At 37.5% G+C, this 131,062-nt stretch overlaps 1 protein-coding gene across 3 annotated transcripts; it reads right to left on the bottom strand.

The window, feature by feature from the left end:
- Positions 1 to 9,703: 9,703 nt before the first annotated feature.
- On the bottom strand, positions 9,704 to 112,974 carry fig4a (FIG4 phosphoinositide 5-phosphatase a). 3 transcript variants are annotated; one of them, XM_036582293.1, is made up of 24 exons: positions 112,843 to 112,974; positions 111,516 to 111,619; positions 110,023 to 110,121; positions 108,645 to 108,768; positions 100,348 to 100,504; positions 98,002 to 98,052; positions 93,471 to 93,619; positions 89,741 to 89,869; positions 81,264 to 81,364; positions 78,183 to 78,345; positions 71,813 to 71,910; positions 67,736 to 67,869; positions 66,197 to 66,313; positions 65,108 to 65,153; positions 64,345 to 64,493; positions 62,285 to 62,451; positions 52,159 to 52,297; positions 51,274 to 51,332; positions 49,169 to 49,316; positions 48,533 to 48,616; positions 41,707 to 41,902; positions 29,344 to 29,429; positions 22,421 to 22,510; positions 9,704 to 10,944 (listed from the first exon to the last, which is right to left on the bottom strand). In XM_036582293.1, the coding sequence occupies exons 2-24, from the start codon at positions 111,576 to 111,578 to the stop codon at positions 10,767 to 10,769; spliced, it is 2,727 nt and encodes a 908-aa protein (XP_036438186.1). In that variant the 5' UTR covers positions 111,579 to 111,619; positions 112,843 to 112,974; the 3' UTR covers positions 9,704 to 10,766. The 3 variants fall into 3 exon arrangements, with proteins under 3 accessions (XP_036438186.1, XP_036438188.1, XP_036438187.1); XM_036582294.1 differs by lacking the exons at positions 9,704 to 10,944; positions 22,421 to 22,510 and adding an exon at positions 28,720 to 28,762; XM_036582295.1 differs by lacking the exons at positions 110,023 to 110,121; positions 111,516 to 111,619 and having other exon boundaries at positions 112,843 to 112,957.
- Between the last annotated feature and the right edge of the window lie 18,088 nt (positions 112,975 to 131,062).

Raw genomic sequence — 131,062 nt, 5'->3', positions numbered from 1 at the left:
GATGATTCTACATAGAATCATGAAGAAAAAACCCTTTGCATGATTAAAGGATTCTTTGCATCCTGAAAGGTTCTTGAGATTGATGGAGATTGTGCTGTAGATGGTTCTATATAGAACCTTTTTGAAAAGGGTTCTATATAGCACCAAAAGGGGTTCTTCTATTGTTACAAGCTTGGCATTCTAATAGCAGAAGAACCCTTATAGAACTGTTTTCAAAAAGCTTCTATGTTCTATATAGAACAATTGTCTTTACTAAAGAACCCCAAACGAACCATCTTTTTAAAGAGTGTACAGCATCGTTGGTGGTGTCGTCACCACTGCCGCTGGTGTCATGTTGTTTATGTTGCCAGGGAGATGCCACTGTCAATTATTATGTATTATGTATCCTGACATGCCCACATATTTTAGAACATCTTGAGATAACAAATGTTACCTTGAAATAACGAGTTAGTTATCTTGTTATTTTGAGTTAATTATCTTGGGATCTCAAGATAAAGTTGTTATCTTGAGATCACAACATAATTAACTCCTTATCTCAAGATAAAAATCCAGAAAATTATAGCAACAGCTCATGGCCTCTCCAGACTTCTGTATATATTTCTTGAATGTAACGCTGGTAAACGTTTTTTTCTGTTACATATCTTTATTATCAAAACAAAACTTTAAACATTTGAAACAATGGTGACAGGGGCTTTAAAGTAGCTGAATTCACTAATAACAAGGGGTGTCAATACTTTTAATGATGTTCCTGCTCCAACACACCTGACACAACCCAATAGCTACGTATCATTCAAGCAAAGTTATTACTCACTGCTGCAACTAGAAGACTACATAATTTTGCATTATTTTCATGCAATGGTAAAAAAATGTATTATTCTTCAAATAACACTTTGACAGAACGCACCATACCGAACACTGTTCTGTAAACTTACTATCACAAGTATTAAATTAACTCAAACAATTAAGAGAGCCAGGACACACATTTATAACCGAAAACAACAAATGTTTTTACACTGCTGTTCTTTCTTCACCGTGTGTAATTAACAATGAGCTCTAGGATGTGAAATCTCGTGGACGTTCAGAGCGCTGACGTGCTCCAGGACCCGGATGGACAAGCGCCGCTATAGAAAGCGCCTGCACTCCACACGTGCGGACATCCAACGTGATGTACAGGTAAATACGGCTGATTTAAGCAGCGCACTTGTGTTCTCCGGGTAAGAAGAGAGGCGGCCTGTTTTGTGTGTAGACCATTCACACGCGACCCTGACAGCGCCGATCATTTCTGCTGTAATCCATCACCGCAACCTTCTTACGTAACAGCGCTGAGACACGCACCTCCCTCTAGTGTGAAGAAGAAGCGTGAAAAGCCCGTGACATAAAACATATTCCTCAAAGAGCAGAAGGCCAGCAAGAGAGAATGATGAAGAACTCCGAAATGTCATTTTCCTACACAAAATATAGAGTCACAATAATAATAATGATAATAAGGTCAAGCTTGTGACAAAAGAAGAACTCTTTCTGGTGCTATATGGAACCATTTTCAAAAAGGTTCTATATAGAACCATATAAAACACCATTTCACCATGGAAAGAACCATTTATTCATGAAATAGTTCTATTTAGAACACATGGTGTGTTCCCTCCATTTACTCCTAGTGAGAACTCCTGCAGCTGCATATTGAATCAAATAAAGCTATTTGATTGTCATTTTTGGGAGTCCAGTTAGGAGACCATTACAGTGATCAATCCTGCTAGAAATGAAGGTGCACATGAGTATCCCATCCACTACTACCACTACTACTACTAATAAAAATAATCAAATAATATTTATCTAATAATGCTGGGTATTTTGTGTAGAACAATTTTTATCATTCTCTCTTGCTACCTTTCTATACTACGATGTACAAATAATATGACTATTATTCATACTGTCACATGTATTTTGACAAAGTGATTAAAGGTGTTGTTTATTCAGCATCAGTCTGAAGATTGTTAGCCAATAATAGATTAGTTAACAGTAGATTGATTTAGTATTAATTCAAGTAACAAAACTTCATTTGGTCACCTGTGTCCAACAACTCTGCAAATGGCCTTTTACGTATTCTGTGACTTTGTGAACATTTTTACTTGTCACAGGCCCATCTAGTTTTAGTATTTTGTGCTAATAGCACTGAATGCTTGGTTCCGGCTACAGTCATATGCAAAAGTTTGAAGTGGCACAAATAATACATTTTGTTGATTTTCCTCTTTTACAGAGAACACAATTTAATGTGGCATTTTCTTCTAATTTTAGTGCAAGAGTTTAACATATTGGAAAAAAATAAACATGAAGGAGAAAATGTGCAATAGCGTTCGCACAATTAAAAACTCAATATGTTAAATTCAGCAAATAAACAGTAATGGTGCATTAAAATGTGCAGTGCGTTCTCTGTAAAGAATGTGTACATGTTTCTACATTATAAAAACATTATTATACCGGGGTGCTCAAAAATTTCCATATGACTATATGCAGGCTCTTCCTGAATACATCGTATTGGTTTACACAATGGCCTTTGTCTTTTTACTGTCCAGCTGGAAGATCCCACACAGACACAATTTAAGCCTCTTATCTTTGTGTGAAAGTAATAATAAGAAAAAGAATATAGCCACAAGCACCCAAAAAGTGATGTTAAAGCATGATTTGCCAAGTAATCTCCACTTTACAATTACTCTTATTGCACCATGCTAATCAATATCTACCCGTCTCTGTGGTCTGTTTCAGTGAACTGCAGTAAACAAGTATATTATGCTTAATGACAATCAGACTAGGTGTCACTGGGTTCATGCTTCTGCGGACAACATTTAGAAAACACATCTGCGGCAAACGCTGTTTATCCTAAAGAGTTGCGCAGCTTGATGCCATTAGTGTTTCTGTATTTTAGACAGAGTGAGAGATCTAATTTTACTTACTGGAATAGTTTGGTAAAAATCTAATTTACATGATTTTCTGCCTACCCCAAATGCAGTCAGTCAGCAAAACATGTTTGGTGTCCGAGTTTTGCTTCTTTAGTTTAGAATTGGAGCTGCCAGGCTAATGGTGCTAACAAATGCTGAATGGGCACCAAACCTGTTTCCACAAATACATGCTAAAATCTTCACATCCTTGCTTCAGATCAGGGGTTCCCAATGGTCTCTGGTCCTGGAGATTTACACTATAGGGACAAAAGTTTTGGGACACACCTTTTAGTCACAGAATTCAGGTGTTGCATTCAGTCCCATAGTCACAGGTGTATAAAATCAAGCACCTAGCCATGCAGCCCTTACAAGTATTTGTGAAAGAATGGGTCTTTCTAAAGAACTCACTGAATTTGAGCATGGTACTGTAATAGAATGCCATCATTGCAACAAGTCAGTTCACAAAATTTCTTCCCTGCTGGAGATTAAAAAGTGGAAGTGTTTAGAAACCACAACAACTGCACAACAACTCAGCCACGAAGTGTAAGTCCACATGAAGTTACAGAGCAGCATGGCTGAGTGCTGAGGTGCATGAATAGCATGGGTTTCCATGGCTGAGCAGCTGCATGCCAGCCTTATATCGCCAAGCACAATGCCAAGCATTGGCTGGAGTAGTATGAAGCACGCCACCACTGAACTCTGGAGCAGTGGAAACATACTCTGTGGAGTGACAGATCACACTTCTTTATCTGACGAGTCTGGGTTAGGCGAATGCCATGAGAATGTTACCTGTCTGACTGCATTGTGCCAACTGTAAATTTTGGCAGAGGAGGGATGATGCTATGGGGTTGTTTTTCAGGGGTTGGCCTAGGAACCTTAGTTCCAGTGATGAGAAATCTTAATGCTTCAGCATACCATATACCATATTGTATGTTTTTTCCTCAATATGTTAAACTTAGCAAATAAATAGAAGCTGAGCACTAACAATGGCATATTTATCTTCCCTGTAGAGGACGTGTTAACTTATTTTCACTTAGAAAATCAACAAAACATGTAATTTGACCAAGGGGTGTTTAAACCGTTTAAAATCAATTTTGTCCCAGACGTCACTGATTGTTTTGATTACCTAATAAAATCTTTAACACTAGTTAGATGATGGGCAATAGTGGAAAAATAATAAACTTTATGAAAGATTTGTACTTGCCTTCGTCAGTCACGTGATTTTTTGTGTCCACAAGCTAAACGCAATGTCTCATTTTAAAAAAAAACTGGCTTTGAGGACACAAAACAAAGGAAGTACAGCACCTGGGCATGTGTTTGTAATAACTTTACAGCTGATAGGAGCATCACAGAGAGCAATCCAACCTCAAATAAGGAAAATGAAATCTCCAAACAAGATTTAATTCAATCGTAAAAATGTCACATCGTTTTCTGTCTTGTTGCCAACCTAGTAATGATACTAATGGACATCATAAAGTTGAGGTTTATCAGCAAATGAGCCTAAATTCCCCTACCTAGCATTGACAATCTCTTCTCTTGGTTCCACAGTATGAGTGAATAGAGCTTTTTATTTCTGTCTAACAAAGCAGTTCTTACTGTTGGTAGAGTATCAGAGCACTCTACATAATATACTTACTGTATGCATCAGTTCACCATGCTTCAGACCTTCCTCTCTTCTGAAGGAGAATCTGGTGGTGGAAGTCATCTCTTTCCCTGGCTGTTTCTCTCCTACGCTCTTTCTATCTCCTCAGGTCTCTAATGCTTTCTCCCTTTCCTGGAAAGAACATAGCAGCCATTGTCTTGGTCAGGCAATTTAAAGGCAATTCCCATCAAAAGGCATTCGAGCAGGGTCAGAACGCTCACCCGTATGACTGCAGAGCAAGTTGGCCTTCATCGGACACTTCATTAGCTTAAATGAGCACAGCGTAATAAAACTAGCAAGGTTTGTCAAAACACAAGCAAAAAGGAGTATGGAGCAGTGAAACTGTATGCTCTGGAGTGATGGAGCACCTTTGGGATGAGTTGGAGAGCATTCGTGATTCAGAACTAATTATCCAACATCAGTAGCTGACCTCACTAATGCTCTTGCCGATGAATACCATTCCATTCTCACAGCAATGTTCGAACATCTAAGGTAAGGCCTTCCCAGAAGAGTAGAGGCAAACTCTCTATCGATACCATTAATTTCAGAAGAAATACTGGATCAGTAATAGACATTTAGTGTACTTTGCCAAATTATTTGATTAACAGTTTTGTGTATTTAGCATCAGCTGGAATATAATAGATTACTTACCAGTACATTGATTTATAATCAATTCAATTATCAACACTTCAAATTGGCAGCTATGCCCAAGAGGTTGGTCTTTGACATATTCTGTTAGTTTGCCTAGGAAGTAAAGCGCTAGATCCTCCTGGAAAACGTCACTATGACTCAATCTAAAACTCATATGATTGGCAAGCAGATTATATATCCTGATATTCTATTTTATGATGAGCATCCTAATAAGGTTTCCAGTACGGATGTAATGATCACACTTATTCTCTTCCAATATTGATTCCGATATATAACTAATACTCGTGCTTTGTTAAGGTTTTCATGCCTTGGTAGCAAAGTACATAAACATAAACATACAGTAGAGGCAACTGTAACATAATGGAGACGGTCATACACCAACACTCTATTTAGGAATACTTTGCTTTAGAAGGTCAGCCAATAAGGTCTACAGCCAATAAGGTCTCTATCAGTGCTGATAATGATCCAGGTACATCTGATCGGTCATGAAGTAACTACTGCTCTCTAAAATTTACTAAGAACCGCTTGAATATTCCACAACTCTACTGGAACAGTGTTTTAAGGTCAAACAAAACAAAAGCTGCACTTTTTCATAAATATATACTGGAAAACAAACACTGCAAACAACACAATCTGATCTTAATTCTGGGGTCACTTTGCTGTCTTAGGGGCCTGGTTAGTATACAATCATTGAGTCTAAGGCAGCTCTTGTTCCAAGCTTTAACAAGAAATTCTATAGAAGTTGAGAATATTGAGAACTGAGTACTGAGTTCCTGATCTTATTATCTGAAACAAGCTGTTCAAGCAAGAATCCAAAAATTACGTAGTCGTAAGTCGTAGACACCCAAGAAAATTATTTAAACTTATCTCAGCAGGAAGTGTAAATGTATTTTGCCTGTAAAAACAGTTTATAACAATTTAATAAATACAAAAAAATACAGTAAAAAAAAGGTAACATTATTAATACCTTGGTCAGAAGAGTACAGTTAGAATAATACGGGTTTGGTTCCTAATTTCTCAATGTGCTCCAGCCATTGCAGGGATTTGTTATATTCCATCAGCAGCGTGACTGATAAATCAAGAAATTCAATGAAGGACGTAAGTATTGGACAGTAACTGTAAATACTGGGTTTTTTGGAAATGGAACATTTGGAGATGGTTAAGCTCAATGGATTGTTTATTTGTTGGTGTTTTCTGAACAACTGAATATCCACACAAATGGCTTTACATATTATACCCACAGAAGACTTTCATATAATACTGTACATATGACACATTAAAATGTTCTATTTTAAATATTTCTGCACATAGATCATATTTTTGAAATTTGATATACAGAAACCCATTTAATTATTAAGAGTTTGTTAATTTTTTTCTTAACTGTAAATGAGTATGTAAATATAAATGAGTTAATATTCAGATGACTTCTCTGCACATTCACAGTGAACCACAGACTCCTCCCACCCATCACAGAGCTAGTTAACCTGACCAAGAAGAAAGAAAATGAAGTAAAGAAGTAGTAATGAAAGAAAGAAGGAAAGTAAGAAAACAGAAAAATGAAAAAGCAAGTGAAAGAAAGAAAAAAAACAAGAAAAAACTAAAGAATGAAGAAAACAAACAAAAGGAAAGAAACGAAAGGAAAAGAAAGAAAAAGGAAGGAAAGAAAAGACAAAAAAATCAAAGACAAGAAAGAAAAAGTAAGGAAGAAAGAAAAAAAGGAATGAAAGGTAAAAGGAGAGAAGTAGAAGAGGCAGAAATAAAGAAGAAAAGCAGGAAAGAAAGAAGAGTGAAAGAAAAGGAAGAAAGAGATAGGATGGACTAAAGAAAAAAATACAATGAAAAAAGAAAAAAGGGAAAAGAAGAATAAAATGAAATAAATGAAAGAGAAAAAAGAAAGAAGAGAAAAAATAAAGAAAAATAAAAAACTGTAACTCTCTTAAAGGAAAGTTTAGTATTCAACCCACAGTAAGCAATTCAATATGTAGATTTGTTCAACGTCACAACCGTTTTGTATAAAGTATAAGCAAAATAGGATCATGTGATCAATGCTGACACCAAGAGTTCCACACTCTTCCTGTTATGACACCTGTGGAAAAGAGGCAAAACAACAAAAACATGTGCTTGTGCAAGTCCTGCCTCCTTTCTCTTTCTCTCTCAAACACATACACAAACAGGTGATTCAGAGCTTAAACTGAGCAGTTTGGGCACAACATGTTAAAGACGAGAAAAAAAATGTAATGTAAAAAGGGGAAATGTAAAAAGATGTGAAAAAGCAGAAGGGCCAAAAAGAAGGAGCTAACGTTGGGAATGAAAATAGTGTCAGTGATGTCTTACACATTTATAGTGAAAGTGAAAGAAGTAGAAGCCACTGTAGAGACCAGTCTCAGGACCATCAACCCCATTTGCTTTATTCAAGCTCCATAAACACCAGGAGCCAGAAAATTAGTCAACAGAATAGAGAATGACAATCTGAAACTGGTGCTTCTTGCCATGAGAATGAAGTGTTACTGGAGCAGCCCACTGAACTGAACTCACAGGTTATGAAGCGGAGACTGAGCAATAGTCAGAGTCACGGTCATGTCTGTGCAAAGCCCAAGTTAGAGACGGGCTTTTTTCACTCTGGACACGTCAGAAAACAGCACTAAAGATTCAGACCTACTTCAGCTCAAACGACTATTTTTTACTGTTTCAAGACATGCTATTCTCCACTGAGTCACTGTATCACTCACACTATGTACAAGACCAACACGTGCACACACATAAATGGAAACACACACGTTTTCTGTCTCTTAGAAAATGTGCAAGGCTGAAAACAGGTTTTGTCTTTTTTTTTTTCCTTTCCGTCTCCCGGGTCATTATTTCCTGGGGTTTAATAACTGCTAATAGCAGCACCACTTTCATGTGTGATGACCACAGAGCAGGAGAAAGCAGCTGTGTGCGGGGGTGTACCAGTGTCCAAGTGTTAAAGCTGTGTGTGTGTGTGTGTGCGTGTGTGTCTCAGTTCGACTGAAGGTGAGTGTGTGTTCACCTGTTCATTTTTGTGAGAAAGCATTGTCTGCTATGGAGAGCCATGTGATCCTCCTGTGCTCTCGTTCCCGAGGCATGCTGAGGCTTGTGCGCCCACACTCACGAGGCACAAGGCCAAAGAAATCAGGGACTGAAGAGGAGATCAGGCCAACTATGCTACACTCACCTTCAACGCCTGTTAGCACAGAGAGAGAGAGAGAGAGAGAGAGAGAGAGAGAGAGAGAGAGAGAGAGAGAGAGAGAGAGAGAGAGAGAGAGAGATACAGAAAGAGACAGTGAAAGAGAAAGAGAGAGAGAACAACAGAGAGGAAGAGAGATGCAGAAAACGAAATAGGAGACGCAGAGATGCAGAAACAGTACGAGGTGGAAAAAGACATATAGAGAGAGGGACATAGAAAGAGACAGAAAGATGCAGAAAGACAGACAGAAACAGAGAGACAGAAAGAGAAAAAGAGACAGACTGAAGCACAAAGAGAGACAGACAGCAAAACAATAGAGGGGAAGAGAGAGAGGGATACAGAAAAAAGTTTGAGAACAAACTGGAGATGCAAAAACAGAGAATGAGAGCAGAGACATGAGAGAAAGCAAGAGGCACGAGAGAAAGCAAGAGACATGAGAGAAAGCAAAATACAGAGATGAGAGAAAGCATAAGAGACAGAAGAGAGAAAGCTAAAGAGACAGGTGAGAGAATGCAAAACAGAAACAGATGAGAGAAAACAAAGGAGAAAGACAAGTGAGAAAGCAAAATAGAAAAGCAGACAGATAGATGCGGAGAGAGAGACCGGGAGAGAAACGAGAAAGGAAGAGATGCAGATATTAGAAAAAATGAAAGAGAGAAGAGAGAGAGATGCAAGTAACAGATGAAAAAGAATGACAGCAAAACAGTGAAAACAGAAAAAAGAGAAAGAATAAAAGGAATAGAGAAAGCAAGAAATAAGAGAAAAAGAGAGATGAGAAAGAAAGACAGATGCAGAAAGAGAGAGGCAGACAGGAAGAGAGAGAAAGAATAAGAAAGCAATAGAGCAAGTGAAAGAGGGAACAAGTAAGAAAGGGAAAAAGAAAAAAGGATGGCAAGAAAGAAATGCAGAGATAAGAAAAAGGGACACAAAAAGAGTGTGAGAGAGACAGACAGAAATGAGAGAAAAAGAGATGATTAAAGAGAAAGAGATGAAAAGAGCAAGAATAAGAAAGGAATAGAGAGAGCAATAGAGAAGGAAAAAATAGAAGAAGCAGATAAAGGGGACTGCTGAGATTGTGAGGGTGGAAAAACAGAGAGCAGAGAGATGATAATAGGCAAAGGGGGACAAACAGAAAGATCAATAGATGGATAATGAAGGTGTGTGAGAGAGAGAGAAAAGGCAAACAGCAAGACAGAGCAAGCTGTCTGTCTCATCTCTGTAACAACAAGCCCAAAGGTTGTCATCGTAAACAAACTAAACACAAAACTCAAATTTCTCAGAGAAGTGTTTAATAAATACATAAATGCAATGTTATTACAGAGCCTACAGGAGCTCATTCAGCCAAGACAATTTACACAAAGACATCAGATGCAAGCATCGTGAACAGAAGACAATATAAACAACACAAAATAAATAATTAAGGCAAATTAAAAATAGAAAAGTTAAGAGGTGCCATGGTCTATACGTCAGCCTGTATAACTAAGACCAGACAGTTATTATGTTTAAGTGGTAACAATCTACTGAAAGGCTGCGTTTATAAGGCTACATGACACTCACATAAACTTTTCATGACAACTGACATAAACCCATATAGACAGGTTTGAAGGCTTATTCCAACAAGCATCAATTGTCTTAATACCGCCTGTGAAATGACATTAAAATGGGCGAAAGCAGCTACCTGAACTGAGCGACTTCATGAAAGGCTAATGTAAAGGTCATGTAGCCTTATTAATTAATTTAAACATATTAAAAAAAGAAACAAAAAAAACATGATTTGGTGAATCAGGAACAGCTGGTATGCAAAACAGACTAGCATGATATGAAGTCTCATATCCATTTATGTGCTGCTATACCCATCAACACTGTTTCAATACAAAAAAAAAATAATGTGATGAAGTAAAAAGAGAATTAATCTTATAATTAAACTCCAGACTGTCTTGCTAAACTATTATGGGATCTATTTGTTCTAATACGATCACAATAGTCCACAGCACAATAATCACAATACAGTAGAGAGAGCATTCAGACTGATAGTCACTCACCCACTTACCAATGATTCATTGAGCTTCAATGGATTTGGGAAACTGGCCCTTGGGTGCTGGGAAACCATTGTTATTCTATTTTTCATTCTTCTTATTCCATTTTTATTTAGTTCGTTTTATAAAAGGAACGTTAGTGAAAAATGCTATTTCTACCAAGACCTTCTAGGGCCTAGCTCAAGTATATCAAGAAATTCTAAACTTAAATTACAGTGTAGACATTAATAGGTGCTATCACACAAAGCAATCCACCCACTGCCTGTTGAAATGACAATGAAGGAACATGTGACTAACATTCACATGTATCTGTTTTTGATGTACTCGCGATAAAGGAGTAGATCTTCTCTGCACAGTGGTCTGATCAGGCCTCGCCCTGCATGAATGTGGTCCTCAAACACGATCCGGCTCTCCAGGTCAACTCGGGGAGGCATCATCTCGTAAATACTGTCTCCGTCAAACGATGACACCGGAACTCTAAAGTGACCACAAATACGAAGACAATAATGAATTACAGACAAATTCATGAAACTATCCACTTTTCTGCCTATGTGACAGTTAACAATGTGAAATATTCACACAAAAAAAGAGGGTGTGTGAGAGGGTGGATGTGAGGGAAGAGGAGAGTAAGAGAGTGCGAGAGCGACAAAAGGCATAAGTAATACCCAGATTCTCTTAAGGATTAATTAGAGGAACCAAGTCTTATTCAGTAACTACCAGATGAGGACCCTCAGGGCCCTTAGAAAATGCTTAATGGCTTCTGTGGAAAAAAAAACCCTGTATTTTTTAGTTTGTTTATTTTATAGAATCATCAAGCTGTACACAAATTGTTGTAGCTGTACTCTTCTAATTTTCAATTTAACGTTGGAGACAATACTTTCCAATCAGGATTTATTTTCTCTATGGTATCTACAACCTCATTTCCAAAAATTTGGGACGCTGTGCAGAATGTAAATAAAAATAGAATGCAATGACATGCAAATCACGTAAACCCTATATTTAATGGAAATACTACAAAGACAATATATCAAATGTTGAAATCGAAAAATGTAATTGTTTTTTGAAAAATATATGCCCATTTTGAATTTGATGCCAGCAACACATTCCAAAAAAGTTGGGACGGGGGTATGTTTACCTCTGTGTTTCATCACCTTTTCTTTTAACAACACTCTGTAAGCGTTTGGGAACTGAGGAGACCAAGTGCTGTAGTTTTGAAAGTGAAATGTTTTCCCATTCTTGCTTAACATAGGATTTCAGCTGCTCAACAGTTCAGGGTCTCCTTTGTCATATTTTTCATTTCATAATGCACCAAAAGTTATCAGTGGGTGACAGATCTGGACTGCATACAGGCCAGTTTAGTATATGGACTCTCTCATTACGGAGCAATGCTGTTGTAACACATGCAGAATGTGGTTTGGCATTGTCTTGCTGAAATAAGCAAGGCATTCCCTGAAAAAGACGTCATCTGGATGGCAGCATATGTTGCCAAAACATGTATATATCATTCAGCATTAACGGTGCGTTCACAGATGTGCAAGTCACCCATGCCATGTGCACTAATGAACCCCTACACCATCATGAACACTAGCTTATGAACTGTGCACTGATAACAAGCTGGGAGGTTTTTTTACTCATTGGAGACAATGTCCATGATTTTCAAAAAGAAATTCAAATGTTGATTCATCAGACAATAGGACACTTTTCCACTTCCCCTCAGACCATTTTAAGTAAGCCTGAGCCCAGAGAAGATGGCAGCATTTCTGAATCCTGTTTATATATGATTTCTTCTTTGCGTTTTAGAGATTCAACTTGCATTTGTGGATGCAGCGATGAACTGTTTTCACAGACAGTGGTTTTCAGAAGTGTTCCTGAGCCCATGCAGTGACTTCCACTAGAGAATCATGTCTGTTTTTAAGGCAGTGCCATCTGAGGGCTCAAAGATCACGGCCAGCAAATACTGGTTTTTGGCCTTGTCCCTTGCATACAGAGATTTCTCCAGATCTTTTAATGTTATTCTGTACCGTAGATGATGAAAAGCAAAAGTTCTTTGCTATTTTATGTTAAAAAACGTTATTCTTGAATTGTTGCACTATTTGCCTGCGCAGTTTTTCACAGAGTGGTGAACCCCTCCCCATCTCTACTTCTGAAAGACTCAGCTTCTCTGGGAGGCTCTTTTTATACTCAATCATGTTACTGACCTGTTGCCAATTAACCACTTTGTGTTTTTTTAGCATTGTGCAACTTTACCAGCCTTTTGCTGCCCCTGTCCCAAATTTTTTGAAATGTGTTATTGGCATCAAATTCAAAATGGGCAAATATTTTTCAAAAAAAGAATACAATTTCTCAGCTCCAACATTTGATATGTTGTCTTAATAGTATCTTCAATGAAATATAGGGCTTAAATGATTTGCACACATAATTGCATTTTTGTTCTCTTTACATTTTGCACAGCATCCCAACTTTTTTGTGAATGGGGTTGTAGTTAGTTACAGCTAAGTGAGCTCTCCCACTGGTTGGGCCTTCGGGAGATGAACTGAAGGTCTAACGTGTCACACTGATTGCTAACCTTATTAGTGGAGTGACTGAAGTGCAGTGGAATCAATCAATAAACGTTTTGATTTACAAAGGGTGAGATTCAAATTTGTGATCCGCCACTCTAGTCCAGCTGTAACCAACTCTGCTCCTGGAGATCTACCTTCCTGCAGACTTTAGCTCTAACAAATCATCTAATTACCTAATCATCTAATCAATCAATTACCAGATCATCTAATTATCTAATCCATCTAAATACTACTGTCAGGAGTCACAAATTAACTAAATGAGGTGTGTTACATTTGGGATGGAGGTGAATATGCAGGAAGGTACATATCTAGGAAGAGGGTTGATGACCAGTGCTCTGGGCTCTCTAGGTTTTTAGTCAGCTGTTAAAAATGTAAAACACCAGCAGCTCTATGCCAAGACTCTTAGCTGAACAAGTCACTGTAAAACTGCTACAAGGTAAAATATAGGGTAACATCTGTTACACACGTCAAATAAAACATGAAATGATTTTCACAAGCTTCACATGTCTGTGTCTAATGTAGAACGTGCAAAAAATGCTTAGCGTTAACCAACTACTAAAATCTCATAGGGGTGCAAGTAGAAACTAGCATTGTCACTTTGAGTTTTGATACACATTTCAGAAGTGTTTGTTTATTGCCATTTGTTAGTTATAGATGTGCATACATGTTTACTGTGTGTGGCTGTGGAGCAGTTAGTGTGGGTTTGTGTCTCTACTATAAAGTGGAGTTATATGGCTTGAAGTGACTTTCCTGCTATTCTGGCTGTTTTTCAGTAGTGCTGGGCTGGGGGTTTTCCTTTGCTAGTTATTAGAGAGTAGAACTGATGTGTAGACCCACAAGCAAATCCTTAAGGTTTAAGGAGTCAAGTTTGTGTGGTTGGGTGGTCGTTAACTGCCCAGGTCCAGGCAGGTTAGAGGTATTAACAAGCAGGCTCAAAGCTGAATTTAAGGGAAAATCCACCAATTTTTCAAAGTTTTGCATAATTCTATCGTTGCATAGTAAACAGTCATTCAGAGCGGTTTGATGCTAAATGGTCTGTTGTAGAAAAAATTATAGACCTTTATAGATTTCTTTACAGTAATAGGATATGACAGTAACCAGAAGTCACAATGTATACAACACAAATATAACCATTTTATTCACTACCCAAAACCACCAGTGAACCTACATGTGCCTTCTGACTTTTTATATGTAATGTTTATTAGGGTAAAATAATGGAAAATTAGAAAAAAAATACTACACATTTTGTATTTTGTCTTACAACACCCTGCATGTACTCCACTATAAATAGATTAAAATAAATGAATTCAAATACATTTAGGCCAAAACTTTATTCATAATCATTTCATGTAGTAACCACCATTGTAAACAATTCTGACTCAGTAAGCATCTCTAGAGTGGAGCATTTGAAACCATTTTGAATGACTTCAAACAGATCTTAACCATTTAATTATGTAGAAATTTTGAGGTAGTGGTGGAGTCCCCCTTTCAAGTCAATGTGAACTGTAAATAATAACATTTTTTATGAACTGTGATGGATTTCTGAGTGAAACATGGTATCACAAGTGTCTGAGCTACAGCCTTTTAGTTTGATGATGGGAGGGAGAGGTAAAACATGTTATTGGTAACACTGCTTTCAAGTGGTCTTGTTTTGACTGGAAAAACTAGTTTCCCACCAGGAAGCACCATATAAAAATCCTAAAAGTCAGGAAAAACAAGAAAAATAAAGAACATGGATCCTTCAACATGCAGTATAAACCCACATTTAATTTCTGCTTTGTGTTCGAAGACACCCATAAAATGGGCCAAAACCGACAGATGCCAGCTGGCCAGCGAACTGCAACAACCACTTTACATCTTCAATGTTTTGTTAACCTCACAAACTTAATATATTAAAATAAACCAAAATAACAATACTATTAAAAAAATATTTATTTTATATTGTATACGTTTGTGTTTATTAACCATTTCCAAACCTTTCCTCAATGAAGCCCAGTATTATTTGTACTTATTATCTAGTGCTTTTTTGGCTGATCAATCCTTCATTAAATTAAAGCAAGATCACAGGTTGGGGAAACTGACAAATCCACATGATGGCTGGGGGCATCGAGGAGAAATCGGGAACCCAATTTTGTTCATCAACTACTTTATTGAAAATATGAAAATTATTGCTACTTTTTACTATTTTAAAGTTTGTGTTTACATATGGTGTTTTTATTGGCAAAAAAGTTTTAAGTTATTATAGTTATTAGTGCTTATGTGCTCAGAATCCTTGCACAGTACAGTATCTTCAGTTAAGAAATTAAAGATTAACAGTTATTTATAAAAAAGATACTTTGAATTTCAGCACAACACCTGCTGCCTGTTTTATTGCGTTTCATAGAGCACAGTAAGTAATACTGTGTCTTAAACCACCCTGACAAGACTGCATGGCCTTAATTAAGACCCGGAAGTGGTTTGAGAGGGTTAACAGAAGTTTTAAAATATATTTATAGAAAAGAATTTGGGTGATTACTGACTTTAAGTCTTTGTTAGTAACATTACTCTGAACATTACACTCAAACTAAAGAAGCAAAATTCAAACAATAAACATTTGATGGACTACATCTGGGGTAAGTGAAAAATTGTGTTTGTTTTTTTACTAAACTATTTCTTTATTCTTTAAGATATTAAAAGATATAAAGAGATATAAAAAGTCATTCAATGTCATTAAAAACATCAATAATTCCAAGTTGAATCTGGATACACAAACACACACACACAGAGACTGACTCTCACATGTCCAACACAGTCGTGACATTTTAAATTCCCCTAAATAGGTGTAAGCCAACACCGAACAAGCCAACTGGCCATAAAAGTGCTGGCCAATCAAATCACTGCTCACAGCTCAACCTGCAATCAATAATGCTTTTGTTCTAGCACACTCTGGACCAATAAAGCATGGCTTGACATGGATAAAGTCCAAGAGAGACTGAAAAAAAGAAGAGATGCCTTTCAAGTGCTAATGTAAAGTATCCAAGGAGTTACATAACTGCAAGAAAAACTCAGCACACCTGCTGAAACCAAACTGTGGTGCTGACATGTGTGTGCTGGATTACATACACGCAAACGGATGTGTAAGAGAGGTACTGAAGACCACCACTGTGAAGGATTAGACGTGTTATGAGCATCAAATGCTTAATGCACAATGCACCGCCATACACAAACACACATGCACACAGGAGGCCACAGTAACACCAACACTAAAAACTATCACTGTAACAAGTAATATTACATAGATTTCTTCATGGACGAGAACTAAAAATGGGCAATATGACAATATGATGTCAATGACATCACAACGTGCTTTTCTGAGCATGTCACGGATATTGTCAGTGCTTGAACACTGACCAACTGCATGTTTCCTTACAAAGAGAGCTTAACTGACCAACACTAACTGACATGCCTCTAAAACAATTACAACCATCTCTAAACACTTCTTCCATCAAATTAAAGCTCCTCAAAAGAAACCTGCAGCAAGAACAGCAGTGGCAGTAAATTACTCCGAATTTTTTTTAGTTTTCAATAAAACTGGGGGGATGATTGTGGTGTCAAAATTATTAACAGACAGTCTTATGCTAGCTTTTCTTAACTTAGCTATTAACTTCACAAATAAGTCAGATTAAACCATACTGTACAGTGTTCACACTAATGATTAAAAAAGTCTGTTTAAAGATAAATAGTCTTCCTTAGCATCTAACATTGCTTTGTCCAGCTCCAGTATTAACTCTCACATTCGCTCATCTGAATGGGCTGCTTTCTTAAGTTCAAAGCTCCCCTTATATTAGACATGAATAAAAAGGCTTCCAGAATCTATTTTTGCTTTAAATTGGCCAACATGCATAATCACTAGTCAAACATGTATCAAACACAGGTTCTTGTCTGTGTACCTCTAAAATACCTCTAAATTTTTCCTCTGTACTACTGAATATTTAGTCTGGTAGCTGAAGCGCTACAGCTGCTACCAGAAAGCCTGAGCTGAAAGTCTGAAGGACATAAGTGATAGTAACAAATGGAGGCTAGACTCAAATGGCCAACCAGTACTGCTCACCACCGATCAGAACCAAACTGATACATGAGTTATATTACAGCAAATTAATATATTTACTGCTTTTAATATATTATTCAACCTAAAAACATTAACAAACATCACAAACTTGCCTATTAAAAAAGACATTTTGTCTTGAATTTTTATAGCCACTTACATAAAACCTTCATTTAACCCAATTTAACCATGCATGAATGGGACTCTTGACCTTGTTTCCCACACGTGTGATTATATGTGTTTTGTTCAACATCGCGCAATAAAGCTGGCAGTGTATATTTCAAACGATGAAAGACAGAAAAGCGAAATAGAACTACCGCTGAACACAGTATACTTAAGAAGAACTCTCCTTTGCGTATGTCTCAGCACCACTAGAAGTCCAAACTAGTGCTTCATTTGGCCATAAAGATGTTGTTTTTCTTCAAAATGTTGTTTTCAAAGTATATAGCTGACTTACGAAAGAGAAAAGAAGGCTATTCCACAATTCAAAATAATAATCTGTGCAACAAACTGTAATAAGTAGTGAAAATGTTTAAATGGTGTGTTTGTGGTTTCTGGGCTTATCCAGTATCCCACAATATTTTTAAATCAAAATTATTCACTTTTTTTTTACTAGCATACATTATACTTCCCACCCTTAAAATTAACATGAGCAACAGAGATGTCTGAAAGAAAAACTAAGCAATTTGGAGGCTGGCACAAACCAACAAAAGGAGAACCATAGAAACTGGGCACAAGAAAATTAGCAATTTAGAATTCCCCAAGGAATAAAAAAAAGACAAAAGCAGCATTCATAGACGAACAGCAAGGCAGAAAACACTGTTAACCAAAAGAAACATGAAGGCTTGTGTCCCATTTTCAAAAAAAGTTTTTTAGACAATGTTTGACAGACAGATCAACCCAAAATGTAACTTTTTGCATAATACATGTGCCTTTATATCTGCTGTAAAACAAGTTCAGCATTTCACAATATGAACATCATGGCAACATTCAAACATGGTGGTGGTACTGGGAAGGTGTGAGAATGTTTTGCTGCCTCAGGACCTGGACAACTTGCTATTACTGAAGAAGCCAGGAATTCTGTTCTGTATTCTGTTCAGAGAATTCTTAAGGGCAGAGTGCCTGTTCATTTGTCCATAGGTTATGCAGCAATACAATGATCCAAAAAAAAGCAAATCTGCATCTGAATGGCTAAAGGAACAGAATTAATGTTTTGTAGAGGTCCTGTAAAAGTCCTGACTTAAACCCAATAGAGATGGGGGCTCAAATTCCTCCATAATGTAAAAGGCTGATATAAAATAGGAAATGTTGGTTGCAGTCATTGCTGCTAAAGATCATGAAACAAAGTGCAATTACTTTTACATTAGTGATTCACATAGCTCCTTCAAAAAAATAAAAATATTTTTTTGTTTGAAAAGGTTATCCTTATCATTACAGTTTGTTTAAACATCTCAAAGCATTCACTTTGCTAAATGCAGTAATAGACAAAATCCAGAAGGGGTCAAATATTTTTTCCACTACACTGTATATGGCATGTGTTTCTGATAAAATGGCCAGTGAGCGTAGGTTCAAATTTTTCTGACCAAAATTGCTATTCAGATTAAAATTTTTTTTTAGCTCCAGGTCATTTTTTTGCCAAGAAGTTCAGCGATCCATTTTTTATTGGAGGCTTGAGCGTTAACTACCAAACTCCTGCAGCTGTCATGCTTAGAAAACTGCACTGCGATTCCAATATAAAAACGATTGATCTTTCAGCCCTATAGGTGAACCTAGTAAACTGACAACTGTATACAACAGTCTGTATTTAGGATAATAAATGTATGAGCTGAATCTCACTCGCTTCTGAATCGTTCCTGTGTAACTCTGTTTGACCTGTTCTGGAGTTCTGTCCACTCTTTCTTCCCTCTCAGAATTCACAAAAACAGGCTTTTTCTTTCATTCACTAACCACCTGAGTGCTCTCATTGCTTCCTAAACACTCTCTTGCACATGGTCCTCAGAAATGGTGGATAAAAAAAAGCATAATTCACTTCCAGAGAGATACTAAGAACTGTGATTAACCCAGCCAGACACACACTTGTGTGTGTGTACATTTACAATAACAACACTCATTCATTGTATTTGATATTCTACACATCCATGTTAGTTCTGCAGGCTTTCCAGTAAAAATGACAGGAATCAAATATTTATGTATACAGCAAACATACAGACAGTGTCCAACTGACCACTTACAGAAGAGAAAGCATGTAGAAAGAAAACAGCTTCCCATAAGTGCAATGTGTCTATCAAAACCCACTCTGCCTTCTCCTTCTACATCAAACACAACAGCTTGGTCAACAGCTTTATCTGCCAAAACACACACTATTCACGTGCCAGTAACTGGAGACCAGTTCATTGTTATGCAGATTTCTCCTACCTTCAGCTATGACAATGAGTCAAACACAGATCAGACCCCTAAAGAGTGTTTATCAGTGTTAGATCAAAAGGCTAAAGATTGACTCATTTCCTCTCTCATGCAACTAGATCATATTCACTGTCAAGCCCTTTTGATGACTGTAACAATTTGTCAGAAGGGGCCAATCAAGGTAAAAACTGAGCTAAAAATCGTGCAGTCTAAATCAAGTATTATAAATGAGATTCCGTTTCTAAAGTCTGGCTAACACACCTAACCACATTCAAAGCTTTAGCAAAGCACTTGATATACACACACATCACTGAACACACCTCCAAAACTAAATTTTGTATTATTTTGCAATATACTTTTAAACTACACCACATGGAGTAAGAATTGTTAACTGAGATAATTACTACTAATACATTAAATTATTTATTGAATATTTCTGTACAGTACCATATTGTATTTTGTCACCATTTTTAAAAGTGATGTGTCTGTCTATGTGTAAGGCATCACCTTATAGTGGGTTTACGGCTTTGCTTACACTTTGGCCATACTTTCCCCAAACTGTCCCATTTGTGAAAGGAATACATTGGTGCAGCACTCTTTAGAACACCTTTAAAGCCCTCAGAAACAGAAAAGGTTAATCTTGTGCAAGTACACCTACAAAGTATGTGCTATGAATGACTTTAGAACAGCCAATACATGGCCAGTTTATTTTGCCAAAATTCTGCCCTTTTGATATAAACTAAGTGGTCCAACTCCTGGGTAAAGCTTGATGCAGACTTCTAGGGTGGAAGTACTGCGTGTGTGAAATTTTGCGTCAAGTTCAACTCTGGTAATCTATGACGTGGATTTGCACCCTCTACCAACAGAGCTACTGCTTTGGCTGTGTTGACCTTTGCAGCACAATGTTGTGGTATGTAGTTATCTAATATAATTATGTTCACTTTTGTGCTTTTACTGTGTATGGTAGGTGAGTTAGCCAGCTTGCTAACTGCTGTGTCAGCTCCTTGTCGCTGCCCCTAACCATGCCAGTTATCTATACACTGGCATGTATCTATACATACATATAACTGGACCAACATGGGGTACTTTTTTCATTGCCAATCTTCCAGACCAGACTCAATCACAAACATTTCGCAGGGTGATGTGAAATACAAATGTCTAGTGTGACTGAGGCTTAAGACTGCCACATGCTTACAGTACGAAGCAAAATTACTTAAATTTCAACGAAAAACATAGCTCAATGCACTGCTTATACAAGCAGCCCTGGGAGCCCCTAGAAGGCTAGGTTAAGCCATGTGAGGTAGATCCAGGTCATCAGGTGTTCTCAGTGGGGCATTCTATTACATCATTACATCACAATATAGAACCACAAAAACGTGAAATAGAGGCTTTGCCTCAGGGCACGTGAACAGAACGTGGTGGCAGAGGAGCAGTTCAACCTACTTTAGAGAATGGAATGGTTTTTGGACAGTGTGTTTTTGTCTGCTGTTCTGCTCTGTTAATAAGCACCATATATGCCTCTGGGCTGCAACTGTGATTTCCCTCTCCTTCTCACTTGACTCTTCCATTTCGTGACCTATTCAGGTATATAATAGGATTTTAGTGTCATCTATCACCTTGTTTACCTTTGCTTGAAGTTGGCGAGCTAACAGAACCTTTCACATGCAAGATCATTTAGCAAACAATTTTTCTCTCAAACTAATAGCATACCAGAGAGACTGTTTAGAGTATAATATGTAATACTAAAATGTAAGAGAGCTACCAATTCCACATTTCAAGTTTGAAGGTATTTCTTTATTTGTGATGAAGGAGAGAGAGAGCGAGAGCGAGAGCGAGAGCGAGAGCGAGAGAGAGAGAGAGAGAGAGAGAGAGAGAGAGAGAAGGGATGTATTAACAACAAAAGGCCAACAGGTGCTTTTTGTGTGTGTAGCTGGTGCTACCTGAACAAAAGGGATGAAAATCTTTTGTATAAAAAATACTGACCTAAGGCACTCACGTGGCCCATAAAATGGAATTTTAATTAACAGGACTCAGATATAAAATATGCTGGTGAATAACGTGGCTGAACAGCCTTTGTTAAAAACTCACTTTTCAAGTTTTAATCCAAAAGAGTGACATGAGCACAATAGAGTATTTGAGCATATTTTATTTTATATTAGAATATTTGAGGGCACATTAGAACAAGTGGCAATTTGTGAATATTGTTGGTGCCTTGTATTGCAACCTTGTCTCGCAATGTTTTTGTTTTTTTGTTTTTTTAATAATATTTTTCTTACACCGTTTCCTGTCCTTACTTTGTTGCCTGCTGCCCTTTACATTATAGGACAATTGTGGATGATTCAAAATGGCTTTCATGTCACAATAACTGGCAAATTCTGGAAAATTTTCTACATAATTAATGTTTAAGATGCAAACAAAGGTGTTCAGAATGTTCTGATGTGAATCTCCATAGTAGAGAAACTTGTTCACAGTGGTGGTGATAGGAACCAGACGTCTGAAGTGTTTAATGCCTCTAAAAGCTCCCTCACATGAAAAGGTTATGAACATGCTGACTAATGCCTAAGGCAGTGTTTTATAGTTCTGAAATAAGGTTTTGGCCGACATACATATTCTTTACTAAGTATTATGGCAGAAAGGTACATGCAGGGTGCTGTAAAGCAAAATAGTCCCTTTTTAATTTACCACTATTTTACCAATATCAACATTACAAATTATGTCAATGATTTTCCCTGTAAGGCACAATTTCACACCAAACTCTAAATGACTTGGTTTTGGAATTGTGTAATTAAAACAAAAAACAAAAAAAAAATGGGTCAAATTTTCCTTACTGCTTTTTTCCTTAAAAGTTTGTTGATACAAGGTTTTGTTCTGGCAGTAACAATGCTTGTGTGTATGTGATACTCACAGACTGATCACATTTTCCAGAGTCTTTTGGAGGCCCGTTGATTGCTCTCTTCTCTCTACTTTGTGCTGGTTTTGGCCGAGGTGGGCAAATCTGACATAGCATAACAAACAAACACACATTGTTACATAATTGCAGAGCTAAAATTAGCAACAAATAAGCCATATAGCATTTCACACATGTAGCACATGCACAGGATGCAGATAATTACATTAATAATACATGTAATAATGTGTCTGATTACTGCTTCGCAACGATTACAGAGAAACACAAACAGCATATGAAAGAAGAATTGACCAGATAACATTGTAATCGACAATTTCTGTGTCATATACCTTATCTCTGTTTCTTTCTATCATTCATCCTATCTTTTTTCTATTCCTTCAGTCCTGTTAATGCTTAAGTGAAGCAAGTGTTCTTACACTACTGTGACTATAAACTAGTGCTGGGCGATATGACCTCAAATCAATATCACAATTAATTGAATATTTTACCTCGAGTACTATTAATGAACGATTATTTAGTTTTAGTTTTTTTTTTTTTGACAAGGTTTGTACTGTAAATATGTTCTGCATATCTTAATGTAAATCGTCTCAACAGCCAGATCGGAATTCACACGTCTTTTACGTCAATCCAACTCGACATTCGGCATAATTTCGCGCTGCTGGGACATAATTAACATTTTGGGCGATATTTGTGTGCAAAAATTAGTAGAGCCTTATCCAAAACACCTCCGTGTTTGAAGAGATTTCGAAATAAGAAAGCACACAGCTAGCCTTACACACGTGACAAAAGTACAAGCTTTCAAACAGACTTATGAGGCACAGGTCTCCAGGCAGAGCACATGAGAAAAGAGCTGACCTGTTGTATCTGTGTTATTACTTAAGCACATAGGTATAGAATACAGCTGATGGTATTATGCTTTACAGCAGGATTAATCTTTGGTTTATATGATCTCTTTTGAGGGAAATGTGTCAGAATAAAGAAAGTCATGAACCTCCAGTGGCTTCAAAGAGGCTCTTGGAGTGGTAGCAGTGAAAGGGATAAGGGAATACAGAGAAATGAGGGGTTGCCGTAGGTCCCAGAATGAACTCTTCTTCTGGAAGTGAACTCAGTTACACCCTGCAAAAGAAGTTGCACGTATGTGTGCACAAAGGAGGCGGTTGTCAGGCCGTGATCAGTCACTGATGGCTTTGATAACACACAGGATGTGTTCAAGAGAAGGCTGGGGGAGGGACAGTGAGGGCAGACTGTGACCACACTAATCAGAACATTCTGGGAAAGTCAAGCAGAAAACTAGACACCTGCTGCTCCAGCCAGAAAATAAGAACAGAAAGACATTAAGACGGAAAGAAAGAAACAAAAGGAAGAAATGAGAAAAAAAGGAAGAAAGACGTACTAAAAGAAGGAAAGAAAGAAAGAAAGAAAAAGAAAGAGGAAAAATAAAAGAAACAAAGAAAAAATGAAGAAAAGAGGAGGAAAGAAAGAAAGAAAATGACAAACAACGTACAGACAGTAATTTCATTATATGCATGTATAATGACATTGCAGCCCAGCTCACTATATTACGACAAGAACAGAACATATAATAAAATTATAATCAACAAATTCTTTGTCATATATCTTATCCCTTTCTTTTTATTATTCATCCTTTCTTTTTAATAATTTAAATTAACTCTATAATTAATCGATAATTATTTAACTGGAAGTCTATGATCATTCTATAATCATTTAACTTTTAACTGGAAAAGATGCTTGCAGCGTTCATATGAGATGGCTGAGGTTTTCTGAGGTATGGTGACTATGGAGTTATCACCATTAACCAGAAGCAGCAGCAGTGAGAAGTCCATCACTGCTACTGCCAACTGAACAAAGAAAATACAGAAGAGCTGGAGCTAAAGGTGTTATGATAAATAAAGAAGCACATGAGACACACAATTAATTCAATGTATGGCTGCCATTAAACTAGGCCTGTTATAATAAGGTAAAATAGCAACATTGTTAAAACAAGCAGTAAATTGTTTGCACATTAGCATTTCCATGTGGCATTCAGTTCAAAGACTATGAGCTTTGAGCTAACAATTCATTTGACATTATAAAAATGCGATTCCCATTATAGAAAATTGAATGATAAAATGTGCTAGCCTTCACATTCCTGAGTAGGTAGTATAGGAACATACATAATTATATACCTTATATATCATTTATATTAATTACAAGTTATTAAGTTTTAAGCATCAGTGGAGAAAAGCAGAAAACATTTAACAGAAAATTACACAGAAGCTTCAATAGTAATGTTCTCAGAGTATAAATATACACTGTATTTAGTGTGCATTATGTTTTACAGCTCTCATTTTTTCAGAGGACTTGCTTTTTCTCCAGGGATATTTTTCCAGGGATATATTTACTTCTTGTAAACAAGTCCTAAATTCAGTCTTAAATGTTGGTTAAATTTTCTGCATCTAATGATCCAAGTTATCTCAATTACAAATTTAGACTTCCACAAAACCTTAATACACATCAATAGATGTTTACTTTTGGTGTTCAAGTGCAAACGTTCTTCTTCTTTAGGATTCCTAATTCCTAAAAAAATCTTTTTCTCAGTAATGACACCTTGACAGCTGCAGTCATATGCAAACTTTGAATTTAGCATCCTCTACAAAGAACAAATGTAAATATGGCATTTACTGCAAATTTTAGAGAATAATTTCTATTTATTGGCCGAGTTTAACATTGAAAAAGAAAAACAAAACATAAAAAATGTGATATAACTTTTGCAAGGGCAACATTTGTTTTCTTTTTTCCCCCCTATATGTTTAGCATCATATGTAAAAGTTTGCGCACCCATGGTCAAGTGACATGTTGATTTTCCAAGTGAAAATAAGTACACATCCTCTACAGAGAACACACTTAATTGTGCACAATTGTGTTCTCTGTAGAAGATGTGTACTTATTTTCACTTAGAAAATCAACGTCATTTGACCAAACTTTTGCATATGATGTCCCTTCAGATCCGTGTTGTGTTGTCCTCTTACAGTGGAGGGATGGAAAGAAACGCCTGTGGATTTGAAGGATGAGCTTGATTTTCTCCTGTCTAACAAAAATGAAAGCTTTAATTACTGTTTATGTGATGGTAAGAGTTTTGGTGGTCTATCAGGTCTTGTATGGTTGCTAAGAGTCCCATGCCCTCTGTAACCTTTAGCACCTTGCTGGAAATGTTTTGTTTTTTTTAACTTATTTTCACTTAGACTTTCATCTTTCTTATGCAAGTGGATTATCTTACATGTAATTGCCTCCGAAATATCTCCTTTAGCCATTTTAGATGCACATGAGAAAGATATTTTCAAGGTGGCTAAGGTGAGTTTGGGTAGTTGCTTGTTGGGAGGACACAGCTCCTAGGTTTTTAGATCGGAAAGGTAGAAGAGTTAAAGTGGCAGCAGGGTGCATAGAAGCAAAGAGTGTACCAATTTTATAGCAACAGATTTATTTTATATTTTGTGTAACTTTCTGTTAGGTATGTTTCTGCTTTTTTCTGACACTAAAAAATGAATAACTACTACTTAAGGCCTGTTTTGACTAGAAATGAAAGAAATGAAAGGGTGGTCTCTGACTTTTGCAAGGTACAGTGTATTTCGGGTGAATCAGATGGATTTTCAGTTTTGTTTAGTATCCATTTGACTATTGTAGACAATGGTTTAATCTATCTAATCTACATGTGCTTCCCTTCTGGGAAACTGCACAGGGTAGTCCAGAAGCACACAGGAATGGCGTTTTCAAAAAACTATCTGCTTTAAAAAATATAATGCATAAAGACTGTTTTTGCAAATAATATTTTGCATTTAAATGCCTTTTGAGCATGCCCTCAATAATGACGAGGTCACTATGCAAATTATGCACTGTCCGCCAAAGAACAAAGCCCTGGTCTCATCTGCATTTTAAAAGAGAAGCTGTGATAACAGTATTTGTGCATATGTGAATGCGTGCATATGTGTATATAAGAGAGAAACCTTCAGCGTGGGAACAGGCCTTCTTCCAAGAATTACGGACAATCGTTACTCAATGATAAGGTACAGCGAAAATGTCCTTAAGTAGGATGGGGTTGAGCTAGGATTAGTCTCAGCCTAGGATGCTCAGCTCACATGTACATGGAGGCTACATCCTTTTGTATGGAAGTAAGAAAACATGGCAGAATCTGGTAAGTAACCTGCGTTCTGGAGAGGAAAAAATGCTGTGCTGACAAAATATTTGAGAACAAATTAACAATCAACACAAAGTGCTTTTGCAAGACAAAGTGAATTATAACATGCGAAGGGGAAGAATTGCTGATGTTCATCATGGAAAGGAAGTGCTGAACTGTTTGAATGGCTGACTATACATAACAATTTAAGCAGATAAATCTTTATCACTCAGAGAGCCAGGTAAAGTAATGCTTTGGATGAACCACCTTTATAGAGATGTATGTAATGTTATTTCAACTGCACCCAACTCCCATGCAGGTAATGATGCTAAATAGCTAACACAGATAGTGACAGTTCGCTGAAAAAGTTGTGCAACCTCATTTCAAAGAAAAAGTGGATAGCATCTTCACTATTCTCACAGCAGCAAACTGGTATGAACTGAGTACCAAGCTTGTAGCTTTGCAATCAAGCAGTTGAATTTCCTAGTGGGCAACACATGTTGGTAGCACAATCACAGTGCCTGCTACACAAAGAAGTGTTTGGAGAGTACCAAAATAGTATGATTAGCTGAACAGTCTCTCCAAATAAGTGAAATGTAAAGTATGTTTGGCAAGCAGAATAAATAACACTTTGTTAGGGGGAGGCAGTATTGTAGCTCTCTTGATGCTTATATCTTTTAGCTAGCTTCCTTAAAGCAAGCAAAATCCGAAGATGGTATTCAGCGTTATTAACAATGATGAAATTGTTGTTTTAGCTATAAAAAAGGGCTAAAAAATGCCATATTTTTATCATCTATATCTAAATAATAAAGTAAGGTAATAGCCTTAATAAACAGTCTGCCTCACTGCTAGAAACTGAAGTCATGACAATGTTTGGTACTGCTAGCAAACTCTAAATGAACTTCAATGGGCCCTGTTGATTCTAGGGGCATGCTTTGTGTTGATGCGCAGGAATGGGAGGCAGATCCAAAGAGTAAAAGAAATCTTCCAGTGTTGTTTTAATTCCCCTTCTTAACCGCTAGAGGTTGAGAATACTGAATCTGGACTAATTCACATGATGGGAAAGACTGAATAAAACATTGGCTGACTAGAGAGCTTGGAGACCTCGTAAAAAGGTAATATAGGGGAGCAGACTATGGACTGTATGCAATGGACTCTCTGACAGGGGTGAACTTCTGAAAGGACAGAAGAGAGTTGTACCAGATGACAGTTTAAGTTATAGCTATGGTAAACTTTTGAACGTATATGGAGAGTTGCACAAGAGGGCCCTGTAAGGAGGGAACGCCCTGGTAAGAGGTAGACCTGAGTGGGTTTTTAAAAAAGACATTATATGCGTTTGGGTTTAAGGGTTACCAAAAAAGGTGTAAGGTTTGGATATGATGGGGACAAAAATGGTATGGAATTGTGCAAAAGGGGCGGGGAGATTACCTCATCACCCCAGAGGGGAATAAAAAGGGATGTTTTGAGATGATATTCGCACTGTGGTTGCCCGGGAACCACCTTGCCATTTGATGCTCAATAAAGCGAAGACCTTTTCCTGCCTTCCACAAGAACTTAGCGGCTGAAGTCTTTTTCATTCCTTGTTATCCTTTTTCATTTTCATTGATATTCTTTGATTTTTTTAATTCTTTTTGAAGACGTTAGATTACAGATAGTTATTAGGGCAATAGTATAGACAATATTAGAGCTACTTATAAATGTTCAGACCCTGGGCAAAAGAGATAGCTCTTGGCAGTGACACACACTAAAAGCTATTCAAGAGTTTTCTTTCAAGTACTAATAGATGAGGCGCTCCAGACTCTCTGACGATGGCTATCGAACAATAACTTCTTGATAATCTGAAATATTGAATAAAATATCAAAAATACCTTTTGGTGAATAGTTTTACATAATTGTAACACTTACTTGTACATAAGATAACAAAAAACAAGTTATTCCAAACTTTTGAAGGGTAAGTAAATATGACAGGTTATGCATTTAGAAATAGCCTAAATAAGATGAGTATCAGACTTGTAACATCTCTGACTTCCAGTTTAGTGCTTTCCTTTGTTCAATACACCTGACACCAAATTGTCAGCTAATTATAAAGCCCATCATGAGCTTAATGTGGTGTATTAAAAAAGAGAAAACACTTAAGTGTTCAGTGCAGGGATCCTCCAAGAAAGGCACTGCAAAACAAGAGGATAACAAAAGAACTACTGTGTGGATCAGCCTGGACAATTTACACCCGATGAACACCTCTACATATCTTGTTATGTCAAACAGACCTTTTACACGAGAGGCCTCCAATAAACTACTTATATATTCTCTATCAAGGCTCTATACAATTTCTTCTGCATAGAAACTGAGGACACCGTGCACTGTGGTGTTGCAGAGTGGAGGAAGCGTGCTGCGAGCGGTAAATTTTCATGAAAGAAAAAAAAATTAGATGACAAACAGCATGTTTACCACTATGAACAATTTGACTTATACCTGTTAGACTCAACTTAAACTAAAAATCACTTTCTTTATGTGGTAATTCTTAGTGTCCTCCAGAATTATCGGCACCCCAGAAGAAAAAAGAAAAAACTGATACAAATCTTTTACGTTAAAATGATCTTTATAAGCCTTATAAATAAAAATATTTTAAAGATGCACCAGATTGCTAACTAGTTATTAAACTTCAGGTTATATTATTTAGAGATATAAGATTTACGAAGAAGAGCATCAGTGGTATCATTATAAAGGAAGGCATTCTAGACCAACTGACCTGTGGTATATGAGAAGGTCCTCATCTTGGGGCAAAGCGGACAGGTTCAGCCCATACGTCTCTCTGGCTGGCTGCTGCTGATGCTCCTGAGGGGCAGAGGCCAACAATTATATAAATTCCAGGTCCATAGCTGATAGTATCATACTTGGACCTTGATATATGTTTGTAGGTCAGGACCGGTGACTAGGACCAAATAAACAGCTGATGTTGGTTAAGATGGTGAAGGACAAATAAACTGTGCCTAGCAAACAAAAGAGATATGACATAAGTACTATTTGGATGGGATTCATTTTAAATGGTGAGGTGAGGTAATGTAATTTTACCACAGGACATGTATAATATTTATATTATAGAGATTTTTGTTTACTCAAACCCTCCACCTAGCTGACTTGGGTAAGAGTTATGCATCATTAGCACTGCCGTTACCCTGGGAATTTACAGCCAACAGTCAATACTATTGCAAAAAAAGAAAAAAAATTGTCTTTTTTGGCATTCAGCTTGATCTGCACCACACATAATACAAGTAAATGCTTTTTTTGAGTGCCTCCATTCTTAAAAAAATGCTGAAACTTATTTTCTACAGGATATGATGGAATATTTACTAATGTGACAACTTGCACGGGATTTCCATTACCTATTTTTTTCTAGTTCATTTTATAGCAGGTAAAATTTGCTAGAATCTTTACTGATGTGGGTGCATGCAGTCTGAGCAATCACTGAGCAAATCAATAATTATTACATTACTTCATCTTCCCATTTACAATTAATCCCATCTGAATTTTACTATAGACATACACTATTTTCCAAATGATCATGTATTAAACATTACATCATAGGAGATGTAAACCTAACAGTCTTGAGTACAGCAAAACTGCCAAATGCAGAGAAAAAATTAGCAATTTTGACTGTAGCTATGTAAAATATGTTAACCATATTAGCAGGGGTGTCCAATCTTATCTGCAAAGGACTGGTGTGGCTGCAGGCTTTCATTTCAAATAAGCAGAAGCACACCTGATTCCATTTGTTTAGTCTACAAACAATTGTCAGTCTACAAACAATTGGTCATGTGAGCTTCTAATTGTTGGAATGGAAACCTGCAGCCACACTGGCCCTTTGTGATTAAGATTGGACACCCCTGCTATAGTCCTTCATTAATGGTCACTTTCTGACTACGGAACCACTGGATATTTGGGTAGTGGACCCATTATCAACCTATTATGTGAGTATACATCTGCGGACAACCTGTTAAACTTTTGGTGCTGGATTGCGGCTGGATTGTGCTGCTAATAGGAGTATGCCACCTTTAAAACCCAGCCCCAAATTCCACTAGTCGATGCACTTTTAATGTCTGGAATACAACGATAATACAAGCCAAACAAGCTAGTAAGTACCTCATAACCCTTAACTAACAGAACTTTTTTCTCTCACAAGAGGTAATGTTTCCGCATTCAATGTGCTGTCCGCACACACAACACATCGGCATACTCAACCAAATTTTTTTTTAAAAAGAACTTTTCAGTGATAAGTTTAACTACATCCATTAATCCATAAACTTTACATTCAATTTGTTCCCATCCTAATAAGTCTACATTCCTACCTACATGTATCCCAAATTTCCCATGGTTATCCACAGATGTTCCCATTGCAAGATTACATCTGGCCTTGCAAGACTGGAGTCATTACTGTGTTGTCATTACTTGCAAATAATATCTGGTCAACAGCAGCAGAAACTGGCCAAGAATAAACGAGGCAGACCAGGGGTGCTCAGTTCTAGTCCTGGAGATCAACCACCCTGGAGAGTTCAGACCCTGTACACCTGGCTTTAATATTAAGATGCTCCAGAAAGCCTTCCTTACCTGCACCAGGTTTGTTAGATTACAGCTGGAGCTAAACTCTGCAGGGCTGTAGATCTCCAGGACTAGGTCTGGACACCCATGAGGCCGAGAGTGACTGACAAATGTCGCTTGAAAACAAAAAAGTCCTTATTTGAAGGGCATTGTTCCAAAACACACTATAGAACGTTTTCAAGAATCTTCTTGAAATTACACCGTATGTCCATAAATAGCATCATCATGACTCTGCTAAAAATACATAAACAAAGCACAATGAAAATGGGGGAAATTTGCCATGTGCACTTGATGTCTTATAACCCAATGATGTTACGCAACACAGTGGAGTAGAAGGAGAGCAATTATCACTACTGTATTTTCTCTGAAGGCAGCGAAATGCACAGTAGCAATCTGCTAAACAGAAACTGTTTTACTTTCACTGAAGTCTTATTGACCCAGCACTCACAAAGGATTAAGGCAGCACAGTTAGATTTTCAGCCTCCATCTGCAAGAGCTTATCCATATTTCAACATACCAACACACACAGGCTTTTGGAAGCAAGTCTGTAACCACAGAAACATGTACATTACTGGACAATAATGTGTGTGTAGCCACTCCCACACTATGAAAAGGAACCGAAAGGGTGTGTAATTACTGTATAAGGCAAGTAATGAGTTTGATGTTTAAATATTTTATCAGTTTTTCTTTCGACGCCATTGCCAAGGTGATCCATCGTAGCATATGGGCTTCCAGATGAAGCACGAGACGCATGCGGATGCATGTGTGCACAACACGTGAGCCCACACTACGCATTCTAACACTCTGCTCCGGGCTCCAAAACCTTAAACATGAAAAATGAGGCCATGCTATTCCAGAAAGGCAGAAATCTACAAAAGATGGATGCATTAATTAGACATATTGATGGAGTTGAAGATATTAATCTTGATATTAAGGCACTTACGGTCTGCTGTTAACAATAAGACCCCAAGGAATGACATTATGGGGGAGAACAACACTGTATGAGGAATGATACAGGCGGATTTTGGAATTGAAACACATATATAAGAACATTACCTCAGAAGTTCTTGCAAATAACAAGTTACAAAAGATTTAGCAGTCTTACTTCTCTAAGATATACTACCGTGGAAAAGTCAACTAAGCACATTATTTAAAGCCACTTATTACGGCAGTAAGTGTAATTTTGCTAATAACATCATTATCTATCATTAGAACAGATGCAAATAAATATAAACAGTAGCAAGATTTTTTTTCCAAAATAAATGTGCTTGACATCTTGTGAGCTAGATCAAAGTTTGGCTCCAGATTTCTTCTCAACAGTCTCACCACCCACTGAATGAATTTGTTAAACTCCATCAGCAGCAAAGGGGCAATACCAGGCTGCCACAAGAAGAGCTTTGGAAATGGTTAAATGAAGACACTGACATATGTACTACTTATTGTATTAATGTTATTTGTATTTGTTGTAAAAAGTGTTTTTTTCTGCACAAATAAATGCTGACTACGTACATAGCTTTTTAAATCTTTTGCACAGTGCTGTATGTGAACTGACTTGCAGTATGAATACAGATTTACATACACAAAGACTTATGGTCATATCTCATAATTAGGTTTATTATCAACTGCATTTACAATCATATTTCATAACAGTATAAATATGTTGCAGAAATATGTTGATTTCATCAATATATATATATAGTACGAGAGGTAATAAAAATAATACATATTGGTGGACTGAACTGAAATATATTATTGGTACAGCATCTATTACTGCTTGTTAATAGAGTCTCTTACTTGAATGTTTTATATGTGCAATAAACGCTACACGACGACGTTTATTCAGCAGTGAATTTTGAGTGGAGTAGAAGGTCACAGCCCTAGAGCATCAAGTAATGTTACATTCGACAGCGGTGGAAAGTACTTAAGTAAATATATTTTGTTAGTAAGTATTATTATTTTGATGATTTATATTTTACTCTGCATCAGTACTCAGCACATTGATGTTTTTGTCCACGACTATGATAATTCATTTTTGTGCAAGAACCAGAACCGACTATTAGTTACTGCACCCCATACAGTTTGTTTAAGCGCATTAAGAACAGATGGATTTGCTAGTCTGGGTTATGTGGCAGTTGATCAGCTGTGTGTAGCCACTCCCACACTTATCAGCATTACTTATCAGCATTACGTTACTCTGATGTCACAAAAAATGTACGCTCTAATTTTTAACTTTGTGTGTCAAATCATTTTCTTTTCACTATATTTAAGATATAGACACAATACTCATACTACAATTTCTCTGTACTTTTTCCAGCCCTAGCATTCAATAAAGACATCCATGCCGGCAAAATGTAGCGTGAGGTTTCATTCTCTAATTAGCACCTTATTGTTATTTACTCACCAATTACTGTGACAGCCTGAAATACATACATGCATACATACATACATTATCTAAACCGCTTATCCTTCTGGGTCGTGGTGGGGTGCTGGAGCCTATCCCAGCTGTCATTGGGCGGAAGGCAGGATACACCCTGGACAGGTCGCCAGTCCATCGCAGGGCAGACAGACAGACATACACATTCACACACTCACTCACACCTAGGGGCAATTCAGCATGTCCAATCGTCCTGACTGCATGTTTTTGGACTGTGGGAGGAAACCGGAGTACCCGGAGGAAACCCACGCAGACACGGGGAGAACAGGCAAACTCCACACAGAAATGACCCTGGTCACCCGGCTGGGAATCGAACCCAGGCCATTCTTGCTGTGAGGCGAGCCTGAAATACTGTTTACGTATTTTCATGTCCTAGTAGTGGGTGCACTGAAAGAACAAACAATTTCTAAAATAATCGCTGTCATAACAAAACCTTGTATTTCCACTTATCAATTTTTACTGTTATTTATTTACATTTTTTAGAACATGAAAATGTATTACAATTTCATGATAAACAATCAAAAATTACTCTTGTACCATTAACTTCTATTCAAAGTGAAGAGTATTTGGTAACATTTTACTGTAGGTCAAATTTATAAGGCTACATGACAATTACGTAAGCCTTTCGTGACAGCTGACACATACCTAGATAAACAATTATAAAGGCTTATTCCAATAAGCACCAGTTGTCAAAGTTTGGCCGCTTGTCTATGGTTAAATTGGCACTCTCCATAAATAAACTGCTTGCTCAAAAAGACATATTCATATTGGAATATACTAATGGTGATGACTCTTTATTAAACTTTCAAGATCTAATTTCTCAATATAATATCCCAAATCACAATTTTTTCCATTATCTTAGCTGGAGATCTACCTTGAAAATCAAATTTCTTGGGGCTCACAGCTAAGATATCCAGTAGCAAAATGGATTTGTAAAACCTCCAGAAAGACTTTGTTTTTACTTTCACATTTGAAAACTACCACACATAATAGGAAAGCCTGGGAAGCAGATGTTTCTCACAGAGGCACAAAGTTAGATTGGGACGTTATATGGAAAAATGTAGTTGATTTCTGTAATAATCCAAACCAACGGTTCATATATTCCAAAATGTGTCATAGAATTTATATAACTCTGCTGAAAAGACATCTGAAGGAATCATTTTCCTGCCCTTACAGTACATTCTGTAATAATAATAATACCTCATGCACATTCATGTATATATTCTGAGAATGTCCAGAGGTGTTAATTTTTAATTTTTTTTTTTTTTAATTATCTCTCGAATAACTGACATGGGTTTCCCAATAAGCCCAAATAAGCCCATCTCTGCATTTTTTGCTTGACAACTACAATGTTCCTATTGCAAAGAGAATACACAAACTATGGTTGGCAGACTTGATAGCTACCAAATTCAGTACTGGCTTCCACCTCACCCTCTTATAATTACACACTGGCTCCAATCCTTTCAGATATCCTTTATTTAGAATTATCTTCAGCTAGAGTTAATAGAGTAAAACTACAATGAGGATAAGGTTGAATGGAACTTAAGATATGAAGACTCTGATTTTATCATGAGGTTTTATAAGTATGCATATACGTGTATGTATGTAGTGGCTTGGTGGGATGGGATGGGTGTGAGTGGAGGGTAAAAGATGCTTAATAATATGTTTGTTGATTGTCTTTTTATGTATGTTTTCCCTAAAAAACAAACCAAAATCTGAGTATCAAAAAAATAAATAAGGGCTGCTTGTCAACTACCTTTATGACAACTGCCATTTATTGGAATAAGCCTTTGTACATGTTTATGTAGGTTTATGTCAGTTGTCATTAAAGGCTTATGTAATTATGATTTAGTCTGAACCTGACCTACACTGAAGTGTTAGAAAAGGTTTTTTTCTTTCTGCTTTAAAACTGGAGATTTTGTTGCGAACGTGAGAACACTGAACATATCTCTTTAAAGTACAGATTAAAAAAACAAGCTAAAAAAGCTAATCACAATACTTTCTGCAAAATTCCTGGGGACTCCTGTGAGCCTCAGAGGGCACAGCTGACATGTTGTGCGTATGTGTGTATGCAAATGTAGTGGGATGGCCACTAGCAAGCCAGGGCTTTGATAACCGCCTGGCACCTGGGCAACGGCAACTGTGGCACATATTCCCCCTCTCCATGGCAACAGGTCAGGGCGAAAAACAATCAGGGCTCTTTCAATGGGAGATGGCGACTGACGCTTTTATTGGGTTTGGTTTGCGTCAGCGGTGGTGTTGGAGATGCCGACGTTTGGCAGATGCATTATCAGCCTTTGATCTCTCTTCCTCTCTCGGCCTGTCTGTGCACACTCAAAATTACACACAGACAAAATAACAACAAACAGCATCGAGAGTAGCTGTCCTCTTCCATCACTCAGATCAAAGAAAAAAATGCACAGCACAGTGAGAAAGCAAAGAAATGGTGGTGAATGGAGCTAAACAGTTAACCGAGTGCATGGTCTCATGGTCTGTAGTGAAAGGGTCACGCAAGTGCATCTGCAGTGTCAGTGAGTGGGCAGTGCACACACTGTCATGTCGTTTCAGCCATCATTAAAGCCATGATAACAAACCAACACAGTCAAATTCCTAACACTGAATATCCTAAAAGGAAAGAAGGGGCATGCAGCCTGAAGCTCTGACTGTAAAAAAACAACACATAGATTTTAAAGCTAAAATGCTTTGGTTTTTTGCCTTCTGTTGTTTGCAAAGTAATGAAAACCTTTTTGGCTTATGATAAGGTATGCCAGTTGTATTCTGGGAAATGTCATCTTCAAAAATCACTGAGCCTACTGATAAGAGATATACAATGACTACAATGTTTAAAAGTAAGACAAATGAGTCATTTAAAAAAACGACACTGATATAAAATACATTTTGCTGAATGCAATCTAAAACGGCTTTACAAATAGGTCTCCAAAGTCAAAATACAGCAACAACGTCCTTGCGTGTGGGTAGACGGTTAATGGTTTGTAAACCTTCAACTAACATTCAACTGAACTTTCGTTTACTTAAATATTTACCTGTTTAGTTGCATGTTGACTTTAACCATGACCTTAAAATATAACCATTACTACAGCCGTTGTAAACATGCCTACTCGCCTCCTACAGCAGTACCATAGTAGTCTCTAGAGCAAGATTTAACGACGAAGTAAACCCCCTTCTCATGATGTATCTTGAAGGTGGGATGGTTACTGCTAGGAAGCCGAATCTCATGTCTTCATTTGTTATTATTATCAGAGGGTATGCTAACAATAAGGAATTTCTTTTTGCCGTAAAAGGGAATTCCCAGTGGTTGGATAATGTACTTGCGTAATGCATGCTGGGATTGTAGTGAGAGAACACGAATGGATGAAAATACTCAATGGACACACAATCATGAATTCTGTCAAACCACTGAGGATAAGGGGTATAACGCTGTGTGACATAATATTACATAACATGACAAATAACAATATTAAATGCTAGTTTTAGGCCAGAATGCCTAAACTTTTCTCTGAACTCTACTTTACTTTGTCAGGTTGTCAGTCTAACTTGACAGACTTTGTCCTAAAGCTAAACCTGCAGAGTCAATGATGTATTAAAAGCTAAATGACATATTAATACCATTCAAAACTAATTTCTTGTTTAAAAAAAATAGATAAAGGCCATGTTGGAGTATGTACAAGTAAAAAAGCATTTCTCATATAATTCTTCACTTCATGAACTTCAAATCCAAAAAATAACTCTTTACTTTTACTATTTACTTTGCTTGGGGTTTTAATGCATATGAGTAATATTGATATAGCATGCTGCCAGTGCTAGTGTAATTTATCAGACCATAAGTGGGTGTGGCTTAAACTAAAAATGATTGAGTTCTAGAAGTGATTATATTTACTAACAGCAAAAGACTGCAGACAAATGAAAAAAAGCACTGATATTAAAGCATGTATATACACTGTTAGAAATAAAGGTACTGTGCAGGTACATTTTTCGTTAATTAATTAACAAATAATGTAAATATACCCGCAAAGGTACAACAGTGGTTTTAAGGTCCAATTGTGTACGGTAAATAAGTTTTTCCCAGTGGAAAAGTACATATTGTACATTTTCATAACCTAATGTTTTAAAACAAAACAATAAAATACAAGCCTGGAGACAAGACGGGGTGCGAGGAGTCAATACAAGCTAGAAAATATAATTTCAATAGATTGTGGTACAATTATGTTCCCTGACTAAAGGTACTGAGGTGTACCCTTGAGGGTACTATGCCAGTGACAAGATTTTCATATCTTTTTTTTTCTGAGAGCATAGAATGTAATTTAGACAGCTAATCAGCAGTAAAGATTTTGGAATAAGCATGCTTATTGCCTCACTGATGCTAATTAGACCAACTAACTAGGTACTGAAATCTAGTATTGGATAAAATGGATGTTTTTTTTTAACACAGTAGGACTGAAATCATTTGGTAGGTATCATAAATTGCCAAATTTTGATGCCCACCCCTAATCACATACACTTAAAACGTAAAGTCAAGTCATTAAATTCAGCATACAATAAACCAACACTAAATCTTGCATGTTTTCATTATTTATCCACGAAAATACAACATTTTCTTGATGGGATATATGAATAAGATTTGTTAAATAAGAAGGTATTCGTACAGCAAAAATGGTTAAAACTATCATAACCAACTTTAACTAGAACCCAAGAAGTATTTGCCAACTAAGTTATACTACCGGTTAAAACTTGGGCATAGTAGCCTGGAGTTAGATTGGGACAGCTCCAATAAGTTGCAGCACAATACTTTAAAAGCAATGTTCAATGAACGTGAGCAGGAACAATTAATCACTGAGATTTAGTTGTATCTAAACACAAACATCTAATTCAATACACTGACAGGGTTTTTATTCAAACATTTTGCAAATTTGAAGTGAATTTCTGCAAAGTTGGTCAAACAAAATGGTCAAACAAAATGCAAATTGTGGTTACATGAACGACTGCTGTGTGCAAATTCATGTAGAGAACATGTAAGACAATCGCTCACCATGTGCGTCAGGATTTGAACTCTGAGTATAGCAGCCCTCTGTCAACTGTATTTAGCCATATCCCTAACAGTTCAGAGATGCCGAGTGGAACAGGGAGTCGCCCACTTAATGAAGGCCTAAGTTGTCCACCGAACCTCTAGGAACATCAGTTCAGATGTAGTGCTGATCATTTTGATCTGATGCTGCAGTAGTTATTAAGCAGCTTTTGTTCCTACTACGTCAACACTCATTTGAGAAACCCATCAGTTTCCCTCATTTTTTTGCATTACTACTTTTTCGATGAACCAACATTTCCACCTCATCCAAGCAAGAACTTTTTTTTTAAAGCATTTTTTTCTTAAATACGGCTTTGTATGCGGGCTTTTCTATAATTTTTTATGCATGTTTTCAAAACTAAATGGATAGAAAACCCTCTATACTGAAAAGAAAATCCTGTTTACATCATCAGTGTGCAATCTAACCGGTGCTATGGCCTCAATTAAATCCTAATTACCAACTAGCTTAAGTGTTAAATGTTTTATTAGTGGATGTGTGTGTGTGTGTGTGTGTGTGTGTGTGTGTGTGTTTTTGTGCAAATGTCTGCCACTGTGTACATGAGCATGTGTGCACATGCACTCTCCCATGACCTCTGCCTTGGCCCTAAGGGGGAGATCCCTAATATACCTCACATGTGTGGCATTTACTAGATGAAGTCTCGCAGGTGAGCTGTGTTGGCTTGGCTAATTGGTTTGTGAGGACGTGGAGAGAGGGGTTGAGTGGGTTCAGCAGCACCGCGGGGACGGTAATGAGTGTGTCACCAGCTCCATCTCTGTAGAAACCGAGCCCTGAAGCTACAGCTCTAGCAGAAACAGACAGATGCTGAAGAGCTGTGGCTCAGCACGGGCCAGCATTCAGCCCAGCAGACAAACAAAAGCACGTGGGAAAGCATGCAACACACACACACAGACATTACACTAAAGCTACTGCGCAAACACACAGAAAAACGCATTCAACTACACACATTTGCACGTGCCCACATAAACACACACAGTGCACTAATGATGCATTGCCATGGTGTCCAGACTGTTTTTCTATGATGTGAAGAGGAAGAAAAGAGAAGAGAAGACAAGATCAGATGAGTTTGCAAGAGAAGAGAAGAGAAGAGAATGAGTTGAGAGAAGTGGAGAAGAGAGGATAGGGACAAAAGGGAGGAAAGAAGATGAGGAGAGGAGAGGAGAGGAGAGGAGAGGAGAAGAGAAGAGAAGAGAAGAGAAGAGAAGAGAAGAGAAGAGAAGAGAAGAGAAGAGAAGAGAAGAGAAGAGAAGAGAAGAGAAGAGACAGACAGTAAATGTGCATGCATCATCCATTGAAAAATCTTCTCTTTCTCCTTCCATTCCATTCCTCCCATGCTGTCTCTCTAAGAAAACAAAACCAGACAGCCTTGTTGGCATGGCAACATGACAAAAACCTTGAGTCACACATGTGGGATGTGCGCCTCCAAAGAAAAAAGTGAGATAGAGAGACAGAGAGAGAAAGAGAATGTGTGGGTCACAGTATCTTTGTGTGATGTGTAAGTTGTGTCTCTGTGCATGTGAAAAATATTGGATAAAAGACAAAAATGGCGATAAGATTTATCCATCATTAAATTGTTATTTTATTCATTAAAACATTCAGAATGCTCTACTCTTTTCCAATCTGTGTTAAGTATTTTCCCAAGGTCCACAACTGGTCAATATCATTATGCTACAAGTAGGTCTAGGTGTCTGTAGGCAGGATTAGCCCAGACTATGGCATCAATACCTTGGTAGCAGAACTAGCAGATAATATAAATAAAACGTGTTCCTCAGGCACATGCAGAGATAGACCCCAAATGTCCTTTTGCCTTCAGACTGTTTTGCCTTACTGTGTATAATGACTGTATTTTATATGTTTAACTTCAACTCAGCCCTTGTATTGGCTTAGGTTTCACAAGCTTCATTGCTCTTCGAAGTCCCCTCAATTGCAGCACCAACTGCCTACACAGATTTTCCCTCAGTCATTCCAACCTGTCAGGGATGCATGCATCACCACAGCATTGGAAATCCTGCCAATAAAGCACTAAAGATGACTTTATGCAAGCATCACATTCCATAACGCAGTTATTTTGAACAACCAAACATAAGTAGGGCAACAAGGGGCACTGATAACGTCCTAAAAAACGTTTTCCATCAGTGTAAAAACACAGACTTTATATGAGAACCTCTAGAAGAGACTTCCTGCAGTCTGTGCCAGAGACAGAGTCCTCTTATTTCAGTAACCATTTGAATAATAATGTGTGGATAAAGAGTTTTGTTTTTTTTTTCCATTTTGCTTTAGCGTTTCATCCCATAATTTTTAGATGGTATCTTACACTAAGTGGACAGAGGAGAAACATGGCAATGCTGTTTGAATTTTTTAATCTTTATCAAATAAAGGAATAAAACAGCTTTACTCACACTTGAGTAAAAGCTGTGGTTGTAGTTGTCATCTTTAAATTGATTGTCATCTTTAATTTGGACACAAAACTGTAATTAATCTAGTAAGAAAGATTGTAACTGCAAATGACACATAATTTTACTATCTCAGATGCTTGTGGCTGTTTAGCTTAGCCAAGACCTTTGCCTTCTTCCCTTTAAAACGACTTGTTAAACTAGCATAATTTCCTTTAAATGTCTGTTTAAAAGTCTCACAACAGAGACAATATGAGATATGATCATTAAAAAAACATTTAAGAGAAAATTGTGCAAGTGCTATCCATTCTATATTTGTGACAGCTTCAAAGAAACCTTACTACCTAGAGGTGGGTGGTGGAGAAAGAGGTCGCGTGGGAACAGAGGTGAACCTTCTAGAAAGTTTAGGACTGCGTGACTGAAGCTCTGATCACAGCTTACTTCAGATCACATCAGGAGAAACAGTTACACAAGGTGTCATGTAATTGGTCACTCATAGATTTCCAAAAAAGAGCTGAGAGGGCAGCTCAGTAATGCTGCCTGACACTTATTTGTGTAGTGACTACCTAACGAGGAGACACCCCTACCTCCTGTGTGCGGACGTTGTCGCCTAACTCAGCAAGTTTGATTGGCGTGGAGCGCTGGGAGGCAGTGGCGTCTTCTTCGCGATCTTCCTCAGAGTCATCCTCAGAGCTGCTGGAAATCTGTTCTTCACTGGGCGGAGGAGGAGCACTAGCTGCTGTCTTGCGCTGCAGTACCGCCTCCTCCTTATTAGACTTATTACTGGAGAGGAAAAAAAAAAGAGAGAAATGCACAATGTGGAAAGAGAACTAGGGATGTAAAAATGCATCAAGGTGGCGATTCAACTACATTGAAAGGCAGTAATGATTTTAATTGATTGTAACACTACTATGGATGATGCACTACTTTTTAAATTCTCAGTATCAAATATATATTTTTATATGTCTGAAATGTATCAAAATAATGCATTAAAATAATGGTTAAAATTAAGATTTCATAATGCACTAATAAGGCACTGTGTCAGACATGTACACCACTAAATAGATTAATGAAAGAAAATGAGTGAAGAATACAGTCATATGCAAAAATCTAAACACTCCTGGTCAAATGACACGTCAAATTATAACCTCATTGAGGTTATGCACAATAAATGTGTATTAATGAAGGATATCACATCACCCAACCATTTAAAGGTCAGTTATGTTTATGTGTGGGAATACAGCTGTCTCACTGGTTTGCATGAAATAAATGATTTAAAATAAAAAAAAAAAGTAAAATAAAAAATAAATAAATAAACATAGTCTGAAAAATCCACTTTCACAACTACAACAATTGATGTCCACAATTCCCAAACAATTCCTGAAAGGTGATGTAACACAGTGGTAAACATGCCCCTGTCCTCTTTTTTGGAACATGTGAGCATGAAATTTAGACTAAGTGTAAATATAAAAACACAATAAAGATTATATAACTTGTAATTAAATATTGTGCCTTTGTACTGTTGTCAATGTTGTCAAAGTCTGTTTTTATTTACATTTTACTTCTGTCCCAACTTTTTTGGAATCGGGTTTGCAATTAATGTGCAGCACATATTGCGAGGCATATCGCAGTTAGTGCTGGCCCATTATGTCTTAAGATGTTGTATGCATGTTGCATGTACATAAAATAAATGATACGAAATGCCTCCCTGTAGTCCTTTACAGAAACCAGGGTTACCATAACCTGCCAAAGAATCAAAGATACGGCAATGGGTCAGGTAACATACAGGCCTGCTTGAGGTTCACTAAATAGACAGAGTGCTGTAGTCATTCCACATGTTTACAATCATGGTGGCTCAATCTGGCATGCTATCCTACACACTCCTGAGTCAGTGAACCTAGAGTTAATAATGAGCACAGGCCATGTATTGCTGTTTCACACCTGAAAAACAACAGTCAGGTGCAGCACCACAGGTTAAATATTCACACACTTCAAAACATGAGTAGAAGGCCTTCTGTGTATATGTGTGTGTAAAAACTGGTTTCCTGGCAGTGAAGGTCACTGACTATGTGACTGTGTTTTGAGAGAGCTTGTGTATGAAATCACACATTGGCTGGTGTTTTTGTAGGTTAGTTTTACCAATACATTGCAGTAAAAGTTCATAAAAACAAACAATACTGTCCAAAAGTCAGACACCAGCCTTTTGCTAATTTAATTTCCAGTCAAAATGGCCATTAAGACAGATCAGTGCCAGAAAAAGCAAGAAATATATATTTAACAGAATTCTTCAACACACTATGTATAACATTAAATCTATTAGCATTTGTCTGTTCTTTACTTTTGTGCATTCTACTGCCACTTCAACTCTTCAATCCTTCTTTTTAAGTTAAAGCTGTGTCCTCCCATCAAAAGCACTTCCTAAAAGTGTCAAAGGTGCCTTCCTAATTTTATTCTTAGATTTGTTCTTGAGAAAGGTCTTAAGCAAAAGTCTACGTCAGATTCATGATGTGTCCTTAAACCACAGAATTGTTCACACCTTTGTGCTCTTCAGTGTGTGTAGAACAAATCCCAAATAAGAAAACATTGTTAAATGTCAGAATCTTTGTAAAAACTGTAAGTGGGTTTTAAGAAGAAATTTCTTCTTAAGAACAGTTGGTAAATGAGACCCATGGTTTTTAAATGTAACAAATCTTTCTTTTTGAGTAAATAATTTGAGCAAATAAGGCAAATGCCCTAACATACAACTTCTAAAAGACACAAAAAAGCAATGGCACAACACTAATCTCAGCAAAATTTCAGTTTAACAGTTGCTGGGTTTCGTTCTGGCATTTCATGGTTTCATACTATTCCACCAGGACAAAAATTCATTTGGTGATTGGATGAGCCATCAATGCCAAATGCCATCATTGCCAAACACATTCCAAATGTTGCCCTTAGAGTTGGCACTTCATATTGTTGTTGAGCTGAAACACCCCCCATTGCTTACAAAGTGAAGAAGCAGTCAAGTCTGTGTTAAAATTGAAGGAGGAAAGTACACGTAAAATTAAATTAAAATTAAACTTAAATTGGTCAAAAAGAAGTCTGACCAATGCAGCCAAAGCTGGCACCACATGTAAAGCCACAAAGCATGACAAGGCAAGCGAGATAATGTCACACTGGGAGTTACTGTGCTTGCTGAATGTGCCAAAAATGCTGCAGAGGAAGAAGCTCCAGGGAAATTAAGTAAAATCATAGCTCAGTGCCTCCATCTCGTCTTTCCAGAATCATACTACGAGAAGGCAGAAAAATGGGAGTTAGAATGCATGAGAATGACATCTGAGGGCACCACTACTAGCGCAGAAAACCTACTCTCTGGCCGCTGGACTTGTTGAGGTCAAATAAAAGAGTGCCAGGTGGTACTCTTAAGGGTACATCTCAGTACCTTTAGTCAGGGAACATAATTGTACCACAATCCATTGAAATGATATTTTCTACACTGTATTGACTCCACACATCCTGTCTCGTCTCCAGGCTTTTTATGTTGTTGTTCTGTTTTAAAACATTAGGTTATGAAAAGGTACAATATGTACTTTTCATCTGGAAAAACTTATTTAAGGTACACAATTGGACCTAAAAAACACTGTTGTACCTTTGAGGGTACACTTACATTGTTTAACAAAAAATGTACCTGCACAGTACCTTTATTTCTAACAGTGTAGATGCACTCTCATTAGTTCTAATGTCAGTAAGAGCCATCTCTGATTTCTGATTGATAAGTTTTTGCGTAACATTATCTGTGCCTGTTTACTGGGTGAACTGGAGGTAAATTAGAAAAAGTCGATAATAGACTCTTTTGTTAAATTGCATAAAAATAAATGACACTGCACTCATATTAAAACGTCCCCACCTCTACAAGTGCACTCAATGGCACAAAGACAAATTGGAAAACAGCTAGAGTCTGATTGGAAATGGAATTAAACCTCGGGTCCTGCCATGGCCTTAACATGGGCAATTTCTTTTGATAATCTTCCTCCATTTCCTGAACTATGATTATGTTTCAGTTCATGCTGTAACTAAATATGAAGCTACAGGTAAGCATGAATCATTGTTTTATAAGAGAGGTTCTGGTAATCTTGGGCAACTGCTTGTTAAAACACTAATTTTTAGAATAAATAGCAGGGGAGAGTGGGGCACAACCTAACATGGGGTAAAAAAGAAGCTTTAATGCATTTTTTGTTCAAGTTCAAGTAGAGCATGCTTTTGGTTATGTTCCACAGCAACATCGTCTGCAAATTTTCACAGCATTCTAACATATTCTTAGCCCCGTTTTTGTGCCATAAAAGTAACTTTTGTTTTATCATATGTGTTTGATTGCTGCGTTATGTGTAATAGCTGCAGAATTCACACCTGTATTATTTTAATCACCCTCTAGGCAAGCTGAATACAGCCTCTACATGGCGGAGTTAGTTTTAATGCAGTGTTACAAAAGAAACAATCAGAGAAGTCTATATCCCCAATTTGAAGAAGAAAAAGAAAAGAAAACAAGTTTTAATGCACTCATCAAAAAAAGCATTATAGATGTGATGTAAATTAAATATATTTCTGCTTAGGTGTGCTAATCCTAGCTCTTGTACTTTGTGGTCAAAAATATATAGGCCACATTTGGGACAGCTTCTTTCATATTCATTTTGACGCATGTATTTTTACATTTTGAAGTTGGGAAGCTCATTTGGTTCAAACAACACAGATTTCTGTTGAATTCATTTTGTTTACATTAAACTTATAGCGAATGTTACAACTAGTCCCTCAGTCTGCTACAACTGATCCTGCCTATGTTGTATGTTAACACATGCACTTGCAATGCTTTCAGCTGAATTATTCACAAATTATTCACAAAGTTATTTCAGTTCCTTGAATAGCTAAACAGAACCAGACATCTGAAGAGTCTTATGGCTCTAAAAGCCAGATCACAGAAAGTTATTACATGAAATGGTTATGACTGTGCTGCCTGATGCCTGAGACATTGTTTTCCAATAGATTTGACTTGATCTTTTAGGCTACAATGTATTTATTTTTTTATTCTTCATGGTGGAAAGATACAGGCCATACCCAAAGAAAACTTTTCAGATTTTCCACTATTTTACCATTATTAACATTAATATAATTTAATATTAATATAACTATAAAAACTCAGAAGACATATGTAGGTTCACTGGTCATTTTGGAAAGTAAATAAAATGGTTGCATTTATGTTGTGGACATCACAAGCCCTGCTTTCCCACAGCTGTAAAGAACTCTGAATCAGAAACAACAGACTATTTTAATCTGAAAGACTTTGTTTACAGCTCAACAAATTAACTATGCAGAAATTTTGAAAAGCAGGTGGATTTCCCATTTAGCCAAAAATGGGATGTGTCTAAAGAGTCCACTCAGAGGACCAAAACAGTTAACCTCATTTATTTTACTTGAACACTTAATCAATGTAGAGTTGCAGTTGGTCTACAGAACATCCTCATAGGCAAAAGCATTTGTTGGGATAGTTTTTCAGAGAAGCTTGAACAGCACAAGTGACTTAATTCTGCCAACAATGGAGGGAGAAACAAGAATCATATTAAATATATAGAACCATACAATACACCAGGGTTTTTCAGCTCCAGCTTTATACAGGCCTAGCAAAGAATCTGAATCTTGTGAAGAAGCTGATGAGTGTGTTAGATCAGGACAAAACACTGGCTACTTAACTGTGGTCCTGGATTGAAGATGAAAACTATCTTGCACTACTATTTTAGCCTTAGCTTAGCATTAATATCATTTCGGCACCAGACCAGGAGAGCTGGATTCATATATGAAACCTAAATCTCCTCAGAGAGCTGACTCAATGACTTTAGTGGGGAAAAACCTAGTCTTATTATTTCCACCCACCTACACACTGCAGGTAATGAAATCCTGGCAACACGTGATTGCCTGCATGATTAATTCTAAAGCCCTTAATATTCATATTTAGACCGGTTTTGGTCAGCACTCAGGTTTAACAGCCTTTTTTGAGTCATCTGAATGGTGTTAATGTTAATAATTGGTGTAGACACAAATGCATTAGGTGGGATGCACTTCACTACACCACTTATTTTACGAAATAGCTCACTCTGTATTGCCCTCAACGCAATATGCTGATAACACACAGATCACTTACTGTTCTTCAATTAAAAATGACATAAGACTTCTATATCCAGGTATGGATTTAATCAAGAGTTCTTTCACTGGCATCCCACAGACATCTGCAGACCTGGGTAAAAATCCACAAATCTGGTTCTGGTACGCATTTTAGTAATACTTGTAAATGCTGAAAATGACATGGCCATGGCAAATAAGCAGCCTGTAATCAATATTTGTCAATCACAAACATTGTAAGCTCTGCTCTGTGTGTCTAGTCTGTCTAATTTCTTAGCTGCCACATCACTCACGTTTCCCTTGGCTGCCATTGCATTAGCAGAACTTACAGGATTGACCGACAGGATAGGCCTCTTGTGTCACCTGTGGTGCTTGGTTAAGCATGTAGCTCAAAGATCCTTCAGAATGGGGATGCAGGCTCTACAGTAAGGTCAAATGGTCAAGAGAAACTGACTGATCACATGAAAGGAAATGTACCATGTTCAGTAAGTTCATGTGTATGTGAACTAAAGTGAAAAAAAATGCTTGTTCTGTTAGTACAGCTTTGGCAGAATTGCCAGTATCACATTGTATAAATAAACTCACACACATTAAGAAGGCAAGAAACACCCCAACAGTTTAACACACACAAAATAGGGCAAAATGATTTGGATATTAATTGAAAGGCACCTTTGATTATCAACATAGCTTCTTTCTTAGAATGCTGTTATACATATTATTAAAAAAGCTGTTTATAACAGAAGCACATGTTTATGTCGCCATTCAATTTTCATTTGACATCACTTTCATTTGACGTCAACATCACTTCTCTATGTGAGCAGACCCTTGTTCACTGCCAGCTTGAGTCGTTTGTTCATTAGCGCAGCAGGTACACTCGGCTTGTGTCACATAGTATTGGGGGTATCGGATATTGGTATCTGTGAATTTTCATGAGTATGAGTACAAGTAAATGAGGACGGTATCAGACCGATATGAGATAACAGTATGGGTATCAATCCTTTCTTACATCTCTACACTTTCTCTCTCTTTTTTTTTTTAACTTTTTAAACACTTTTTTCATGCTCCTATTATAGACACATACAATTCTATTCAATGATTTGTTTTAATTCCTTCAGCTTCCATGATAGAAACACCAAACTGACACGTAGCTTTCACTTTGAATGTCTGCCAGTTCTTCTATTAAATATGTGTCTACTGAAACCTCCCAGCCTGTTTCTGCAAGGCTGCAGACAAACTGTTTAATACTGCAGTAAAGTCCATGCTCACCCTAACACTGACTTCCCAGTCTCTTCAGGCTTACGCACTGTGAATGGGCTGGGATCCAGTCCAACACTCTTTGGCATGAACTCCCTAAAATAAAGACAATGAAGAAATACTTCACAAAACATACATAATGCAAATAAATGCTGAAACAGTGTCACACAAAAAGTAATAACATTTAACTAATCACAATCAACTAACAAATACACCTGCATCCAGCTCTGGATTTAGATAAGGTGTTTTTCAGACAGTTGCAAGGTCACAAAATGACTTATAAAAAGATGCCTATACAAACTGTACCAGCGGATGCCTTCCTTACCAAAAACAAAGGAATAGAGAGACAAAGAAGACAAAGTGGATGGAGAAAGGGAACAAGCAGAAGAAGGTAAAATTCTGAAGAGGTGACTGAGATGAAACATAAAGCTCATCTCTAATAAAGTAAATAAAGATGCCTAATAATCCAGATGAAATTTGTAATGTATGTTTTTACTGTTTCAGAACAATACTGATTAAATCAAATTATTTTAAGAGATGGACTTTGCTGAATTCTTTTACACTTCTAACTACATATACAAAATGAAGCTGGCATACATCAACTGAATGACCAAGCATGAAAGTTTAAGGAAATGGAGTGGAACTGACCTTGCAGAGTTGGTCATGGCGATACAGAACGTGTCGTCGAATGAGGTGAGCTCGTAGGGCTTGAAGAATTCTGTGTACATGTCTGTGCTCTCGTCATACTGGTTCACTCGTTTCACCAAAACCTTCTTCCTGTTCTTCTCACACGGAACTACATGGAAAAGTGAATTCATGATTGTGTTATACATGCTGAATAAACAGTTACCCTCCACACACATAAATATATTACATCAGGGGTCCTGGTCTTGGAGATCTACCACCTTGCAGAGTTTAGCTCCAAACCCTTAACAAACACACCTGATCCAGGTAATGAAAGCCTTAAGAAACATCTGATCATGAATTGAGAAGAGGACCTCAAATAACAGCTTCTTTACAAACACTAAAGTTCCTACTAAAGCCTGAGTAGACTGATAAATCAATGTGATGAGCCAGTTATTAATTTCAGCATTACTCAGCTCTTTCGAGGGATGATCAAACTAACAGTCTTCTTGTGGACATGCTTGTGAATGATAAGTTTAGCATCAGTGCTGTACTGTTGTTCAGTGCACTGAAGCAGGCGGTGAGATTTTTTGGAACATTTTCCTCAAGTGCCTTAAGAAGATGTAACTATAAATATATTCTAAATATATTCTGAATACTTTTTATGTATTGTGATGGAATACGTTACTGAATACATTTAGGACAGTGTATTCTGTATTCAGCCATCATTACTTTTCAAAGTCTTGCCCAACTGTACGTACAATACTTTGCAGTAAGCGTGCCGACAAACAACAAGTTAATTTTTTACACTCATAAATTAAAATTCAACATTGTTTATCATGCATTTTTGCGTGTAGATTTCAAACCTTGTCTTCTACTATGGCTTTCTGTGGTCTTGATATGGCTTTAATTTAACATAATAAAGGCAAAATCCTGAGTAGTGCTGGAAGTCGCCACGTGTGCTCATTTTCATTAAAAAACTATGGTTTCAAATTTTTGTACACTGCATGACACAATGCAGTGCTTCCAGTGTGCAGTGGCCTTTAGATTTAAAGAGACTGTTTTTGTTATCAATAAATTACCTCTTTTCTGATTGCCTGCCCTATATTATGCTTCATTCAAAAAGCAGTCTGGGATGAAACATTCCTTATAACTTCAGTGTGAATGGGTGGAGCTAAACTGCTCTAGGCTGAATGAATGAATATACATGAATGAATTTGTTTTCATGACATCACAAAAACAATACCACATAGTACATAGAAATCTTTTATATAAAAAATTAAAATTATTTGGTACATGGGCCCTTTAACAAACTCCACAATACCTGTTCCTATGAATTAAGTGTTGTGATCTACATACATTTTACTTTATTTAACAATTTGTGAGGAAGATGAAAATAAGTGCTACATAGTCAGTGCTGTTAAAGCAATGATTTTTCTAAACTTTTGCATAATTACATCATTAAGATGTAAACAAAGTCATTTAAAGTACTCTTACATGGACTGCTCTTTTCTAGAGAAACTTACAGAGTCAGAATTGTTTACGGTAGTGGTGATTGGAACTGGATGTCTGAAGAGTTTAATGCTTCTAAAAGCTACCTAAGCCTGCGTTGCCTGATGCCTTAGACACGGTTTTGCAATAAGGCTAAACTTATTTTTTTCAATCCATTTTTGGTGAAAAGGTCTTTATATAGGGCTTTTAGGGCCAAACAGTCCCCAAAGCAAACCTTTTTTTCAGATTCACCAATATATAACCATTAACAACATTACATATATATAACTATAAGATGAGTAGCATCACTGGCCATTTTGGACAGTAAATTAAATGTCTATATTTGCACTGTAGACATCACAAGCCTAGGTTCCTATCACCACTACTGTAACAGAAATCTGAGTCAGTAAGTTTCTCTACATTTAACTATTTCATCTCAAACCACTCTGAATGATTTTTTTTACATCTCTATGATTGAATTAGGCAGTATGTATATCTAAACAATATCAAAAATGGGCTTAACAAGATCATACTTGGAATCATTATTCACCACCGTTGTTATTTTCTCCTCAGTCTTTTATTCTCTCTCAAACCACTGGTAAACACCCCAAAACAATGTGATGCAGAAAGATAAATACCTTCATCATAAGGTACCGGCAGGTACGACAGCACACCGTCTGACCACCAATATGTGTAACTGGGCGGATGGAACAAAGACACAACGTAACATTTTCCAAATTCACAACAGGAATATTAGCATAATATTGAGTTTTCTCTGCATGTGCATTTCAAGCCTTGTACCCAATAACCCACATAGGCCAGCATAATGCCCTCCCTAGGCACTGATAATTTCACCTGAACAAAAAAAAATTGTTTTATTCAATTTGCCCTGAATTCAGACAATCATTTCACCGCCTGTCTACCAGAGCATGGTTTGTGCAAAGAAAAATAGGTTAGATTCCATCCGTTCCATTTTCCATGATAATAGCTGACCCATCAATTCGGGCCTTTATCAATCTGACTCTTGGGCCACAGAATAATCTGGAGCCTCTATTATGCAAGTTTCTCACACAAAGTGGCCTAAGCAGCCAAGCATTGTCCAGCCTGAAGAAGTGAAAGTGGGTCAGAACATAAAGCCAGGGGCCTCTACTCTCTATACGCACCATGGAGCCCCAGGAAATGAAAAAATAATTAATTAAAAACAAAAATCAAGTAACAGGAGAGGCAGGGGAACAAAGTGGAACAAAGGTGTAGTGAAAGTATAACACTATAACCAACATTTAAACCAATGTCTATTTATTTTATACTAAAACTGTTCTTTTCAACACAATTTTAGGGTACTGACGTAACTGCTCTATACATAGCTGCTTAAATTTAGCTTCAGCTAATTCCTCACTATGTCTGTCTACACAGCCAAAGCCAGAACAACAAACACACCACACACACACACACACTCACAAATCAACTTTGTGCATGTGTGCTGATGCAAGTGAACAGACACACACACATACATGTACACACACCTGCGTCTTTCTTGGGGTAGGGCCATGGTGTTGCTCTGGTGGAGATAGAAGTCAGTAGGCAGTTCCCAAAGATGAGGCTTGGACTCAGAAGGCTGGTACACCTGTAGGAAGAGGTTTATGGCATCCTGCCTGTCTGCATCTGATAGAGAGAGAGAGAGAGAGAGAGAGAGCGAGATAAAAAGATAGACAGTGAGTGAGTGACTGAGTGAGTGATTTGGTAAAGAGGAAATAGTATGTGGCCTTACTAACTTCGAATTAGTGTGTTCAGATATTTCAGCCACACCCACTGCCAACAGGCCATGCCATCTCCTTAGAACAAATACTGGCAGTAGAATTAATTGTACTGAAGAACTCCGCTTAGTTTAAACTTGGCACTGCCACAGAATGCTCAGTCAGTTTGTCAAATTTTGCCCTGGTCAACTCTATGTGCAGCTATTGAAGAGGAACGATCTAAAAGCAAAAAGAGCTCAGCCATAAAGCACTTGGACATGCAAGAATACTGAGTGGCACTCCTTAGCGCTGAAGCACATAACTCGAAAACAATCTAACCTCAGCTGCAACGCTCACTACCGAGTTCTAAACTGCACAAGCCTAAGATCTCCATGTGCAATGCAAAGTATTATCAGAAGTGGTGTAAAGCACACTGCCACTGGACTCTGGAGCAGAAGAAGTATGTTTGCTGGAGTGACAAATTACATTTCACCATCAGGGAGTCTGACAGACACATCTGGCTTTGGTGAAGGCCAGGAGAACGCTATTTACTCGAATGCATAGCACCAACTTTAATGTTTGGTGGAGCAGAAATAAAGGTCTGGGGCAGTTTCTCATGGTTTGAGCCACATCCATTAGTTCCAGTAAATGTTATGTTAATGTATGCCAATGACCCTGTGCACAAGGAGGTCAATAAAGAAATGGTTTACAGAGTTTGGTGTGGAGGAACTTGACTGGCCTGCAGTGCTCTGACCTCAAACCCCATCACACCTTTAGAATGTAGTGGAACTCTGCAAACCAAACCTTATCGTCTACGATTAGTGCTTAACCTTACAAATGCTCTTGTAGTTGAATTGAAGCGAATTCCTGCAGCCATGTTTCACAATCTGGCCTTCTTATAAAGGCGTGGGCTGTTAATAGAGCAAAGGGTGAACAAGCTACATATTAATGCCCATGGTTTTGCAATGAGATGTTCGACAAGCACATATACACACATATGGTGTTTGGGTGTCTACATGGTTTGGGACATGTAATGTAGTTTCCATGGGAACAGAGATGAACCTAGAGAGTTTAGAACTAGCTGACTGACTAACTGAGGAAACTGAAAGGAACTGAAAAAATGTGGATTGGATAGAGTCAGAATAAAGAATTTGAATAAATCGTTCACTGACAAATGCATCAAATTTCCCCCTTACCCCAAACACAGTTGATTGGACATGTTTGGTGTCTGAAGATGACCTCTTTAGTTGTGCAGTGGAGTTAAAAGACTAATATAATAGACGTCTATGTCTTTCAAAAAAAGATAATAAGTCACACCCATTAGACTATATGCATTTGACTTTTCAGGGAAGCATTCCTCTTAAAAAGAGAGAAACGGATAAGACAACCATTACGGTGAGCTGACTTGTCAGACAGACATGGGAAGACAAAACAGGCGCAATAAACAATGTTAATGCAATGGAAACATGAAGCAGCAATACAAGCCACTTGGAATTCCAATTCCTAACAACAAATATTCTGAGAAAGAGAGATGATTGCAGACTGTAGAAGATAAGAAGGGCAACAGGATTGTGGAGGGCGGTGGAGCAGTAACACGTGTCTGGAGCTGCCACAGTGGATATGGATGACAGTTTATCATTCAAGCCGTCTCTCTTGCTCTCTCTCTCCCTCTCTCTCATATCTGTAGAGCCACGTGCAGTGCTAACTGCTGCAGCCTATAATTAAGAGTTAAATGAGGGGGTCTGGGAGTACATTACTCTCTCTACCTCTTTCTGTCTCTCTCTGAAATCCCTAAAGGCAAGTCTGGCATCTTATTTATTCAAGAAAGCTGAAATTTGTATTAACGCTAAACCTGCTAACACATGTGCACACACACAGCCTAAGTCAGAACAACAAACACACACACATGCTCACAAATCAACTTTGAGCATGAATGTGTGGTGATACAAGTGAACAGACACACAGAAGAGCACACATGCACAGATGAGACCATGTTCAAACCATGTAATCCTGGCCACATGTCTGTTTCTAGACATCCATGAGAAAAGAAATATTAGGAAAATAGTTATCAGACTACTTTGGGGCTGCTAGGAAAGTATACTATAAAGTTTAAGCAAAAGTCATGTTGGTTTCATTGCTAAATATGGTGTTTAATTAATATAAGTTCATTGTTGATAAAACTATGGTGAATGACATTGAAGTTTATGGATCATTCTACCAAACTGGTTCCAGATTTCAAAGAAAATTTTGAATTTTAAATTCACTTGGAATTCTTTTGCTCTGAGTGACCCAATACCTTATTTATCATTATTTATTCATTATTATTTATCAAATGACTGAATATTCCACTTTGTCACAACCAAAATAATCATAACACTACCAACCTTACCAAACCTTACCAAATGTTGCAGTAATGACTGTTTCAATGGTGACAATTTAGCAGATTTTAAGCACAACTCAAAAATGTACAAACATAAAATCATTCATTAAAAAGTGTTTCAGTAGACACAATTTTCAAAGTTGCAGCATTTTTAAAGTTCTTTTAAAACAAATTAAACACAATAAATCTAAATCTTTTAAGAAATCAAAAAAGATCTTTAAAAAGTATTATTTTCACAAGTTGAAATTTAAGGGTTAGGGTTTGGAAAAATCACCTCCAAATAGAAAGATGATTTTGTAGGCGTTCTGTATTCTGTATCTAGAATGGGATGGCATAAAAGCTCCTGTAGGTGTAATGGGTAGGTCTCTCAAAACTTTTGTCCATATAGTGTACCTTATAGTACTTATTATTAGCTTATTACTACCTCAATTAATGCCTTGGGTTTAAACAGATCATAACAATCCTTGTAAATATCAGATATCTGAATACTTTTTTTTTCCTGTGGGACCACAGTTTGAACTAATTTGGTAGATTGGTCCATATAAATTATAGTATACAGCAGAGATCAGGGCTCGAGTGAGTGACTCAGACTTGAGCTGCACTTGGATAGCATGCTGACCTGACTTGACTCAGACTCACGCTTGAGTCTGACTCGCCTTGACTTCAGACTTTTGACTTGTGAAATTTTAGGATGTAACAAATTTGATGCAGGAAATCTTAACCATGTGATTTTGCCTTTCAGTTTTATTACGGTCATGCACAGTGTTGGGGTTTGAGCACTGCATTATGGATACTGTAGTGAATTTACATTATTACCTTGATAACTGTAGTCACTGCTGCAACGCAAAATGCTCGTTTTTTTTTTGTTTTTTCCTCGTTGGCACTGTCAGTTTCTGTTTTGCTTAATAAGTAATTGATCTGCTATAAATGCCAAGTACTTCACCAATCTGACTTATCCTTCTGGAAAACTCAAAGTGTCAAAACGTGGATATAATCCCAAAGCGGCAAAGTTAAGCCTACTCTGGCCCTGGAGCTAAGTATGGCAAAAGCTCCCCTGAGTCCCCATGACCACGACCTGGAGGCAGAAATTAGGAAAGATAAACATCAGCAATTACTGTAATGTTGTTCTCCTCGCAGCTTCAAATAACAAGCCTTTTTCTGTAATAAAAGGCTCATTATTTAAAGTCGGGTCAAACTTGACAGGTGCAGCTAATAACAAGACTGAAATTCTCTACTAAAGACTTAAGACTCACCCCCTGAGAATCGACACTTGTCTTGGACTTGCCCTTCAGACACTTGAGACTCGACTCACAACCCTGAGTTGACTTGACTCAGAAAGTACTGTTCAAAAGTTTCGAATTACCATTTAAAAATTTGTAATCACAAATAAATTTTGTTTTGCGTTTGGTGATGTAAGGCTTGTATGCAGCTGCTCGGCCATGGAAACCCATTCCATGAAGCTCACTATGCACTGTTCTTGAGCTGATCTGAAGGCCGCATGAAGTTTGGAGGTCTGCAGCGATTGACTCTGCAGAAAGTTGGCGATCTCTGCGCACTATGCGCCTCAGCATCTGCTGACCCCGCTCTGTCATTTTACGTGGCCGACCACTTTGTGGCTGAGTTGCTGTCATTCCCAATCGCTTCCACTTTGTTATAACACCACTGGCAGTTGACTGTGGAATATTTAGTAGTGAGGAAATTTCACGACTGGACTTGTTGCACAGGTGGCATCCGATCACGGTACCACGCTGGAATTCACTGAGCTCCTGAGAGCGACCCATTCTTTCACTAATGTTTGTAGAAGCAGTCTGCAGGCCTAGGTGCTTGGTTTTATACACCTCTGGCTATGGAAGTGATTGGAACACCTGAATTTAATGATTTGGATGGGTGAGTGAATACTTTTGGCAATATAGTGTATCTATAGATGATTCTAAAATGTGCAGCTGTATAACACAAAGAATGAAATTAACTAAAAGTCACATCCAGAATGTGATCAAATCTAGAGGCAGATAATGTATTAAGGAATTATGATAAATACAGGACAAATACAGGATATTACTTATCATTTAATAACTTCTTGTTGTTTCCAAATATTGTGAAAAAAACACCTTAAAATACCTTTAATAGCTTGTAGCATATAACACTGTGCATGTTATTAATGAATAAAATAACAGCAATTATTATAATGACAAGTAGTGTATAATGATAAAGAAGGCAAAAATGATCAGGCCCAAACTAAGCAGCCAGGAAAAGAACCTCTGAAATTTTATGAATATTTTAGCGACAGCTTTGTATTCAAGCTCACCAAAATGAAATACAAAAGAGAGAGAGCTGAAATTAACAGTCCAGAGCACGTTTCAAGGAAAGATGAAATGAGCGGAACTGCATAACCAATAAAACTCTGTGTACTACCTGTGACACTCGCATGGGATGATGTATATTTTACCTGGATCATCACAGTGAATGAGCAACAGACAAACTGCCCTAAGCAGTGGCATAACGTGCTTTTTTACTTGCTTAAGGTTTTTATTTTTTTTTTTTGCAATGAGGGACCCACCTAATCTGTTCTTTCACTAACTAAACAATATATTTTAAATTATTGTTTTTAATAGTTAATAAAAAAACTGCTAAAAACAGCTAACAGTCGTGTATACCCCCCTCACTGAAACTACGGGGACTAGCCCAAACCCTGAAAAACAGCCCCAGATGAACATCCCCCCTGCAACAAACTTTACTGCTCCGGTTGGTAGCATTTTCCCTGACACCAGCCAAACTCAGATTTGTCTATTAGACTGCCAGATAGTGAAGCATGATTTATCATTTCAGAGAACGTGTGGTGAGCTACTGTTGCTTTTAGACACTTCCATTTCACAATTATAGCACTTACAGAAGACCAGGGCAGATCTAGCAGGGCAGAAATTTCACAAACTGATTTGTGGCAAAGGTGGCATCCTTTCAACAGTGCCATTTTATAGTCACTGAGCTCTTCAGTAAAATCCATTCTACTGCCAATGTTTGGCTACGGAGACTGCATGGCTGTTTGCTTGATTTTATATACCTGTTAACAATGAGCGTGACAGACACCTGAATTCAATAATTAGTGGCCATTTATGCTAAGCTTGAACAACTTTAAGCCTGTAATTGGCACTCAGGGAACATAATCTCTAATTTGTATGTTTTACAGTGACTCTGTCAGTAAAGACCTAAACTTAAAGCCTGTCTTGAAATTATGGGAGATGCCTCTTAGCTATCTGCCAAGCTGTTTGACCTACTCTCATGTGACATCAGCATTGAAAAGTCTCATGTTATAATGAAAAATGTCTTTTGGAAAATCAGCATTCAAAACACTGAAGTGTGATTGGAAAACAATTATACAATATAACCCATGAAGCAGCATGTTACATCAAATAATGACTTTGATTTACAGTGAGTAACGTATTCATCACATAGAGCTGATAGACAAAAATGGAGAATAGTCCATTGTAAGAGAAAATGTGCAAGTGTGAAGTAATACTGTTTTAATAAAATAAAAAGTTGAAATTTAAAAGACTTACTTAAAATACTTGTATACATGTATTTGAAATTACTTTTAGTACCACATATCACTTATATCTATAAACTTTTATTAATAGATATGAAAACTTAATAGATATGCATTGTACCCCATTGTTAATGTCTACTTATGGGTAAAAATAGTCTGCTATGGAAATTTAAGCTACTGGCCCTATCAAAACAAAGACATCAAATGTCTCACACTTAGCACAGTGCTATTAGTTTAACATCAAAGCTCTACTTCACTGGAAACCTATTTTTATTGCAGCCATTTGCTTGTTACCATCCTCTGTACAAAAACAGCTCCACTCTATCATATAATTACAACAGAGAATGAAAAGGACTAAAACTGGTAGATCGTTCTTCCAAGCGCCAACATTAAAGCTTGAGGAGAAAGCAACTGCCTATTAATCTTCGTTCAGGGAAGATATTTCCATTTCTTCTTAACTTCTTAATGTTTCTGACTTTTCTGCAAACTCAAATACTTGCTAATTTTAACAATTATTGGACCTTTTAATGCAGCTAGATTTAGATAGCTAGTGGGCTCTTTAAAAGGTCCTGGAATATGAAGACTGCACATAAATAGGTATCTGAATGAGCTGAGTCACAAGAGAAAATGGCAACATTCTGTCTTCCATTTATGAGGAGAAAAGTGAAGTGAGATGGAGGGAAAAAAGGCTGAATTAGAAGATAAGCACAGCTAGAAAAAGTAACAGGGGTAAAGTAGGAGATGTCCAGGTTACAGTGACAGAAGACAGGCCAAGTAGTCTGGGAGGTTTGATCAGCTCTTCTGCTGTTATTTTTTTCAAAAACAGAATGATAACCTGTTATTTTCCTTTTAAACAGGTCTTCGCAAATAATGTTGCAGCTTGAACGACCTGCATCAAGTTATGCCTTTTCTCCTGGTCACCTAAAATAAGTAAAGCTGTCTATTAGGTTTTATTATATACCATAAGGTTGATCTGAGCAGGACTACTATCACTGAGGGAGCTCAAGGTGCAAAATACAGAAATGTAATATGCTCTGGAATTATTACTTCTCAGACTTGTAAACACTACAGACACTGCAGATTCATAATGGATTTAAAAAGATCTCACTGTGAGATCAGTTAAATTGCAGTGCCTCCAAAGTGGATAAAACTAATGAACCTGTATTAAACTAAGTCTCACTTGGCTTTCACTCAACAGCGTCACTGTGTCACTGGAGACCACTCACGAAAAACACTCTATAGGTAAAACGCTAATTTCATTTGGTATTATTAATAAAATGCCACCATTGTAGTGTGATGAACTGGTTTAAATTCTGCCCCAAAAGCAGAATCAGTCACATCAGCTACACTATATAGCCAAAGGTATCATTGAGTTCGGGTTTTTCAGTCACACTTGCTATCTTGCAGGACTTTCTGCCCTGCTAGATTGGCCCCGGTCAACTGTAAGTGCTATCATTGCAAAGTATTGTGAACTCCATATTAATGTTCATGGTTTTGGAATGCAATGTCCAACAAGCTCGTATATGTGTGATGGTTAGGTGTCCACATATTTTGGCCATAAAGCGCAATTGTAATTATAAGACAAAGCTGTTATTTAGTTGTTAAGCTTCTGTGGCTGCTATTAACATATCACAGAACCCTTCTATTAGATCACAGTAATGTCGCTTTATACTTCTTAGAATAGCAGTGTGGTTTCTGAATCTGTGCTAATTCTTCGCTCAAGATGTGCTAATTATGAACAGAATCCTGAAAGACAGACGGAAGATTTAATCTCCGAGTATGAAAAGTGCTTATGAATGTAAGAAAAGATTTCCTGTCTTCTGAGGATTATTCCTTATTATCCACCTTCGTATTCATACATGCGTCTGTACAAGCACTTTCTGAGACTTTTAGAGTATATTCATTTACGCACAAGCAGCCTTTCCAGCATCCAAATCTTACACACAGGGATAATATTATAAAGGTCAGTTGTAGGGACTTTGAGGGAAATAGCAATAATTGTACTCATCTCAGCTCTGCCCCTGAGATTGCATTTCTCTCATATTCTTCTGCTATCATCATCTCATTAGATGGAACAAATGAGTCACTGAAGGGGGTAGGGGGCATTTTCAACACCCAGTCTACTAATTATTGCTGGAAAACAAATGTTTGCAGTGGTCCTTCCTTCCAAAAATGAGATATGAAATAACAAAAGAGATTTGCTACAAAACTCCAACTCTCCACAGAAAAGCACAGGAAGACAGATATGACTTTTTATCTTTGGAAGCTGTACAGTGAAGACTCTTATTGCTTTCTTGATTGGGCTTGAGGGCAGAGCTACTTTTAATATGGAGTTTTAGAAGAGCGTCCAAGAGCTGGGTTACCATGGACGACAGACATTGGTTTGTTGCCATGGGAAACTAGAAGGGTGCACAATAACCACAAGAGGCCGCAGTAAAGGGCCAATCACGTTAGGCAGAATATTACCCACTAATGATTTAGTAAGTTCAGTAAAATGGGGCACAATTATAGCCTCAATCGTGTCATGTAGCCAAGGCTGAGAATTCAGTTTCATGCTTCGCTGATCCAGATATGTATATACTAGATGTTAAGTTATGACATTGCATAGATTTACAACAGATTTAGGGCTGTGGCAGATTTGGGGGTTCTATAAAGACCCAACTGGAGCCCTTTAATGCCATGAACACAGTTGCAAGAAAATATATGGAATAAAGTCGAAAATCTGCTTGCATCAGTTAGGTCTATAAATATTTACTTATTTAAATATTTTGACAAGGTAATTGCTATTTTAGCGGTCTACCAGAGCATATTGGAGTTAAAAATAAATAATAAGGACTTCCAGCTTTCATTTGAGGGTACAAACATCCAAATCAGGTGAACGGTGTAGGAATTACAGGCATTTTCAAACATAACCACCCATTTTTAGGGGATCAAAAGTAAATGGACAAACTAAGATTATCATAAACCGAAATAAATTTTTATTTCTTGATTGCAAATTCTTTGCACTCTATGACTACCTGAGAATGGAGCCCACAGACACCAGACAAATGGGTTTCTTTCCTGATGATGCTCTGCCAGGCCATTACTGTACATGTCTTCAGTCCCTGCTTGTTTTGGCTTCAGTAGGTGAAATGCATGATCGACTGTATTGAAGTCAGGTGACTGACTTGTCCATTGCAGAGCATTCTACTTCTTTACCGTAAAAATGTCTTCAGTTGCTTAAACAGTAATCTTTGGGTCAGTGTCCATCTGTACTGTGAAGCGCAGACCACTGATCTTCTTACCAAAGTAAAATAATGAGGGAATAACAAACCTTGCCAGGGAACAGCTTTTTAACAAACTGTATAATTACTTTTGAGCCTCAGAAAAAAAGCCTAAGTATGAAAATGGTTCTAATTCCCCACCGTTTACCCCAACTAAGAAATAAATACACCCCTAGCTAAAATAACACTAACTTTGTCGACATCCACATTTTTAAGGGTCTAACTGTATTTACAGTATGTATTAAGTCTCTAAAGTAACCACAATGTATAACACATACCAATATGAATAATTAATAAGGATGAAAAATGAGAATGAAAAGCAAGTAACTGATTACTCTTGCCACTCTCTCCCTAAAACTCTATAACCCTCATTTGGCTCACTGATATGTTTTGATGTGTTTTCACAATAGGCAGTGCTTACTTGGTAAAAGGGAAAAATGCCATATGCATGACATCCTCATTTATATGCTGCATAGCTTCTAAATCACACACAGAGTGTGTTATTTTTCCCATTAATGCACAAATGCCTACTGTGTCTCATATAATGATTTTGTAATGCAGGAAAGCAGAACTTGCTTTAGCAGTATTACAGCACCAGCTTTATAGATGGCTTCATTTTAAGATGATGATGATATCAAACACAATTATTATGGATGCTGAAGTAGAAGTGGGTGAGTGTTTGCATATGAATAGACAATAGTAGACAGAATTAAGAGAGTTACTGTGTGGTACCTGAGAAGGCATTGCTGTAGTAACGAGAAAGTGTCTGCATGATATCTTTGGAGTGTTGTGTCCATGGGGCGATCTTGCGATATGTTTTCACTCTGTGAACCAGCTGAGATCCTCCATACTGCAGAGACAGTGTGTCACCATGATCCTCATATAGCTCCTCAAACAACCTGCACAGTTTTAAAAAACACACACACACACAAAAAAAAAAATCAGGTTCAAATTTCAATCTGGCGGTCCCCACAGAAATTTTATTATACACTACTAATCATTTTTGGTGTCATTGGTACATATATATATATATATATATATATATATATATAGAGAGAGAGAGAGAGAGAGAAAGTATTTAAGATATTTTATATTTTTAGGAATAAATGATTTTGCTGTAGTTCATCACTTTTGAAATACAAAGCATTCTGGATTTTTATTTTACTATAACTACATTCTTGATGTTGTACAGCTTTTAGAGTCATTTTAGAATAACTTACAACTCTGGATAGGTCTAACCTTATAGCTTTCTAGCAACATATAAGCTTATAAGATAACAGGACTATTCAATGTGTGAGTTGTAAACAATTTTCCAGTCAAAAAGATTATTAATATGATCAAAGTATTTATTTTCAGTATCAAGAAAAAAAGCAGAAAATACATTTAACAGAAAAGTAACACAGGAGCATCAACAACTTAACATAATATCAATTTTTTCAAGATGTGTCCACCTTTTGCCTTAATTAAGCTTCCATTCTTTTCAGGAGAATTGCTTTCCGTTTTTCCAAGAAATCTACAATGATTTCTATGCTTATTATAAACACCTCCAAAGTTCAGTGTTACAAGTGTTACTCAACACTCCATAAAACCTTACTCCAATTCACAAATCTCTGTTTTTGCTGTTCTAGTGCAAACTGTCTTCTTTTTTAGTCTACTTCTTTTCCTGACTACTGAGTTTTTGACATCAATCCATCTTTTCAAACCAACAGTATTAAATTCTCTTCTCACATTAGGCACATTATAAGTTGTATTTGTTACCTTAACCAATTTAAAGTATTTCTATAGATTAAATTGCATATCTGTGTTAAGCAAAAAATTAGGTTTTAAACGTTTATCATCTTAGCTTAGCTTTATCATTTTAGCTTATGTCTCAGCACTGAATAACTTGTTTTGCATATATCATGTATAAATACTGCATACACATGAATATACATACATATACATTTCCCAAGTATATTTTGCTAGCAGTACACTGATTTTTAGACTGGGTTGACATTTCATCAGGTATTCCTACTAAACAGGTGCACTTTTTAGGTTTACAATGACTGGCTCTTTTGCTGCACAGTTAATTCATCCTCTCTCTAGTCCATTCATCAATGGAAAGGGACCACCATATTGTCTGTATTAGCTATTCCTTTGCTTTTGCTGTGACAAAATTATATTTATTACTGTTTATTTTTTTCCAAGATAATGTGGGCTTATAGGACCGGCAACAAAAATACAGCCCAGAAAGAGAGACATTGTCATTATGACATTGAAAGGACATTGGAATTGTTATGCAGGTCAATAATGTGTTCTCCTGGACTTGACACATGAGCTTAAGCTGAGTTCTCTCAAACAGCTGAAGAATACCTTTCAGAAACTTTTCATGGAACTGAATATTATGAAGATGCAAAAAGAAAAAAGCTGTGGTCTGTGCTGTTCAGTGTTCCTATTGATCTGTTTGAGCTCTACCAGTTTGTGCACCATTTTACTGCTATTATTTTTGTGAATTGGTGCCTTGGTGACAGTGATTGGTTATGTAAAATGTAATGTCTTCTAGTATTTAACAATTTGCAGTATCCCAGTAACGCAGTAATAAATTTCAAGTTCTTCATTTCACTTTGAGTTATTTACTTCTACTCATCTTGAAGGCATTACTTTTAATGGTTACAATTAACTGCTTTTACTCAAAACCAACCTGAGCAATATTTACTTGATAATATTGTGTGTAATTTGTTGCCTTAATTTTATTGAATAAATACAGGCTGACTGTGAGAAAAACTGATTAGGCTTAAGACTTTAGATTCTACCTGACGCTGTCTGTGTCAAACTGTAGCTTTGGCTTATCGATCATCCCGAGAGCATAAAGCTGATATGCCAGGGCACATTTGCCCACCATAAACTGGGCGGTGTTTGTGCGGTCAAGGCAGTCCACACAGTTAGTCCTCAAAACTCCAGTCTGTAAAAGGAAACACAAACACACAATGAGGAGAAATACTAGTGCTGCTTACATCCCTTGCCCCATCCTTTTGTTACTGCTGAAGTTTCTCTTCTTTCTGTCCATCTGCAACATGTAATTGTATGTGAATCTGGTTATGGCTCCTACACAAAGGTGAGCAGAGCAGCCTTAAAACATGTTCAAGTAAAAGTATTGCTCCTCTTATTTCTAATTGAAATGATGACACGTACAAGGAGCCCAGCAAAAACCTCACAGAACTGCAGTGGAACCTCTTATAACATCCACGATCTATCTGAAAAGGAACTGAATCTTGTTAGATTCAATTATTCTCTTTTTGTAATACTTTTGGTGTAAAATGCTTCTTGTGTGAGATGTGTAAGCAACAAAGCCATACGGATGATGTCAGCAACAGACGAGAACAAACTCAATGTAAATGGCTAAACAGTAACTGAGTAGAGAGAAGATTTCCTGGCAGGTATACTTCACTAGGGGTAAAATACTCAAAAATGTATCTGAATTATATCACTGTTTATAAAATGAAGACATGTTGATGTACGTGACTACACATACTTACCATGAGGAGAAGTGACACATACTCTTTTTCATAAGCTTACCTGCAGTCTGCCATGAGCAGTCACCAGTCCTCCTAAATCACCCCATCTGCACACAGAGGGTAGAATAGGTTTTTCCAACCATCTGCATTGTGCTATGCGAATTCTGCCAATTCATTCAATAATGAGTTAAACATTTTTTCCTGCAGGTGTCACTTCTTTCATTTTTGCTTACTTAAGCTCCTTGTTTCTTCTTGTGAATAGAAACATAAGACTAAGGCATGTGCCCTTTCATCAGTTTCCCAAAATACTCCTGATGCACACAAAGAACCATATGGGAAACACAAAAATAAATAAATAAATAAAAAAATAAAAAAATAAATAAACAACAACAATAACAACAACAACAAATAAAGCTAATGCCGCAGAAATTAGTACAGGTGAGCAAAACTAGAAATGGGCAACATGACAATATATTATGGCTATCATGTTAAATTGTCAAAATATGCCATGGGTACTTGTAGAACACTAAACAACCACATGATTCATAAAGAAGACAGATTTGGAACAATTATTCAGAGCCTGTAAACAACAACAACAAAAACAATGACAATGACTACTACATTGCACAACTGCTGATTGGATATTAGTCCATTATGCTACTGTCATATTTTATCAATTTATTTCATCAATTGATGTTCATCCTCTTCCGTCTTAAATTGTTTATTTTTGCCTATGTTGAACACAAAAAAAATATTCTAGTTACATGGAACTAATCTATAGTTTAAACAATTAAACAAACCAATATCATTCAGACTGCCTTCCTTTACAATCCTTGTCCTGGGAAGGATCATTTCATGCAAGGCGAAAGCCAAGCGCTCTCTTTTATTTGTCATTCTCTTTCATTCGTCTCTTCCTCTTTGAGACCTGTGGCCTTGCTGCTGTGGAGCACTTTATGCATTCACAAGAAAGGCCTTCTGCCCAGCTGCCACAGTAAGAAAAAAAAAAAAAGGAGGCACTATCGATGGATAAATAAACAAACACTATTCTTTCTGTTACTCTACGTCATTTGCAATTTGATTAAAACCTCACCAACAACACCTTACAGAGAGACAGCAAGTCTGTTCAGGTGCGCAGTCTATGTGTGCTCACCTTTCGTCCGGCCGTAACGTGTGACAGTGGAAATCGGATCGGTTGATGTAGAACCCAGTCCGCTTCACTACATTCTCAGCAATCATCCCTAACCGGTCCAACACGTTACAGAGTTTACTGTATAAAAAGAGGTGAATGTTGCATATTACTGACAGAAGAATTCTGTTACTTGGTTTACTCATATGTCCCTAACAGAGCAATCAATATAAATTATCATTTAAAACACAAGTTTCTTCCATACAGATTATCCGTGTCTGTTACATAATTTGTGAATGTGTGCTACCTATGTGAATTGACTTCGATTGTGAAAGTGGAGCCAGTGCTGCTTGTATGCGCAAGGTGCTGTAAATACAGCAAACAATCTGGTGTAGCATCTAATCACGCTTATATGAAACTGATGGATAAAAAATTCCCACGCTGAAGAAAGAAGAGCCTCAAATTGACTTAAACAGGCCAGATTTTTTCATTCAGAAACAGAACAGCTCTAAAGCCTTTACTTGTTATTCATAAAGATTTTTGTTTGAAACCACTGTTTCTGAACTGTTTCTATTGGCTAGTTTCCAGGTGTTCTTATTCAAGGGCATGATACTGATAGACCATTTAAATGATGTTTACTGTGAGCAGAAATTTCTCTCTCAATAAAGTATTGAAATGACTACTGGCATTTCTCTTGTACAGTTGGTAGATTTGTACGGATTTTAGAGAGTAACACAGAAGTAAAGTCACAAGCAGTTACATTAGTTAGATTATGACTAACTACCGCAACACTAAATACTCATGAAATATATCCATGAACAAAAACCTTTCCAAGGAGCAACATAATTTTGAAAATACAACATTATTCTACTGAACTGGTTTAAAGTTCAAAATACATTTAGGATTTTTAACTGGCTTGGACCCTGTACCTTAAATATGTTTATTTTATTAAAACAAATGACTGAACATTTTGTCACTACTACCTGTACTGACAATTTTAACTAATTTTGAGCACAACTTGAAAACGCTAGCCAGCACATGACTAAAAAACAGAGCTTTGAACAGTTTCACATTTTACACACACGAAAACAAAAAGATTTTAACCGGTATACTGTTACTCCTACTCTGGTTCTCATTACTTTATTTCTCCTTTCTTTCTTTTTCCTTAAACAGTTTTTGAATCTGGCACACTGAAGTCAAACATAAGGTCCACCAAAGTTCAAGAGGCCAGTATAGATTATGTTTTTCTGCATTATGCTGTTCCAAAAAAAAAATAAAATTTGGAGAGAAATTTACACTTATGTGATAGTAGCAATGATCTGATGCCAACTGCCATGGTTGCTGCAAGAAGCAAATATTAAGAATGTGGAGTTTTATTTACTTACTTTGATTGACAAAATTGACATTGGGCTCCATTTATGTTTGTTAAGTCTAGATCGAAATTTTAGGCCTGATTAAAGTTCCAATTTAGATACATATCAGCTTGGAAAAGTCAAAAAATGTCTTTCAGATCTAAATCTGAATGCACGTTTATGAGATCCACATACAATCATTTACACACACCTCTTAGTGTAACGAGCCATGTCCCAGGCGATGTAGTCAATGCAGTGCTCAGGAGACAGAAATTGATTGAGGTTGATGATGGCTCGGCAGAGCTCCTCACTCAGGATCTTCTCATGCTTCCTTTTCTCTCGTTTCTGTTTAAATTGAAGTATTAAGTTTAGGTATAGGACTGTCTTGATTATTCCATTAAAAAAAGTAAACATACTTCATGAACTGCTTAGTTTTTAGTTCACAATTTGAATAACAATCATACTATCTGGAGGCCTTTATAAATTCATGCTTAGCACATTCTCCAAAAGGGGGGAGCTATAAGCACGTATGTTGATTTAGTGTGCATTATTGAAAAAGACTAACCCACAACAGCAAGATCTCACAAATACATGCTTGTAGTTTCAAATTTCATGTTCATGAAGTAATATTAAATATTTGATGTTATGGATTACATGTATATCAAGAAAAGGTTCTGTTAAGCTAGGTCTAGGTTGAACAGCTTGGCAGACAGCTAACAGGCTAACTGACTACTCCAATATTTTTCCAAGTTAGGCTTTACTGATGCACTGTTAAACTGAAATATACAAGGCAAAGAATATACCACCTGTCTTTCTGTTACAAGCTCCAGATGCTTCAAATGTTCATGTTTAAGCAGAGCTGTATGAGAAGTAAACGTAATGAAACAAATACCCGAAATAGCGATTTAAGCATTTGAATATTGGCACCTCACATGGTTAACAGAGTACTAGAGTACCCATGCACATTCTTTGTTTTGATCTGCTGATATTACCTCTATATGTCCTATACACCATATGGCAGAAGGGAAAACAGTTGTGTACTGCAGCAGGCACAAATCTATTTCAAACTCAGAAAACATGAGTCATAGTTGATGGTCCCTCTAGCTCATTCCCTCTGTGCTTGATGCGACTCGCAGTTAGCAGTTGTTGTAAAATGCCAAGCTTCCCTCCTAAGATCTTTTTGCAGCTTTCCAGCTGCTAGCCTTACAAGCTGACCTCTGGAGATCCACGTGAGTCCTCCTGCACTTACACAGCTAACATTCAAGGCTAACACACGTGCTGTCAGACTGCTACATCACTCTTTGCATTCTGTTTGAAGCTAGCTGTGCCTCCTCCAGTAGCCCACAACTCCTCACTGAGCTACCCTTGCCCTGGCCCTGATGATCACCAATGCTCCACAGATATCAAAACACTGATTTAAAACATGCAAACAAATGTTCACATACATAATACCACTATGGATTTACTATCTTAATGGGGGAGTTTATAATAATTTAAAAAAAATTACCACACATTCCAGCAAATTAAGTTGCTTGAAACTCACATGAAACTAAATTCCATTAGAGCTGCACAATGTAAAGCGTGCTGTAACACTTTTGAAACCCAGCCACAACATCTGCAAGTGGCTCAACTTAACAAATATCATGAAACAGCCAAACAAAACGACACCAATGCATCACATGATCATGTTGAACAACACTGTATTGAACGGTTGATTTGACCAGATCAACAGACAAGTAAATAAAACAGATGATGTTTATTTGATGGCTGAAAATGAGAGCTTTCTGAATGACCTGGTAAGTTTTTTTTAAGGTATTTTTTCATTTTGTCAGTTACTTAAGCCATACAACAAAAAAGGTTTAACTAGTACGTTAACAGCTGTTTATTGCTGTTTATTGTGCCACCGTTCACATTTCTTTGTCTGCTGTTCTCTTGATATATGTAGCTAGATTATTCTTTTTCTCCACTCCTAACGGCCCCTAAATTTACACAGAGCTCAGATTCCTTTGATGCCTGAAGGATGAAAATGATTACAAAGAAATGCAATCACAATGCCTAACCTCCAAAACTTCACTGTTAACAGTCAAGTACAAAACAAGATTTTCTCAATATTAAGCAAAACTGTCAGGGATTTAAAGGGGAGAAACATAGCCACTGGTCACCACGAGACCCCCCCTCCCCTACAGACAGAGTATAATAACTGCCGATATGGCTGTACGATAATGACAAAAAAATGTTTTGCTGTCCGTTATCATAGTAACAAAATCAGAAGTGATAACTGATTATTAAAATAGTCTGCTGGCAGGCTGTTTTTTTTGATGTGCACATAGAAATCTAACTAACTTTTCCTTTAAGTAAACAGCAAAATACAAAATTACAAAAGGACCATTCACTATTCTGCAAAATAAGAAATTAAAAATACTAACAGCTTACATCAGAACTGCAAGCACATTTTTTTATTTATTTATTTTGCTTAGTTATTGCTGCCTCATACACTTATAACACAATACTGGGTGTGAAAACAATCCTAACGTTTAAAATGCTTTTATAGGCTTGTAGTTCAGGATAGAAGAGTTGAGCTGTGCTTTAGCCTAACGGTTAACATATTCGAGTTCAATCCCAGTTTGTGCCAGCAATGATATAGCATCTTCCTGGCACTGCATGCATGAGGTAATTTGATCTGCTCTGTCATCGGCACTTTAACGATGTGTTTATCGTGGAAAAACACATCACAATAGCGATAAAAAATACAATTTATTGTACAGCCCTAATTGTCAACTGAGATGAAGAAGAGCCTACTCTTGCCTGATTGGTTAAACTCAAAGCGGTGGTTGGTGGTTAAAGTGCACTACCTGTGCACTGAGTTTGTGTAAACACGACCATTTTGTCAACCACAGACAAAAAACCTCATAACCCTGACAAAGACATGTCTAGCCATGTGCTTCTGTGTAAACAACATATTACTGTGTACAAGACTAAGCACATTATTAAAGTTTATCTTGGCAATAAGTGTTATTTTTTGCTTGTAAAATTACAATATATCATTAGAATACTTGCAAATAAACAAATACAGTAAAAAGTAAAGTAACAAGACGTTGTGAGCTAGTTTAAAGGCCAATGTTTGGCTCCAGATTTCTCCTCAATGCCCCAACCATCTCTGTCAGAAGAAAACCTTGTATCTCCATTTTTGCATTAGTTTTTGACTTAATTTGAAAATGCCTGTTGCCCTTTACATTATGTACCAATTTCATGAAGAATGGAATAAAAGAAACGATCCAAAATGACTTGGAAAAAAGTCTGTTTCCACTGACTTACATTAAAAGTAAATCATGGTTTTTCCCTTCTCCTGTAAAATTACCATTTTGGAGATACGAGGTGTTCATCTGACAACGGCGATTTGTTAAATTCCATAAGCAGCACACTTAACGTAACATAATGAGGTACTGATTAGACAAGGTATTAGATGATAGCAACAAATAATATTGGGCTGCCACAAAGAGGAGTTTGGAAATGGTTAAACAAACACAGTGACACTTAAAATCGCTACTGACCATATTGATGTTATTTTTTTCTAACCCTGGGAAATCGCTTTTTAAATCAAATTTTCTCAGGTGACTAAAACTTTTGCACAGTACATACACAAATACACCTGCATACACTCACACTTGCACACAAACACGTTGGAAGGATCACATGCTCTATCTGCTGCCTTGCACAACAGGCCTTTGTGTTCTATGCCTATCTTTTTTTTTGTCAACCCCCCCCTGCCTCCCCGTTTTAGTCATGCAGACAGTCAGAGGCAAAAGAGGACTGACCAAAAGGGGGTACTCAACAGCAGCACATGGCCAGCTTGTGAGTGCTCGTGTGAGTGCTTGTGTGTGTTGACAGCAGTGATTATCCCTCTGTTCTCTCCACCTCGTGGGTTACAACGTGAGATACCACAAATTCAGACAGCAGTTTCACACCAAAGTGTGAATGTGTGGTTAAATATCCGTGTGCCTGGAAGGCTGATCCCATAAACAAACGTGTGTCTGTCCAGCAGCACCTGTCTCAATTATACTCACTCTACAGCATCTATAGCAGGTACACCAGTGGTGGATAATCAATTATTATATTATATATTATGTAAGCCATCAACAAAAAATTCTTTAACCATTTTTGGTTGAAAATCTTTCTTCAGCTTCATGTACTTCACATAAAAGAAAAACAAAGCACATGCAAACAGGTATGAATACAAGCGTATAAAGAAGCAGGGTTAAAACAAACACAGATTTGAAGGTTTGCGCACCTTTACGAGGTTGAGGATAATAATTGGAGAGCCAAACCGCTGCAGCATCTGGTCAAAATGAAGCGCAGCAACATGCGCATATGGGTCAGCCTGGTCCACTGAAACAGAAAAAGAGGGAAGTGTGAGAGAATGGAAGAAAATAATTAATTTTACCAATTTCACAATTCCACAAGCTTTCAGCATTTCAGACCATGGAACGAGTAATTCTCACAAAGGTGACTAATACTGGGACCACACTTCAAAATGTTAGCTCTTTTTTTGTATATATAAACAATGATTGCTGATTGAATAATCATTAGTATAATTATTAATTAATTAGAATTACTAATTAATAGGTAACCTAATTACTAAATCATTAACAACCCAACTTAATTCCAATTCAAGTGACCAAATTCTTTTTTTTCCCGCAATCTGTATACTGTTGACTAAGCATATAGTATTTTGCAATATTATCTCATTAGCGCAACAGAGTGGCAGCCATTTAAGTTTTTTTTGTTTGTTTGTTTTTTTTTTTTAAACTTGTGTCACACATTTTATCGTTTTGTTTTGCATCCTTAGAGTTTACAAAGGAAAACAAATCAAGGAAACAGATACAACAAAAGCAGCAGCACAAACTTGAAATAAAAGTAAAAGTATGATAGTATAATGTAAATCGGCCAGTTTGTTCCGATAATCCTACACATAGCAGCCACCACCTGAAAAAAGCTCAAGCTCAAACAGCCAAACATTGCTCACCGCTGCCCGCTAAAGCTGTTTTAGCACCAAGAGGTTAGAGCTTCCTTTGTGTTAATAAAAACCAAGGCGCTTCTCAATAAAAGCATTTTCATTTTTCATTTTCATGAATGCCTCAACTTAGACGATAAAGACACACCCAAATACAATTTTTTGCAACGTAAATATAAAACTGTGCAATCTACAACTGTGGAAAATAAAGACAATCTTGAATAATTGCAATCAGATCAAACAATCGCCATTAGGTGATTATGTAAAAACTGTGACAAGCCTACCTGTGAGCCATTTTCCAATTAATGATAATGAGTAACATAATTGGCTGAAAAGATCCTAATTACACTTCTATTTCTACTCCAATCCACCCAATAACTTTACATGCTGACATAGATATGAAATCTATTCTTAAAAAAGTGTATAGTAATGACAAAACAGGCATGTCGTCGCACCTGTTTAATAAGGACCGGCCCCAAAAATTGCCTTATTTGTCTGAAATCAGGTGCAAGGAGGAAGCCTGCAATAACAACTGCCTTCAGCCCAAACAAACATAAAATACAGAACAGCTCTTGAGAAAGCAAGCAGGATATTAACACTAAGGTCTTGAGGGAGAAACGTCTGTTACCCAGTGCACCCTGCATGAGCCAAAACGATTAACAAAATGGCAGAATTCAAAAAGAAGGCAAGAAGCTGAGCGCTCACAAAAGCAAATTTAGGTCAGGGGCCATGCTTTTGAGGCATGCTCCTTACGCAAATTTCCTCTCTACTGAGAGGCTTCATTGAACGGATACCTAGCTCATTCAAATTCTGTTCAATAGTACTTGGTCAATCATTAATCCTTCATGAAAAGCTAAGCATTGATTTGTGAACCTCTTTAGGAGTGTGTAGGGGAGGAGGAGACTATTCAGAAGCAGGTGAGGACTGAACGATCAAGAGCATCTTCTCTTTCAGTAGCTATTCATTAGATCACAGCAGGTCAAACAATTGATGGAAATCTGACGGGACGACAAGCTTGTGTAACTCCCAGTGTGCACTCGTGTTTGTATATGTTGTTTTCAATGCTAAATATCACAAGTTCTAGAAATCAAAATCGTGCCAGTCATGCTTGAACCCCAATCATGCTTTTAAAGTCAAACTGAAAGCAAAAGGAACCTTTTTTGTCTTGTTAAAGTACAGTGCCTTCTGACCGCCTCAGAACGTCTTCTGAGTTTTGACTACATCTCTATGCTCTCCTGGGGAGAAATAATACTAACCAATCATCCATCATCAAGGAAGAAACCACTAAGCATCCCTAAACCTCAACACTCATTAAGAATGCAAAGATCTATGAATATGCATGATTATGCAAATTGTAAAATCCCCTTTGTCTCCTCGTTTCTAAACCCCACCCCTTCCTCCCACTACCCTATCTGCATGGAAGAGCAGAAACAAAGCTCCCACCAGTGATGCAAGACTCCAGGTTTTCTAGAGTGTCCGACTCTTGACTCCTGCCACTAGAATCGAAAGAGTGGACTCTTCAGTTCCACTTAATTTTCACCAAGACAGCACCAGAGATGACAATAAAGGGACATAACAGAGATTTAACCAACCTAAACATAGTTTACCAAGTTTTTGAGTATCTACATATAAATCATTGATTATTTAGTGTATCTATAGTACATATATCAGGCTGCTGAGAGTTGAGACTATTGGACAAAACAAAACAATGTGCTGAGAAAATCATTATTGTCACTGTAGTTCTTTGAAAATGAACCAGTTAACCAGATTTAAAGTAAACACTGGAGAAGCTCTTTTCACAAGCCTAAAGCTGTCTTCTTATCCACATTTTCCACTCCACCTTAAACGATGCAGCACCAGAAGCACCAGGACAAAGCTTCAGCATCAATTAAGGTGGAACAAAAAATATTAATAATAAGCTGGTGAGTAAGAGGCAAACTTCAGCTGCACCCTCTCTTCAACCTTCTATTAAAAAAAGAATAGTGTGTAGCTCTGGTTTTTGTTTCTAATAGTTGTTTATTGCAACCCTAATCATGAAGAAAATGAAAAATTTCGTTTTCCACAAAACAGAGTTTGGGTGCAGTGTACCAAAACATTTTTGTAACCAAGGTTTGTGCTTACTGTAGCTGGAGAGTGTTGGCATATGATTGCATATGATGCAAGACTGCTTAAATAGGCTTGGCTTTCACTATAGCGCCCCCTTGCTGTAAGACTTGCAATACAGCTTGAGATTGCATTGCAGTATGAGGTACGTCAGGATACATTTTTGTGCAAAACCATTAAACTACTCAAACTCTTTCCTGTATTACAAACACCTCCATTAACTGCCCCTCAAGCTAATCACAATGAAAAAACACAGACTCATCAGAATCAAAAAGTAGACTCTAAGCATTTAGCCTATTAGAGAAATTGGTCAAGAGTTGACCTCAACTCCCAGACATATTAGAGTGGAAGAATCGACTCTTTTGGAATCAACTCGCCATCACTGCGTCCCTCTGTAGCTTTAATAATTAGAAAGATTCTGTCTTTGTCATTCCAGCGTTGGTCACTCACTCAGATTGGAGTCCTTATTCTCTAATGGTTTAGCAATTCCAACAAATTTAAGCTAACATTTGCCTTTGGTGCCAGTGAGGACAGGAATTAAAAGAAGCTCCACAAACAAAAACACAGATTTATCCACATAGAGTTAAGGCTTTATCCTCAAAACTTGCATTAGTGCAGCTTCAATGAGCCAGCGTGAAGCCCATTCTCACTTCCCTGTCACATCTGAGCCGTCTGCTAGCTTTGTTGCATTTACTTACAAATTTAATGCAAGTTAACAAAAAGACAAGCATATTCATATCTACCTAGGCCTCTTTAGGTCCCTCTCAGAGTCATTGATTAACGGCTCTGATATGTATGATTCATCCAGCAACATTGCAAAAACAGTGAATGGAAATCAGAGGAAGTAAAATTAGGATGGGGATGAATGATTAGACTCCATACTAGACTGAAGTTGTGTGTAAAGCTGTTTAGTCCTTCTCTCTAAACTAACATTAGCTTCCAGTGCTAACGAGGACAGCTTCAGTGAGCTGGAAAGGATCTGTGCTATGGTGTGGTGAAGCCATAGAATGTTATACTACTGCAATGCAGAACAGCTCTACACATTATGTTCGACAGTTTATTAGACAGACGTGGATTAAAAATTTGAGTGTCATTTTAAATACAAATAGTATTCATCTATTTCACCTAACAGCATACTGCACAGTCCAAACAAGTAAGCTAGGTTAACACAAACATGCTCTGTAGCTAAAGGCAAGTTTCCTGTCACCACTATCATAATCTTTTCATTAGTATATATGGTATATTGGACTGTGACAGGTTTAAGCTCATTTGTGACCAAAACTAAGCTACTATGCAGCATCCCACTAATAATTTTTTTCAGATGTACTGACAAAATCTATTTTTTAAAGAAAAGCATGAACTCTGCTCTGTGACAACACATTTGATACAAATAGCACTCTATATAATCATAATAAGCCATCCAAGAGGAGTTAACCATTTAAATAGCACATTTTTGCATGCAGGGTGCCTTTAACTGTTTATGTAAGAGAAAAAGATTTATTGAAAGATTATCCACATCAGTCTTGGAACACAATTTTTTGCATCGTGTTCAAGTTACAGATTATAAAGACAGCACTTGTCAATATGCAGGATCACATAATATATTTCTGATGCAACTATACTGGATCCCGAACTGCAGTATTTTCATGGACAGTGGCTCAAAACCTTCATGTCAATGTCCACTTGGATGATCGCAGTAGACAGAACACATACTGGGTGGGAAAGGTGCAGAAGTAGAGGAGAATGAGAAATGGAAGCAGTACAGCAACTTATGCATACACAAGAAGCCCCTTTCTGCTGTCACCTGAGGCAAGGAGGCACTTGGAAGTAAGTGGCTAGAGCAGCGGGTTAAGAGACACACTGTGCATGAGTGTGTAAATGCATACAAAATGTCACTCTGCTCTGAAGGAAAGACGGAGATTACAAAAGAAAGAATAAGTGGATTACTGATACCAAACCTTGCAACATCTGAACCAAGTGAACACATATATACAGCAAATAACATTGTGGCCAATGAAGAAATGATGCAAGAATAAAAGGTAAAATATGAGCAACAGCAATTCTTCAAACTTTACCTCTGAATGCTGTCATCATAACTTTTTGTAATGAAAAGACAACAATGACATTTTTAGATTTTAAACCACTCAGCAAGCAACCAAACACAAATCTTGATGTTACTCTGATTGACCAAATATCTCTGACATCTAAAATAAATAAAATCATTTGCATTCTAGTCAGAATGTGTACATTAAAGAGGAAATCTGGGGAAAAATCTGCACAATTAACTGGTTAAGATATAAACAGTCATTCATAGCTCAGGTGAACAATACAGAGTTTTGTCGTTTTTTTTCTTTTTTTTGTTTTTTTTGTTTTTTTTTACAGTGGTGGCGATAGAAACCAGACATCCGAAGAGTTTAACTGCCAAGTTATTGCATTAAATGGTTACAAATACGCAGCCTGAAGTCTGAGACTTTGTTTTATGATTCATGACATTACATATAAAAACTCAGAAGAAGACGTGTAGGTTCAGTGGTGCTTTTGAATAGTAAACACAATGGCTATACTTGTGCTGCAGATATGGTGATCTCTGTGTTAGTATATGGTTCCTGTGACCACCCTTGCAAATAAATGCGAGTCGATAAGTTTCGCCACAATGTCTGAATGACTATGTCCCAACCACTAAAGTAAGAAAAAAGGTGAAAAAATTTTAAAATTTCTGTATAACTGCTGTAATGCAACTAAAAACTGGATGTGCAGTGTTATATTGCTGCTTCCTTTTTATGTGTTGCATTAGTTTAACAAAGCATAGTCACAACCATTAGAACGTTACTTGCAGACGCCGGTGTCTATGCCACAAAGGCATGCCTGAAGAGGTTAAAAATATTGCTACATAAAATCCAATTTAATCAGTATATTAGTTGTGCCTATCACACTACAAAGCATTCACACAAACTAACATTCAAACAGTAGAATTACAAGCAATGCACACTGCATGCCAGAAATATTCCTGCACTCAACACCAATTTTGTCCTGGAGATGTATCTTCCTGTGGAGTCTTAGTTCAACCACAATCAGCCATAGCTATTCCAATTAATTTCTAATTAGCTATTCCAGCTAATTAACTTCTTCAAATGTCTCTGATTGGCTTGATCAGACTGCGTAAGTGTTAGGTAAGGAGAGTGCGGCGCATTAAAAGCAGGTTGGATCTAAACTCTGCAGGAAAGTACACCTCCAGGAGGAGGGCTGGTGTCCACTGTATTAGGGCATATTCTATAGGGTAGGGGTTGGGAACTCCCATCCTGGAGGGCCAGATTCCTGTACAGTTTAGTGATTTCCTGCTCAAACACACCAACTCAGCAGGAAGTTACCAGATACAGTAGATGTGTTAGAGCAGGGAAATCATCAAACTGTGATTTATTACCCCACCTGACCTATAGGGTATTAAGTCAAAGGGCATTTTACCCTGTAACAGAACTTTATAAAAAGAAAACTGACACATGAAATACAAAAATAAAGAGTTATTTTTCCTAGAACATGGGCTTACATCGTATTGGTGGTTTGGGCATCATGGTGGAGATGTCCTGAGACCAGTAGAGAGGTACAGAGCCTCGCACCTGCACATAAGAGGAGTAACTGCCTGCCGTGAATGACATCACTGAGGCATCGTGAATGATCTGCTCCGTCTCCACCTCGTTCGCCACGTCACCCTTCAGGCACACACACAACAGGCAAATACAGTCATTTGCAAAAGTTTGGGTACCCCTGGTCAACTGATGTTTTGTTGATTTAAATAAGTGCACATCTTCTAAAGAGAACACATCTCTGAACTTTTTCATGCACAATTGCTGTTTATTTGCTGAACGTAATTTGCTGACAAATATAACATCAAATGTGGCCTTTGCAAAAGTTTGAAAAAATATTTTATTTTTATCCTTTGTTATCAAAACTCAAAATAGAGATTGTGCACTAAAAAAAAAAATTTAATACACAGAAACTGTTTACAAAATTAAACAAAAAAAAAATTAAGTTGCCTGTTAAGAATGTGCTAACTTATTTTCACTTAAAAAATGAACAAAATATATAATTTGACTGAGGTGTGTTCAAACTTTTGCACAACTGTAAAAAAGTTTGATTTTTAATTTTCATTTTAAAGATTTCACTTTAAAGATTTTGTTAGTATAAAAATTTGAGATGCACCAAAACTTTGGCCACTAAAAGAAAAAAAAAGCCCTATGAGAAAGTGTCAAATTAACTTTACTATAAAAACGTTACTATTTCCCTCCCATATTTTACAACTAATTCTAATCCTAATGAAAGTGAGAACTTCTGCACTGGCCAGCACTGACACGTTCAAACAGTTTGAGCAGCAGCAGAAAAACAGTAAAAATGTCAGTCATGTGGAACCACTACACAGATTCTATGAGGCACACTGAACAAGCCATTTGTAATCACTGTTCATGGTGAGTATCAAGAGGGGGTACTACATTCAACAACTGCAGTAACTTCACTTTAGTAACTTTTTATTTATTGTCAGCTTTTTTTGGGTTTCCATTTTAGTTTTTGACAAAGGGTGTCCTGGGTTTTCAGTTTGGCCAAGAATTTTAATATCGGTCATCACTATATAAAATGGCTCTTCACCAATACTTTGGGTATACTTTGTCAACTCAAAACTTTTGCCCTAAAGTTTGAGTGGTGATGAGTGCTGACATCATAACAAGGGAATCGCATGCATGGGACATGTCAGTGTTTCTAAAATAAGTACTTTTGTCCTGGATGAACTGTTGCTTTTGCAAAGAACAATGGCAAGATCTAAAGTTATTGCAAACAGACAAAAGAAATACTCTTACTTCTTAAAACATTTTAAAACATTTGATTGGCAGTGTCAAACCCTCAAAAGGTCAAGACTAAGTGACCTCTGAATTACATTTAATGTAAAAAAAAAAGTTCTGCTCTTCTGTTCAAATCAGAGAACACATGAACACATCATCATGCAGACACATGGCACAAAAAGAGCAAAACATATTTACAACCCCATTTCCAAAAAGGTTGGGATGCTGTGCAGAATGTAAATAAAAACAGAATGCAATCATATGCAAATCATGTACACCATATTTTAAAGGAAAATACTACAAAGACAACAGATCAAATGTTGAAACTAAGAAATTTGTTTTTTGAAAAATATATGCCCATTTAAAATTTGATGCCAACAACATGTTCCAAAAAAGTTGGGACAGGGGAATGTTAACTTCTGTGTTGCATCACTTTTTCTTTTAACAACACTCTGTAAGCGTTTGGGAACTGAGAAGACCAACTGCTGTAGTTTTGAAAGTGACATACTTCCCATTCTTGTTTGATATAGGATTTCAGCTGTTCAACAGTTCGGGGTCTCCTTTGTCATATTTTTCATTTCATAAATGTGCCAAGTGTTATCAGTGGTGACAGGTCTGGACTGCAGGCAGGTCAGTTTAGCACCCAGACTCTTTTTATATATAGCAATGCTGCTGTAATACATACAGAATTTGGTTTGACCTTGTCTTGCTGAAATAATCAAGGCCTTCCCTGAGAAACACATCATCTGGATGGCAGCATATGTTGCCAAAACATGTATATATCATTCAGCATCAGTGGTGCCATCACAGATGTGTACATCACTCATGTCATGTGCACTAATGCATCCCTATACCATCATGAATACTGGCCTTTGAACTGTATGCTGATAATAAGCTGAGTGGTCTTTTGCCCGGAGGACACCTTGTCCATGATTTCCAAAAAGAATTTTCAATGTTTATTTGTTGGACCACAGGACACTTTTCCGCTTCCCCTCAGTCCATTTTAAAGGAGCTTGGGCCCAGAGAGGGCGGTGGCGTTTCTGGATCCTGTTTATATATGCTTTCTTCTTTGCGTTTTAGAGTTTTAACTTGCATTTGTGCATGCAGTGATGAACTATGTTCACAGACAGTGGTTTTTAGAAGTGTTCCTGAGCCACTACTGATATCCACTACAGAATCATGCCTGTTTTTATTGCACCTGAAGGCCAAAAACTCATGGCCAGCAAACACTGGTTTTGGCCTTGTCCCTTGCATACAGAGATTTCTCCAGATGCTCTGAATCTTTTAATGTTATTATGTACCGTAGATGATTAAAAGCAGAAGTTCTTTGGTATTTTATATTGAGAAATGTTATTCTTGAATTGTTGCACTATTTGCCCACTCAGTCTTCACAGAGTGGTGAACCCCTTCTCATCTTAACTTCTGAAAGACTCAGCCTCTCTGGGATGCTTTTTTATACCCAATCATGTTACTAACCTGTTGCCAATCAACCACCAGGTATTTTTTTTTTTTAGCATTACACAACTTTACCAGCCTTTTGTTGCCCCCATTCCAACTTTTTTGGAACGTGTTGTTGGCATCAAATTCAAAATGGGCAAATATTTAAAAAAAAATAAAATAAATAAAATTTGATATGTCGTCTTTGTACTATTTTCAATGGAATATAGGGTTTAAGTGATATGTACATCATCGCATTTTGTTTTTATTTGCATTTTGCACAGCGTCCCAACTTTTTTGGAAACGGGGTTGTATTTGTATGTTAGACCTAACAAGATGCAAAAGCACATATAACGCACCTCACAGTTGGCTCCTCTCTTGAGAAAGCGTGTTCCAGCGAAGCGGCTAGAGCGCCGAGCAATAAGGGTGACATAAACTGGCCGTCCGTAGATAAGCAACTCTGGGATTCGGAGTTAAGGACATGCACATCTTCATGGATTGTGGTCTATGCTATATAATTTAATTTCTCCACCTGTTCTGTTGCATGAACACAATAAAAATAAACTTTAATTCATTTATTTATTATTTTATTCATAATTGGTTTAATTCTGCACTGATTTAAAGTTTACCCATTCTGCTCTCTGCAAACTCCAAGATAGTATGAGAATGTACAAATTCCCTCCATAAAAACATCAGGGATGGGCAATTGTAAAATAAACTTCTGTGAATTTGAAGGGTCATGTCAAATAAGCTCAAAAAGTCAGAAAATATTAGAAAATGAGTATAACTTGACCTGTTTACTTGACCAGACCCCACACTACTTGAACAGCTGTTGTTACTTTATGGAAGCTTCACCGGTCCAGTCTACACAAGGCAAAAAACACTTGAGGGCTGAATTTCAGGCAGCTGCTTGCTGAGCTGACTCACGCAGCTCTGCACAAGAGCCTCAGAGCACCTGTCACTAAGCAACTACTGCTTGCAATGGCATCTAACTAAAACTTAGAAAGAGCCAATTTGGTAGCTAATATGAAAGTTTGAAGAGAGATGGCACCAACAAAAGCTGAGACAATCAAACAACACAGCCTGTAAATGCTTTCCAGAAAAAGTAGAACATTTGGTTCACAAAATAGACAAATCAGACCTTTGTGTGTGTTTACTTGCAACATAAATTTGGTGCTTATATTTGTAATATAACTATGTCTCTCCTGCACCCAACATTTGCAATGCTTTAGTCATAATGCCTGACAGTACAGTGCTACATGTGTCTACATGACCTACTGCCTGACTGTGTGGACACCTGAGTGCATCAGCACAAAACACCACAGAAGGAAGAGCATAACTTCATCAATCCAATCCCTAAAATATGGAAATGTAGCAAATTACTCAGCACCTTATTGCTATGAGTGTCAATGTGCCACTTGGGAGCCATTCATTTGGCATTTTAAATGGCCCATATCATGGAAAAGCTAATTTTTCTCAAATTTTTGACACAAAGAAGTTTGATGTGATTGGATTTTGTGGATTCTGTGCGAAGGATACTGCGTGCACGTTTACTAAGTCAGTCTCTTGCTGTATTTGTCAGACAAAAATATCCCGCCAGTTGCATGGATGACTAATGCAATATATAAACAAATGAGAGAGAAGTCGAAGAAAGAAGCTACACAAATCAGCTGCTTTCATCTCTGCTGTGACAAGGTGGTTAATAGGCCCTTTTCATATTTCTGCATTTTTTCTGCTGTAAGTACTCGTTGTAGGGTAAGTAATGCTGCTTCCACTAAAGCATTGACAATAACAACAATGGGTAGAGCGTGTACAGCTTACTCAAGGGTTCGAGTCTGAAGCAAAAACAAACTTCAGTTTCAGTGGTTTGTCAGCTAATGATGAGCAAAGGAAAAATCAGGTTGTGCAATTAACAAAGGAATAATCTTTGTCATATGGAGAAAAAGAACATCTGTGTCAGCATTTCACAGCTGCTGACCAACATTAACATGCAGTTCATGCTTTAAAGATGCTGTGACAGCTGCTTTCAGCGAAACAGTTCATTTTCTCCCTCAAAAGCTGTCAGAATCTCAGAGAGCGAGTCCTCAGCGGGCAGCAGATGTTCGTTAGGTGTTTGTGAAAAACATATACAGTGGCGTTATGACCCGACAAGCGCCCCTGTCGGTATGTGTGCGTGTTTAGCTTTTTATCAACTAGTTTATTGTTAGTGAGCTGTTTCAACATCTCCAACATAGCTTATTTAGTGTTTTGGTAATAGCTGTTTTATTAAGGTCTGACTTATGGGATCACCAACTAACAACAAAAGGAACTAGTAACTAAATGTTAAAGACTAAAATGCAACTGAAGATTCCTTCTCTCATAGATTTCCTTAAGAAGAAGCAAAAGTAATAGCATTTGATACTCAGAAAAGAGCGAATCCATCAAAATGTTACTTAAGTACATATAATTCATTAAATGTAACCAGTTACTGCCCACCTCTTCTACCACGAGTTTCATAGATATAATATATATATATATATATATATATATATATATATATATATATATATATATATATATATATATATATATATATACGAGAGCAGGGAAACTGAAGTGTGGGCTATGTACAGCACTTTGTATATTAAGAGGTTAAATGCTACCTACCCATCCCTTTAAAGAGGAAAATTCTGGAAATGTTTTCTATTCAGAAGTAGGTGATAAGTATAGCTATTACTAATACACTTGTCCTGAGTACACAGCAGAGAAGCCTTAACCCAATGGAAGGGTGATGCTCTGTAAACAACTATTCAGCAGAAGTTAGCTTTGCTCAGAAGTGCAATCTGTACATCTCTCTCGCTTGACCTAGTTCTCCCATTCTTGCCTTTCTCTCTTAATCTGGAATTTTTACAGGAGGATGGGCTGAATTCCAGGAATCAGTATCCAGCCTCTTCACCGGTTGCGAGTGTATGTGCATACATCACAAAAACAAAACACAGAAACACATCAAAATCCCTGGAGACGCACTGCCCACCTTAAGCCTGCCTAGACAGGCTCCACTCCAAGGTGCTAAAGCCATGAATACAAATACATTCATTAAAAACAGTGCTAATCAACTAAGCTCATATGTTTGCTCATAGTCACACATGCATGATTGTGTGTGGAGCACTAACATCTTTGTAAGGAATACAGAAAAAAAGAATTCACATATTTTTTTTTACTTCATTTTCCCTGTGATAAGAAGTTATTTGTTTTCTTGAGATGTCAAGATTCTATCTATGTCATTATCATGACTTGACAAATGTTGATACCTGAATAACTTGTGATCTTAAGAAAACAAATACAGATTTTAACTGTGATCACTACTGTCAGAAAATGGGGCTGCAGCTTTTATTAAACATTTTGTTAAACACTGAACGCATCATTTGCCTTCAAGAGGGTGAGTTGTGGGATTTGTTTTATTTTCTTGTTCTTTATTCTTTTTCCTTATTTTATTTGTGACTTGCTATTTGGAGAAAATTCCTGTATCTGTCAGTCCCTGGCTGCTCTGGCTTAGAGTCCATTATGGTAGGGCCACTGATATGTCAACAGGCTATGATGGTCAATAGTGCTAGTGGTGATGGGGCAGTAAGGAGTAGAGCACTTTGCGAGATTTACATTCACAGCTGTCACAAAGGGAAAAAAACTTGAGTCATGTGGGTAAACTGTGGTCAGGGCGTCCATATAATTAAGCGTGATGGCTTCACATCTCAGGAAAAACTCTTTTAATTATATCAAGAATATAGTCATTAACAAAAAAATTAAAGATTAAGAAAATTTTATATTTCCTCAAGATCACAGGAAAATTGTTCTGTTTCTTTGGGAAAACAACAGATGTTTTGTCATGACAATAACAAGAAAATACGTAACCATTAACCTGGGGAAATGGAGTAAATAAAATATGTGAATTCATGGATTTTTATGGCTTCCGTATCTTGGACCCTCTATTAAAGTAAGACGTTTTTTTACCTCTTCATCTCTCTCACACATGCACAGATTACAAGCACAGGTAAATACACATCCACTCTCATAGAGGTATTATCTCAAACATTGCCGTGCTCTAAACAGCAGGTACACGTGAGTAAACTGTGAAAACCATGCAGAAAGTGTGCTTAGATCGGGGCTTTAAATCTTTGCAGATTAGAAGTCTAAGTTTGCCTCTCACAGAGAGTGCACAAAGCACAAAAGGCAAATGAATGCATTATGCTCATTTTAGCTCTCACTGCTTATAAGCCTGGTGGCAAGCACATGAAAATATGAGAGAGAGAGAGTGTGAGAGAGAGAGAGAGAGAGAGAGAGAGAGAGAGAGAGAGAGAGAGAGAGAGAGAGAGAGAGGTAAATATTTGTAAATGAGGGCCACAGAAATACAGAAAGCCTTTCACATCACTGCTCCCTTTAAGAACCCAATTAAAGAGGAAGCAGCAGATCAGAAATAACACTTGATTCTGCTTATTTTGCCTAAATGAACACTTACACTGAACAGTGTATCTAATTACTGCAAGACAACATACATACGTTATTCTGCCACTGTTGTCACTGTACCACTATGCTGTTTGCCACTTTTTACGGCCGATTAGCTTACACAGTTTTGTAGATATTGCTTGCTGAAAAAAGACAACATAATTACCACTACACAACACTAAAGAGATGGGTCTGTGGGTTGACAGTTTAAACTCGCCCCACCAATGATGTTTTGAATTCTGATTAACAAAGGAAAAAGAATAATACATATGAGATACAAACTCCAAAGTACTAGGTCATTATTTTGGGTAATGATGGCAAATTCCAAGAAAGTTTAACTAAAATACAATGAAATGCCAAACAAGTTATTTATATTAACTGAGCAAGTGTGGTATAATCTTCAAAGTGCTGTGTTATTATTTTGGGTAAATTGACGGTACCAAAACAAAATATATATATATACACACATACACACACACACACACACACACCTATTCATTCTTTTTCCTTTGAAAAACTACAAATGTCAAAGGCTACAAATGCTGGCTAAGAGTTTCTAGCTAAACTGGTAAGAGACATAGTCAAATATGTAATTATTATTTGGAGCAGTAAGTTGGATCTTTCATGGTATTCACTCAAACACATTACCTCCCCAGGCAAAACTAATCCAGCCAGAACACAGCTTAAGTACACAGCTTTGTACTTTATTCACATACAATCTTTGTATATCATGTAACTAACAAGTACTTTTTACCTGAAATAACTACACAGCACTTTAAAGTTTGCACCACATACTTGCCCAGTTATTACCAAGAACAAAGGAATTTTGTTGGGCATTTCAGTGTAATTTGGTCAGATTGTCATGGAACTTTGCATCATATCACCCAAAATACTAACCTAGTACTCTGGAGTTTCTACCATGAAATACCTAGAATTTAAGGAACAAAATCATGAATTCTGTCAAAGGAATTAGGCTGAAGGTACAAGGTTGCACAACAGACTACAACATAACAAACAACATACTAAATGCTAGTTTTAGACCAGGTCGACCCTTTACAGTTAAATGGCGGCCAAAATTAAAAATCTCTACATCTGTTGCATCCTACAGCAGTGCCACAGAAGTCTCTAAAATGATCTTTTCCTGTTTAAGACTAGGCCTTTTTGAGTATGTATCCAGAAGGTGGGAAGAACTGAAAAACTACAACTGCTCCAGCGTGGATTTTTGAGGACGGGTATTTTTAATGGTTTTTTTTATTGCTAGGAAGCCAAATTCCTTACTGCAAAATGACTCTTCAGGTGAATAAAGACAGAATAACTGTTTTCTTTATGATTTTCTTTGACAACTGAAGTAAAAGTTAAACCAGTGCTAGCCTGGTTATACTGATTAGCTTTCAGATCAGTGGCTAGGCTGGCTTTCATAATTAGTTGACACCACAGGGATTCCCAATCATCATATGATATGCATTACGCATACTGATTATTGTAGCAAGAACACTGATGAACAAAACTGTGCACTACAGAATACTGCATAGTACAATTAATAACATATTTAACACTAGTTTTAGGCCAAAATGCCATAAAGCCTGCTATCAGCAGTGTTAATGCTGACCGATACTATTTAGCTCTACCATCAGCCACAAAAATCTGCAGTTTCATATAAGTTTCCATTGGAGTGGCTTCCCTCCCTTGTCTACTTGACATATTTGCATGTTTTGCAAGGCTCTCTTTCAACACCGTTTCCACAAAAGTTGGGAAGCTGTGCAAAATGTACATAAAAACAGAATTCAAAATGGGCATATATTTTTTAAAAAACAATAACATTTTTCAGTTTCAACATTTGATATGTTGTCTGTACCATTTTCAATTAAATATAGGGTTTAAATTATTTGCATATCATTGCATTCAGCTTTTAGTCACATTTTGCACAGCATCCCAACTTTTTTGGAAACGGGGCTTTAGATGTACTAAAGCATGTGCAGATTCCACTTTGTTCTTAAGTCAACAAGATGTAGTTGCACATCCTAGCTCTTTAGTATTACATCTGAAATCCAATCTTTATCAATGCCATTTGAGAACTTTAATCCTCTTGCTGAGAAGGATCTTTGTACATAGTTTCTGTCTCTTTTCAAGATCCACATGATCAATGATCTTGATATAGTGAAAGGAATATTGAGAATTACTACTTTTGTCAGAAGGAAATGTGGATACTGGACAATGTCCAGTACACTTTGTTGAGAAATTCTTCTCATTCAATACAATCTTCACATTTGAATACATTTTGAGTACTTGTGCAAACAGTGCCTGACGCCAGAGGCATTCTTTGGCTTTGAGAAAAGATTTAAAATGTGTTTTGTAAAAATACATTAGGAGCGGAGAGGTTTATATTAGGTAAAGTCCCCAAAGAAAACTTATTCTGTCCATTGTAAAGAAATCAGAGCTGGAAAGTTTCTCAAAATAATGAAAACCCTTCTATGAGTAGGTTTGTCTAAACTTTTGACTGGTAGCATATACAGCACATATATGTATAGTATATTTGGTATACATGAATAGCACACAAAATACATACCTATACACATACTATATACACACACACACACAGAAAAAGAGAAGACTGTAGCTTTTTGAGGCTTGAAGGCTCACTGTGTAATTCACGTGTCTGTGAGAGCTAAACACACCTCCCTCAGGACCATCAGAGATGAAGAGAGAAATAGGAAGAGGGAGGAGGGTCAGGCAGAATGAGAAGATTGTCGTGCACAAAAACAAATGAAGGACTGGTAGAGAAAAAGATGTAATGCAGTGGCACAGTTCATAAACAACCCAGAATGAAACAAATGAGGAGGTGGAAAGTAGCAAGAGAGGGCATAATTATGAGAAAAGACTTGAAACTGTGCTCGAGTTGGTAGATAACAGGCATAAAAAAGTTGAAAAAAATGTGCTGCTCTAAAATCAACTGCACACTTTAAAATTTGCAAACGCTGATAATCACTATTATCATGATAACTGCCTGACCTTTTATCACAGTTTATAATATTATTCCGAAATTGATGTTATAAAAAAATATTTGCAGTTAGGACTGAACTTGAGAACCCTGCCATAGAGCACTGAGAAACTGCTTCAATGTAAAATAAAGCATGGAACTAGTAGTATCTGTATTCTACCACCATAAGAAATAATATTTATCATATAATCATTATGAATATGTCATACATATTAGTCTATGACAATGCTTAATATGAAAATCTTTACCTTATTTGTAGCCTTTTTTAATAATATAAAATACGGCTGCAAAAAAATGCTAATTTATGCTAGTGCATTTATGAATTTTTCTATTATGTGTTAGCCTGCTAACAGTGGTCGGTTGTTTTCCATACTGGGGTCAACATTACACATGGATTTTTGATAAATAAAATATTATATAATCTGAGTATTATGACATTCGTCTTTTAGCATATTAGCGGTCAGCTGTAAAAACCTGGTTAAGTTCAGCATTCTTTCATGCCTTTTACTTCATACACATGCAGTTTGTGACTGCAAACATACCTGTTGTATGTGATTACGCATGTTTTTCCTTCTTTGAACTGGGTGAGATGTGAGTTTTCACCTTTTTGAGGGAGAAAAAGTTCTTTGTCTGCTCCTCCTTCTGCTGTGCTGTGGCTTAAATCTTTAATCAGGCCTTTGGGGCAAACTTGAACTTAGGCCAAGAATTTTCTGCCTAAACCACACCATCACATTTAGAGTCCAAACCCAAGCCCAGGCCAAACAAAATTTTGTCTATAACACATCACCATGATTGGAGTCCAAAAATTACTAACAAAAGTCAGAGTCTAACAAAATGCTGTCCAAAACTGACCCGAAGCGGCCCAAAGTGTACAAGAAAATAAAATCGAAAAGATAGTACTTGTGACAATAAGTCATCAAAAGAGCGCATATAAATCACATATAAAATGAGACAATGTAAAATGCTACAATAAAAATAAAATAAATCAGCTGTCCAAAAAAAGGTTTACATTTACTAGTCAAATAATCCTTGTGAACAGCATTTCCAATGTTTTTTCCAACGTACTCAGGTTCTGTCAGGTTCAGACAAGTATTTAAAGCTCTTATGTGGCTGCGCTCATTGTGATCGGTTATAATCTCTAATCAGAGCAAGGTTTCATGTGATTAGAGCGTGACAGGGTATTGGGAGCTTGAGAAAGCATAGCAGATCTGCCTATTTAAAAAATATTGGCGAAACTGCGACTCGTTTGACTAAACTGCAATGACGGTATTTAAAAGTATTACTGAATACTGGCACATGTCTACAATACAGACAAGTGTGCACACATACACACACACATGCACACATATACAAGGATACTAGACTGTCCGCAGAACCCGTGGATGATGTACATGAGCCAGTCTGGATGCACTGTATCCCTAATCTTCTCTAGCAGACGACTGTTCCATACATATTTAGCATAGGGTTCGTTCTTCAAGCCATGGACCACTGAAACACAAACATACAGAAACATTTATTTCATAGGTGCAGATAAAAAGTCCTCTGAACATATTTTTGTTATAAATAAAAAGATGGAAAGTCATTTTAAAGCCCCAGGGAACCTAAATCTGATTGATTTTTAATTAGTGTTAATGTTGGTCTTATGGGCACACAATGACATTTATTATCAGGTCTGACTTTTTTCTCATGTCTTTCACTGTTCAAACCCTTGTATCTCCCCCTGCTGGTGACCTCTGTGTCTGTGTCAGTAAATGAGTTTAATATGGGACCTTTCCAATGTCCACATGAGACTCTGTCAAATTGTTTGTAATGTAAATTTGGTGGTCTTATATATTTGGTAAAAAGCTTGCACAAGACTTGCTCTCACCAATCACAAAGTTGATGTCTCATGTTCCTTTTGTTCCTGTTTAAAAAGTCATACAGTTGTAACCTAGCATGCGAAAACTAATCTAGTGAGTTAAAGCGAAGTAGCAAGCAAACTTGACAGTAAAAGCTAAACTAACTATCTGCTGGCAGATTTTCAAAATCAGCATTGTTACGTTCATACAAAAAGTCAGTATTACATCTATTTAATTATCAATCAAAAGGTCTTTAATGTATCAATCAATGTCATTTGTGTATCTTCCATTCAACCCATATCCACTTTTAAATCAAAAATCATTTAAATAAAAAACGTTTTGTCTTTTTTCTTCCTAGTGCCTTAAAACAAACTTGGATTGTTCTATGTATTTAAACATGCATTTAAATAATGAATTCTCCATCCAAGTTTTCCATTTGTCATTCTTAACAACAAAATGAGAAATATGATGGACAAAATCTAAAAATGTCTGATTTTAAACCCATTTCATTAACACGGGCAAAGGTCAAAGCAGGGGGAAATACAAGGACTACACCTTGACTACAAGGTCTTTTATTATTAGGAGTTATTTATCTCACGTCTTTCACAGTTTAAATCCTCGTATCTCTCCCTGCTGGTGAACTTGCTGATGAAATGATTTAATATGCTTTATTTTCATATTTTGTTGACATATTTTTCATGTTATTGTTTATGAATGTAAAATGCAGTGATGTTGAATATTGGGCTGTGAATACTGAAGCTGTTAGCGAAGCCAATGATGTGCTGCGTTCACTAAAGACAGCAAGGTAAATGGTTAGGGTAAATGAAATAACAGCTAAAGTAAATGTTTTAAAGTAAAAACAAGAGTAAAGGTGGTGCGTAAATCGAATAGCCACTTCTATCTCTATGATTTATACTGAGACTTCCTATCCTGTCCATATCGAACAAAAAGATCCTGTGGTAAACTGGCATTACCTCACCTCCCCATGGAAAACTAATCACGTCCGAACAGGGCTTTTGAAAGACAACTGTGAAAAGCATAAAACAAAAAACAGCTAAATTTAGTCTCTGTGTGATGTGTTTTACCCTGTCATTTACTTCTCTGTGAAGAAACTAGGGATGAATTTTGTTGTCTGAAGTCTGCTCTCAGTGTAAGGGGTGTGACCATCGTGACAACATAAGGGCCTCATACTTTTTAAGCTTGTTTGTGCTGTGAGTAGTCACAAAATCATGAGTATGTTCCAGCTAAACTTGTTATTACAGAGCAATGTTTAAGCAAGAAACTGTGTAATTTACCTGTAAGTAGCTTCTTTGTTTGCCACCACTAAGATAAAGCTAATTTACACTAGAGCTAATGGAACTAATTTTCAAGGTCTTGATAAAACCAAGCTAATAGTGGTGAATATTTACATTTTACTGCAGCTCTCTAGATTGAATAGTTATCTGTAGCTTGTGACAGACATTCAAGTAACATAACCTTTACTTTAGATTAGGGATGCATCAACACCACTTTTTTTTCCAGGCCAAGTACATGTTTTTAGTACCTGCCTGATACCATAATGAATTACCTGCTTAAGAATTAAGTAGCTGTTGGTGTAACAATTTAACAACTAAATCATTGAAATGTAGCTGATTTTAAATCAAGTTTTTTAAAAAATAACATGCTGTGTACAGAGTAGTGAGCAAACACACTGAGAAACTGAGCTACAGCAGCTCTGCTAACTACTAAAACTAGCCGGTGATGTACACAGGACAATATGGTCTCTCTACAGCCTAATTTACAAAGACACTTAAAAAAAAAATCTGTGTATTAACATTTATACCTCGCAACTCTATTCTGTCAAATGGAGTAAAGTCGGCATATATGGACTTTGGCAGCATGTTAAGTTTCTGTCTTCTTCCTTTTGCTAGTCCGTATCTCTTCACTTGTATCGGGGAAGAGGTTGTGATTGTGTCTGGGCATGCAGTGTGTATTTCAGGTGGGAATATGCCAAGACAGAATGTTTAAAGTGACCAGTGACTTGTGTTCGACCTCCACAGGATCAGAAACACTTCTCTGTGAGAGGAGACCGTCCTTTACTGCCAGCTTGAGTCGTTTGTTCATTATTGCAGCAGCAAACACTAACTAGGCTTACGTTACATGGTATCAACTGTTATCGGATGTTATTATTGACGAGAGTCTGCCTAATTGGTCACTATAAAAGAAATTTAATGTTTGCTGTGTGACATTACATAGTTGGTTTACACTGTGATGTCCAACAAAGATGTCTGTATGTGAAATGGCAAAAAAGTATGAATGCTGAAAGAGTGGGTAGTTATTGACAGAGTTACTGAAGTGGGGAGAAGCAGTATTGAGCAGCAAATTCTACAGCCGTGCCTACCATAAAATTGTCAATATGGCAGAGACAGCACATTTCACAATTTCTCAGATAGTAGGTAGATTGATAAGTAAGGTACATATAAACTGGCAAGGAAAAAAGTTTTGTTTACTATGTTTCGTGTAAAGCCGTACTAGAATTTAGCCATAGTTTAAAGTCATAGAATATACTGAATTCAAGACAGAAAGGCAGACGGACGTACAAACAAAAGACCAACCATGACCAAATGTCACAGACATTCAGTTGTGGTTTTTGGCTTTGCTCTTTACACACAGATATTTCTCAAGATTCCCTGCATATTTTGATATAATTATATTACGCACTGAGGAGGGTGAAAGACCTTCGCTTGATGAGGAATGTTGTTCTCAAACTGTTGTATTACTTTTTGAAAAGTGGCAAGCCTCGACTCGTCCTTGCTCATAAAGGCCTTCCCTTCAATATTTCCTTTTATACCCAAGGATGATTGTATCACCTGCTTAAGATGTTTGCTGAACTTTTGACAATATTCCTAGTATTAAATCGACCCTGTTCCAACTTTTTTGGAACATGGTACAGGCATCAATTCAGAATGAGCATATATTTGAAAAAAAAAAAACAATGAAGTTGATAAGGTAAATCAATCATTATCTGTATTTGTACTGTTTTCACTTAAACACAGATTTACAAATCACTGCTTTCTTTTTTTTAATTTGCATTTCACATAAAGTCACAACTTTTTTGCAATTGTAAATTGTAAAATTGTATTTGGAATTGTAACTTGTAAAACACAGAAAGCCACACAGGGATGGATGCACAAACACACAGACACAAACTTAAAGAGAAATGCAGAGAGACACGTAACTACGCACTCATGGGCAGACAGACAGGTACAGACCTTGTGTAGGGAGGCCCTCGTCCTCAAAAATGTCGAAGCTGTCCTGTTTACTGCAGCTGGAGTAGAGCTCCTCTACCTCTGCCGGTTCACAGGGGATTCGCAGCAACGTCAGGTTATACTGCAGAGAGTGGCTCAGGTCATAGCTGTAACTACAGGTCAAAAGGATACATGGTCAAAAGAGAACAGTCATCTGAAAATTAACAAGGAAACAACTTTAGAAAGGAAATACAACATAAAAAATTTGAACTAGCAGAACTGCTAGTTGACAGCTGGTCGCCTGAGGAGCAAATGCAGAAAAAAAAGACCTGTTTTAAGGGTCACAAACCACAAGGCACAATATTTGTCCGCAGACACCTCTGACTAATTTGTAGTCAGGTGAAAACCAATTTACAGACCACTGACATTTGAAATAAAACGTGTGAGTGTATGGATGTGCATTAACCTTCTAAATGCTGCTCTGTATAGGGATGCTCAGAAGTAGGAGTGTCAGACTGAATCAGAAATTTTCCCCTGGTCTGTCAACTATTCAAATATATTCTGATTTTAAATACATTTTTTAAACCGTACATTACAGTGTACAGAAAATGAGCAAGCCAATGTTGTATCTCCAACATCCACCTGCACTCAGCATAAATTAGAGAGCCCATATCCTACATTTTTTTTTATTATTAAAGCCCCCTTATAACACTTGCATGGTTTTATGTATCACAATTCATTTTTTTATGTCCATTTCCAAACCTTATCCCTCAGAATTAAACAGGCTGCTTTTGTTATTTTGCTTCTAAGACTGATATGTAAGTGAGCTTTGTTCTGATAGTCCATCCTGTATCCTGCTTTGCTCAAAAAGCAGTCTGGGCAGAGACACTACTTATAACTTTAACGTGAATGGGTACGGCTGAACTGATGTAGGCTAAATAGGTGGATAGATGTAAATGATTTGGTTTGTCATGACATCACAAAAACAATTCAAAACGGGCTGTGTTTGCAGCTTAGTCTCCCTATATGGACTGTATGGGCTGGGGAGTGAATGGTATGTTTTGAAACTTTAACAGTGTATACATACTACATCACACACTTTTATTCCAAAAAATCTAATAAAAATATGGTTTTCCATTATATGATAGATTCTTGGCCTGGGGTAGACGAAATGTCTAAAGAAAACTACACAGACCTATTCTGCTGTATCTTTGAGAATGACACATTCACAAAATACCGAGCTTAGTGACATCTTGCTGTCATTATAAGTTTAAGAGCACCCTCACTACCTTATAAATATATTAGGTGATTATTAGCTTACTGCGCAACTGAGCGTCCACTTTTGGAGTGCTGGCTTGTAAGAAACTTCTTACAAGCCATCTGAAGCAGACCCTTTGGTTACCTCACACGTGGATGGATTTGTGATGTTTTTGTTATTTCCACCATAATGGTGTTCTATAAGCCAATCTATTTAATATCAGTGTTTTATGGCAGGATTAGTGGCAGGATTTTTGCTGATACAGATTCTACAGGACTTTAGCATCATCCAATGTCATTAGCCAACTGTTCTATCGATCGTCTAATTAAGAAAATTTCAGCTTAAAAGTCGTTGCATGAAGAAGCATGTCGTTACAGCACGTATTTGAGCAAAACGATTACTATCAGCATATGAGTGGCAGAAATGTGCTATTGCACGCAACATGCAGAAGAACATTTTGTAACATCAGTTGTGCTTTGGAATCCTTTCCCGAGTGGATAAATGTGATGACTGCAAACACATTTAAAGAGTTTTTAAAGAAAACGCAGTTAAAACTTGCATAAACTGCTTTGTAATAAGTAGCAAACAAGATGTCAGTCCCTCATGCCATTATCTTATTTATTTATATCAATGGTTTGATTGATTGTTCCTTTTAAAGAGTTTATTTTTGAACAGTGAACAGTGAATTTAACTAATCCTTGTACATATAACTTTAGAATTTTTTTTTAATGTACCACTACTCTTATCTCATAAAATGTTATGTAACATGTAAATATTTTCAAGCATCATGAAGTTATTTTGCCCCTTCACTCTTCATTATTGAAGAGTGTATAAAGAAGTGAATTAAGTATTTATATTTTATAGTTCCCAGAAACCAATCTTTGGAGGGGAATCAAGGAAGGGGGAAGCAGTAAACACCGAGTGTCTTTATGCCAATGAGATTAGACAATGCACATTTAACAAGCGATGCTACAAACCAGACGTGCCTGACATTAACCCAATCTCACTGATGCACACTAACACATGCTAACACACACAAAGGCAAGGGCAACTCCTGCACAGCCCTATCTGACATTTGCATTTCAATTTCAGTCTGATCTTCAGATCTTATCATATGATCTGCTGAATATTTCATCATCACACACTGGCCAGCCAGGATCCTCTGAGGTCGAGAGCAGAGAAAGCAAGGACACAGTCACACATGCACTGCAGCTGAATAATATGGGAGTAAAAAGTCGTATTGCAATATTTTAGTTTTTACATAAATACTGTGATGCTTAAAAACCAAAAGAGGAATCAAATAACTATCATTCTAGCAATGGACAGTGTGCATTTAGGCAGAGAATAAAGGAAGTAATTTAGGGTTCTGATTTAGGCTGCACAATATGGACAACTACAGTTTTTCTCTTATATATATTTTGCAGCGTGCGACCGCTGGGTTTGGGGGAGCACTAGAGAAAACAGTCAATATAGCAATTCATGAATGCCTTGATTCATCCAAACACTCAAAGAACATCTGTGATTGGTAATTTTAGCATTGTGAAGGTTGGAGCCACAAAAACAATTAATAAACAACACATCATAGTCCTAACACACACACATACACGTATTGGGTCAGCCTTGAACCTGCAACAAATAGAATATATACCTGTGTCTTTCATCTAGAGCTAGTTGTCATATTAATGTGATATCTCAGAGAATGATGTTTTAGTACAACTACTAAAACAGTGCAAGATGCATAACGTGAGCAGTGGAGAGCTGCGTTGTGGCTGCACCGATCCTTGTTCAAATCAGGGTCATGGCAGGTATTTTAGCTGTAACCTAGTGGTAACTGAGGAGAGCAACTGGAAAGTCGTGGGTTCAAATCCTGGACCGACTAAGAATTCCTGGATATGCCCTTAGGCAAGGCACTTAAACTCCCAGTCAGTGTTGCTCTGTTGTGATGCTTCCAGGCTGGGCATAGAAGCAATTTCCTTCATAAGTGGATAATAAAGTATGATTTTATTTGTCTTATACATCGGATTTTGACATGTATGATCTCCATGCAAGACTTTAACCAGTTACACTAGCACAACTTCACACACAGACAATTATACTGAAGAAAATTAGGCCTAAGCTGGTAAAAGAATCATCTTACTTAGATAACTGTGTGGAAAATAACAACTTTGTTTGAGATAGTGTGTTAGCTGATGCTTAATCTATCACTTTGCTACCGCATCCACTTTAGAATTAGAGGCCGTCTCAAAATTACTGGGAAAAAAGTGCTTTTTTTTTTTTAAATCTCTGTAAGATCTGCTGAAACATCACTGATCAAGCAGACATGAAGCAAACACAGCGACAGTGAGTGAGTTGAAACCTAATCCTTGTCAAATAAATTGAATTAATTATAGCACAGTTCAGAAAAAGCCATGGTTGTAGTATCTCTGATCTTCAATTTGGCCACAAAACTGTAATTAATCTAATAAAGAATAGAATGTAGAATGACATGACATGAACCTTATCTTCCAATGCCATGGTGTTTGTAGCCACTTAGCATAGCCTGACTGTAAGAGAGTTGAGACATGACAATGCTTTTCCTGATACTAGAAGCAGTTTTTTTTCTATCTGAAAACCTGATATTGTGATCTGAGGATGTCTTGTACTATTTAGGTGTCTTTTTGTATAGGCACGATATCTGCCGTTCAACCAGTGCAGCTCAACAGCTGCATTTACAGAACAACCTCATTTCTGTCACCTGGCATGACTTTAAAAGTTCCATTATTTTCATTTAAGGGACTAGTAGTGTCTTGATGTGTTCACATGAAATAAATTAATAAAAGAATGTCATTTGTAATTGTAAATGAGTTTTAACCATCAACGGGACTGTTACCACAGTAGCCTCAGTTAAACATCACTGGGCACAGCTCTAAAAGAAAAAGAAAACTGGACACACACGTGAGCAAACACACAACACTTAAATATATCACATGTGCTCCATTCAAGGCACACACTCATACAAAACAGATACAAGGACAAATGAATGCAGTCGTACACATGAGCAGAGGCCGGACACAAAGGTAACCTAAGATCATCAAGGATCAGCTGTGTCATAACAGTGATATGTATCAACTCCATGCTCATTATCCTGTTACACAGACAGAATAACTCAGACCTCAGGTGCTGCTAATTTAAGACCCATTCATCCTCTGTGTTCCGAACGAGACGTACCAAAACTTACACACACATACGCACACACACACATACGGCATGACACATGACATCCTGAATGCTCCATGGCAAACGTCACAGTGCACTTACCTGAAATAGAAATTACTAGACAGATCCACATTTTGGAACATTCTCACGTATCTGTGGAGATGCAATAAGAGTTAAAGACATTAAAAGCATGGAGAAAAACTAACAAAGTGATGACACAGAATAACACTTAATCTGTGGTTAGTTAGCAACAAAAACAGCTACATAGTTAAAATGCTAAAAGGAAATAGTCATCAGCACATGAACGTACATCATCAAAATGAAAGAGTTTAATAAATATGGAATATAATTTTAGTATCATAAAAACATCTTCAATATTTTACACTGTGGTCCCTGGGACTTTAAGGTCACAAAAACCCATGTCTGTGGGGTTTGATTTGCACTTTCCCCATAAATAATACTGTATCTTAGACAAGTGCACTTCATTATGGGCACAAATAACAAATAAACTAGATTTTTTTTAACAGTAAGGTCATGTAAACATAGTAGAATCCCACAGTCCATGATACTTATACTTATTGACTATGAATGCAAAGTCTTGCTCACTAAGAATAGGACACATATAGCACTGCCAGATTGATAGTGTGTCAGCCACAGAAATTGAACAAATTTAGGGGCAATAAGATACCAGCTTCACAACAACATTTTTATATGAATTGATTTTAATAGGAAGCTAATGAGCTCCACTCATAAAATGCATTCACCAAGACTCCTGTCTCTAGTTTGTACCTTATTGTAAAAAGCTTTGAGTTGCTTGTAGTAAATTTCACTGGTAAATCTACAGGCCAAAGAACTGGCTATAATAAAGGAATCAATTCTGACCTTGTGTCAGCCTACTTGTCTTTATAACATAACATCAGTATATTAGTTATATAACTGTGTTTGCTGTTTAAGTGGACAGTTTCCCATGTATCAGCCACTATTTGCAATTAGGGATGCACAATGACATCAGAATCCTATCAGTATGGGCAGATAATTACTTAAAATAAATATATTGGGATCAGACAGATGTTTAGATTTGACTGATATTTCACCCTGATATTTGATGCCATATTTATTGTATCTTGGAAGAAGCCAATGTATAAGCCATACTGAGCTACTGTGCTAAGATATTGGCACTGTATTCATTTTACTGCACTGGTAAACTTAGAGAAATAAATGTTATATTCCGTAATGCTTATCCAGGTGGATCTAGTCCCAATTTCTATTTTTTTAATGTTTTTTTTGTTTGCTTTTATGTACTTTGTACTGCCTTTTAATTATTTGTTTTATTTCCTTAAGCTATTGCACTTTGTATACTTTGTCTTTTTTTACTTTTTCAATGTTAATCCAACAGTCTATACATTGTTAAGGAAAGTGTTCATCTCGAGTACAATCAACTCTCTTAGAGGCTAAATGATTACTCCAAAGATTGATTAACGTTTTAAAGGTCTTATCGTCCCCAAGAATTTTGTCTTTATTTTTCCTATTAATGTTCTTTTGCTATTATTTATGTAAAACACACAAATTGCCGTTGTATATAAAATGTACTATATAAATAAACTTGCCCTGCCTTGCCTTTCTAAATGTTTATATGTCAACATTGGAATTGGCAACAGCAGGTATGTACACAAAAATATTAGATATCAGCCACAGTTTCTATTGTGGTGCATCCCTGTTTGTAATATTAATTATTTTGGTACAGAAGTAAAAAAAAAACTGACGTAAAAACCTTTCTGTTTTAGGCAGTTTTTAAACCAATAAAACAATGCAACTAAACTAATAAAAGTTCAATTCAGTTCAGTTCAAAACAGACCCAAATGAAACACCAAGCGAGTCAAATTAACTCCACTAAACAGTTATCCTTGTCTGGTGACAATTAAACTACAAGACTATTGGACGATCTGCTTATATTATGATTAACAATTAGTAACTTAAATCATCTGTTCAGTTTATTACTATCATCTTAATGAAGTGCACCTATGCAGTTTAATGACAGCATTAGTCAAGATGGAAATGGTAGTCAAACACCACAGTCAATACTGTTTTGGCCATTTATGTGATCATAATAAACAGCTTTGTGTTCTGCTCCACTGCTCCAATGAACAGCTCACAAAGAAGCATCTAGACCACATCAGCTTCCTAAAATCAGGTCACCAATCAATGTGTCCACACACCGCGACAAACAGCAGGGAGTGAGAAAGGTGTGAAGTACCGCTTGAGGTTAGTGTGACCAATACTTGTTAGATGAAAGAGTGTGTACGTGTGAGAGCAAGAGACAAAGACAGAGTGTACACTGACACTGATCAAGACAAAAAGGAGTCGGAGACACAGAGAAAGAGAAAGGGAGAGATAAAACCTCAATAAACTTATAACCTTACAACCTCAAACAAACCAGCTCATACTCACCTGGCCTCATCTGGATGTGTAACTCTCACAGAGTCATTAGGGATGTAGATCATATTTGTGTCTTCTATCTTATAGATGGAGTGACCCCCGATGTCTGCCACTTTGCGACGTTTGGTGATCAGAATGATGTAGTAACCTTCTAGGAAACGGACAAAGCCTGCAAGAGAGCAGAGAAATATGTAACTATGTAATTAGACATAGGAGTGTGAAGATAAGAAAATTTTACGAGACGATACATATTGTCGTTTTTCATCACAATACATTACATTTTTCTGATTGATTAATTGGTAATTCCTAAAACATTTTTATGTGCTTGTTCAAGAGGTAACTTGAGCATGAATCAATTTTGTTAGAATACATAAAATAAATTTTTAAAAAATTATTTTATTAATAAGTTCAGGCTTTATATTACAAAATGTAAGTTATTATGCCTCTGCATTACATGTTCATTTATATCTAATCTTTTGTTTCTACAGTGTAACATGAGCAAAACAGGCTGAATGATCTTTCACTCAAAATATTAAAGTAAAATCTCAATTATTTTCAAATTTGTTAATTTATTATTATTATTTTTTTGGTTGCATAATTTGCAAAATAGTAACAGCACTACCTATAATTATTAAATTGTGCAAACAGTGGTTACTTTTAAATATCCTTTCAAGGGACTCAAACTGTGCAAGTACAACAAAATTTGTAACAAAAATATAACAATAATTACAATATAAAAGAACCATCTTAATTAGAGATATTCTTTTAAGAATAGTAAGCAGCTTCCTTAAAGCTCACACGCAACTCTCACTTTAAATAATGTGCAAGCACAACCTCCTTACATTAAGAAAAGTGCAAAACCACAAAGTTCTTTACAGGTTTCTTGAAAGGAACAGCCTATCTACTGTTTCAGGCTTGAGAGATGCCCTCTGACAGGTAACAATGTTTCCAGCCGCACTGAAAACTTGCTCATTTTCATTGCATTGTTTCACTCATTGCTTCCTTTCCACTGGGTGTTTGTGTCGTAAGTGCTGGAACAGATTTGTCATACTGCTACATTTGGTTGCAACTGTCTTTCAACACAACTTGTACTTTACATGAATTTGTTCAACATCTGACTTTTCAAATCCATACCACTAAACTGATGTTTCCACCTTTCTTTGGCACAAGCTCACTCCTCTGCGAAGCGTCGCCTGCCCATCTTGGAGTGTTTGTGTATTTTGGCGCTGTAACACGGCGCTGCAGATGTGATTTAACACCGCTAAAGTTGTTAGGATGTACGGAAAGAGGTGAGTTCACCGTAGTACAGTACAGTTACACCACTGACCTCGTCACTCACACTCGGTCACAGGAGAACAGATCGCCGGTCGCTCCACTCAGACAGGGAATGTATAACTCCGCGTTTCAGCCGTTGCTAAAGTATATTTGGCGACCCTTTTTTTACTCGTGGCCCCCTCCCTCTCTAATCAAGTCGAAAAATTCGGAAGTGCGCCCTCTCCTGGCGACAGCAGAGTAGTGTCGCTTTCCTTGCAGTAGAAAGCGCCACCAGGGCTTTCGCTAAAACGTGAAAGTGTGAGAATGGTGTATTATATCGAACATTTATCGAACCTGTCTTATCGCTCTATCGAGGAAAAGTTATATCGCGATACTTATCGTTATCATTTTATCGCCCAGCCCTAATTCAAATTAACTGAATTAATCATGAAAATCATCCAGCACTATGCTATTGTCAATTGTACAACGACTGAAAGAAAAAACATAAATCTTATAAGGAAATAAATATTTCTCAAATCTGTGTATGCCACAATTGTTGATACTGCTTCATTTAATACAGTCTCCCTTTGCAAGGATAAGAGCTCTGGGTCTTCCTCTATAATGCTTAATGAGACTGGAGAACACATGGTAAGGAATCTGAGACCATTCCTCCATACTGAATCTCACCAAATCTTTCAGATTCTGAGATCCACATTTGTGGCTCCTTAGCTCATCCCACAGGTTATGGGGTTTAGGTCAGGAGACTGGGATGACTGGGAAAACGTTTTTTTGTGTTGATTTTGAGGTGTTCTTAGGAAGATCCGACTAGTGGCCCAGTTTATGCTTAATATCTGCTGGTACTTAACGGAGCCCATGATATCATGCATCTGAACAAGTTGTCCAGGGACTTTGGAAGAAAAACAGCCCGACAACATCACAGATCCACCACCATACTTCACAGTGGGGATGAAGTGCCTTTCTGCATGGCATTCTGCATCTTTCTGTCTATGCCAAACCCACCTCTGGCTCAACTGATCAGAGAACACAGTCCCTCTGAAAGCTACACTAATGTCTGGCAAACCATAGGTGCTTGATTTTGTTGGTTTGTTGGGAATATACTTCAGTTAGATTTTAGTCATGTCAACAATTGTGGCATGCATAGATTTAAGAAAAAATATATATTTCATGATAAGTTTTAGTTTTTTTTTTTAAATACTGTACTTCACATAAAAGTTGGAGTTTTATTTATATTTTGAATGAAAGATCAAAATTATAAGCAATAAAGAATGTTTTCCTCAGAGCGTTTCGCTCAAGTTTACCAGAGGTGTGAATATTTGTGGAGGGCACTGTATTGCCAAGTATAAATACGAGTGCACTGGCTAGTTAGCTGTCTGGTTAACTGTAGGATTATTCAGACTGTACCAGGCAAAAAATGTCAAAACATATCTTGAGTTTTCCTTATTCCTAAAGAATATTTGAGATAATATTTTATAGAATCTTAAATTATTCGATAGTTGCAGCCCTAAATTAGACCTATGCCAGTTATATGTGGTGTGTGTGCTCATGTGGTCAAGCCCTCACCCGTAAGATCCATTTGTCATGACTATTACATAAGGATTTTTTTTTTCAGAATGAACAATCAAAAAAATTCATTTTGAAGTATTCATCAGTCTGTTTTCCAACCCTGGTTTATCATTTACATAATATTAATTTAGTTGTCTCATAGTAAGTGGTCTTCACATTAAAAACTAGGCTAGCGCTACACTTTCACTTACAAACATCCTTCTAACAAAAAATAGATAAGCTCTGTATCTTATCCACACCTACTGTACCTGTCTGGGGAAACATTATTTTATGTAACACTCCTAAATTACATGTGGAAGAGCTCAATGGCTCATTTCCTGTCAGACTTGCAAGCTGTGACACAGATTTGCAAATCATGACTAATAAAAGTGCCACATTATAGTGTTTACTGCTCATGGGATGAATAATGAATAAAACCTCCCAGATATTTTCCGATGTTCCAGACCAAATACATAATGACGGTAAGCAAAATTACAGAGAAAAGAAAAGAAAAAACGTGGGCACCGTGTGTAGCTGTATGGCAAAATTATGTTTTTTTGTTTTTCTTTTTAGAGAAATGGATGATCTCAGAAGTTGGACCATCATTACTAGGTCAATGCAGTGTTTCATGGCACACACTGGACTGTGTATGAATGTACGCGTGTGTCATTTTAAGCATAATCCCTCTGTTCCGCTCAGAAAAGCTGTTCAGTGTCATTGCATGGTTGTGTAAGGCTTAATTATGAAGTGAGGCAGGCAGAGGACAGAAGCACTGTTTGTCTACATGATAGTTTGGGCTGTGAGCCAACATCTTTTGTGTCAACAGTCAACTGCATAATCTATGTAGGTCAAGACCTACAGCATCACACGGCTGTCACATTCTCCACTCCACCTTAAAAAACCTTTTTCGCTATCATAGGCACAGGCGCACACACCTTAAGACAGGGGCGTCCAAGCTGATCCGCAAAGGGCCGATGTAGATGCAGGTTTTTGCTCCAAACAAGCTGGAGCACACTTGATTCCACTTGTTTAATCAGCTAGTCTCTGGCTTCAAACGCTGATCAGGTGATCTCCTGCTTTGTTGTAATGAAAACCTGCAGCCAAACTGGCCCTTTGTGGAAAAGATTGGACACCCCTGCCTTAAGAGCATACTAGTCATCACAGACGTTTTAGAGCAACTTTACATTGGAATTTGCTATTTTCAGAAGTTTATTATGTTATGTAACATTTGAGATGACCACAAGACAAAGCACAATGTTCACATTCTGATGAGTGAAGAGTTCTTTGAGTAAAAGTCTTTGGTAATAAACCATGTTCTTCCCATGTTAATCTCACTTTCTATTTCTTTTTGCTTCCCATTATCAGAATGCGGGCTCTCTCTCTCTCTGCATTAACATGACGTTTTTGCTTTTACAAACACTTTTCGAATACAAATAAGCACACATACACAAATCTCTATACAAGATAATATATATAATTTATTCCAAATTTATTTCTGAAAAGTTCGATACCATCAGGGGCGAGTCCCTACGTTACCACATGACAACACCAAGCCCCATTCTGCATGTGCTAAAACAGTATGGCTACATAACCAGAGAGTATAAACGCTAAACTGGTCTTCCTGTAGTCCAGACTTGACTCCTATTGAAGATGTGTGCGAAACAGTGAATGACATATACGAATGCGTAGCTGAAGACTTAACAAAAAATGTCACTTTTAAAACTGGATCAGTTTTTGTCCTCAATTAGTTATTAACTTTTGTTAAAAGGAAAGGTGATGCAACAGTGGTAAACAAGCTCCTGTCCCAACTTTCTTGGAACATGGTGCATGCATCAAATGTTAAATGAGCTTATATTTACAAATAACAATGAAGTTGAACAAGGAAGGTAAAATGTAAAATATTGAGCTTGTACTTTGGTAAACAGAAGTTATTTTGAGGAAAAAGGTGAGTGTTGCCTATACTAGATGTGGGCGATATAGCAAAAATGTAATATCACAACACTTCAAGAAGTTTTCACAATACGCAATATGTCACAATATTGATCTTTTCCTGACAACAGACAAAGTAATTCAACATTAATATCGAAAAAACTACAAATCCAATTATTTGTATACAACATATCACATACTATGCTACACTATATCCAATTAAATAAGACTAATTACGTCCTCATCAAACATTTAGTTGGGAAATGTAATAACCTACTAATGATGTTCATGACACGCTCAGGAAAGCATACTGTGACTTGCTGTAACATAATTTATTTCAACAACTGAATTAGCCTATTTTTTCCACAGTGAGGTTGATGAAGGAAATTTCAAGTATATTGCTCACTGTGTGGTCTGCCTCTGAAAACTCAAAACAAATGTCAAGCAGTCAAAAGTAACTTAACTTGCAGTCACAAGTCTTTAAAACCAAAACAGAATCATATCATAGGCCAAGTATCATGATGATATAAATTGCATCATTAGGCCTATATCGATGATAATCAATCGCTAAACAAATAATTTGTATAGTCATATGTAAAAGTTTGGGTGCTCCTAGTCAAATGACATGTTGTGTTGATTTGTTTTTTTTGTTTTTTTTGTGAAAATAAGTACACATTCTCTAATGCACAATTACTGTTTATTAGATGAATTTAACATATTTGAAGAAAAATAAAATATAATATAACCTGTGTAAAAGTTATGACATTTTATTTTTTCCAAAATGTCAAACTCTAATATTTAAGTTTGTTCACTGTAGAGAATAGGCTACTAAGAAAATCAACAAATATGTAATTTGGCTGAGACTGTTTTTACTGGCTTTTGCATATGACAGTAGAAAAACTTGCAAATGTGTCAGCGAAACTTAATTCTGCATTACAATGCATTATAAACCATGTTTTATTGCAGAAATTTACTGAAATTTACTGAAAAGATTGTTAGACATCACAGAGGTGGCACTTGACAGACAACATCTCAGACCACCAATTTCTTTGGTATTTGCAACTCTTCAGCACTTCTTGTACTGGATTGTGGATTCTAGCTTAGTGCATGAATATGACTCAGAAACTGATAGTAGACCTCAACCATTTTGAAACTACACAGCCATACCCACCCCTTCCCTCACAACATTATTTCATTTCCCCTCCATTCCTATTTCTAATCTATCTGTGTCTGCTTGCAGTGACCTTCGAGGTTCAGTCTGACATTTCCACCCAAAAGACTAGGAAAGCAAACGAATCAGAGATCAGAAGAAAGATGGATGCATGAAATTACTGAAACCTCTGAACACATACAACAGGTTGAAAGAGCACTAATAGTCTAAATTGCATAATAATAAAAAACTGAAGTATGAAGAAGTAATGTAGAAAAACAGCCTGAGGTATACCAAATGTATACAAAAAACTTCAAGTTCATAAACAAAATAAATCTTAAAGCAGTATTTAAACTGACTCAAAGGCACAGCACAGCTTTTTTTTTATAAGATTTATCAGAGGTTTACATAATGTTAAATGAGGGCAGCTGAGTAACTAATATCAGAAAGAGGGAGTCATATTCTTATATTCATATACAAGAGACTTAATTTCCTGTAGTCAATGAAATGACAGTACAGCTAGAGCTTAGTAGGTCTCATCAAGAGTCAAAAACCTCTCACGGAGAAAATAGTTAAATTAGTTATGTAAAATCTGGGTCAACCACCAAAGGTCACCATGACATATGGAAGCAAGGAAGCCAAATCAAACACTGACTGAAATCAGTGAAACCAGGCAGAGCACTTCAGGTCAAGCTGATCTACAACCCCGTTTTCAAAAAGTTGGGACGCTGTGTAAAAATACATTTACATATTTTACATACATTTAAATGAAAACAGTAAAAACACAACATATCAAATATCAAATTTTGAAAACGAGAATGTTATCGATATATTTTATTTATATAATTTTGTGAAAAATATTTGCACATTTTCAATTTAATGCCAGCTACATAATTCACACTGGCAAAGTTGTGCAATGCTTTAAAAAAAAACAAAAAAAAACATGGAACATCTTACAACTCATTAGGATAACTGACAACAGGTCAGTAACATGACTGGGTATAAAGAAACAGTATGCCAGAGAGGCGGACTAAACATGGGGAGGGGTTTACCACTCTGTGAAAGACTGTGTGGGCAAATAGTGCAACAACTCAAGAAAAACGTTTCTCAATGTAAAATAGCAAAGAACTTGTTTCATCATCTACAGTACATAACATCATTAAAAGATTCAGCAATTCTGAAACAATCTCTGTATGCAAGGGAGAAGGCTGAAAACCAGGTGGCACTACAGACATGATTCTGTAGTGAAAATCACCGCATGACCTCAAGAACACTTCCGAAACCAACTGTCTGTAAATACATATCATCACTGCATTCACAAATGTAAGTTAAAACTCGACCATGCAAAGAAGAAACCATAAGTAAACAGGATCCAGAAATGCTGACACCTTCGCTGCGTCTAAGCTAATTTAAGATGGACTGAGGCAAAGTGGAAAAGTGTCCTGTGGTCCAGCAAATTAAAATTTGAAAATCTTCTTGAAAATCATGGACACCACGTCCTCCGGGCTAAAGAGGAGAGGGACCATCTGGCTTGTTATCAGTGCACAGCTCAAATGCCAGCATCCGGGATGATATGGGGGTGCAGGTTTTGGAGCAATATAAGCTGCCATCCAGAAAATGTCTTTTTCAGGGACGGCCTTGCTTAATTCAGCAGGACAATGTCAAACCACATTCTGCACATATTACAACAGCATGGCTCTGTAGCAAAAGAGTCTGGGTTCTAAACCGGCCTGCCTGCAGTCCAGACTTAAAAATATGACAAAGGAGACCCCGAAATCTTGAGCAGCTGAAATTCTATATCAAGCAAGAATGGGAAAACATTTCACTTTCAAAACTACAGCAACTAGTCTCCTCAGTTCCCAAATGCCTTCAGAGTGTTGTTTAAGGAAGAGGTTTTGCCCCTGAGCCAACTTTTTTGAAATGTGTTGCTGGCATCAAAGTAAAACTAGGGATATAAAAAACAATAACATTTCTCAGTTTCTCCATTTCATATGTTTTCTATATATAATTTTCAATTAAAGGGGATCTATTATGTTTAGGGACCACTCTGGTAGTTGACCAATCAGAACAGAGTGGGTGAGCAGACCTATCAGAGCCAATCATCGGTAGGCTGGGCTTAAAGACACAGGAGCTCCAACAGAGCATTTCAAACAGAGGGTGAATAAAGATGTACAGTCTGAGAAAAATAATGTGTTTTTGGAACACTGAGTTTGATTTATTCTAGTAGATGCCCAAAAATAAAATTATGAACACTGAAATTGAGCATGATAGGATCCCCTTTGAATATAGGGTTTAAATGTGTTGCACATCATTGCATTTTTTTTTTTTTCGAACCAGGGTTGTAGGATCAGGGGGAGGGTACATCATACCTATGATACATTTAAATGATTCATTATTTTGAATAGTACCTTACCCACAATGCCAAAAGCAGACACAGCTCTGGAAAGCCCAGAAGAGCCCTTCTGTCCGATCTTTGTGCGGTTTCCCAGATCCAGCCTCCCCAGAAGCTCCCGCAACTCCTGCTGACTGTAGACATGCTAAAAAACACCAAAAACAACAAAAAATGTATTATTTTGGTATTGGAAGGACAGGAGAGCAATCTGGATTTCATTTAAAACAGAATGTCATGGAACTGGGTTTATAATGTTCACCATGATACTGAAATTCTGCAGATGTTTTGCCAGCCATTGATTCTATAACTGGTCTGAAACAACCACTGAATGCTTAGTCCTCGTTATTCTGTACATATTTCTACATGCATGTATGGATGAATATTTGATGATATTCAAGACATTCTGATAAGTCAATAGTGCTCTGAATACAAAGGTACTCCGTGACTCAGAACATCTCAACTAGGGCTGAATGATTTAGGGGAAAATATCTAATTGCGACTTTTGAACAGTACTGCAATTTAAATGTAATTATTTTTATAAAGTAAGATCCAGGCCTCCTTTTCCTCAAGAAGGCCAGCACATACATTTTTCTTAAGGTTTGAATGCTAAATGTAGAGAGGCAGACTGCCAGTTCACAACCTCCAATCAGGTTACAAAGTACTCTGCGAGCAAATCCAAAAAGGCACATTTTCTCACTTTCTCTCTGTCTCATTCCCATTATCAGCATGAGTGCCCTTTCTCTCTGTACTGAACATGACCTCCATCTTCACTGGGAATTAGCCACATGTACATGTGACTGCTCACATCTCTCAATAATAAGCCACATATGAGCCCCATAATTCACAATATTCAGTCACTAAGTAATGCAAATCTGCAAATGAAACTTCACCATTGCACCATGATAAATGCGCAAAAGGATGCACTTTTAATTTAATAATTTTTTTACTGTACTGAATCAAACTACCCATGTGCAGAGAAAAATCAGCATCCAGTCAACACAAATATTTATAATAATTAATTATAAGTCAGATGTGAAATTAGAGTGAAGCTATTTCAGTGAAAAAACAAACATATACAAGTAGGAGGATTATATACTGTAGTGTGTTAATTGTACGCAGAAAACGCTGTCTCATGAATGCAATAGATGCTGAAAGTTCAGAGTATCGGGCAGGAGCAGAGTAATGCATTTCTCACTAGCACTCCACCGCTCACACAACTACCCACTCATATTTGCACAAACAACACTCCAAACGCATTAGAGTGCATTTGTGTGTATATGTGTCTAATCAGCTGGGCTACTAGGCTGTGTTTGCAAAACAGAGGAGAGTAATTGTGCAATATTCCTCGAAAATGCTGTTACATAACAGAAATGAGTCAATTTGACATGAAGAAACTCACTTTATCATCAATAACAACCAGGTCCCGCGGTTCAGTGCGGTCAATCTTTAAGACACGGTGCTTGGTTTGAGCATTATTACTGCCCACAAGAAAATATCTCTAAAAAGAAAAGAGGAAAAGCATGTTATTTCCATCAAATTGTTCCTGATAGGAGCCTTATGAAAATGAGGGACTTTATGAAGAAAAAAGTGGACGGTGACATGTGGACAGATGAAGAACAACTGAAGTTCAGCAATGTGTGCTTTTTGCAGCTTAATCTTCCCAAATGGGTCTCTGGTCAAACTTAGGCCATCACACATTTGATTTCAGTGTGCCTGCCTGGGGTGACACTACAATAATGCACAAAATGGTGCAAAGTGTTTATAATTGAACCTATAACCACTGTACAGAACGTAAAATACCAGTAAAAACTGCCTTTTTGTCAACATTATATCATTTCTGTATCAGAATAACAGTATTATTGTACTGCACTGACTGGCCAACATGTTCTGCACAGACTGTCCTAAAAAACACTTCCTGTAACACATCTCCATTTGAAACTCACACAATGCAGTCAAATACTGCTCCCCCAGCACTGTACTGCTTTGTCCACTTCCCTTCACCACCAAAGACACAAAATGTCTCAACTAGGGCTGAACGATTTGGGAAAAATATGTAATAGAAAGTTTTTTGAACAGCATTGCAATTTAAATGTGATTATTTTGTATAACGTAAGGTCCAGGCCTATTTTTTCCCCAAAAAGACCAGTGCATACATTTTTGGGGGGCTTAAGGCTTGAATGCTAAATGTAGAGTGCCAGACTGGCAGTTCCCAACCTCTGATCATGTTAACTTTCCCCACTTATGAAGACAATGCTCAATAATGTAGGATGCAATTAAAATTGCAGCTCTTGGAATTTGAAAACTGCACTCTTTCAAATTGCGATTTCAATATAAAAAAGATTAATTTTTCAGCCCTAGTCTAAGGGCAATAATAATAAAAATGGTTACCCACACTTGGGAACAAAGCGTAGAGAGGACCAAAAGACAAATGGTCACAATACTAAACTAAGAAAAGATTTGGGGACCAAGACTGGACTGCATTTTCAGCACAACCTCTCGAAGCAGCTCTAGACTGCCATCCAGTGTCCTCGATGTAAAATGACTAGTGGTGCATCAAGTAAAGATTTATCCACACTGGCCAGGCTGCAGCATGAGCCTTCAAGGTAAGGTTCAGTTAAGTTTACCAAACCAATTTTACCGTTCAGAGCATATGAGTTGGGTCTGAAGTCCCTTACTTCTACTTACTAGTCGATGCACAAAGCAAAAACATACAATTGTTCACACAAAGAAACACACAAAGAAAATATACGACAGTCAAAAGAGGTTGTTTTTAATCTCACAGAATAGTATGGTAGGCTAGGTTTGTGTTAAAGTGTGGAAGATAACTATTAGAAGTTTATTAAATCTATTGTTCATTCATAGCATAGCTTAAATAAAGATGTGAGTACATACGGCCCTTGTCTCATATAGAACCAGCTTCTGCACTCCACTGATAACAAATGCTGTCAAAGGCATTGTGGTGAAGCAGAGTCACTAATCGCACCCAAGGCACCTTGCTGTAAGAAGAAAAATACGTTTGTTTTTTTTTAATAAGAAAAAACAAGGCATGAAAAACAGTTTTATCTTCTAATCCACAAATTAGAAATCAGAACTTTAATTTGGATAAGTGAAATATAATTTAAATTACATTTTATTACATATAAAAAATTCTTATGTATATATCTGCAGCTGCTTTGTGCCACCACATAAACTGTATTAACTGGGAGTAAATCTACCTGAATCAGAATTGCAGAGACATATAACACTCATTTCTACAGGGTTACAAATGCATAAGAATGAATAAAATGTAGACATTTTAGCACAGCAGCACCAGTTACACATTGACCTTTTCTGGAGTACAATAAATATGTCACTAAATACTGGTTAAAAATATCAGTCAAATCTAAACATCTCTCTGAGGTATATGCTGACACTAAATATAATTCTGATATATCACACATTTCGCCCCCAAACAAATCTGACATGTAAATACCAGAATTCTAACATGCCAAAATTCAGCTTTTGTAAGTAGGAACTATAGGTTAGCATGTAAGACTTCAGCTCTCATTGAAAAGAATCCATGGCTTCTCTCAATTCACGTTAATGTGAGGAGCAACATTTACTAGCATGAATTAAAGTGTAACAGGGGTTAATTTAATTTTCCAGTTAAAATGAGATGTCATGTTCAAATCGTAATTATTTATATGCCCCAAACGATTTTTATTGAAAATTAAATTGTTAAATTCTTAAAGTTTCTATTCTTGTAAGAACTTAATATGCACAAGTAATAACATTATTACTTGTTCAACTTGAATCTCTATATGAAATAATATTTTTTAAAAAAACGGCTCGCCACAGAACAGCTTATATTGTTACTCGTCATGCAGAGGGGAATAAGAATGAGCTGTAATCGGTCCTCGGTCCTCGGAATCAGTACAAAACACAAGTACGCATTCACGTTTTAACTAGATAACTACTTTACTGCTACTGGGCTTTACTACAATTGTAGCCCACATCTTATTTTAAGTTGAAGAATACGCAAAGGTCTTAAAAGACTGCTGACAGCTTTAAAAGTAAAAGTAACTACAGATTAACACCAGCAGAGCAGCTAGCTAGCTAACTTGATACCGCTAGACCACTACCGACAAAACTGTGGTCTTACAATTAGGTTTATTCGTTTAATGTCATTAAAGGCGGCGTATATAGCCGATAGTGGCATTGAATATTATGGAAGACTTACATATTGTGGGTTCTGTTACTCCATTTTGCCCCAAACCATTTAGAAATCTTTACTAAAACTCTGAAATGCTGCGAAATACATTGCTTCCCATCAGGTGACAAGAATTTCAGCTGATACGGGTAGTCAGTGGAGCCAAAAAGCGTTGGCAAAGGCGAAAGTAAAATAGATGTGAAGGAGGCGCGAGGGTGTGACTGAGGCTTTTAAAAATGTATTTAGCTTTTTGTTTGTTAGTTAGTTAGTTTGTTTGTTTACTTCACTGTATTTATTCATCCATAAAGCCTAATTTTGTCTTCGTTTTTTCCCTATGAAATCTACGAAAAGAGCAAACCCAAAAAATGTTTAAAAATTACTAATTGAGGTAAGAACTAATTCTAACAAAAACCAATGTCTTTTACATATCAGCAACTAAACACTGAAATAAACGGATTCGACGTTGCTATGAAAATTCCTTTGTTATTCATCTTCACCGCCTCTAGATGTCGCTGTTGACGAAGTCATCGATTAACGGATGCGCTTGTATGTAGTCTCAGTAGACTTGACCTTAAATGGCAGCATCGACCAAGTTTTTTAACGCCCAGTTTTAATGAGCAGATGACCTAGGAGGTCAGGATCCCACACATGAATATAATCTAAGTTTTAGGGAGAGCTCCTTTCCTTCTCTATCTCTAGCTTGCTGTGGTTAGTTCTGGGTAAGTGGCACCTGTATTGCCAGTATACAGTAAAGCACTGGTGATAAACTGGCTCATAGAGCCCCTGCAATTACTCAAGTCTGAGGAGTGACTAATCTGTGAGAGAGATGGAGATTGAGAGGGAGAGAAACAGAGTAAAAGACAGACTCTTTGTGGATCCTGAGAGCCATCTGAGGTGGCCAGGCAGAGGCTGTTGCTTAGACACAGGTTTTAACCAGTTCCTCACCGCTATGTATCTTGGCTGTTATTTTGACAGCATTATCACTGTGGGGGAGATAAGCTGTCTAAGGAATCGGCATGGCGCCGGCGTGTCCCTCCCCCGGGTCAGACAGGCATCCCACAGTGGAGAGGGGGCTCACGGGGAGCAGGGTTTGTGTTGGCAAGACCCCAGTGCTCTGGGAAGCATCGCACTCTCTCTCTTTTAAACCCCCCAAACTTGTCTACACCCTAACTGGGCTCACCCATTCTCTCCCCCTCCCTCAGATCCAGCCCCAAACTTATTTTTCTTCCTTCTGTACTTCCTCATGCTCTTCTCTGGCTATTCTGATGTCATTGCATTTAAGCACACTGGCAGGTAAAGTTGTCACAGCTTATAATACTCCTCCTTTCTCTTTTATAAAAATCTACTGAAGTGTTCTACAGCTTTTTAAACATTCAGACATAAAAGAATGCAGTTGTATAAAGGAGTTGGTATAGAGTGGAATGGAAAAGAACCTTTTCATATGATAGTCCTGGTAGTACATAATGTGCATCAAATCTAGTAATAGATTACTGCTTAGGCCATTTCCCAGGGGCTTCTGACTTCCAGGAGGGCCTCAGACCACAAGGGCTGAGATGGCTCAAATGCTTGTGACAATCCACTGCAGATGTAAACATTACATAAACAAATAGGCACTGGATATGTACAAATGACTAAATGAATGAAATAAACACAGAAATGTTGTCTGTTCTCAGGCCTTTTTAGTTATATATTATTATAGACTTATGGTATTTTGTTGTTGCCATTCAAATGGGATGTTGTAAATGGTAGTGTTAGTGTTTACCCTTCAAAGACTACTCCTATTTTGCATTACGACTCGGTTTGGCTTAAAACAAAAAAGAGAAGAAATCTTAATTCAACCCTTGCACAAAAAGCACAAACTGTTACAATGTTGGCTTATTTTGCCTATCAAAACAAACATAGAGATTTACACCGATTTACAGTGTTGCTCAAAGTGCACATATACAAACGTAAAATATGGGAATCATATTAATTTTTAAGATTGTTGTTTACTTATTTATTTTTTTAATGTAAACTTTATTGTTACTATTGGAGTTTGTGAGGCCTCCAAAGACTCTTGTGCCCCAGGGCCTCAAAAGACCATGATCCTTTCCTGAACAAATCACAGGGAAAAATCTAGGGAAAAAAGGGTTAAATGTGAGATTCACATGTCAAATCCATATAGACCCACTTTTTCTAAATGTTATGCATTGTCACCTCCTGAACATGTTACATCATGTACACAAACAGATGCTTTGTTTTCTAGGGCACAGTCTATAACTTAAGCTTCACATAGTGAAATGTCTATGCAACTAGTTGCATGCTGTGAGTTGCCTGCGATATAATTTCAGTGCAACTTTTTTTAACCTGTGCTGTGTATGTTAAGTCTTTGAAAATAAACGTTTAAGCGGCCTTTACAGTTATAGCTAACTTATACTCGATGTCTCCCTCATCTCCTGTCTTGATCACAATAACAGCAAGCTAAAAAAGAACAAATGTTGGCACATGCAGCTATGACAGCATATTGTGCCCTTTATTAAAATTCAAATGCAAATTTGAAAATGCTAATTCAGTTGTGTATTTATAATTGCATTTCGAATGTGAGTGTGCATTATATAAGACATAATTTATGCAAAATGTTTATTTGCATTTCTTTGTATAATAGCTGGAAAATGTTAATATGGAAAAGTAAAGTGCTTTTGACATTTCATTGTCGCAGTCTTAATGGTCTGAATCTGTCATGTTAAAAAAATCTACACAATCGCTCATTTGCAATTGCATATCTTCATCATGGTGCCCCAGTTCTTCCACAATGATCCTGTTTACAATTGCAGTTTCACTTTCAGTGAGGCTTACTGTCAATCAAACGCTATGAATGGGACATCAGGAGGGACTTTTTAATGCGGGGTGTGTTTTAAAAGGAAGTGACGAGTCTAAGGCTTAGTCCACATGTAAACGAGTATTTTTTTTAAAACAGGGCTTTTCCTCCTTCGTCTGCATAAAAACAATAAAACACGCTGTGAGCAGCTCACTCAACAACAACAGCGGTGTCCTTGACAGACAAAAATCTCTCACTATTCTTCTACAACAATCATGTTGTTTTTAAAGTTGTCCCACCAACTTGTCCGACCAGGTCTCGTCCAAAACCAGCGACGTCAACAGCAGGCTCTGTGTTGTGGGAGTGCTAGATGTAGAAGTGACATCTGTAGTGCATTCTGATGCCTCTGTTTTTCAGTATAGTGTCAGAATTACTGTACATATGTGTGTAAACATGTAACAAATCCTGTTAACAATGTTACAAATAGCATTATTTTGGCTACGCCCACCCCTGCACAGAAAACTGTTTTCCCTGTCTACAACACTGAAAACAAATGAAACGTTTCAAAATATCATCACTCTGGAAGGAGTTATGCAAAAGGTCCATTTTCAGTGACCTAAAATGCAGCTGGCATGTGGACATAAAACCAAAATGCATAGAAAAAGCTACGTTTTAAAAAACTACCCATGTATGTGTGGACAAGGCCTAAACTTAAGCGATTCTGGCGCAGAGATAAATGCTTTAAAAGCTAGCATTAGCAACTGCGACTAGTGACATTTGAACACTCGCTAACCTGGCCAAGGATAATTCTGTCCAAAGTGATTTCCGTGTGGAAGTGTTTCTTGACCTACTAGGAGAGCTTGTGTCCACTCAAACACCAGTGTTAGTGACACTGTGGCCAGTGTTCTGATGAATTGTGCTCCATACATAAAACTCTGAGAAACCTAACCAAGCCCTAACCTTTTCAAAAATATTACCAGCATTAAAACTATGATGCTCCCAGCAAACACAAGTTACATTATGACAACGTTGTCACAAGCTATTATTTTGGTGCCCAAAGCATTGTTACAACATTGAAATGTAATTCCTCAGAAAGTTGTGACAACATTATGTGGCATCATTGTGACAACGCAGTGTCAGTATGTTGTCACAACCTCCTAGAATCCTCATTCCATTATGTTGTGCATGGAACTCCATGGAATTTTGCTCAGTTCCCAACAGGTGGTCATAATACTGTATGGCAATGTTACAATGTTGCAATAATGTTGTGTGTTTGTTAAGCTGAAGTCAGCTTCTTATTTGCCAGCTTCTTGGTCAAATTTTTCCATTCCACCTTAAATGGCGTAGCAGTTACATTCTAGCACCTGAGGAATAAAGGGCACCAGGATGTAACTGCTTCAGGCAGAGGCTCTCAGGACTGTCGCCTTGCACATTTTAGCGCTTTCCCTGCTTTAACACACCTGTTATAAATAGTCAGCGATTGTTAACGAGCTGTTGTTTTGTGTCGAAGTGATTCTTTCCCGACTTAGAGATCTTGTGGCTGCACGAACACCAATGTTAGTGATACTGTGACCGGATGCTTGCAGAACTGTTGGAGAATCATGACTCTGCACATTTTAGTGCTTTCACTGCCTTAACACATTCATTACAAACAGTCAGGGCCTGTTGACAAGCTTAGTGGCCCGGTTTTGTTAAGGTCCTCTAGGAACAGAGTTGGGAAACACTGTGCTAACCTACAGTGGCACTGCGCCTCTTTAAAAAAAACAGACACAAGACAAAGTGATTTTCATGTGGAAATGAAAATCGATTTAGACAGAATTATCCTCGGCCTGGTTGGCGAGTGTTTAAATGTCATTAGTGATGGGAAGTCAATTCCAAAAGAGTCAATTCTTCATCTGGGAGTCAGGGCTGACTCTTGGCTAGTGACTGTGAGAGTCTAAATGCTTGGAGTCGACTCTTCGACTCCGTGTTTTTCATTGTAATTGGCACAAAGAACATTCCAACAGAAGCACGTGTTAAGTTTGAGTAACCTGAGTTTGTTTACCGGCTTTATGATTATTGACCACCAGTCACTGAAATGTGGTCGGTATGTCTGCACCACTCTGAACTCTGCTACAAAAAAAGGATTTAAAACTGTGTAAGGAACAAAAAAAAAACCAATAGTAAACAACATTTTTACAGAACGTTGATGGATATGAAATGTATCTGAAGTTGACATTTTGGTCTGCTTCTTATTCAGATTTTACATTCCACCTTCAATGGTTTGCGATTACATTCTTGCGCCTGTACACTATTTAGTTAAATGCTGCATCTTTTAAGGTGGAACAGAAAATCTGAATAAGAACTAGCAAAAGAGCCAAATTGAGCCTTGTGGAAGGAAGAACAAGATCATAACAATCTGCTTGTGACTGCAGATGCTGGTGCTCTTAGCATTTTTGCTGCCTTTAACATGGTGAGCCATTTCCTCCTTCTTTCAAGATTGAGTGAGCTGGGCGTTGTTGGTTCTGCTCTTGATTGGTTCACTTTTTATCTAACAGATCATCAGTAATTTGTTACTCTGTCTACACAGTTCCTCCACTTACATGTTTACTCAAGGGGTCCCAGTACTTGGACCTTTATTATTCATTATCTACATACTCCCGCTTTGTCAGATCATATGCCGTTTTAACCTCAACTTTCACTGTTTATCTTCGGACCAATTCCATTAGTAACACATCTCTTGGTAGCCTAGAATTGTGCCTATCAAAAATTAGAAACTGGACGAAACACAACTCACTAATGCTAAACAGTGACAAGACTGAACTCATTCTGATTTGTTCTAAATCTACCCTCAATAGAACTGGCTCCCTTACTCTTTCAATTGATAATGATATTTTGTAATGTTATTTTGAGTCCAGGACTTTATCGATTCCAGCGAACAGGAGTCAAGAGTCTGTGTCGAACCCAGAAAACCCAGAGTGCATCACTAAATGTCACTAGTAGCAGTGCTAAAGCTCCAACACTGCCAAAGTTTAGACATTTTTGTCACTTTTAAAACACGCCCGCTCTAAAAAGTCTCTCCTAATGTCCCGCCCACAGCGTTTGATTGACAGGAAGCCTCTCTGACAGTGAAAATGCAATTGCAAACAGGATTGCAATTGCATTTTCATTTTGGCAGACCTTAAGTGCTACAATGAGGAAATGCAATTTCAAATGGGTGATTGTTTTTCCTTTTTTAATAGCCTGGAATAACACCATTAAGACAGTGAAAATGAAATGTGAAAAGACTTTTCCAGCCATTATACACAGAAATGCAAATACGAATACATATTTTGCATTTGAACTTGAATTATGTCTTAAATAATGCACACTCACATTGGAAATGTATTTGCAAACAAACAACTGAATTAGCATTTCGCTGTTGTCGGAAGAAAACCTTGTATCTTCATTTTTGCCATTTTTCAGTTTTTGACATAATTTGAAAATACCTGTTACCCTTTACATTGTACGTAAATTTCATGATGAATGGACTAAAAGAAATGACCCAAAACTACTTACATTAAAAGTAAAATAGGTTTTTTCCTCCTTCTGTAAAGCTACCATTTTGGAGATATGAGGTTTTCATCCAATACAACAGCGATTTTCAAATTTCCATTAAAATTTGAATAAAGTATGGAATATGCTCCCAAATGCAGCTGTATTAACAGCTGTTACCTTTAGCTGGCTTGTTAACGCAGCTGTTTACAGAAACAATTTTGAGAAATTAGTTTGTTTGTTGTCATGGCTCAAGTAACTGACAAAATAAAAAACTACCAACCTCACATACAGTTGATCGGGAGGATCTTAATTTCAATGGCTCATTGAACCACCTTCTGTTTTATTTTCTTGTCCACTAATGCAGTGAAATGAGTCGTGAAATTATGTCGGTCAACATGATTACATGATGTGTTTTCAGTGTTTTGATTAGTTGTTTCATAAAATTTGTTTCATAAAGTTGGAATGCTCACAACTGTTGCAGCTTAGTTACAAATAAGTTGCAGGACACTTTACATTATGAAACCCAAGTGCAATTTAGTTTTCATGTTGGTTTCTAAACTAAAGTTGCATAGAAGTTTCACTGTGTAAAGCCAGCCTAACAATCTGTAAGATCCACACGCTTCCTTTCAACAATGTGATGAAGGGATGTATCATCATTTGAAACAAAGAAAAGGGAGAGACGGAGTGAGTGTGTGTATGTAAGTGGGAAGATGCATTGTGATCAGTATTAAAAACCCTAGCCTGGTACTCTTTAAACTTTTGACTCTCTGCACTGTAATGCCTTCAAGATGTTTTCTCTCATACTGTATACTGTAACAGTTCAAGTTTTCAGGCCGAGTTTTCAGACTGCTCAGCCTTGTTCTAGGCCATTGCTGCAGCATATGTAGCTGCTTCGGTTGCCAAATATTCTATGAGGGTTTTTACTGCAAACCCTCCATCAGAGACCAGGCCCAGCGTGTTGCCATCAAAAGCGGAGGACGGCAGGATTATTAGTGCAGGATCAAAGCCCTCATATGAGAGACACACTAAGGAGTTTATGCCCCTAGAGCTGAAGGGTCCAGTGCTGGGAGGGAGAAATGGAATGAAAGATGGCAAACAAGAAAAAGATTTGCTGTGAAATGACAAATAAGGTCAGTGATAGGAAAAAGAGATAAGAGAGAGAGAGTTCAAGATGCAGATTTCCAAGCTGTGGAAAATTCCTAGCTGCCTTACTCTCTAGCTTAGCCATCATTAAGTGCATCTATGAGCTAGATAGCAGAGTTTGACTGAGCAGATACAAGGAGTTTAACCTTGAAGTGGCTTCAAAATAATTTCATGCCAACGTCACTGAGGCAAAGCTTAGACTACTCTCTTAGATAATGTCAAGTACATTGCGACATCAAGAGAGGCACCAATTCAAAACAAGTCAGGGTGACATTTGTGCTGTTAAGTAAAAAATGGACAAGATATGAGACAATTTCAGTAGTCATTATTTGCCACAGTGTAATGTAGGGATAGTGGGCAAGTTAGAAAACACTGAAAAAAATGATGCATTGAATGTATATTATTTCCTCAGGAATAAAACATGTAACATCAACATAGTTATTGGCAAAAGTAAATATATTTAAAAACTAGATAGAGAGATAAAAAAGAGGGTAATGCACAGACAGACACTGTGTTGGGGATCTGAGGTCATACTGTCTTGCTGATCTTTGCTTACACACAGATAAGCATGGACGCCCAGAGTTTTGAGTAGGGGCCAACATCTCAGACTTCCACTGACCATTAATGGGCACATGGACAGACAGACCAAAGAAATGGATACCCAGACAAACAAGCAGTGAAGACAAGAGTTGGACGGATAATTGTCCTTCCTATTGTGACACTAAATTGTTATCTAAAAACTGCATAAAAGTCTAGACAAAGGCCCAATCCCATTTTTCTATTTTTACCCCTACCCCTACCCACTCTTTTTGGATTGTGCCTCTGAAAAATCTCCTTTTGGAGGGCCATGTAGCCCTAACACTTCACCCTACCCCTCCATGTCAACAAAAATCAGGACACCTTACCCCTAGGCGTGAACACGCAAAACAGAGGAGTAAGGGCTAAGTGGTAGGGGCAAGGGGTGAAATGGAATTGGGCCAAAAGTCTTAAGCTACATGACAATTTGATAGATAACACTGTATCATACAGTGTCAGACACCACATAAGGAAGTCAGACTACTTAACAACTCAACACAGTTATCAGTTACACAATGAAGATTCACACACGCAGCTTGAGCAATGATAATTGCTGGTCATAAGCTTCCATTACTTGTTAGCTATGTTAGTCCTGCAGCTCCAATGCAAAACTAAAGAAGCAAACTTCAGACACTAAACAGATCTTAGCATCATTTAGGTACTTTTAACCTAATAATGGAGAATTCTACTCATGTAAACACCTTATTCTGAAACCTGGAAAAACTTCACATACCAAAAGTGATCCAAAATGAAAGGTTCTTTCATTCCTTCATTCTTTCAAAGTTCTTAAGAAAATTTAATTAGACCCTTTAGCCAAAATTAAAATGCAACCATCACATCCCCAACATGCCAACAACCTACAGCAATGCCACAGTAGTCTCTAGAGTGAGATTTCCCAGTTTAAAGACTAGGAGAACTTCTTCTGATGATTCATCTTGAAAGTGAAAAAACGGCAACTGCTTTAGATGGATTTTTGGGGGTGGGCTGTTTTAGCTGGCACAGAAGGAAGGCAGATGGCTAATGTTACTGCTAGGAAGCTGAATAACGGTGGTAACTGTCATTGAATCATAATTACAATGGAGAGAATGGATTTCTCAAACGACAGAAATAATCAAGCTAAACACTGCAAGGTAGCTACCTGGGTATCAAGATACCTCACCTCAGTTTTTTATCTTTGCTCTGGCTAAAAAGGTAAAAATGATTTTGTTTGATAACCGAAGTAAGAGTTACGCTAATGCTAGCTTGGTTGTATTTATTAGCCTATAGATCAGTAGCTACACTAATAGTCAGGATTCGTGGATACCACAGGAATTCCCAATGGACCCTTTTCACACTCAGATGACATTAAGAGAAAATAGCCAGGAAGCAGGTAAAAACACATTCAGTTAGTCTGCCAGTGTGGTGCCCAATCTCACATCCCCGTCCTGATCGTACTTCCCTGTCTCCAAACTTGTCACAACTCACCCCAACCAGAAACCATGGATGACTGCAGAGGTGCGCATGCTACTGAGAACCCGTGACAAGACTTTCAAGTCAAGGGACAGAGCAAGCCTCAGGATAGCAAAAGCCAAGCTTTCCTGGGCCATCAAAGAGGCTAAGCGTGACTACTCAAAGAAAATCCATGAACATTTTGAAAACACTGCTGACACACGGCGCATGTGGCAGGGCATCCAGGCCATCACCAATTACAAGTCACCTCCACCTGCTTGTGACAGTGATGCCTCCCTTCCAGACGCGCTAAACAACTTCTATGCTCGGTTTGAACGGCACGATGGCGAGGAAAACCACTCCTCCTCCAAGTGAGCAAGTACTCCCACGGAAAGCTCCAGGACCCGACAGCATACCGGGCAGAGTGCTCAGAGAATGCGCTGAACAGCTGGCTGATGTTCTCACGGACGTATTCAACATCTGTCTGAGCACTGCAATCGTTCCAACGTGCTTCAAGTCCACCCTGTGCTGAAGAAGTCTCCAGTGTCCTGCCTCAATAACTACCGTCCCATTGCACTCACTCCAATCATCATGAAGTGCTTTGAGAGGCTTGTCATGAGGCACATTAAAGACCAGCTTCCTCCTTCACTGGACCCACTGCAATTTGCATATCACCCCAACCGCTCAATAGATGATGCCATCTCCACCACACTCCACCTGGCTCTCACCCACTTGGACAATAAAGACACTTATGTCAGAATGCTGTTCATAGACTTCAGTTCAGCATTCAACACCATCATCCTTCAGCAGCTGATTGGAAAACTGAGCCTGCTGGGCCTGAACGCTGCCCTCTGTAACTGGGTCCTGGATTTCCTGACTGAGAGACCTCAGTTAGTCAGGATAGGTAATAACATCTCCAGCACCACCATACTGAGCACGGGCGCCCCTCAGGACTGTGTGCTCAGTTCACTGCTGTTTACCCTGCTGACTCATGACTGTACTGCAAAGTACAGCTCAAATCACATCATCAAGTTTGCTGATGACTCGACTGTGGTGGGTCTGATCAGCAAGAATGATGAGTCACCATACAGAGAGGAGGTGCAGCGGCTAACAGACTGGTGCAGAATCAACAACCTGTCTCTGAACGTAGACAAAACTAAGGAGATGGTTGTTGACTTCCGAAGAGTGCGGGGTGACCACACCCCACTGATCATCACTGGCTCTGCTGTGGAAATCGTCCAGAGCACCAAGTTCCTTGGTGTCCACATCACAGAGAACCTCACCTGGTCCCTCAACACCAACTCCATAGCCAAGAGAGCCCAGCAGCGCCTCTACTTCCTATGGAGACTGAAGAAAGTTCATCTCCCCCCTCCCATCCTCACCAAGTTCTACAGGGGGACTGTGGAGAGCATTCAGAGCAGCTGCATCATCGCCTGGTTTGGGAATTGCACCACCTCTGACCGTAAGACCCTACAGCTGAGAAGATCATCGGGGTCTCTCTCCCCTCCATCATGGACATCTACACCACTCGCTGCATCCGCAAAGCCACCAGCATCGTGAACAACCCCATCCATCCCTCACACAGACTTTTTTCACTGCTGCCGTCTGGCAGAAGGTACCGGAGCATCTGTGCCATCACTGCCAGACTCTGCTTTGTCCCTCAAGCAATCAGGTTTTTAAACTCACAAGGACTGAACTAAACCCCCCCACACACACTCATACACACCTCTTTTGATGCTCTACTTGCACTATCTATCTGGAACATTGTTGCCAATACTGTGTTTACACTGTGTTTACACTGTTTTTACTACCTCAGTAACTGTTTTACTACCTCAGTAATTGTAATTGTTTTACTACCTCAGTAACTGCTGTGTTCATGTATGTTATCTGACGTAACTTACAGATCACATCATGTTAAATATGTCTGCACCTTATTCCACTACCTCATGTCCAGAAATCTGTGCTTTGACGGTGCTACACTGTCCGGTCTGTTTACTGTGTCTAATGTCTGTTTAATTTATTATATTTATTGTATTGTTTCTAGCTTAATTTTTGTTTGCGCACTGTCTGCACGTTCGCACTTTGTAATTTTGTACTTTTGTACTTTTTGTTCCTTGTTGCACCTTGTTCCTGGAGGAACATTATTTCGCTCCACTGTGTACTTGTACAAAGATGGAAATGACAATAAATAAACGATAAACAATAAAAGCCTCTTGACTTGACTTGACTTGACTTGATTTCCAGTCACAGTATTCGCAGTGTTATTGGATGAATCATACATATCACAGTTGTCATTTAACAACTCTGGGAGGAACATTTACAGAGGTAACTATGTATGTGCCTTACTTTTTGTAAACTTAAATGTATTCATAAACAAATGCAACAAAGCTAGAACACAAATGAATTAAAATGGTGACATGTCTACAGTTAACTGTACTGGTTTGCATAAAAATGAAAACATGCTAACTTGCTAACTCTGGCCAAGGGTCCTTGGGAAGTGAAATCAGGACAGGGATGTGAGATTGGGCTTCACACCAGTCATTTCACTTCACAAGTTGTCTTAAGGACATTCCTCATATCTCAGCCAGTGATACAGACTGCTTTAAAAAAGAATATACACACAACACACACCAACAAGAATAAAGGATACAGGCATTTTTGACTTAGTTACTTTAACACAGCCAGCTAACATAGCTAACCTAGTAAGCCAACTTAGATTAATGCTTTATTGTTTCAAATTGTGAATGAGGAGGTGATAGTGAGGGCCAGATTGTGAGGAAGAACAACAAACCTCACAAAGTACAGGTTTGACATAGTGATGGCTAGGAATGAAGAGAGAGCTGCAGCTGCAGAGTTATTTAACTAGTTATTTTAAACTGGTTTAAATCTGCAGTTGCAGTGCTTTGTTAGGTCAGGCTGCTTTTGCAATATCCATAAACTGCTAGAACTCAGCTTCTTGTTCAATTATTTTGTTCCACCTTAAATGGTGCTGCAGGTACATTCTGGCACCTGCAAGCCATTTAAGGTGACTGCTGCATCGTTTAAGGTGGAAAGGAAATTTGAATGAGAAGCTAACTTCATGCTCCTCTTTATCTTGGCTGTTAATATCTGTTCTGAGCCGTGTAGGTGCTCTTGAATAAACAGACTCTCGAATCTTGGGCTTTTGAAAAGTTATTTCAAAGAAAACAGTGAGGTACAACACCACATCTGAGCATGAATCGACCCGAAGAAGTCTTATAAATAGCGCTCTCAGCAAAGTGGCGGCTGCAGACATGAATACTGGCATTTACTCTAAAATTATGACCCCGTACCCTTTACTGATTAGATCAATTTTGACAATTTTAACATGTTCTTGGTTGGAAGTGTATGAAAACTTAGGTATAACTGTTTTTGTTTGAAGCTGTGGCACTCAGGAACACAGCAAAATGCCTTAAAACTGACCGGAAACAAAGTTACATGCTAACAGAAACCAACAGAAGTGAGAACTCAGAAATGTGAAAAGGTCCTATTGTTGTGTGTTATATTTGTCTTAGGCATGCTGGGTATTGTAGTAAGCGAACCTTGATGAACCAAAAAGTGAAAATGAAATTGTGAATTCTTTTAAACCGAAGAGGCTGAGGAGTATAATGCTGAGCTGCAGAATATTGCAAAACACAACAAATGACATATTTAGATTGTAGGTGGGAATGCCCCTTTAGTACAAGCTCCAGGCACAATCAAGGAATATAATTATTCATTGGTATGTATCAGGTCATAAATGAAATATTCATTTAATAATCTAAGAGGAAATCTGGACTGTTTATTTATGTATATAAATAAAGCACTGTAACCAGAGTCAATATTTGGAAGATGATACACATATAGCCACAGACACACAGCAAGAGAGAGAGAAAGAGAAAGAGAGGGAGGGAGAGAGAGAGAGAGACAGAGAGAGAGAGAGAGAGAGAGTTACAATGTTACAGTTTAGTAGAGTTTGAGCCCTGCTCTCTATGGATCCTTCATCAGACTCTATCCGTGTGTATTTGCTGGTTGTATCCAGCTGTTCGCTTTGCTTATCACAGTGTTGTAACAACGCTCTGACCCCAGAACTCAGAAAGGTGCAGCTGACTCAGGCTTTAGAAAGCAGTGACTCTATTTAGAGCCACAGAGTTCACTCTACACAGAGAAAAAAAACACATCTAGCCCCACAAAGAGAAGTCTATAAAGCCTCACATAGGCCAAGAGCACATAACTCCAAAGATAAACTGGTTTTGGGCCTCCATCTCAACCCATAGCATATGCATTAACATTACAATGTTTCTATCATACAGGCTCCTGTTAGTAATATTGCTTGGTTCGCAATTTCACATCATCATACCATCATAGCATGCATCTAGCATGCAATATAATCTAGCATACATGTAGAAGAACCCTGCACAGAGAAAGCTCTGATTGGAGCACAGAGGTTCAAAGGAAATTAAAGGAGGTTGCTGACCAACTCCAACAAGGCCAAATTGTTATGGCCAGATGAAGTGTGCTCCCGGTCAGCAGTGGTGAATACCTGCCGACACTGGTCTGAGGAGGAATGAACCATGAACCAGCAACAGGGTGTTGGGTGCCCAAGGCTTACAAGGGCAATGAAGGCTATGCCATTTGGTCTGAAATGACAGCTACTGTGGCACAAATCATAGAAATGTTTAACAATGGTTATGAAAGCAATGTTTCACAACACACAGTGCATCACACCCTGAGGCGTATAGGGCTGTGCAGCCAGATATTGGAGTTCCTATGTTAATTCCTGTCATCAAAAACACCTACCATTGACATGTAAGCATTAGAACAGGACCTCAGAGCAACAGAAGAAGGTCTGATGAGCCCTGTTTTCTTTTACTTCACATGGACAGCTGGGTAAGTGAGCATCATTTACCTGTGGAAGTGATGGTACCAGGATGCACTGTGGGAGGAAGATGTGTGTGAGATGCTCTCGGCAATGTTCTACTGGTAAACCCTGGGTCTGGGCATTCATGTGGACAACAATTTGACACGTGCTATCTGCCTAAGCAGTGTTATGGGCAAGGTACACCCCTTCGTTGCAAAGATATTCCCCAACAGCAGCAAGATAATGTGACCTGCCACAGCGCACTATTTGATGAATATGACAAAAAGTTCAGGGTGTTGCCCTGGCCTCCAAATTCTCCACATCTTGGTGCACTTGAGCATCTGTGGGATGTGCTGGAACAAGAAGGATGATCTATGGCAGATTCACCTCACAACTTACAGGACAAAGAGGACTTGCTGCTAACGTCTTGGTGCCAGATACAACAGGACACCTTCAGAGGCCTTGCAGAGTCCATGCAGTGGCACGCAGAGGACCAACAGCAAGTTAAGCAATGTCAATAAACGTAGCTATTGAAAAGAGACAGAGTCAAAAAACTTGCACATTTATTTTTGACCACAATGTCGAAAAGCGCATATAGTCGTTTGGGCTAAAGTGTGAGCGCTCTTGGTGAAATTACATGTTTTGTTGATTTTCTAAGTGATCTACAGAGAACACACTTCCACATATTTTAATGCACAATTGCTTTTTGTTTGTTTAATTTAACAGTGGAAAAGTAAAGGCACTTTATATATATCGCTGTTGCTGGAAGAAAACCTCATATCTCCAAATTGATAACTTTGCAGGAGAAACAAAAAACCTACTTTACTTTTAATGTAAGTCAGTGGAACCAGACTTTTTTCCATATATATATATATATATATATATACATATATATAATAGTGCGCTGAACTTTTATTTGTTCCCTGTGGAGGATGGCTAAACTGCAGTCCTGCAGTATAATAAATAAATAAATAAATAAATGTAAATAAAACAATTAAGTAATCAGACCATAGATATTTACCAGGATTATGTCATGCCCTATCACCACCACTGTTTTTTGTTTACATTTTGACAACTGAATTATGTAAAAATCTTGAAAAACTGGAGTCCCCTTAAAAAGGGAACTTGGTACCTCAGTGCATTTCTTGATTTTTTTGCACAATGCATGCTGGGTATTGTAGTTCTGTAAAAGAACTTCGATGGCAAGACAAAAAGAATACAAAATCGTAAATTCCATCAAAGCAATGTGGCTGAGTGATGCAATGCTGCACAACAGAATATTCACAACATGACAAATAACATATTAAATGTTAGTTTTAGGTCAGAATGCCCCTTTAGCACACTGCCTAGTTAAAAGGGTTACAACAATTGAGTCTTCTTAAACCAAATGTGTTCGTTAAACTTAACTCTTAAACCTGGAACAACTTAGTATTGTTTATAGCGGAAATGCACAAAGTGAAATTAGCACAAAGACAAAGCAAAAGCTTGCCTTTCTCTGACAGCTTCATAGTCATGAGGGCTCGTCCTTACATCCCTTGGCCTTGAGTAAAAATAGCCCATGTCTGAACTTTGCTCTCGACTCACTTTCCTCTGTAAATTCTGGCCATAAAGGCCTACTGGGTTTGAGCTGCAGTGGCGCTTTTGGATTTATGGCAACGCAGTAATGATTTTATGTTGTTGTAATATTAGTACATTAGGTCTCTGTGAGTGTTCTATGAAAGAGAAGATTTTAGGAGAGGCAGAGATTTGTGAGCATGTCATGTATGTCTGTGTGTTGTCTGTTTATACATATGTGTGTTAGAGACAAAGAGAGCTGTTAGACTGTAGCATCAACTCTACTTTAAGCTGAACTTTTAGCACTGCTCTTTTTTCAAGAAAATCTCTTTTACAGAGCGAGTAAACCAACAAGGAATTTGCTTCATCAAAACTCCATTCATGTTCCTACGAAGTATGTTCTTTTGACATCTCGAAAAACACAACAGCAAGGCTGAACTTCATAGCTTGGCTGCCTTTTTTTGCTTGGCCTGTGTGGATTGCTGTGCTTGAAGTCATAATGTTTACTTAAAATGATAAGCGATGTTGTTTTGCCAGCGAGCCACTAGGCCACTTCAGCATCAGAGAAGATAACAGCAAAACACCTCATAGCTCACTACAACTCCCCACACTGCAGCAGGAGGAGAGAGGACTCGTCTGCACGCTGAAGGGTGTCTGCAGGTGTGTGTGTGTGAGTGTGTGTGTGTGTGTGTGTGTGTGTGTGTGTGTGTGTGTGTGTGTGTGCATGAACAGGAGCTATCTGATTGTATCTCCTGCCTGTGTGGACACAGTGGGTTCACAGGCAGGTCCTGACAGGGCAGGTAAACACTGGGCTGCTCTCCTCCTCCTCCTCATTAGCTCAGTCATATATTATGCAGTTCTTGCTTTTTTGACCCATGAAGAAGAAATGTACAGTACTTGCAAAACTCTCAGAGCATCCTTCATTTATTTAATTTCCATTCAAAATGGCCATTAAGTTATTTATGCTTCAGTGAAAAAAATGATTGCTGTCCAATCTCCAAAATAATGAGTTTACAGGAGAAGGTAAGAATATTCTTTACTTTTAATGTAAAGCAATGAAAAGAGATTTTATTGCAAGCAAATGTGGAGGATTTTATTGATCCATCATGAAATTTTCCCCCAAAGTAAAGGGCAGCAGCTGAGCTCAAATCAATCAAGAAGTTGGTTGAATTTTCTGCTTCTCATGATCTGATTAATCCCAAACACATTCAGTTATGTTGAGATCTGGGCTCTGTGGTGGCCAGTCCATTGCTCTAAGAACACCATAAATTGGTTTTCTCCTGTCTCTCAAAGATGGAGGCTTCAAATACTGTTAATCTGATGGTGTCATTTTCTTTATATCTTTGAATCATTTTTTGTAAACTCCTTGTTTTTCACTTATTACAAGTGAATTAACTAGCTTCTCAGAAATATCTCCTGAAAAAGTAACAACTTGTACTTAAATGGCCACTTCTGACCATAAATTAAACTAAAACTTGCAATTCCTGAAGAAAATGCAGAATGGTTGTGCAGCGGTTAGTATGATATCCCAGGTGGTTGCTAAGATGTTGCTAGGCAGTTGCTATGCCATTGCTAAATTACTGGTAGGCAGTTGCCATGGTGTATGGAGTGTGTATTTAGCTGTTCATAAGGAGTTGCCAAATGTTAGCTATGTGTTGTTGAAATGAATGGGAGTCTATGTGAAGAACAAGGGATGAAAAAACAACACATAAAGGAGTGTGGGTCAGTGTGGGTGTGGATTAGAGCTTGGGTATCTGCCCTGAGTGAAGACATGCATTTCGGTAGCTGTCGGGAAAAAGAGAGAAAAGGGCTTTGTTGGGGACGAAAATGAACGGGACTCTATGGGAAGAACAAGGGATGAAAAAACGACACATAGAGGAGTGCGGGTCAGTATGGCTGTGGATTAGAGATTGGGGACCTGCCCTGAGATGTGGTGTCTTTTGGTCAAGCAGAAGTACAGTAGATTGTCATGCAATTTTTCACCCCATTCATTCCTATGGGATAAAAATTACACTAAATTCCATTGCTACATGGAAACCATGTATCCGATCAAAAAGCTGTATATGAGCCTGAATCACACCATCAGACCAGACAATCTGGAGTTGGAACGATGTTGATATCTAGAAAATTGTGGGATGAGTTATGCAGCAAAGAAACAGCAGAAAAATAAGAGTAATAAAAACGGGAAGAAGAACAATAATATAAATCAGATAACGATTTAGTTTGCAATGCACAACCATAATGAATGAGGAGTGGTTTCTGACTTTTGCCCAGTCCTGCACATCATCGCTGGCACATCTAAACCTCTCAATGCAATTTTTTCATTTTTCATTTTATTACGCCATTTGAAAAAACCTAGCTACGCTGTGCATTATGTG

Source organism: Colossoma macropomum, unplaced genomic scaffold (genome assembly GCF_904425465.1).
Source record: "Colossoma macropomum unplaced genomic scaffold, Colossoma_macropomum, whole genome shotgun sequence".
Taxonomy (NCBI): domain Eukaryota; kingdom Metazoa; phylum Chordata; class Actinopteri; order Characiformes; family Serrasalmidae; genus Colossoma; species Colossoma macropomum.
The sequence above is the reverse complement of the archived record's forward strand: the minus strand, read 5'-3'. Positions and strand labels throughout refer to the sequence as shown.

Excerpts from the sequence above, each read along its gene's own strand:
- fig4a (XM_036582293.1), bottom strand. The coding sequence starts at position 111,578 with ATGCCTTTGACAGCATTTGTTATCAGTGGAGTGCAGAAGCTGGTTCTA. Across the intron at positions 65,154-66,196 it reads ACGTTACGGCCGGACGAAAG|ATGGGGTGATTTAGGAGGAC; the intron begins GTGAGCACACAT and ends CTCTGTGTGCAG. Across the intron at positions 29,430-41,706 it reads ACAACGTCCGCACACAGGAG|GAGCATCAGCAGCAGCCAGC; the intron begins GTAGGGGTGTCT and ends TCTGCCCCTCAG.